At 36.5% G+C, this 116,919-nt stretch overlaps 2 protein-coding genes and 1 non-coding gene across 4 annotated transcripts; all 3 read right to left on the minus strand.

Moving 5' to 3' along the window:
- Nucleotides 1–3,309: 3,309 nt before the first annotated feature.
- Nucleotides 3,310–18,961, minus strand: LOC113044660 (DNA helicase MCM9). Of its 2 annotated transcripts, none has more exons than XM_026204825.1 (13): nt 18,688–18,961; nt 17,505–17,860; nt 13,096–13,412; nt 12,267–12,348; nt 11,164–11,364; nt 9,223–9,306; nt 8,998–9,117; nt 7,395–7,569; nt 7,093–7,295; nt 5,761–5,964; nt 5,602–5,684; nt 5,384–5,529; nt 3,310–4,724 (listed from the first exon to the last, which is right to left on the minus strand). In XM_026204825.1, exons 2-13 carry the CDS (start codon nt 17,821–17,823, stop codon nt 3,410–3,412), a joined length of 3,249 nt encoding a protein of 1,082 aa, XP_026060610.1. In that variant the 5' UTR covers nt 17,824–17,860; nt 18,688–18,961; the 3' UTR covers nt 3,310–3,409. The 2 variants fall into 2 exon arrangements, with proteins under 2 accessions (XP_026060610.1, XP_026060609.1); XM_026204824.1 differs by having other exon boundaries at nt 9,216–9,341; nt 18,688–18,959.
- Nucleotides 18,962–19,679: 718 nt separating this feature from the next.
- Nucleotides 19,680–110,396, minus strand: LOC113044730 (protein FAM184A-like). The gene is made up of 17 exons (XM_026204909.1): nt 110,373–110,396; nt 110,061–110,244; nt 107,888–108,069; nt 104,459–104,644; nt 97,834–97,956; nt 96,312–96,473; nt 95,637–95,758; nt 80,326–80,476; nt 66,730–66,942; nt 50,291–50,444; nt 48,781–48,908; nt 38,323–38,507; nt 34,828–34,974; nt 29,968–30,085; nt 28,715–28,819; nt 26,438–26,646; nt 19,680–20,302 (listed from the first exon to the last, which is right to left on the minus strand). The coding sequence occupies exons 1-17, from the start codon at nt 110,394–110,396 to the stop codon at nt 20,221–20,223; spliced, it is 2,475 nt and encodes an 824-aa protein (XP_026060694.1). The 3' UTR covers nt 19,680–20,220.
- Nucleotides 57,998–58,070, minus strand: trnav-uac (transfer RNA valine (anticodon UAC)). Its single transcript has one exon. It is a non-coding gene; the product is annotated as a tRNA-Val (tRNA).
- Nucleotides 110,397–116,919: the final 6,523 nt, after the last annotated feature.

The raw sequence follows: 116,919 nt of genomic DNA on the forward strand, positions 1-116,919 counted from the left end.
ACCAAAATCACTCAGGCATATGCTTCTGACATGACATGCAAGGCTTTCAAAAATGTCAAAACAACCTGATGGGGAAATTGAAAGCTTCACGCCTTCTGACCTAAAGACCAAAAGGTTTTGACTAGAATTTTTTTTATTACAATTGCATCTCTCCACCAACCATCCTCTATTATGAACATATAAACAGAAACTTTTTTGATAAATTGTAAGTTAGTCAGATATAAACTGTAACTTTGTAATTTTGATGATAAATTGATAAAAACCTTTAGAAAAAAACGAAACTTTTGTAAGTGTATTTAAACGTGTGCTTTTGTGTGTGTTAACTTGTATAATGTTGTGTAGCTTTATTGCCAAGCAAAACATGTTACCTGTTTCTGACGCAGAAAAGCTAGTTCATGCATTCATGACCTCTAGACTGGACAATTGTAATGCACTGCTAGGTGGTTCTCCTGCATGCTCAATAAACAAGCTACAAGTAGTCCAAAATGTGGCTAGAGTCCTTACCAGGACAAGAAAATATGATAATATTACCCCAATTCTACAGTCTCTGTCTGCACTGGCTACCTATTAAGTTCTGTATCGGTTACAAATTATTATTACTTACCTACAAGGCTCTTATAGTTTAGCTCCTGCGTACCTAACTAGCCTTCTACCATGCTACAATCCATCACACTCCCTAAGGTCACAAAATGCTGGACTTTTTGTAGTTGATAGCAAAGTCCACTAAAGGAGGTAGAGCTTTTTCGCATTTGGCTCCCAAACTCTGGAATAACCTTCCTGATAACGTTCATGGTTCAGACACAATCTCTCTGTTTAAATCTAGATTAAAGACACATCTCTTTCGCCAAGCATTCAAATAATGCAGTTATATCTGATCAAATGCACATTATTATTCTTTAGCTTGGGCTCTGAACAGCAGCTATGCTACTTCTGTCTCTATTTGTTTCTCTGTTTTGCCATAACTAGGATTTACACAAGCTGCAGTCTGGATCCAGAACACCAGAGAGGAGATGATGCCAACCCTTATTTTGACTGCAACATATAATAATTGCTGTTAACCGTTCATCATCGGTCTTTAAATGATTTTTCCATACATTTTTGCCATATGTACATTAATTGAAAGTCACTACTGATAAACTACTATTAAATATATTGTAGAAACCTAATTTTCTGTAAAGCTGCTGTCCAACGATTTGTATTGTGAAAAGCGCTATACACATAAACTTGAATTTAATTGTATGTAACTATATACGTATCTATCAGTTATATAGTTAGGCTACATATAAACAGTAACTTATTTCTGACTGATAATAAATAGATAAACCTTAGAAAAACGTAAATGCAACTTGTAAATTTTGTAAGACTTGAAATTCTGTAAAATAAAAAATAAAAATGCATATAGCTATAGGCATCTATTTATTGTTTATATAGTTAAATATAACAACCTGTAAAATTTTAAACCTTTTTAAAATGTTATTTTGTAAAGAATGTTAAAGAATACATTGTAACTACACAAACCGTAGATATCTATCTATTAGACCTCACCATAAAGTCCAGATTAAAATGCTTCATATTTGCCGCAAAAAAGCTTTAAAATGACAAAGTCCCAAATTCAGTCCTCTAAAACACTGCAAGATGGCAAATGAATGATGTAATGGTGAGTCTGGGTATCCTTGGTGGCACATTCAGAGACATTAAATCAATAACGCTTCATTATTGATAAGGCCAGTGATCCATCTGCAGGAAGTTCAGGATCCATTAACGTCTCATCTTACCTTCAGCCTCCCTTTACCGCAGTTCTCCTCTGAGACAAATACAGAAGCTGTACAGACCTTGACCCTCTCCAACAGAAGGTTATACTTCACTAGTAACTCAGCCAGTCAATGGAAATGATCTCATAACTGCTTAAAGAAAAAACAAGCTTGTTATAGTCACATATTAAAGCATGTCCTTATTTCAAGAATGCAGCATATAGGTGTATAAAAATATATATCATGCACTCTCACACACCAATAACATTAGAAAAGAACCTAAAAATAAGATTAATGTCCTTTTAAAACAGCAATAAACAATGTAGGTGGAATTGCTTGCTGTTTAAGAGGTTTGAGTAAAATGTGCTTGCCTTAACCATCTTAATCCATGATTTTGACCTTGGGGACTGCAGCAGATCCTGTCCTGTATGATCCTATCATCACCGAATGCAGTACATTCATTTCTAAACTCCCAATGGAATGAAATTCGTCACCATGACATTAGACAACATCTCTTCACCATGGTGTCATTTATTGCTCCCAAGGGGTAAATTGCTCAAGCCTGAAAACATCTTTTACAGCATCCACTAAGCATTCAAGCATGTGTTTTGATGGTTATTTGGCTTTACATGGGCTGAAAGGCACCTTTAGCCAGGCTTTATTTTTGCTGGGTGAAAGACGAATACACTATTGCTGTACAACAAATCGCTGCACGGCAATTAAACATGCATTATTAAGTTGTTAAATGTAACCAACCCCATTATCTTGCACTGTTTTACTATATGTTTAGAATTGGCTACTAAGTGAGAAAAGGATTGCGATTGTTTATTTATTTATTTTTTTTAACTAAAGACTAATTTAGAGCTCCCTTGCGCACACACACACACACACACACACACCATTTTCGAAAAATAAGCTTTGAAAAGGGTCATTCACAAATCATCATGGTTATGAGGTCAGAACCATGTGGAAATGAACATGACCACCTAGTTGTTTACAACCTATTCTGTATTCAGCAATCATAACATAATTTAACTATAGAAATCTTACAGGTGAAGTAGCAAAAACAGTATGTTTGATTCTAAAGGTCAGAGATTTTGGTACATAACATTGATTATCAGGGTAAGTGGACGTTTGGGGGGGGGGGTGCTGGAGTGCTGGTGTAGAAGGGTGCTTTCTAATGTACGGTTCATTGTAAAACAAGAGCAATGCTGAAAATAGCATTTGGCCTTTTATGTAGGTTTTTTTTTTTTTGGAGAAGCCCATTTCAGCCACTAAATAAAGATAAATTAATGAAAAATCTCAGAATTGTGACTTTTTTTTAAATTAATGTATTAATAAATTTTATTTAATTATTAATTATGAAGGTAGAATTGTAAGATATAAACTTTTAATTCTTTTTTTCCCATGCATAATTGTGAGTTTATATCAGGCAATTCTGAAGGAAAAAACAACAACCTGCAATTCTGAGAAAAAAGTCAGAATTATATGATGTAAATATTATGAGCAAAACAGTCACAACTACCTTTTTTTTTTCAGTGGTGGAAACGAAATCAGAATCTGTTTAGCCATTAAAACATCACACTGCACTTAAATGAACAAAAAAACACAAGAAATACATATACTGCAAATATACATGACAAACGTCTCCTGCTGCATCAGATCCAGTCAGCATCTAGATCTTCATCGTCTATGACAGACGAGCCGAACAGTGAAAAACCTTTGAGGAGTCCTACAGGGCCTCCGGAGCCCAACTCAAAGCATCTCCTCTTCTTTGTAGCATTCTCTCCGGCTTCTTCCTGTCTGTCGGAGGGCTCTGTCCTCATGTTGCCCGTCTGCACAGTGGTGGCCTTCGCATCTGTGGTTTTATTTTTCTTGGTCAGTGTGCTTGTGTTCTCCTGGTCTTCAGAAAGCGGGTTTGCTGGCTCTTTGTTTGTACTGCTGTTTGTAGCTGGGACTGTTTTATCACCAGGCTTTTCCTCAGATGAGCCCGTAAAAGAGAATCTTGAAAGTTTGGCCAGAGTTGAACTGGCCACCTTCACCTTTGGGTGGTCTGTCTTTGGTGGGGATTGTGGGTGTTTATAAGTGTTGCCATTCTCCTCACCTGGAGAGAGGCTGTTGAGTCTGGACAGCAGCTGTCGTTGATGATTAGTGTCCTCAGACGTCCCTTTCTGAGCTGTGCTTACATCATTTAAGACCAGAGAGGAAACGTCTTCTGTTTTATTGTTGGTTCCTAGCCGGGGTTTCTCATAAGCTCTGCTCCCCTCTGCTGGACGACATGAGCTTGACCGATTCTCACTGTGGGCCTGTGTTTCTGGTATCTGAGGTGCAGCAGGTTTCGCTCCCTCATGCACCGCCACTTTGCCACTTGTTTTCGCAAACGACTGACCGGCATGAGTCAATCTCTCTCTGGGCTTGAATGTGAAGGTTGTGAGTTTGCTGTGTAAATCCTCTCCGCTATCGGCTCTGATGTCAGGAGGACTGGTGGTTGTGTTTTTTCTTTTTGAGGGTTTCTTCCTCGTTTTGGGTGTGCTGTGGGAGAAAATATCCTCTAAATCGTCACCTGTCTCTCCTAAAACTCGTTCCTCGCTCAGCAGGAGGGATGCTTTCATGTCTTTCAACCGTTTGGCTCTGAGCTTTTTGAAGCCCTTTTCCACAACAGCCTCAACCAGGGATGGATCGTCATCCTTCTCCCACACAGAACCCTTGCAGCGCATGGAACGGTTGTTGCTAGGCAACACCGTCGTGCCACCCAGTGTAGTGGTGGCATTCTGTGTGGAGGTAATGATGGAGGAGGTGTGAACGATGGAGCCGGTTCCAGTCGCGCTGGATAAAGAGTGGAACCAGTCCAGGCTGGGGTCTGGATCAGTGGTCACCTCACCATTACTGTGATTCTGACCAGTTGGAGGCTGACTGGTGTGGTCACTACAGGATTTGGTCTCTTTAGGGGAGTATGGTCTTCTGCTATCTAGCCTAAAGAGGAGCACAAAAGAGGTTCTTAGAAGGAATCTCAGATCTTTAAAGGGCTCTGATTAATTTTAGGCATGTTTTCTATGTGCAATAAAATATGGAAGTCCATTTCTGCCACTGATTAAAAAAAAAGAAAAAAAAAAGAAAAAAAAAGGTAATTGCTTTTTATCTCATAATTCTGACTTATTTCTTACAACTGCATGATACAAACTCACAATTGACATTTTTCACAAAGCTATGATATATAAACTTGAAATGGCAAGTTATAAAGTCTGAATTTCGAGATATAAATGTGCAATTCTGAGGAAAAAAGTCAGAATTGTGATTTGATATCTTAGAATTCTGACGTAATATCTCGTAATTGCAAGTTTATATCATGGAGTTCTGAGAAAAAAAAAAGTCTGAATTGTGAGACGTAAACTAGGGGTGGGAGAAAAAAAAAATCGATTCTCTTCAACATTCTGGATCGACTTAATCTAAGTAAGTACCTTTACTACATATGAACCTAAATAATAAGTACAATTTATATTATATTAAATACTATTTTGTATTTAAACATACATATTTTATCATGAATAATACATATTAATACAATTCTCTTTTGTATTTGATAATACTTTCTATTTATAGTACAAATTAAATTTTAAATGTATAATTTTTACCTTGAAAGTCTTTTCAGTTCTTTCTGCAGGATATCAGTCAATCCCAGCCTCTCAAGCACAATCTCACACTGTGTTTTATACTGTTCACAGGGGTCATCAGGAAAAGAGGTGTGTAGAGCGCTCACATTTCCAAGAAGAGCGCCTCCCTGAGGCAAACAAAAATATGTTTCATAACAATTTAATATAGCTTCCGGATGATGAAGTAGTAATAAACAAACCTGCATGGAGCACTCCATAACAGACACCACAACAACCGCATCCTCTACGGTCACTGTCTCTCTGAACATCAGCCTGGCATGAGCTGAAACACACAGAGAGATGAGCATCAACTCTGATGAGATGAGCATCAGATATTATGCTGCATGTGAGCATCTGACCCTCAGCGAGACGGCTGAGACTCTCCAGCATGCGGATGGTCGTCCGGGCGGCGTTCCGGCTGTCGCTCTGTCTCTGCAGCTGATAGTAGCGGCTCAGGATGGTGTTTGCTTCCTGTGTCATACAAGGCTTAAGCGTCTTGATCAGACAGAAATAGGCCCTCATCTTCTCCATACTCCATAAACATGAAGACGCACTCGGCGCTCCTGTGGGAAAAACACGAGGGGAGAGAGTTGAGAGATGTTTAGATAAATATTTTATAAATATTCAACAAATGTCAAGTCTGCTGCTTCACCATTAACTTCTAGTCGGTATCAAAGAGTTTCTCAGCCAAATGAGGGGTGAACCAGCCCTCAAGGGGACAGGTTTTCCTATCAAAGTGGCATCTCTTGGGAAAATAACCAAGTCTGAAGTAGCAACAAATCCCATGAGGTAAGCAGGATCAGCAGTCAGGCTGGATGGGAGGGGTTCGGATCCAATAATACATCAGATGAAACCTCACAAACTACATTTTTTGTATGTCATGTACAACAAAAAAATGCACTATGAGCTAGGCATCGAGTTAAAAATGTGAAAAAAAATATTGAAGGAACCTGGACATGATTCAAAGGAAGGGGAAAAGAAGGAAATTTTGTAGGGATCATGGCCTAGAAATGCAAAGGCAGGTATAATCTACAAAGAATATTATTTAAAATAGTTAATAAATATTATATATATTTAATACTTTTAATAAATACAATTATAAAATATTTCATTTAATTACATAAATAAGTATATAAAATGCTATGTAAATCGAAATATATGATTATAAGCCTAAAAATTTAAAATGTGCATCCAAATATATAGTTAGAATATATATTTGGAATGGAATAATTTTTAATGTTTAGAATAATTATACCTTTATATTTAGGATTTTCAAATATATATTCAAATTTCATAATATAATATAATATAAAATAAACCTACTTTGAAAACCCCTGAGATGACCAAAAAAAGACAAACCTATATTTAAATGTACAAATATATGTATACAAGTAGTCACCCTTGAAGTGGATCAAAACTTTTCATTTTTTCAAGTTGTCCTAAAACCATGCAAAAATGCATTCTTGTCTTAGGACAACTTCAATTTTTTTTTGAGCCACTTCAAATGTTGACTAATGTGTGTATGTGTGTGTGTATATATCTATATCTATTGTCCCCTCATTTGTAAGTCGCTTTGGATATAAGTGTCTGCTAAATTACTAAATGTAAATGTATTCAGATTTTACATCAAATGCACCTACTTTGAAAACCCCTGATATTACAAAACAAAAGGATTTTTCTCTGGGACAAACCTTTGTTCTGCAGGATAAATGAGGAGATTATTTTGTCCCATTCTGGGTTTTTAGTATCCAGCAGAACCAGTACGAGGTCAAAGCGGCTCAGGAGGGGGCTGGCGAGGGCCACGTTCACAGAAACGGACACATTAGGGTCATACTGCCCCTTTGGGTTTGTAGCTGCCAGGATGGTGGTCCTTGTGTCCAGTTTGCACACCATTCTACAAAAGAAGAACATGGGATATTTCATGTGATGCTCATACGCTTTTAGTTAATAAAAAAACAAAATGCAAGATGACATTATTTCCCCCAGCACTCACCCGGCTTTTGCCACGCTGATGGTTTGTTGCTCCATGGCCTCGTGGATGCTGGTGCGGTCATGTTCTTTGATGCTGTTGAATTCATCGATGCAGCACAGACCTCCATCAGAGAGAACAAGGGCTCCTGCCTCCAGATGCCACTCTCCAGAGTCCTTAACAGCCGCCACTGTCAGACCTGACCAGCATTTCACAATGATACAAACAATGATGCAACAACAACAATGCTCTTTGAACAGAAGAATGAATAGTGCTTAGTATGTGCCAAAAATAGGAAGTGTATGCAGCAATCTGAAGTGTACAACAACAATAACTCATCTCTTAAATCATGTGGACCCATCAAAATTACCCATCAGACACTGCACACCACATGAGTACTACACAAAGTTTGGTTCTGGCTTTATTTAGCTTTTATTTCTTCACAAATTTTAGGGGTTTTGAGTAGGAAGAATTTTACTATTAATTTTAATTTAAATAAATACTCTACCACTAGGTTTTGAGTAGGTATAATTGTTTTTATATTTTAAAAAGAAATGTGTTATGCCCACCAAGGCAGCTTTTATTTAATCAAAATACACAAAATTTATGAAATATAATTGCAATTGAAAACAGCTATAGTTACTTGAATATAATTTAAAATGCAATTTATTCCTGTGTTGCAAAGCTGAATTTTCAGCAGCTCCAGTCTTCAGTGATTGTCTCCAGTCTTCACATGATTCTTCAGAAATCATTCTAATATGCTGATTTGGTGTTCAACAAAATTTTTATTGTACTTTTTTTTTCTTTTTACATATAGAATGTTTTTGTGAAAACCATGTTAATTTTTTCATGAGTCTTTGATGAACAGAAAGCTTCCGTAATATTATAAATGTATTTACTATCACATTTGTTTGATTTAATTTAATAATTTAAACTTATGTATAAACGTATATTAGCTCTGGTTGTATACTGCACATCTTAAATGTGCATACAGAAATTCTGCGTACTGTTGTTCACAGTATAAATACCACAGATGAAAGATGAAAATTCTGTCATCATTTACTCACCCTCATGATGATTCAAACCCATATGAGTTTCTGTCTTATAATGAACATTAAACTTGTTTTGAGGAATGTTGGTAGCCATTGACTTCCATAATAGTGAAAAAACAACAGAAGAAAAACAAAACAAGTTTGGAACACCATAAGTACATTTTTTGTGACCTATCCCTTTAAGCAAAGTACCATATTAAGTCGCATCAGTCCAAAAATACGTCATGATGAGGAAAAAAACATATATAAGCACTGGACTATAAGTTGCATTTATTTAGAACCAAGAACCAAGAGAAAACATTACCGTCTCCAGCCGCGAGAGGGCACTAAATGCTGCTCAGTGTAGACTACGGGAGCACTGAGCAGCATAGAGCGCCCTCTCACGGCTGGAGACGGTAATATTTTCTCTTGGTTCATTTATCTCGATTCATGTCAAATTAATTTTGATAAATAAGTCGCACCTGACTATAAGTCGCAGGACCAGCCAAACTATGAAAAAAACTAACATTCCTCTAGAGCGCTGATTGTGAACGTTAATGAGAAGGTGATCTGAGGTTCAGAAGAGCGTGTGAAACCTGCATTAGTAGATCCGATTCCTGCAGTGAGCACAGAGCGTGGTGTAATCTTAGCTGCATACTTCAGAAACTGTGACTTCCCAGTGCCTGGATCCCCCACGAGCAACAGATGAGACTCTCCTAAACAGAGCGCAGACACTTTTCAAGCACACCTCTGAACTCTGTTTCACGTTAAGTCTAAATGTCAGACTGTCATTATGTGCAATGTGAACGCATACCTCTCACCTTGGTTCCAGATGCATCTATTCTCTGTACCCCACCTGCCAAAACCATAGCAACAGCCAGCTTGACGACGTACATGCCGAACACCTGAGGGCAGAGACTCATCAAGATCTCATTCCTGCCTTCAGAATGTCAAGAGAAAGAGAGACAGAAAGAATGAATAAGAAAGACATATTTTATGATTCATAAACCCATTACTAGGCCATTGCTTCTCTATTTTTTCCACCACTTTTTCCAACATCAATGAGAAAATCATGCATTTGACTGTTTAGAAAACACTTTTGCTCAAAAAGCCACATGATTGAGGTCAGGGGCGGATCTAGAAAAATATTGATGGGGTGGCGAGAAGGGGGCAGGAATTTTTGAAGGGTGGCAACATATGGCAGACGTATATATACTGAATTTAGTCACAGTTATCACAGATTGATGATAAATATATGTGCACACTACAAAAGGACAAAGGCTATAATTTACAAACTTAATCTCATGCAATAAATGTCTTGCATTTGAAACAGTTCATATAAGGAATAAGTGACCATACCCCATAAGCACCATATTAATTTATTTTATAGTCTCAAGGATTCAGAAATCATGCAAAAGGAAATTAAGCAGTTTTACTATGATAAAACCATGGTTTATTTTTGTAAGGATTGTGATATGCACGTTTTTTGTTGAAGAAATTATAAAGCCTGTGTCATCTATAGCAAAAAGGTGGCCAAAAATGAAAGATTAAGTGAATATTTGAATGAAATGTTTGGTCAGAAGCCTAAACAAGGATTTGATTGTCCTGTAAGTGTAACAGCAGCAATCACATGGCATTTGTAATAACATGTATAAATAGTTTATTTTGTATTTGCCTACATTATGTAGATCTTGTTTTGTATTATGCCTACATTTCAGTCTGTTCGGGAATTCAAAGTGGATTCGCGAATCATTTGTGTCAGTTATGGGGATCGCGAATCATTTGAGTCAGTTTGGGAGTTCGGAGCGGGATCGCGAATCATTTGAGTCAGTTCGGGAGTTCGGAGCGGGATCGCGAATCATTTGAGTCAGTTTGGAAGTTCAAAGTGGGTTCGCGAATCATTTGAGTCAGTTTTGGGATCGCAAACCATTTGAATCAGTTCGGGAGTTCGGAGCGGGTTCGCGAATCATTTGAGTCAGTTCGTGAGTTCAAAGCGGGTTCGCGAATCATTTGAGTCAGTTTGGGGATCGCGAATCATTTGAATCAGTTCGAGAGTTCGGAGCGGCTTCGCGGATCATTTGAATCAATTCGAGAGTTCGGAGCGGGCTCGCGAATCATTTGAGTCAGTTTGGGAATCGCAAATCATTTGAATCAGTTCGGGAGTTCGTAGCGGGTTCGCGAATCATTTGAGTCAGTTCGGGAGTTCAAAGCAGGTTCGCGAATCATTGGAGTCAGTTTGGGAATCGCAAATTATTTGAATCAGTTCAGGAGTTCGGAGCGGGATCGCGCTCATAAATTTTCAAATTGGCCATAACCTTTAATTCTTTGCTGCCAACTGGGGTAGCAGCAGTGCTTTCTTTCAGGGTGACATTTGCCACCCTATGCCACCCCGGTAGATCCGCCCTGATTGAGGTATTATTCATGGTTGCAGGACAAACGATACATGATGAGTTACATGACAAAGTTTGGTAATTGCAGTTAGAAATTCGTTCAAAGCCCTAACTCAATAGCCCTATAAGCAATAGTAGCCTAACACTGATAGAGTGGTCTCAGGAAAACACCACTGGCAACAGATTACAGCACTGTTTCATGACCTAATCAACTGAACTTCCTCTACAGGGATTATAATTGAGTTTATATAGCAATAAGAAAGAGAAAAAATCTTTTAAATGCTGAGAGGACGTGGTATTAAAAATGCCATATCGTTTATTTGTACTACTAGACTGGTTTTCCAGATTCAATATATTAAAAAAGACACCAACCAGCAATGGGGTCATGTTTGTGACTGTCCCAGAAATCTTCAAACTCCTTCTGGATGTCTTCCAGCACTAGTGCAGTGCTAGACTGCTCATTGTTGACCTCGATATAGTTTGCTTTCAGCACAATCTCCACATCACAGCGGCAATCCAGAAACATCGGCTTCCAGCGCTGACACACAACGCCATACACTGTGATGTCATCGCCTGCCAGAAACATAAGTGGGGGAAAAAAAAGAGACATGATTTTGCCCTGAAGAATGTTATTATTATTGTACAAGTAACACATCATATGATGCAAAACTTGTTTATATAATATAAATATATATATCGTTTTTATTTTATAAATCAAAATAAATTGAACGTATGTAAAACAAAAATTCTACAACAAATTGGATTATTTACAATGTTATTGTTATTGCACTGAAGACAATGACTGAATAAAAAACAAAAAACAAAAAAAAAAACAGGAAATTTATGTCGGAATTCATTCATGAGAAAATCGTAATAAAGCCAGTCTTGTACAACACAGTATTAAAATCCCCATGGAATCAAAATGGACTTTATTTACTTTATTAATGCACATTGCTAGTCTTGATGTTTACATTTAATCCATGCAAGTTAATCCGCTGAAAAAATATTTTTGTCTTGGTAATCTTTAATCAACATCTGAACATTTCCTTCCGCTCTGGAATGGCACTCTTTCTCTGATGACATCAGTTTAGGTTGCTATAAGTGAGAGACGGGGATGAGGAGCACAACAATAAAACCACTATTCCTCTAAAACCTCCATTCAATATTCAATATAAACTGAAAATACGTCACTACACTGAAATAAAGTCAGCAACAAGTAAGTAAGTAAGTAAGTAATTTTAATTTATAAAGCACATTTACACACAGCGCAAAACTGACCAAAGTGCTGTACAATGAATAGCTAAAAAGACAATCAAAATAACTACAATCAAAACAAAACAACTTCCGGTTCACACAGACTTGAACTGTGAACAGGACTGGACAGAGTAATTGAGTGATACAGATATCAGTCCTGCACTGTCAAATTATTTAAGCCAGTAAATATATGTATAAAATACAGACTGGACAGCATTTACCTGATTTACAGCTGTCCACAAGATCGTCCTCCAGGACGATGAGCATAGATCGAGGGATACTGCCCACTGACAGTTTCTGTACCTGTTGGTGAAGGTGCACTGGTCAAGAAGATTATACACTTCCAGATACAGAAATAAACACTCTTTTTTCTTAATTGTTTTATAGATACTTTTTATATTACATTTACATATTATTTTACATAAAATGAGTTCAGTTTTATTTTAATTACATTTCATAAGATATAATTAAATTATATTATTATATTACTTATAATTATAATAATATTTTATTTTAAAGGGGTCATCGGATGCCCATTTTCCACAAGTTGATATGATGCTTTAGGGTCTTAATGAAATGTCTATAACATATTTTGGTTACATTTTTCAATGGTAGTGTAAAAAACACCCTTTTTACCCTGTCAAAATCAGATCTGTTTACAGCTAATGAGTAGAGATGCACCGATCCATATTTTAATCAGCCATTTTTCCTCACGATCGGCCCGGATCAGTGTCTGGATGATCAGTCTCACTTTTATCGAGCCGATCCGATGATCCCTTTAAATAATTTTAGTTTATGTACTTATTTTATTTAATATCATTTTCATTATTATGTTCTTTTTGGAAACCCATGGCATAAAGTCTCAGCCATGGAGATCAAACCTACAGACCGATGATTGAATGTCTGGTGCACAAAACACACAAAAACACTATGGAAGATTCAAAGTCATCACCTGCCGAACCCCATCTTGGAAGAAGAAAGCCGAATTGAACAATTTATTTAGCACCAGGTTGCTCCAGGGTGACTGTACATGAATAAACAACATCTCACCTGCTCTTGGATTTTGATCTCCTGGTAGTCCTTGCAGGCGGCCGGAGGGGCGTCACTTCCTGACAGGCAGGTGAATTTGAAAGAATTACATCCTTCCTCATTGGGGCAACTGGTGGGTGGAGTGAAGGTGTAAAACTGCTCAAAAGAGGCCTGCATGGAGAACACGTGCCTGCATTTATTGCACATGTAGTCTCCCTCATACTCCAGCACTTTAGTCACACTGGTGCGGATGACCGTGCCCGTGACGGACAGGAAGTGACCCACGTCTCTAGCTTTAGGAATGTGATCTCTGGTCAGCTCGGGACACATAGGTAAACCTAAAAACATGTAGTAATGAAAGAAAGCCATATATTGAATTGGAACAGCATGAGTGAGCAAATGTTGACGACTTTTGTTGTTGTTGATTATTTCAAATTAACCAGCAGGTGTCAGTGTTATTCCACCACAGCCTTCTAGGGCTCATTTCTGAGAAATTCGGTCTCCTACAGCTAGATGGCGCTACATGTTCATGCAATAAAAGTTCAAAAGCAAAGTTACAGTCTCTTGCATAATGAATCAACTCTATGTGCATTCAGTATTTGAATATGACCTGGCCCGGCATGGTTGCATCATAGAAAAACATAAAAGAAAGAAAGAATCAAAAACGTCAAAGTTACTTAGCCAATAAAACTGCATTCATTTCTTCTTTCCCCTCTAACCACAGACACAGACTGCAGTGGCTACGGAGAAAATGGGTTTCAGTAAAGCGTGTTTATTTGGATGAGTCACGTCTGCAGGGCTACAGATGAAGAGCGTATAATTACAGGTGACGGCAATCATCTCCTGCAGGACGTGAGAGAAAAGCACTTGGCTTCGACACAATGCAATACGATCCATCCCACAGACCTCAGGGATCAAACAGAAGCCTACACGTCACCTAAAACAATCTTCACACTCTTGCTGTCTATGTCAGTCTGCTATTTCTAGATAAATTGATTAGGGCTGGGCGAAACACTAAATATTCATGAGATATTCATGATCAGGATTTTGATTAAAAGTGACCATCGTGTTTCCCAAATATATTGCCTCATTACAAGAACACAGTTTTTTAAAAGCACAAAACAAAATTCCTGAGAGAACTATTTCCATAGCTAGAGTCAGCTAGGCTTATTTTTTTTTTTTAATGGAACAGCAGCTATGATTTAAATTTCTGCAACACAAACAGTATTCAAAAGTTTGTACTTCTATAATCACTGAAAATGAAAAATGTACACAGAAATGTAAATTTTTTATGCATTTCAGATTTTCTCTCTCTCTGTATATATATATATATATATATATATATATATATATATATATATATATATATATATATATATATATATATATATATATATATATATATATATATATAAAATTTTGGAATACTTAATGAAAGATTCAAGCTTTATCTTGCAAGATTAGCAAGTTTAGAAATTAATAAGTTGGGAAAAAATATTAACAAATTCTAAATGACCGAAGTTTTACAAATACATTTAATAATTAAACAAATTATATACTCCATAATAATTATATAATATTTATCAATTACTGCATTTATACACATTTCATATAAAGCTATAATTATATATAAATGTAATAATTATGTTTTCAGTAATTTCATGTTTTACTTAAAGAAAGATATTCAACAAGATTAGTTGAGATTAGACACGACTATTTACTTATATTTAAATATTTTTTAATAGCATTTATTTACATTTTTTCATATTTTCGGTTTTCTTTGTTGCTTGTCATAATTGTAAGTGCTGCTATTTTTTATTATTGCTATTATTTTATATATTAGTATTTAGTTTAAAATTATTTTTATTTTAGCTCTAGTTTTTATGTCCATTTTAGTACTTTTAGCATTTAGTAATGTTAAAAAGTTGTAACATTGCCAATTTATTGGTAAAACATTCGTTTTCACTAACATTTTATATTTACTAATAGTTTTTTATCAGATAATAATTACTAATAATAGGATCACTAATATTTAAGAATAGTTATAATAATTACTTACTAATAGTTATTATTACTACTAATAATATTAGGATTACTAATAATAGTAATAATATTTACTAATAGTGCTTACTTATATTACCATTATTTTAAAATAGCATTTATTTTTTTATTTTGTTTTTATTAGAAACATTTTGTTAGAGTTTTCATTAAATCTTTTGTTATGTGCTGTTGTCATTTTTATCATTACTGTTATTATTTTTATATTTTAGTATTTAATCTTATGTTTTGTTTTAGTTCAGTTTTTATTTATTTCCATTTATTTAATTTTCATGTAACTTATTTCAGTTGGCTGCCAAGGCCACATCTGATTTCCTATTTTATATTTTATTTCAGCTTTATATCAAATGTACAAAAAAAGGTGTTTTATTTTTTAGTTAAAGATAATAACCCTGCCACCAAGCACAAGTCTGATTGTAAATTATTACGGTAGTCGACCACTTTGAAATGTTTCTTCAACAAGTCATTCATTCACACCACATAGTTCCGCACATTTTTTTTCTTAAAAAATTCCCCTTTTACCTTCCACAGAAAATATACCCATTAGTTTGTCAATACTCTATATAATCCTGTTTGTGACGAATGAAAATCTCGAATCTTGAATACAACTGCATACGGTTCAAAGCGTCATGAGTAACTGCTGAAAGAGTTTTTCATGAAATATTCCTTTAAAGCATTACTCAGCTGTTCTTTCCTCTGACAGCCAATGTGTCTGTCTGACCTCTCACATGAGACGTTCTCTCTCTCTCCTCAGAACCCGATCGATACCCTTCCTGCAGAGCCCTTGCTCCTCTTGTTGTTATATCATGCAGTGTTTGCACTCACACCTGACCAGCTACTCAAAGCTCCATCTGATCACCCTCCAGCGAGCCAACATCCCGACGCATAACAAGACTGTTGTAACAGAGAAAACACATCAGCATATCCTGCAGGTTATACGACACTAGATCAGAGGAAGCGACCATGATAACAGATAACGGTTCGCGGCAGGACAAACGAGCTGTCTGCCACGGTGTGCTGGGGTCTAATTGCCTGTAGAAGGAAACAGCCTCTGTGTTGCATTGACAAACTAATAGGGTGCGAGACTTCAAGAGTAAATGAAACAGGCAGTCGGAGGCACAGCACAGATCTACCAGTGACACAAAGAGAACAGTCAGCCATACACAAGCCACTTGTGATCACGCGGAGCTACAAGTCATATTGGAAAAAGAGGAATAGTTTAATGTTGTGCACAAATAGGCCTAATAGTTTCATTTGCTAGATCTGCAATATTTATAGCAAATACTTTAGTCTAGACATCTTGGAGTATAGATACAGCATTACTTTCAGTACCTGGACAGACAGTCGGTAACACTTTATCCTCTTAACTGTCGAACCCACTTTTTGATCATACATTTCCAACTTAAATTGAAGAACATTTTGAATACTTCGGAGCATAGACTTAAGGTTAATCTCATTTTAAAGAAGACAATTGGCAGATTATTGTAGAAGTGAAAACAGTTCTAAAAATTACATGACAAAAAAGTTTAACCTTATTAAATATAAAATGTTAAATTATTTTCACTAATAGGTTGTTTATATATATATTTAAAATGCTTAACTGATCTGAAAGATCTGTTATTGAGAATTAAGTAAAAAATATGTATATACTTGTATATGGACTATAATGATATTTTACAAGGAAATAATCCTGTAATTATGTTTTGATACTTTAAAATGAAAGATTTGATTCAAACTTTATTGTACAAATGATATTAGTTTAGATTAGAAAATTGTTTCGAATGAGTAAAAATTATAAACTTAAATTTTAAATAAAAGGTTTTATAAAACTTGTATTAAATATTATACAATCATCATATACATTTAATATATATATATATATATACACCCACACACACAATGATTAATAAGCATTTTATAAGGCAGCAATTTTATAAAAATTAAAAGATTTAACTATTTAATGAAAAACATAATTCAACAAGATTAGCTGACAGTAGAAATTACTTTATTTACAATTAAAACAAATATAGTACATTTACAAAACTGAATAATAAAATGGTTATTATAGTCATTGTAAAGTGTTACTGATTAATCTTACTATTATTGTTCTACCCTATTTTTTCCATTTTTTAATGTTGATTCGGAATATGTAGTAGTTTTTCCCTTTTATTTTTCCCAAAATAATTTAACGATTAAGTTTGTAATTCAATACCACTAGCTAACAGAAAAAATATTTCCCAAACAGGTTTTTAAAGTTTATGTTATTGGTCTGGAAGTTGCCCAAAAACTTTAAGAAACCTTGTTAAATCTTTGTTGTTGAGTCCTGAAACAGGTGTCGGTGTAAAAGAGTGGACGCTCTTACTCATGCTTACCTGATATACGAACATGCAGATTGTGTTTGAGTTTGAAACTCTCCTGCGTTGAGGAAGAAGACTGAGATATGGTCTGGGCTACTCTCTGCAGAGCATTGTCAAATATAGGCAGCACCTGGCTGGGGAACGCATTGAAACACTCTCCAACCTCCATATTGTCCTCAAATAAGGTCATGGCATTCACTACAACAGGATAGTGAGCATCTTCACTGGCCTCCTGGAAGATCTGTAGGATGTCATTCTTGTGGTGCTCCATCACATAAGTCTCAAACGCCAGTCCTATGAAGGACACCTGATCCGGACTGAGCATCACGTTCATCTGAAGACTGAACCTGACCACTCAGACATGAAGTATTCTGCAAGAGAGCAGTGGATGATGGTCTGTAACGTTACATAAATTGCAGTTCAGCTTTTCAAACCCTTGCTTAATCATACACTTGTATCATAGTAAATGGAGGTTTCCGCACCTTTTAACAAATGTATGACATTTTAAGTCATTTGCGATTACTAGACAAGCCGGTTTTGTAAAAGTAGTTGAATGAATTACTAGAAATTAACTGGAAAGATGTATTGACTATAAAACTTCCTCACACAATTTATCCCAAATATCTCAAGGTTTTTCATAAAGATGAATAATTTTATAATGCTAAACTGATCTTTAGTTCATGTTCATTTAAAAGTATAAATTAAAAGTTAACGTTACATGCTTTCTATCTTAATTTCTATTACATTTACTCTTTACATTTTAACGTTTTGAAAAAACTTAAAAGACACCATTCAAACATTATGCAAGTACAGCGAGACTAGCTTAGAATAAATTACTTCACTTATAATTAAAACAAGTAAATATAATAATAAATCATAGCGATAATGATAACCCTTACACTATTAATACGCCTTTTTAAAAACCTTTTTTTTGCACTTGACAAAGTATTTTATGAAACCACAAATGTTTCATGCATTTTTTAAATTAACTTGAGTTCATAAAATTGCATGAATAATGATTATACAAGATCTACAGCTGTTTAACAGCTCACGTGGTCTTTATATAACACGCATTCCGCAAGCGTTCAAAACAAAACATTTCTCTGCGCTCATTACTCTCTTGAGCAAAATTTTGCAAACAATAACAATAACGTACAACAAAAATATTTTCTTCCCTACAATTCTGTATTTGACATACCTGGATGGGTGAACAGTAATTATATGACCTAACAACATATGGGTGTTTTCTTCCTGTCCGTGTTTTCAGATTTGGCGCTTTATTCCGTAGCTTTCTGCACTGTAGGGGAGGACGTGTAAACAAACTTTGAATTCTAGTTAAATATAACTCATTCTAAGCCATACATAATACTATAAAAGCAGTTTCACTGCATTATGCTTTGTTTAATTTTTGATTTTTGAGTATTTTTTAGTGCTGATAGATTGTAGGGTATGTGATCAATACCAGCTCCCCCGTTTCTGGACTTGGTAGAACCCAGTAAACGGAAAACGCTGCATGCGGAGGTCGATGACGTCGACCGCTAGTATAAAAGTCCCGTTTTTTATATTCAACCTTCTCTTGTTCCTGGCTAAATATTTTACACATAAATGTTAACTTTGTAAGCGTAAACCTCTCTTCTGTATTTTCCTTGAAGTCTTAAAACGTTGTATTTGATTTCGGACTCTTGTAATAAGGAAGCTGTAAAAAATGAATGTATACTTTTATTTTTTTGATTATCTTCAAGAAAAAACACATTTACTTAAATTCTAATTAATGTATGTACAGTACAAATCTTTCACATATTTAAATAAATAAAATGGTACTACAAAAATAATTAGATATTTAAATTATTACAATACATTAAAATGTATGCAATAAAAACTACATTTTAAATATTCGGATTTTAATAACAGCCTTTGTTCTCTCATATGTTAAATTCTGCAGATCATAAACAGTTTATATATTTTTTTATATATTATATATATATATATATATATATATATATATATATATATATATATATATATATATATATATATATATATATATAGTTTATATATACAGTTTATATATATATATAAAACACATAAACTCACCTCTAATCTCCAATAATCGATTTGTCATTATTAGGGTTATTGTTCTTACATAAAGAAAAAGTCAAATGACAATAAAAGTGTTTATTTTTCCTTTTTTCAGAGCAATATGTGTTGATGTATATGAAAATACAGGCATTTTAAATCAAATGTTCTTTTGCTTTCATTTCTTTAAATGGTAAAAGTTGACTCACATAACAGACACACTTCATTAAATGTCACAATAATTATTTATTCTTACGCATACACCAGTAATATAAATATAAAATATGCATTTATTTTAAAATTAGTGAGACATCATTATATCTGTGTTGAGACATCCATACAAACAGTTTAATCCTACCAAAATTGATAATGCAGCTGTAACAAAGTCATTACGGTGGCATTCTAAAATTAGATACAGAGGAGACAATACTGTTGTTTTTTTCTCTTTTAACAAATAGTAATTAGCAGCGTATGCACCAGTCTATAGAAACTGCAGTAAATGAAATGTCAAACATACCTATCATCACTGTAAAAACAACAAACCCATTCACAGTGGGGAGAAAAAAAGACCAAATGAAAGGATGTGTCGTCAAATAATATATCACTTTTTGTTTCTTTTTTTTTTTTTTGGTCAACATGCTCTTTAATTGCAAAGTCAGAAGGAGAAGTACTGCGCGAACCACTCTTGTCTCTGGGGGTCTGGAGAGGTGACGGGTGATTCTTCTCCTTCAGGAGGGCTGAGGAGAAAAACAAACCGAGAGAGACAGAGATAGAAGAAAAACAAAGAAATACAGTCAGAGTTAGGGAGAGAGTTACAACACCACTGCTAACTGTAGTCTGAGCTAAACTACAGCTTCTCTTGATACTGAAAACTTCAAAGCATAGCAACCAGTTGATGGTCTTGTTCATGTGTTTTTCTTTTCTTTTCTATTTTGTGTCACATAAGTGTTTTTTATGAAATTCCAGCAACAGAGTGATCAATAGTCCGTTACACTTGTAAAAATGTAACATATAAATATTTATAAACACTGTTGGGGAAAGTTACTTTTAAAAGTAATGCATTACAATATTGCTTTACTCCCTAAAAAAAGTAACTAATTATGTTACTTAGTTACTTTTTATGGAAAGTAATGCATTACATTACTTTTGCATTACTTTTTCAATATGCTTGATTGTTTTTAATATAATAAGTTCTATTTAGGGTAAATGTAAATGCCCTTTCACACCAAAAAGTGAATAAAGTAATGAATAAACCTCAGGCTGAAGGAAAAGTTAATTCTGTAGAGTAGAACACAGGAGAAGAAGGATCAACACTCTTCACCAATAAGAAAACAATGAAGAACAATTGTTAGTTTATCTAGAGTAATTTTTTGCTTATTAGTATGGTTGAACTGGATCATCAAATGTCAGCAGCAAAGACATAAGTTAATAGAATGGGATTAGATACATTTGTGTTATTTTACATTTCATTTTTGCAGGTTTGCGTCATTTTCTGAGTTTGCATTTCACAGTTTTGATTCATTTTGATCATGAATACTAAATCCGTTTTTGTTTGTGAGTGGGATGAATGAATGCACATTCACCTTTAGTCTAGAACTACAGTAACATCATGTTCACACAGCACACTTCTGTACTTCAGATTCCTCACAATATGGGGACAGGAGACATTTCAGCCAATAAATGAAAAACAAAGTAACTGGCATTACTTTTTTGAAAAAGTAACTCATATATTTTCTTGTAAATTAAAAAATATTTCGTTACTTTACTAGTTACTTGAAAAAAGTAATCTGATTGCATAACTCACGTTACTTGTAATTTTTTACCCCCAAAACTGTTTATAAATATGGTACAAATTATCGTAATATCAACATTCAAAAAACAAAATATTAATTATTTGCTAAAGAAACAAGTTTTTCTCCTCAGACTGTTTAAAAGCTCAGGTCACAGTAACATTGTTTTAATTAATACTTTTGCTCAGCAAGAAATCATTAAATTGATCAAATCATTTATAATGTCACAAGAGATTTCTGTTATGAATAACAGTATGGTATATTATCATAAAATTCTAAATTTAACTTAAATACAGTTTCACTTTGTGCCTATAATTATTCTGCAAAATAAATAAATCTATAGACAGATAGATAGATTTATTTGATATAATCTTTCCAGGAAGCTCATAAACTAGAACTGAGTTTTTCTCCAGGTGAAATGTGCTGGGTGTCTGTGATGTAGTCGACCTCCAGCTCTTTCCAAGGTCTTCTGGAACAGAAGCCGCTTTCAATCCTGATTAATTTAGCCCTCGGGTCAACGTTTACAGAAACACTTTTTATTTGTCCCTCACAACTCTGCTCTTTAAAAGACTGAGACACAAACGTGCCTCTACACTACAGCAGAACATTTCATTTCATCGTTTATTCCGAGGAAGGAATTTCTATAAGCTGCAAGGTTGTTCTTTTCTTTTTCAGGTAGCTCAGCTGTATGGTTGAAATGCTTACTGACTGACTGACTGACATCTGGGCTTCTACCACTGACTCAGAACGTTTGCAGTCTGATGACAGCTGGCTAATGCCTCCTTCCTGCTTCTTAAGAAGAGTGTAACGTCTGGAAGTCTGAGATAGAGGAAAAAGGAAAGAGAGATGGATGGAGCTCTTTTATCTATCTATCTATCTATCTATCTATCTATCTATCTATCTATCTATCTATCTATCAATCTTTTTTATTGTTATTTTAAATTTTTTCAAACAATAACATTCCAACTTCAAAGTCACAGTCAAACGGATTTGTTTGAACTTCAGTTCATTTGAAATCTCCTTTCAGTCAAATTTGAATTGTAAATCTGTATCCTGTTCACACCATTCAAATTCAGGAACTTAACAGGATTCAAAGATATCAAAACCTGTAGCCCCCGATTTAAAGAAAACCACTTAAAGCCAGTTAATCAGTTTTGATCTTTTGAGACATAAATACAGTATGTACAATATACTCTCCGAAAAAAAGGAGAGTGTAAAAACATCAGAAGGTATCTTGTTTCAATTGCAGAAAGACATCAACACACACCTTTTTTCAAGTTCAAGTCCACCGACATTAATCTACTCTCCTGTCTGGTTTGTATGTCAGACAAAATGGCAGATTCAGCATTATGATTGGTTAGATCGGCTGTCAATCAAACTGCTAACGAAAGATCAATTTTGTTCAGTTTAGGAGTACATTAGCATATAAATAGCCCGTAAGCAAACTGTTTTAAAAAAAACACTGACATTTATATTAAAACTGGACTTTGGGTACGTTTAATATGCTAATTTTCATTCTAAAGAGCATCTGACCAGACATAAATGTGTAAAATCAATATTTCTAGAATTCTGTCAACTTTTAGGATTACATTAGCATATAAATGGCCTGAAAGCAAACGCATATTGCATAAAAGCCACAAAACTCAAGTGTCAAATAACATGTAGCACATATAAAAAAATCATTACTTTATGTAAATGTGCTTGATGAAAATCTTTGACCATTTTGATGCCTCTAGCTGTTTAAAACAAACAAACTGAAATTGGCATTGACATACTTCCTATTAAAACAGGACTTAAGGTAGATCAAAAAGTCATTTTATTCATAAAATATTTTAAACAGGCTAATTCTCATTTTAGAGAACATTTGATGACATAAATGTGTAAAAATCTCTGTTTTTCTCCATTTTCCCAGACTGTACATTTTAAATGGGCATATCTTCTAAAAGTTAATTTGGTCAACTTTTAGGAGTACATTAGCATATAAATGGCCTCAAAGCAAACACATATTGACTAAAAGCCAAAAAACTCAAGTGTCAAATTACGAAGAACATTTTTAAAAGACCCCAAAGCTCAAGTGCAAGAATACTGTGTGAAATTATAATTATTTTAAAATGGCAACAGATTTGTGAATGTGAGAAAGGACCCCACTTGAATATTAAAAAGTGACTCTAGTTCAGTTGCTAAGTGGACCAAGTTCACCCTGACATGAACTGAACCGGATAGACTGTGTGAGAGTTACATGAGTGTCTCATGACAAAAGAGCACAACTCCACACAAGTCTATCTTGCTGCATCACTTGCACCTCATTTACATTAAAACCAGCATGCAAGGAAACACACGTAATGGTGCTTCGGACGAGATGATACTTCCTGGGTCAAGAGCAGCCGCAACTGTGACAGCAAAACATGCATGATACAGCCACCGCTCAAAACATGCCGACTGCAAAAGCAGAGCCATAGGCAAAGGTTTATTGTTGAAAAAGAGTGAAAATAGTGTATTTAAAGAGTGTAAAACCTAAAACACTGTAATTTACATGTTCACACAGATGTAAGACAGTACATTATGGAAAAAGATTTTTAAAATAAACTATTCATTCTCTCTGATGCAATGTGGTGTTCAAGAACAATAAAAGACATTATGTGAAAGATGAACCATATAACTTCCATCACAAACAGAAAACACAGAGACAGACACCAACTCCCAGCATGCACTGCAATGGTGGGGACACATGCTCCCATTTGCATTCCAATGCCATTTCCAAAGCTCATGTATGGGACTTCAGAAAGTAACATTAAGCATACATGTACATCAGTGTTAGGAAAAAGCTCAAATATCCCTTTTATTTGCCTGATGTGGATGCACTGGCTGTGTTCAGAATGGAATACTAGCTTTTTGCATATTGTGAAGTAAGTGCACAGTATAATGTATGCCTGCTACTGTTAGAAAACAGTATGAAAAAGGTGTCAATATGCAGTGAGAATGTTTCAGAAGGTACTAAGCTACATTGTTAGCATGACTGCATTGCACTGCATGTTTAATAAACCATTATGCAGAAATCATCTTTTTTTTTTTTTAAATGTAAATACATAATTTGGTACATTGTTGTTCATGACTATAATGAAATAAAAACAATATTGTTTTTAGTTTTATTAAAATAAGGCTTAAATAAAATTAAATATACCATTAGAAATGAGAAATTAAATTATAAGAAATAAAAACTAAATTATAAATGTTACCTAATAAAATAAAATAATTTGAAATAGGAAAAATACTAGGGATGCACCGATATATCGGCCGTTGATATTTATCGGCCGATTTTTTGTATTATTTTAGAGCCATTGGCACATCGCAAACAGCATGAAAAGGGCTGATACCGTTGGTTTATTAATTAACTGCATGGAGACAACAAGTTGCATTTCTGTTGAATAATCCAACGTTTTTCTCTGGGTAAAATAATTAAATACTTGCCCAAACTAAATAAAATCAGTACTAAATACAGTTTGTCAGACGGCAAAGTACGGCCTATGCAAACGTAGCACTGATGCATCCATGCCCACACTCAGCTGTAAATTCATCAGTTGCAATGGTAATGCACTGGCTTTAGAGTTTATCCGAGGATACTATATGTCACAAACTGCCAAGCATTAGGCCTACATTTAAGTGAAAAGGAACGACAGGTTATATGCAGCTTTTTGTTTGAAACCAGTGTAGAACACGGATTCACACAAGTTCACATCATACACCTGCAGCATTTCTATAAAAGAAGAAAACTAAATAAAACTATATTGGCTAAATAAACAGGAATATGTAGGCCTATAGACAAAATATATTTGACTTAAATCATTAACAGATGAAAAAAAGAAAGAAAAAAAATTGTGCTGAGTTTCGGATAATAACGTGCACCAAAGTTCATGTGGAAAAAAACGAGACGGCAGAAAGCAGCTTTCTTTACTTTGCAAAAGCTTACAGTTTTGAATAATGTTTAGCTTCTATCTGTATGACCATCCAGCGCTGGTATGACCACAAATTAGGCTACCCATAACAGCTGGGAAAACAATGCAGTGATCGCGTTGGTGCCTCACGCATACACAACCAATTTTTGCTGATTTGACATCGCAGCATGTTCATTATCAAAATAAAATACAGTCAAAGAAACATAAAAAGTTACAATACTCAATTTAAATAGTCCGTAGACACTAGCTGATATACGTTAGTGTATACACTTTAACATATATAAATATGTTAAAGTTTTTAATGCGACAGTTTTTCGTTTTGTTTAATAAATTTTGTCTTTGGTAAATCTAAAAAAGATGACCAACATCAGTATAGGTATCAGAATCGGCAAACAGTTTATATTTAAAATTGATTATGGCCAAAATAATAATAATAATAATAATCCTATCGGTGCATCCCTAAGAAAAAAAACTATATTAGTATATAAATAAAAAATTAAATTACATTTAGTGTAAAATGAAAGAAAAGGGATTTTCAGTCATCATGGAAAATGAAAGGTTAAATCAAGACCAATGCATTATGGGATACAGTACCCAGTATAGCAAATTGTTGTATACCACAAATTTTGTAATATATAGTATACCAGGTATGCAGAATATATTTTTATTAAGTGTGTAGTATGATAGCATACCATTCCGAACAAGTGTACCCACTATGAAAATAAACAAAAAAAAAAATCAATGTGAATAATTTTTTGTCGACTTTTTGGCTTGGCAACTTAAATTCTCCAACATTTCCCCCCAAAAAGCAGCACATCCTTCAAATAGAACCAACTCACATGTGAACTGTAACACGGCCCAAGTCTGAGACCGGGGCGACGCACTCATTATTTGAGTTAGTTACTTGTTTCTTCTGATTTCCCACTCTCTGTTAGGCAGAGAGGAGTCTGGGAGATGCAAACACAAAGCAAACCATCAGAAGTTTGGGTGTGCATTTCCTCAGCACATAAAAGGGATACAACAGCTGTCTCTAGAAAAGTGGGCGATGGGTTTTCAGTGTGTTGGTGTGTTTATCCACTGGCCCTTGATGCAGAGAGCGAGGCGTCTGCCGTGATGAGGTGCGCCTCACCTCGTCAGTTTCTTGGCTTCGGTGAGAGGGGTTGGTGGGGGCAGGGGTTTGCTTGTTTTAGGCTCCAGCTGGTGAATGGGGGAGTTGGGGATGGGCTCGAGGCGGTTGGGCTGGGGCTGGCCGCTCCCTGTCCCAGAAGCTTCCACATTGGCCCTAAGATTGGCCGAGCTGCTGAGTCGGGTAGCTGATTTGTCGTTCTTTCGCTTTTGCTACATAGGACGACAAGAAAAGCAAACAAAAAGGAAGTTTGGAGAGCTTGACGCTCCATTTTTGAGAGGTTCTCCTAATGATTGTTTCCTAACAAATGCCCACCCTGAAAGTCAAGCTCGCAACACTCAGCAGAGGAAGCATCAGTCGCTCTCAGCCAATCAAATCAAAATGAGTCGAAAGAGAAGTGTCAGAGGAAGAGGCTGTTGAAAAATTCAGACTGAAAGAAGAATGGCTTGGAAAGCAAAGAAGAACTGGATGTCTAAACAGGAAGAGAACGCGGAGTAACGAGAGACAGTCACAGGTGCACACACACACACACACACACACACACACACACACACACACACACATATATGCACATGTAATCACTGACACTTGGAAGTTATAGAACACAGATGAGGGTCAAACAGAATGACATTGTTGAGACTGGGTCAGGAACTGCTGTGACGTATGGAACAAACATCATTTTCTCTCAAGCTCTGGAAAAACAGGAAGTTCAAAGGATGAGTCACTCAAAAATGAAAATCCAGTCATCATTTACACACCATCACGTTGTTTCCAACCTGTATGACTTTGGATCTCATACTGGCTCTTTTGTATGCAATTGCAAGGCTTTCAAGCTTCAAAATGAATGCAAATGGACCATGAAAAGTTCATAAAAGTAATCTTATGAGCTTATACGATTACTTTGAAGATCAGAAAAACAGAAGTTATTTTTCAAAAATGAATCATTCGCATTCATTGAATCACCAAGAACATTCCAAATAAAATTTAAAAACATTAAAATATGTTTTTAATTAAAATAAATCTGAAATTAAATAAACTACAAATATAAAAACCTAAACAAAAATTTTAAAAGTTTAAAATGTTGCCTCATCAAATAAATTAAATAAATACATAAATACAAGTACTAACTTAATTACTAAAACTGCTATAAATGAAACTGAAACAAAAGTTAAATAGAACAATATATATATATATATATATATATATATATATAAAAGACAAAAAAACATTTAATAACAAACAACAAAATTGCAAAAAAACTTGAACTTAAATATAAAAATATAAAATGAAATTAACAAAAAATATTAAAATACTAATAAATACTTTTGTATAATAAATCATTTTAGAATATTACAAAAATAAAATAAACGTAAAATGTAATTCACTGATGAGATTAAGAAAATATATCATACAGCTTCAAGATAACTGGAAATTGTATGCACTACTTTTATGATCCTTTCATGTGGATTTTTGTCCCTTTTATGCTTGAAAGAATCAGTCCCTGTTTACTGCAGTTGCATGGAAGAAACCAACCAGTATAATATGATAAATTTTTCTGTTTCCATGCAGGTTTGGTATGACATGAGGGTGAGTAAATGATGTCAGAATATTCATTTCTGGGAGAACAATCCCTTTAATAGTGTGTGTGTGTGTGTGTGTGTGCATGAGCTCCAGCATGCTCCCAGTAAACAGTGTTTCCAGTGAACTCCAGTCCGGCATGTCAGTTGTATTCCCATTGATTGCACCCCAGCAACACTCCATCCTAACCAGGCACAACACATCTACTAAAGTCATTTTCACAGTAAACAGAGCATATATGATGTTTAATATACAGCTACAGAATAGGATTTTTGTCATGATATTTGTGCAGCTGGTTGGGAACTCCAATTAGCAATGCACACAAGTAATTTATCACTTTTTTGCTTTTTTGTGTCGTGCATGGCTAGAATACAGTGAAAGAAATGACATTCAAGATGAACTATCAAGCATCATTCACCGCTGTCATTTCCAAAACTTAGTAAACTGCCTTGCTGTCTACTGTCTATGTATTAGAAATAATGTAAAGACGAAGTATAAACGTGAACATTCATTTTGTTCAATTTCTTTGTGTTCTGCCAAGCGATTTTTTTTAAAATCAGATTATATCCCATGCAAACAGCCAGCATACTAGAATTGAGACTAATCAGATCACTAAGTTTTGGAACAGCAACTACATCTTAAACTAACCAACTACCAGCTCCGCACACAAGGACACAGCAGAGTACAGAGAAGAACTCTTACCTTGACAAGAGGGTTAATGACACCAACATTAGGATTTGCGTTGAATATTTTGTTGAAGTTGGTCTCTCTGTTGACAAGCTCCAGCTGGTAAAACTTTTTGTCATCCTGGAAGAATAAAAATCATGGACAACATAACTTTACTGAATATGAGCACCATTTGTCTCCAGAACGTGTCACTCAACACAAACATCTGCTTGTTAAGTGTTTTGCAAGATTAAATATATGAATAAAAAATTATTGTATGCTTTTATTAAAAAAACCCTGATTAAATTTTCTATGTGCAATTTACATGTACATGCAGTTACAAATTGCATCATAACTTGAAATAATATTTTGACAAAATCACAAATTACTGGCCATGACAAAATGTGCATTTAAAATATAAATGTATACATATAAATATAAGCGATATAAAAACATAGGCTACATTTCAATTAAAACAGGATATTTTAGAGTTCCCACCACCACAAAATAATAATAATCTGTCATTATAAGTGACAAAATGAAGCTAAACTGACATTATTTTAATCCCATTTGACATTCATAATGAGTTCTTTTTTCTTTCCTTACATTCATTAAATATCACATATTTATGGAAGCCAGTTTTACCATTAAATAAATAAAACATGAGCTAATTTTGACTATTTATGAGTTTAAATCATGCTGTCATGAGTTTATAGATAATTGAGATTGTCATAACTATAAGATAACTACACATAACTACAAAAGTTATATAATCGTCATTATCAAACCATATCTATGTTATTTACATTTCAGTTTTTGTTAATTAATTCAACTTTACTTGTAATGATTTGTATGAGTCACTGATTTGAAGCGGTTACAATGCATCAGCTAAATTAACTGTTTAAATTTAAAATTAAAAACAGCTTAGCTGGTGTAATTTTAGCAGGTGCTAGTGTGGTTTTATTGTTGTCTGAATCAAGATACAAGAAACAGATGCCAAACGTCTAACACAGCTATTTTTATGAGCAAAGAAATTCTTTTCCGTAAACCACCATTGTTTCAAGGAGTGACTTTCATAGAAAAGCGGTTGTCACTGTGTCTTGAGTAGGATTAAGCTGGTCTTTTCAGCAGGGTTGTCTGTCCTGAAATAGATCTATCACTCCAGTCTTGCGAGACTCAGCTAATCTCAGCAGAACCGAGCACCCGTGGGATACCTCACAGCTGAGAAATTTCACAAAAAACCTGCAATATTGTGAATAAGCCTGTCACACTTCTTAGAGTGCTCTTACCACCAGTTTCTTGACCAAAGATTCTCTCTCGGCCACCATATCCTTCAGTTCAGCTATTGTCTGCAGATCTTCAGGCCTGCTCTCTCTGTTCCGGAATTTGTCTTCTGTTCCCTCCAACCTGAAGAGCAAAGACATATGATTTAGGATGAGATTTTACAAACTCTATAACCTTTAAATCAGCTTATCTTAACGTCTATATTATTAACATTTAACACAGTTTTTTATTATTAGCATTGCTTTCCCCAGTCCGAGATGGTGGATGAGGAAATAAATGTAGAATACAAATGAACTTACATATCAATCAGTCTTTTTGTGTGTGTGTGTGTGTATGTGTTTTCGTGGTCATTAAAGCATTGCTGTGTTAGCTTAGCAACATGCTTATGATAACACATTTGAAATCAACTGAAGTAGCATGCAGAGCACTATTTGTGTAGGCCGTGGAGTTGCTAACTATGTAGAACACTTCAAATTGTTCACTTAAGAGTTTCCATGATTATGATGCTATCTAGGCAACAAGATAAGTCACATGGTTTAGAAACTGAGCTATCAAGCCTCTCGCCACTCTGTTTACAATCAGTCTGTCATCTGTTTGGGCTTGTGACTCATTACTGAGAGTGAAATTCGACTATTCTGACACTTCAGCTTAGTTAGAAAGGAAAGCTGACGGCTTCGTGCTTTGAACACAGAATGAATTAAACACCACTGGCAATATCACTGTGATGATATTGGCATCTGACATTGATTTTCTCTACTTCACATTGTATCAGTGTGGAAGTTAAAATCATCAGCACCTTTGAATAGCCGTCGCTCAATCGTTCTTTCATCTACAGGAATTCTTTGATGATCGGTGTCATCGAGGATCAATATCTCCACCGTTTCTGCATCTTTGAAGGATGTTTCAAAATGTGTGATAAATCTTTAATGATCATGCAATGTGATGCTTCACCTAGAGGTATACAATGCTAAGATTGATGGCTGTTTTCATATGAAAACCTCCCCTAAGGTCTTCACAACTGCGGGTAATAATGAAACAGAGGCTGTTTCATGAATAGTTTTAAACTGCTGCTAACAGAGGACAAGTTTAACTTAGTTTAACTACTAAGGGCGTGTTTGTCTATTCACACTAAATTGGTCATTAACCTGGGGCCAGATGGGCACTGCCCTCTCAGATTTACACTCTCCTGCCTCAAGAACACAATTTTAATGAGTCCATATCAGACAACTTTACTTCTAAACAAGGACATCCATTTATCGGTCCATCCATCCGTCTTTCTGTCTTTCTTTCTATCTGTCCATCTATCCATACATCCTTCCATTCTGTTTATTAATTCATCCATTTATCCAACTATCTATACTTCTTTACATCCTTCCATCCTGTTTATCCATCCATCCATCCAACCAACCAACCAACCAACCAACCAACCATCTGTTTATCCATCCATCCATCTGCTATCCATCTATCCATCCATCCATCCGTCCGTCTTTCTATCTGTCCATCTATCCATACATCCTTCCACTCTGTTTATTCATTCATCCATTTATCCAACTATCTATATTTCTTTACATCCTTCCATCCTGTTTATCCATCCATCCAACCAACCAACCAACCAACCATCTGTTTATCCATCCATCCATCTGCTATCCATCTATCTATCCATCCATCCATCCATCTATCCATCCATCCATCCATCCATCTTTCTGTCTTTCTTTCTATCTGTCCATCTATCCATACATCCTTCCACTCTGTTTATTAATTCATCCATTTATCCAACTATCTATACTTCTTTACATCCTTCCATCCTGTTTATCCATCCATCCAACCAACCAACCAACCATCTGTTTATCCATCCATCCATCCATCTGCTATCCATCTATCCATCCATCCATCCATCCATCCATCCATCCATCCATCCATCTATCCATCTATCCATCTATCATCTATCCATCTATCCATCTATCTATCATCCATCCATCCACTTTGTATATCCATCCATCCATTTATCCATTTATTTATACTTCTTTTCATCCATCCATCCTCTCTGTTTATCCATTCATCAAAACAACCAACCAGCCAACCAACCAACCAATCAATCAATGCCTTCTTATGGAAAAAAATAAATCATTATTAGTTAACCTCGTGTAAAAGCTAAAACTTTAAATAAGAAATGACCCTTTTAAACAGATTCATAATAGCGGTTCACTGAATAGGCCTTTCTGAGTAAATAAACACCATTCTCATCAAGCCTATTTTTCCATTTAAAGTGACAGCAGCAAAACAGCGCATGCAGCCTGGAGGGTGCACTTGAGCGGTTACAGTAGAGCAGCCCATGCTCCGCACACGAGGATCACCGCACACATGAAATATTCATGAGACTTAAATAGGTTGAAATTTAAAACTGGTTGGAGGACTCGGTTTAGGGAAGCTTAGCTGTCATAACAATTAATTGCTCATAGGACAGGACTGTCATTTCAATAGCTTTGTGTTACGTTTAATTAGCTGGCTGTGTGTCTCTACTCCTCAGGGACACCTGGAGATGGCACGCTTAAGAAATGATGAGGAATACAAGTTGTGACTGCTTCACACGAGACCCCGTTCTGTTCAGTCACAAACTGACTGCTTCTCACACTAAAAATACTCGTATGAGGCAAATGTTCAAAATAGCTCACCCTGAAACCATTTACACACTCTCATGTCATTCAAAAACCTGTACGAGTGATTCTTTTGTGGAACACAACAAGTTATCTTTCCCACACAATGTAAGTGAATAGAGCTGTGAAGATCCAAAAATGACGAAAAAGACAAAAATACACAAATAGGCCTGAACGACTTGTGCACCACATAACCAGGTTATCTGAAGTCATAAGATAGCTATTTAGTACGACTGTGTTGTACGATTCCTGAACAAATGGCTGGTTCATTTTTAGTCAATTAGGCAAGTAAATAGACTAATAAAAAATGAACTTACTTGTTATTCAAATGATCTAATTTTGGCAGTGAAAATGAATTTTGTTGTTCCTTAAAAAGGACCAAAGGAATCGTAATGGAATTCTTAAGAGACTGAATAATCAATAAGAGGAATCGAAACTGCTAGAAATGAGAATTATAAAGCATTTAAGGGGTTTGATTCTGAAAACAGACCGATATTTACTCATTTGTGCTTCAGTATGAAGAAACTCGCTGCATCAAGATCAGCTGCCAGACACTAGACACAGACACACAGACAACTAATGGCATTTGTCACTGAATAATGCTTTAAATTGGTTTAAATGTCACACCAAGTTATCACATGTTCTCAGAAACTTGTAATACAGAACATGGACTACTTTTATGGTATGTTTTTGGATCTTAAAAAGAGTTGCATGAATATCTACCCTTTTATTTTAGTGAAGAAAGTAAGTCATTCAAATCTGGAACTACAAAGAGAATGAATAAATGATAGAATCTTCATTTTTGGGTGAACAATTCCTTTAAGATCAGTCCTTCACACCCTTTGTCTCATGAACACACAAAAGAATCGTTTCCAAAGATGGATTTGATAAATGATTAATTAAAAACACTAGGATTTAAATGAACCTTAGATATTTTGCACTTTGTTAAACGCAACTTTTTTCTTTCTCTGGTATTTTGTGGGCCATGGGGCTTTTCCACGTCATGACACACACACTTCCAGAATCTAAATTATTCATTATCATTCTCAGTTGTGAATGCTGAGCGGATTCAGGCAATCAGATGAACTATTTTTAAATGACAAGATGTTCAGTAGCTGGATGTGTTGGTGTTCTCGTTCAAGTAAACCTAAATTAGGTCACCTCTGACAGCAATATCTACAGTCAAAGAGCTCTCCTACAACCCTGCCAGCTTTCTATATTTATATATCCACACATGCATATACAACGACAAACACCCCCTGTTCATGTACGGCTGTCTTTCTGACTCAAATTCATCTAAACATGTTTATCATGCAAAGTCTGTAGCAGATATATAAAATTGACAATCTGAAGCAAAAATTAGGGTGAATACAAATCAGCTGGGACATTTTCCCCATTCATCTATATGAAAAAAGTGTCCTGATTTACATGTATTCAACTTAAATAAATTATTCACATCTAATGCAATAGTATTCATAAAAATTTCATAAACCACACATAATTCTCAATTAACTAGACACTTTTTACTTTTTACTTGTAATCTATTTTCAAGTAGATTTTTCAATAGATTACAATTATGTTATCCATTCATACTTGTATGTTCTAAAAGAAAACAATACTATTTCAGTCTTTTTAACTAAAATGTCATTTAAATCAATGTATCACTTGACATTTCTTTGTAATTATTTGTGAATTTACAAGAAATTTCTCAGAGAAAATTTCTCAGAGAAAACTGTTTCTATACCTAAAGTTTTCAGTGTAATAATGTCACATATACTGTATATTGGAATCTAATCATTATCATTTTGTGGTAATCATAGCAGCAATAAATCATTAAATGATGGAGAAGAGCATTATTTACACGCTTTGCTTCTCCATATGAACAATGTCCTTTGTCAGAGCACAAGAAAAGTACACATAAACCCCATGTTTCGTAGCTAAAGGCATCTTCTACTCTTATCTGAGCTGCTTTGACAGGGTCGTGAGTTCTCGCTAGATATATATCTAGATACTGTATCTTCTCTGTCTCCCTCCCAGCATCTCTTCAGAAAGATTATCTTTTGCCTGTCTATAGCACATTCTGGTTTCATTTTGTTCGAATTCAAGATGTTTCATAGCCTAATGGATGTAAACAACCAGCCAAACCTAAAGTTACCGAAGCTTCATCCTCCAAAATAGGCATACTCCACTGTATCTAGCATGGGGACTCACAGGATCTGCAGGGCAGAGATCTTGTCCTTCAGCAGTTCCTGGGCCTTGTTGAAGTCTGACAGCATGTTTTGTGTTTCTCTGTGGTGGAGAGCGTTCAGCTCGGCCATCTCACGCTCGTGCTTCTTACACAGGTCCTGCTCATGAGCTCTGTGAATACAAACACACACACACACACACACACACACACACACACACGTCACTCTCAATGACTCTACAAAGCTCTCTGTAACCCCACATCACTACAGCTGTGGCTTGAAAGACATTTCATCCATGGAAATAATTTAAACATAGGTGATAAACAATTATATTTGCATATATTATGTAGTATATTAAATCTATTGTTATTTAATACTTCTAAACTGGGAAATTCATTATCTCGTTTAGATTCAGATTCATACTGGTTCACTGTTCATGCATGAACAAACAAATACATTTTATTATTATCTGCACTGCCATTCAACATATTTCACCAAGGCTGCATTTATTTGACTGAAAATACAGTAAAACAGTAATATTTTGAAATAAAACAATTTAAAATACTGTTTGCAATTTCAATATAATACACAATGTAATTTATTCCTGTGATGCACAGCTGAATTTTCAGTCAAACATTTCTTATTGGCAATATTACAGTATAAATGTTTAAAAAAACATATTATTGTGGAAAGCATGATCCATTTTTTTTTGTATGCTTTGATGAACAGAAAGTTCCAAACAACTGTCACTTTTGATCAATTGAATGTGTCATCGTTGAATAAAAGTATTATAAAATGTAAAAATGAAAATCTTACATAGACATATACACATATTATTTCTTGTTTTATGAGAAAAAAAATCTCACTCAACTGTGTTACATTTACGCTTAAAACAAAAACAAACAGAAAAAACTATTTGCTACTGGGGTAAGAAAAATATACTTAAGATATTTTCTGTGAAAACAAGGCTTATACAAATGTATTTTTAAACATTGTTTACAACTGCTTGGAGGACTAGTTTGAGAAAATAGATTTTGCAGTATAACCCTCAAAAAATCTTTTTTCATATTTTCAAACATTTTATTTTTTCAAAAGTTGTAATGTCATTAAGCTCAGAGCTGGTTCGTTTGATTCATGGCCTAGGGCTCTTTATTAAAGCATGTTTTGAAGCGTCTATGAATGTGTGCGGTCACTTCCTTTGATTACATTTGTTACATGAAACTTTCATCAAGCTCAGTGTTTGTTGCTTTGCTCTGATACAAATGTAAATAATATTCCTAAAGCATTGTGTTTCAAGAGTTGTGCTGTTTTCAAAAGACAACACACTTCCTGTTTTAGTTAGGAAACGCTGATTTTCCATACTGCAATTTCTATGCTATATGGTTTTTATCTGAAACACATTCTCTACAATTCAGCCACACGCTGCGATGGCTTCACATAAAGAGCAATAAAGCAGGATCTCCTCTCTGTAAATAATACAGCCCTGGGGAACGGCGATGCAATTTATTAGCTGCTTTTATCTCAGGACCTGGATATGTCAGTGTTAGATAATTGAAAGCGAAATGAGATCAGCACCCGTCTTGCATTATGATGTGTGTTACTAAACAATCACATTATCTCAAAACAGCCACTGAGTATAATGAAATTGCTTTTTTACTTATTAATACAAGGCGAAATATTAATATCAAACTCTGAATAAAAAATATAATGAGTTTGGGTTTTCTAATCCGATTGATTTCCCTTTTAAAAAGTCTGTTTTCTTTTCTTTAAAGTACTACAAATAATATACAACAACAACATCCAGCCAGACAGCACCAAGACGACTATTGGCAAAATGACAGACAAATCCTGATAGGACTTTCTAGACAAGAACATGGTGCCCTTTTTTCTGTTATTCTTTTTTTTTTCTTCACTTGAAACCACATTCTGCTTGAAAATAATTTAATTTCCATCTCTTTCATCATCACCAATGACTTCTGTCTCTTAAAACCAGAGGAGAATGTCACATAAGAGGTTGTTTAAGGATTGCCGATGTTCTCTACTGAAAAAGGATCACCTCAAGCAACCCCATGCAAGCAGACGTGAGAAGAAATGTTCTCATTTTGCAATGAGTTTACTCACTGTTTCCTTAATGCAGTGGTGGATGACGTACACAAATCAAGTACAAAATAAAATATTACTCCAGTAAAAGTGTAAGTACCCATTTTTTATTTTACTTGAGTTAAAATACAAAAGTACTTGATCTTGTATAAACTACAACATATTTGTCTATCATGTTTATTATTTTCTAGCCAGCGCTAATTAGGCAAGTCATTAATAAGCACTTATAAAAAAGATTAGTGCAGCCAATTATTTATTGATCTGCAAATAAGCAGTGTTATTTTAGTTTTATTATATTTTATAATTATTTTTTATTAGTAGTATTTATTATGTTTTTTTTTTTTTTCATTTTAATTTTAGTTATAGTTTTAGTCATTTTGTTTTGAGCTTTAGTCATTTTAGTAGATTTTTTTATTCGTTTTTATTTCAGTTTTAGTTAACTAAATTAAAATGAGAAATACTGCACTGGCAGCTAGCTGAAATAAAAAGTTCATTTTAAATTCAGTTAGCATTTATTTTATTTGAAGTATTTTTTATAAAAAAATGGAATGGTTTAAATTTCACGCTCAGATTTAGTTTTAGTTAACTCTATTCATCCTTTTTCAGCATTTGTTGACAAAATTATTACCAGAATATCATTACTAATGCAGTTACAGATAAAGTGTACAAATAAGTGAAATAATATAACATATCAGTATTTTAAAAATGAAAAAAGTGTAAACATTACGTGACGAGTAGTAAAAAAATACAACGTTGATATTACAAAGTAAAAAAAATGTTGACATTTTAAGAGGACTGCTACGAGAAACACTTTTTACGATGAATGCTATCCTATTAAGACAAATACATTTTATCTGAAAAAAGTTCAATATAAAGAGGAACGATTTGTTATTTTTAAAAAGCGATGATATAAAATGTACAATATTTTGCTTTAGATGCACTGAAGTAATAGTTTCCAAAAAGAAAATACTCTGATGAAGTACTTAAGAGCAGTGTCAGAATTTGGCCAACGTTCTGGCAAGGTTCTCTCAGAATTACAAACAAATAACAAACATTCTTCCAGTAACATTAATTAAATGTTTGCTATCTGGTCTTTTCTACAAATATTAGCACAAAAAAATGTATTAAAAAATTATACATATTTGATGCAATGTTTTTCAAACATTTAAACTGAATGTTTGTCAAATGTTACTACTTGTTTAAGAATATTGAAAGAAATATTTAATTTTCCCTTAATGTTTGTGTAAATCATATAAAAGAAGGGTGTTTTGAACACTCAGAAAAATATCGTTTTCATAACGTACGGGTAATGTTAGCAGACTTTAGTAGGACTTTTTTTGAGCTGGGGTAATGAGGAAAAAATATTTTGTTACACTGCCTAAATGCAAGAAAACTTGACAATCCCCAATCCAAGACTCGCCTGATCTGCTGATTGGCCTCGCTACGGATCTTCAAAACCTCTTTGCCTTTGAGTTCCAGCTCCTTGGTCAAAGTGCTGATGTTCTCGTTCAGAGTGTGGATCTCGTGGTCCAGATCGGCAATGTGCTTCTTCCTGCGACTGACCTCCTCCTGCAGATCTGAGATGCGGCTCAGAAGCTCACATTCCTGCAACACACGAGAAGTCAAGGTAAACCGAAGTCACAACAAATGCCAGCCTGACCTTACCTGAGAATTACGTAAGAGCGTGGGTTGTGTGATGTGAAGGCTCTTCCTGAAACATCTGGATTCAGACACATGGAGTTCCCACAGATGCTATTTTCACATTGCACTGCTGGGATCTAACACTGATGGCACATCCATCTGGTTTGTCTTGCTTATAAACTACATCTTCAAATACATGAATAGTTTAGTTATGAATAAACAAATGTTTTGCACTAGTTTCATCTCTTGAGGGATGTCAGGAGCTAATGGGCCTTGAGTCCATGTCTGAAGTTACCGGGGAACAACTTTCAGCAACTTAAGTGTTCAGTTACTTATTGTTTTTAAAAAGACAGAAGAAGATACAATGTTTCTGGCGATGTACGAGAAATAAATTGGTTTTGAAATGAGGCAAGGAAACTTCTCTTGCAGAAAAACATTTCAGAACACTGAGGGAATGTATGCCATTGAATTAAACACTGAATAACAAGAAAACCCCATCAGTATTAAATAAATACTTTTTTTTCAGAATGAGTCTGTGTTCATATAGTTTATTTCCACGTTTTCCACCCCCTCTCTGACCTTTAGAATTAAACAGGCTGTTTTGTTACTGTCAAGGATTTTATAATGCAAATGACATCTGTTATTATCACTGGCTAACCTTCCTGCATGCAAAATGACTAACAATAACCCTGATGTTACTGAAATCTGAATATGTTTTCCATGATATGTCATCTAACTTTTCTTACTTTTAATCTAAACACACAATACCCTAATAGGGTACAAATTAGAGTCTGACCCTTTAAAATTAATAATTTAGAACACAGATTAAAAAAAAAGAAAAAAAAAGAAGTAATATAATGGTTTAAAAATCTATTTTTATCTGATGCATTATAAAATCTTCAATGCATCACCAAATCTGATGCATTAAAGATCTCAGGATATGTTAATATTCTGTTAGATAACAGTTTATAAAACATATCTAATAGTTCTTCTCACTCCAAACATCAGTTTCATGCCTCAAAAAAAAAATAAAAAAAATAATGGGACACCAAAGTTTAGTGTATTCATGAAACTGCCACATAGGCTTTTCTCTACTGTACCGATTATATACACAACTGTATACGTCAGACTCCAGTAAAGCCTGGGTTAGATTCATTAGACAACGCTTGTCTCATGGGCAATTTTCCACTCCACTGACACTTTGACTTTTAAATGCCTCATGCACAGGAAGAAGCAGAAATCCTCCTGGAAAATACAACCGAGTCCATTTCCAGTTTTATGCAGTTAATGGCTCTTGCTTAATCAAATTACAATCTGCTCATCCAACTCTAAATGTCTGTAAATATCATTTCACACAACAATTAGCTCAATAACGGTTTCAGTGTGTGTGGCAAAGAAAACCTGTGGCCCAGAGGGGCTTCCTCCAGGACGAATTACGTGATAAAGGACGCCAGTGTCAGCAGAAAAAGTAATAAATAGCAAACAATTGTATTTGGTAAACAAATCTGTGCATACCCCCAGTGTGAAAGTTATTTCTAATGTATACACGCTCGCATAATTGCAAAAATATCGCAGCCATTGTAGACGACCGTGAATATCCCTGAAAGCACATTTGTTAATAACTCAGAATCACACCAGATGGCTCATCTTCAGAACGAAGAACAGCACGTTCACTTCTAAGAAAAACTGTCCAAATAGTAAAACTTTGAATCGATGCCAGTCTGTTTCTCCTTCTTTGCCCATGTCTCCTACTCTGCATGATGTCATTCTTTAGAGCAGTCCATTAGTCCATAGTATTAAAACAGCATAGTTATAGAATCAAATGCAATAAAGTAGCCACTCCTTTCCATATTTAATTATCATTTCTGTATGGGCTGAAAGACTGTCTGAAAAGTGCACATGATCATGAAATTGGCCCTTTTTTTGTTATATTTTAAAAATACATTTGAACATGTTACATGTGCTAAGATAAGGACAATCTGGCCCCTAAAAGACAGTAGCTGAGCCTTCTGTATAAGAAAACATCTGCTCTTCCTGCTGTTGCATTATCTCAGTAAGCTCATGAATGACGAGTCTCTCTTAACTGTAACACTCATGTGCTCGGACTCAGGTGTGTGTTGAGGAAAAACTAAATGGTCTTTATTCCCTGACCGTTCACTGGATGTATGGGTGATGTTAATGTGCTGGAGCAGAGCTGTCAGGGGTCTGCCTGTGACATTTTCATTTACACAACTCAAGACTGTGCCTCCAGCAGACCACGGCGGCCTGCTTCTCACTTCCACACTCACTATATATCTGTAGTCAGACTATATATTTGTAGTCAGACAGAGATATTTTTTAAGCTGCACTGTAATTTTATTGTCATTTTATTGGTAAAAGACTGTAACAATGCTTTGGTTAAATGGTTAGCCGTAAAGCCCATTACTGTATATAGTGTAAATCTTTAATTGACTTAACTTAACTTTCATGTAATTTTACAGTAAAATACTGTTAATGTACTAATTTGGAAAGTGAAAATGAAAAACTGTAAAAATAAATAAATAAATAACATTCTCAGAATTTCTTGCAAGACATTTACAATCTTTTACATTTAAATAACTATGTATTTTTAGTTGTTGTTTTTTCTTTTAATCAGTTTTGCACAAAGTTTTTTTTTACTAATTTACCTTCATCTATTAGTACTGATCTCCTCAGCTCGTGGAAAAGCTACTTTTGATGAATGTGGATTAATTTTGTGGCTTTCTCATCACCACCTGTGTTTTTGAAGTGGTTGTTGTCAGTGCATTATAAAAACTGATTCAAGCACTTAAATTGGGTGGCATATGCACATTAACATCAGTTAATGGAATAAAGGTTTTAACTGTAAATTTAAGTTGATTCTGTGAACACATTTTTGCAGTGAAGACCTGGCAACCACAACTTTTTTTTTATGGTGTGTTCCATGATAAAACCAGTCTTGAAAAAAGAAAAAGATGACTAACTTGAGAGTAGTCTAAGCAGTCGGCCACAGAAAATTCTTTTTGAACATTGAAAAATGTTTTTTTCACAGATGGCTACCAAAAAATGTTTTTCTGCTTTAGTCATAAAGTCTACCAGTCATAAGTAACACAGGTATATATGTAGCAATCGGCCTAAAATACATTATTCCTTTTTTTTTTTAAAGCAAAAAATCATTAGGTTATTAAGTAAAGACCATGTTCCAAGTAGATATTTTGTAAAATGATTAGCATAAATATAGCAAAACTTAATTTTTGCTTAGTAATATGCATTGCTAAGAACTTCATTTAGACAACTTTAAAGGCCAATATTTTCTCAATATTTAGATTTTTTAGCACCCTCAGGTTCCAGACTTTAAAATTGTTGTATCTCAGTCAAATATTGTCCTATCCTAATAAACTATACATCAATGGAAAGCTTATTTATTCAATTTTATAAATCCCAATTCATAAAAAAATGACTGTTATAAGTGGTTTTGTGGTCCAGGGTCACATATATGCTTTTTCACTATGGGAACAACCAGCTTCTTCTGTAATGCTCAAATTTTGATTTGTATCTTTTATTCATGCACGGCTACTTTTGCCTGGAGTGAGGTCGAAACACCTGGATAATGGCAGGGTATTGTTGCATAATCTGACTGCATATGAAACCAGATTCAGCTGAATAATAGATTGAAGACTTAGAACGCACACACACACTCAACAGCAGCCCAAGCTTTAGGTCAAACAACTCTTGAAGCCCTGGTCATCAAAACCGCTCTCCACAGAGAGACCTTCAGCGAACATCACATCAGCCGTCCATCTGTAACGACAGAGCTAGACCTACAGGAACTGTCATCTGACATCAGCAGGGGGTCCTTTCCTGAAGAGACGCGGATTTAAAAGTCCAGCGCTCGATCTAGCGTGCTGAAATCTTTCAGCTCTTATGCCTGAAGTAGAAAGGGTATAATTTGCGAGGGCTGAAATGAACATTTCCGTCCATTTCCATGAAAGACCAAGACACCTATAAATGTCTCCCTGGAGGAGTACTTCATGCGTAGGATAATATAAGCATCATTAATGTTGGCCCAGGCCAGGAGACATGCAGACAGATGAGAGGAGGCTGATTAGCAGGTGTCTGGGAGCATGTGTGGAGCTCTGCTCTCCAGGGCATTGTACCCAGAAACCCCTGAGAGAGGCTCAGTTTCAGTGAGCTGCTGATCAAAAGCTTGTCGATGGAGGGAGAGCCGCACAGGTCACAGAAGAGAGACGGGAGAACATGAGATCATGGTGGCACTAGAGGGATAAGAGTTATTCAACCACATACATGATTAAAGTCATTTATGTTATCCAACACATTTTTATATGATGTAGAAACCTGTTCCCACCTTAAACTGAAATCAAATTTAAGATTAGCATTAGAAATGAAGTCGCATTTTGAGATATATAATGCAATTATGAAATAATATCCACAATTATGAGAAATAAAGTCACAACTGGCAGATTTTAAATCACATTGTAAGATATTAAATCACTTGGAGTGATAAAAATTCATGGTCACACTTTTTTTAGGGTCCAATTACTACTCACTACACACTAAATATTAACTATAACATGTTCCTCAATAAAATCCTAATTTGCAACTTATTATTTGTAAGGAGCTGTTAAGTTTAGGTATGGGGTACAATTAAGAGATCTAAAAGAACATGCAAAATTAGGCATTATTATGTGCTTTATTATAAATACTAATAAACATCCAACATGCAATATTATGCAAGCTACTTAATATTGAGAATTGGTCCTTAAGATAAAGTGTTACCAAAGTCTTAATTACAAAAAAAGTCAAAAAAAAAAAAGTCAAAAAAATAAAATAAAATTGCAAAATGGTCAAATATTAGGTTGCATTTGTGGAAAATGTCCCATTGTAAAATATTCTATCTTGTTCTGAGAAATAAAGTCAGTGTGAGATATTAAAATCACAAAAAGTTGAATTAACTATGAGTAAAATGAGACATAATAGTATGATATTTAGTCCCTTTGGGAGATAAAATACCATATTAAGAAATAAAGTTATAAATGTGAAACATTAAGTCATATTACAACATATATGCTCTAGAGGGAAGTCTGGGCGTCTCTGATTAGACTGTTGCCCCCGCGACCCGGCCCCGGATAAGCGGAAGATGATGGATGGATGGATGGATGGATTAATGCTCTAGCTGTAAAATATTATTATCAATTCATAATATAAAAAGTCACTATTATCAGAAAAAGACACTTTGGGAGATAAAAAAGACATAATTATGAGAAGTAAAGTTTGATAATTGAGATAAGTAATATTTTGAGAAATGTGGTCATGTTGTGAAATATTAAATCACTTGATGAAGAGAAGAGACAAACAGTGAGCTATTAAAGTGACTTGGAGAGATAAAAATTCCAATGAATATTAAGTCCAATGTATGTAAAAACATTAAGTGTAAGAAAAAGGACATACTGGTAAAATATTATCATCACTTAAAAAGATAAAAGGTCACAATATTAGAACATAACTGTGAAATCTTTTGGTACTTTTTGAGAGGTCATATTGTAAAATATGATCACTTCATTAGATAAAAGCTCATGAGATATTAAAGGGACAATAAGTAACTTTTTAGGTATTATATTATCTAAAATCAATATTTTTATTCATAAATATGCCCTCAATGGTGTACAAATACCTATGCCAATGTTTAAACTAATCCTCGTAAATGAAGAATTTATTATCTTTATATACATGGGACAGGTAGGTCGACGGAGGCTTCCATGTAGTTCCGCCATCTTGCAAAACTATAATAGCAGAGAGGGACAAAAAGTACTAAGCCAACGCGTTTCCACAGCGCGTTTTCGGTCAGAGCCAGAAACGCAGGTGCAGAGCAGTGAGAGGCGCTTGAAACTGCACCGGCAAGTTTAAAAGTCTGGATTGCATTCTTATTATGGACCATACATATGCCGCGCCACAGGAGAAGAAAACATCGTCGCCAAAACAGTCAAAAATAGAACGTAAAAGGAAACGTGACCGTAGATTACAGAAAACAAGAGTTAATGTCGGGGAAGCTTTTTCTAGGTGGAAAGAGCTAATGCTTGATAAAGATTTCAAAAGAGACGCTGAAGTGGCCAGTTTTCTTCTCGACAGGTAAGTCAGTGTTACAATCTATATTATAATATTTTTTTTATATCTAACAATGCACATTATTCAGAAAATATAATGAATAAAGAAGACATAACTACTAATTACAATATTTCATGTTTTCCACAGTCAGTAATTCATACTGTAACATTCGTTTGTTTGTTGTCATGTGAAATAACACACCTGTTCACCTGAAGGAAAACTCGACGAAGTGCTATTAGAAGACATCCCGTCAAAGCTTTTGGTACATATCGCCTACCGTAGATGCAACGCGCATTTGAAAAAGCGAGGCGCTGGAGAGCAAAATTAGTTTGAATGCAAAATACAATTTCACCACTAGATGGGAGTAATTCCTACTTACTGTCCCTTTAACTCACACTGAGAGATAAAGACTTAAACATTTTTGTCAACCAAGTCATATTTATAGATATAGAGTAAAACTGAGATATTAAAACATGCCATATAAACTCAAATTTACACATGACAATTATGATACCGTATTTACTTTTTTAATTAATTTATTTATTACTTTTAAATCATGGATACAGGTTTTATCCAAATATTTTTTAGTGCTTTTTTATTCAGTTCTTGCTCAAGAGCACTTTTTAAAAGTTTTAAAGTTGTAATCAAATTAATTAAATGGAATTCCGATTAATTACACAAACTACAAAGAATCAGATAAATTAACATTTGCGGAAAACATCCACAAAGTGAGAAAATTGTAATCCATTCCATTATTGTGGCAGAGAAAAGCACTAATGTACTCAGGAGCCTTTCCGGGGAGAGTTTGATTTCTCTGTTCGTATTCATACAGTCATCTCACCAGCCGAAGAGAAGCACGGTTATTACTGACTGCAAATCAGAGGTGTCAGAAAAAGTGGTGACCCGTGTAAAATAGCGCTAATGATTCATGATGTAGGAGCACAGCATAGCAGCAACGGGCTTTAATAAATACTGTGCGTCTTGTGAACGCAGGCACTCGTTTGAGGAACCAGACCCGTTGAATCACTTATTGAGCATGTGGATAAAATGATCAGGTTTTTTACCTTTAACGCATATGAAAAAACAATTAATAAAGCTGTCATAAAGACCATATGACCTTGGTGCTAACCTGTAAAATAAAAAAGGGAATCTGCCTGTAATATTCGATTTATTCCATTCAAATATTAATAGCCAGGGGACAAAACTGTTCTCAAGCCAGTTATAATTCATATGAGAGTCTACCAGGAGATGCTGCTGATAACTTTAGAAGTAAAACTCAATTCTTTGCATTACGTGGCTTGGTCAGCAAATCTTACACAGCTCATTGAACTAAAACTGAAATCTCACTGAGAAAAAATAGCAATAAGACAAATATGGAGAGAAAGCGTGAGAGAAGAGAAAGAGAGATTTGTGTTATGCAGTGTGAGGGAAGTGATCCTTGGAAACCCCCTCAGAATACCAGCGAGGGTCTGTTCCTGACTTCAGACATGCTTTTAACACCTGTCAGCACGCAGAATGGAACTGCTATTTCTTATGGAAGAAAAGAAAAACTGAAACATCCCAGACCTAAATTAAATATAGAAAAACACATCTGTAAAGCAGAGGGTGAATGGTTTAGGGCAGTGCTGCTATTGTTGTACGCAACTATTGTTATTTGTAACTATTAAAAATAATTGTAAGTAATTTAAACAAAATATAAATATTAGATGAAAACTCGAAATATATATATATATATATATATATATATATATATATATATATATATATATATATATATATATATAAATATAATGACATTTATCCATCCATACCTTAAGTAGGTATGCAGCCTTAAATTCACTGGGGCAAAAATAAATAAAATAGTCCAATTAAATCATAACAAAAAGATGAAAAGAATTATAATTTTATGCACTAAAATTACTAAAACAGAAAGTGAAATAACTGCAGCCTAAAATTCATTGGTGCATAAATAGAATGCATAAAATAAAATAAAATAAAATAAAAAATAACTAATTTCTACATAATTTAAATTCCAGTGGTTTTTTATTTATTTATTAACTGACCAAGCAATTTTTACACCTTTTGCTACCGTGATTTAAAGTAGAAAACAAAAAGCCATGTTTCTCCTGGCTCTTTCATGACACATCTGTCTGTGCTGTCATAACTAGCGGGATCGGCAAGAGTCTTGGGGGAAGGTGAAACACTTTTTTCCAGCCTTATGATGTAAGGGATGTTACTGAGAGTACGTGAGGGCATTACAGAAAACTGAACACAACAAAGTCAACCGTGTCCTCGAGACAGAAGCGCAGTTTGATTGTAGACGCACATGAAACAATTCTAATCTCACAAGACACAAATATTCACAGTCTGACCCAAAATTCATGCATCTGCGCTTTCCGAGTATGCTCATTTGTTATTCCTGGGTGATGTATGATGCACCGAGGCTAGAAACGCTTAGTAAATGCTTAGCAAAATTAGATTTCTTCCCGACGCCAGCAGTGCAGGATTTGTTGAACACCTTAGAGAGTTCGCAGCCTCTCTTTAGCAAAGATCACACTGAATTTGCCCTTTGACCTATGGGACATTAGGTAAGTTCACACAAGACCGATTTGAGCCCCAGGAGCTTGAGAATTAATTAGTATTGATATGCCGCTACTAAAGTAAAGAAGATCATTGTCACCCGGGGGACGACAGTTTGCCAAAATCTACTTCTTAAAAATCAAGGTTTTCCAATATTAATGGAAACCCTGTATTCCTATTCCATCCTCAAAACATCCACAAAATATAGTATAACATGAGACACATGCTAACCTAATGAACTGAAGACCAAAGTATCACAACTATCCAGATAAAAGGTTGAAAACAGAGTGCAATTACACAGAAAGTGCAATTTTACTTCAATCACAGGCCATTACTGAGACGCAAAAGTGCTTTGCAGTTTGATTCTGTATGAATGTGTGTTACATAGACACATTTTCCCCTAAGGTCTGCATTTAAGATTCAAATTGTACAACCTTTCAGTTGCTTGGCAAACAATCCTTCAGTGTTTCTCTTGTTTAACTGTCGTCTTATACATGAGCCAGATGACAAGAGGATTTATTGAGGTCCTTTTCTTTCATAGCAGCCAACTGTTGGCAGAACGTTATTGATTTGTCCTTTCTTTGAAAAGCATTCACTAAATAAACTTACTGTTAGTCTCTGTCTCCATTAAGAGACAATGGGACTGTATAGGAGGCAGTCCGGAATTGATAGGAAGACACTGAAGCTACAGCAAAAATACTGACTTGCAGATAATACAGTATGTTTAAATAATAATTTGAAAAGACATAAAATATAATGTGTACTATAATGTGAATTAATACTAAAGACTGAATACACATGAATAAACATTTTACATTTTTGTATTGAACACACTACCATTCAAAATCAAGAAAAAAGAAAAAGAAAAAAAGCTTTTATTCAAAAAGAATGCATTGCATTTGATTTAAAACGCTGGTTAAAAAGTGACAGCAAAGGCATTTATAATATTAAAAAACATTAATATTTCAAATAAATGCTGCTCTTTTGAACTTTCTGTTCATTAAAGAATCCTGAAACAAAAATGTTTCACAGTTTCCACAAAAGTATTAAGCAGCACAACGTTTTTCAACATTGATAATAATAATAATAAAAGATCCTTGAGTAGCAAATCATTATATTTAAATTATTTCTGAAGGATCTTGTGACGCTGAAGAATGGAGTAATGATGCTGAAAATTCAGCTTTACATCACAGGAATAAATTATATTTAAAATATATTAAAATAGAAAAATGTTAAATTTTAAATTGTAATAATATTTCAAAATATTACAGTATTTTTACTCTATAAATGCAGCATTTACGAACATAAGGGATTTCTTTAAAATACATTATAAGAAATATTACTGAACCCTAAACTTTTGAATGGTAGTGTGTATGGTTTAGTAAAAAAAAAGGTCAAATTAGAGAGGAGGACGGCATTTTATTGAAACCAATTACTGCTTTTTGTATGAGACATGTATGAGCAAATCTAAAATCAATGACACCACAATAATACACTTCTTGTGAAATATAATAACTCCGCTATGGAAGACGTTTACCTTTACTCTGCTCTTTTCCAGAGCGTTCTCCAGTTCCTGTTTGGCAGCTGCTGTTTCCTGTTGATGGGTTTGACGCATATGTTCAATGGCTGATGCGTGAAGATGGTTCAGCTCTGAACGCAGGGATGCTGAGAGGAGAAGGAGAGACACAGGGAATGAAAAACAGGACTATTCCAGGGAGATGATCTGCTGTCTGGAGCTGAATTAAAAATCATCCATCTCCGTTCCTCCCCAAAGCATTAACGTCACAGCTGGAAATGGAAGTGACACTCGTTCCTCCACCTGCAATTTCCTGTCAGTGCTCCCTCATTATGCTCCTTTCCACTTTCTTCCAATTATACATTATTTCAATGAGATTGAGCTATAATTAGAGCTGTAGAACTCCGCTGGTTTCGCTTCAGGACTCTGAGGTTTTACATTCAACATCTAGTTCCAATGCTGCTTGGTGTATAAGTACATTTATTAACATTTATTAATACCACCAACAAAATTCTAAATTATTAACATGGCACAGGACGAATAATGAAATTATTTTATTTCCAATTGTCTCTTTACTTGCAGTCAATAAGCCATTCAACAAAATAAAATGATGCAAAATGTAAATTATTTATTACTATACTTCTTATTTTAGTTTTATTTTTCCCCAGCTCCATGAAACCAAGTCATTAGATATATCCAGATATATGCCACATTTTTGTGAGTTTTAGCATTCTGCAATCTATGATGGGCATAAATTGGAGCATCACCGTTCAACTTTAATAATATTTTAATAAAACGGAATAAATTGAATTTTAATTTTAACTTTGTTAATCATGCAGTGTTGAGCCACATCATATTTCTAGATTTTCCAGTTGAGACTGACACACACACACACACACACACACACACAGAGAAAGAGAAAATACTGTTAATTTCTTGAAATATTGGACTTATATATAGATGCTTGTTTGGTCATATCAGTAAAAATAAAAAAAAATTTCATTAAAATAATGAAGTAAAAAAAAACATCCAATGTTGTGGTTTATTTTTTGTAGAATAATCTCTTTTGATTAAGTAAAGGAAAATGTTATGTACTTTATGAGAACCAAGTACACTCTTTTAAGAAATAAACAATAATAATAATAATAATATATTAAAAAAAAGAAAGAAAAAAAACTTGAATTCAGTTTTTTATCAAGCTAACACATTGATCTAACCTGATTATATATAGATATCATATTAAAATGACCTTTGGAAATGCATTTAAGTCTAAACAGGTTTCTTTAGGCACTGGCGAAATGTTTGTCCTCTTCATCATGCATTCTCTTTTGCTGCCACATAATCCATTACTATGGAAACAAATATAGATATTACAGATATTGACTATATTGACTAAGCAAATGGATCTGATTTCACCACGCACAAAAGGACGGATGACATTGGAGACATTCAGTCCTAAAGACTTCATTTGAGCTAGAGTAAATAATAACAGGCTCTGAAGGGTCTGTGAATGAATGTGTGTCTGTTTTACCCAGCATGGCCTTGCCCTCATCCTCCAGTTCGAAGCGGAGGGTCTGCAGCTCTTGTTCTGACTGCTGTTTCAGAGTCTCGATGTTCTGCCTGTGAGCCTCTCGCAGAGTCTGAAGCTCCATGTGGTGCTGCTGCCGTAGACGCTCCTCAAGCTCCTACACACAGACACACACACACACACCAGTTCATTAGAGTAGACATATGTATAATCTACATAAACAGTATATTAGATTTATGAAAGTATACTGATGCTTCTTTCATGTCTCTCATATCACTCGCTCCAGTTATAATAGGAGGAAAAAAATAATTAATTGCACTTCCAGGACATCTTGCATGTGTGGGGGGGTGGAGGAAGAAAAATCTAAGAAAAGAAAAGAAAAAATCATTGACATTTTTTCTTACCTATTTTTGCTGCTATACACAACAGAAAAATAAATTATGTAAGAACTTGACTCAAGGAGAAACTTCAGAAATGTTTTACTTTGCCTTTCAGGGCCATTGTACAAAACTGTTTGCTACTGCTTGCAGTAAAAAAAAAGAAAAACTTAAATGTATATGGTAAGCATAAACCTGGATAGAGGACTAGATGCTCAAAAGTCAAAAGACAAAAACATCACTTGGAAAAACAACAAAACCAGTAACAAAAGAAGCTGTGTGAGATCATAAAAAGTGGAAGACGTTACATTTTTGTTAAATATGTTAGCTAACAGAAAAATAAAAAAATAAAAACCATTCAGATTTTTACTAAGATCCTTCTATTATCAATTGAAACCCACAACAATATTTAAAACATAAGTAGGTTTAATATATACAAAATCAACATTTATTGTTTAAATATTTTATATTTTCTTTGTCATTTGAATATAAGAATTAACTGCACAATTACTAGAAATGTGTACTTTTGATATTATACAATTTTCATACAGTGTTGTAGTCGAGACCAGCTCATTCGAGTCCGAGTCCAGATCGAGTCCAGAGAGGGTCGAGTCCGAGTCAAGACCGAGTTCAGAAAGGGTCGAGTCCGAGTCAAGACCGAGTTCAGAAAGGGTCGAGTCCGAGTCAAGACCGAGTTCAGAAAGGATCGAGTCTGAGTCAAGACCGAGACCAGAGAGATTGGGTCTGAGACAAGACCTAAAGAAATCTTCAAGAGTATGTCAAATGTTTCGTGGAAACAATAAAGGTTAAAAGGGCCACATAGTATGTGGTGCAAAGGTAATTTTATTAGTATTATGAAGTGTTACTTGTCAATATTAAGTGCTCATTTTCACATAACATCGTTGTACCACTATAAACATCCATATAACCTTTCTAGTACACATAATATTACTGTACGACTCTATATTGTAATTCTACATAACACTTCTAATGCAAGTAACATTACTGTACCACTATACCTGTAAATGTTCAACTGTAACAGCTTTTACATAACTTTTAACCTTGAAGCTTAACTAATGACTGCTAATATCCTTACAATGTATTGGATTATGTGCACTTTAGATGTTGTGAAGATTAAAAATGGGCATAATTACTTTTCAAAAAAATAAGTGAGGAGACCATCCTGCTACCCAACCGAGCACGATGTGGTCTCATGATCAATCCACCCCAACTAAAAACTCTCTCTACTGGCGCAGAGGAAGCGGGGACCGACAACAGTTACCATTTTATCACTTTCTGTAACAGCAACGGATAATCTAATGCTAATTTCCCTGGATGGTGCGTTTTAATGCAGGGTAAAATATACACTAGTCGAAGTTTTTTTAGTTACGGAGGGCATACACACAAGAGCCGAGTGACTGTCCAGGAAAATTTCATCCAAAAGTGTGTATGTGCCAGGGGAAGAAAGCTGGATGAAATGCAATATAAGTTCAATGCATTCTGTCAGACATTGTTTTTGAGGGGGAGATGTTTAGTGTTGAGACAGTCAGTCTGTGTCTGTATTCATTATATAATTTAATTAAACAATATTTGTTTTTTTTCTGTGACCATTTTGTCCTACTTTGTAAAAATAACACAGTTGAGAGAAATAATGTAGCAATGTGGCTTTCTGGAAAGCGGGATCACTACAGGCGGATGGCAGGAGGGTAACTTAAGGCCGGTGACACACTGGCTGCGTGGCGTCTCTACTGCGTGCCAGAAAAGGGTGGCTGGTTCGCGTTTTCTGTGTCTTTACCCACCAGAAGCGTGCCTGCACACGGCGCTTGGCGCACTGCTGCTGCTGTAGGTGACATAGAGGGAGGCCGTCAAAAAACCAGGCTCTTGTCTTCATGACAACGATATCAAATTAATTTTTTTATTTTTTTACACACCTACTGATAAGACACCGTCAACAGTATTGACGGCAAAATAGAGTATGTTTGACAGGTGCAATATTTGAAAATCGATCATTATTAATTTATTTTTAAAATTACATTTATATCTGAATTTATGTCAACCTATAGACTTTCAAATATCAAAATGTCATGAATTTAATATGCATTTGTGTACAAAATGACATATAAACATATTTTCCTAGTATATTTTGCCTGGAAACGCTTCCAACATGCACGCGTGTCGCGTGAAAAATAGGCGTCGGTTCTATTTCTAGCATGCACGGGTTTTCCACGCGTCTCACGCAGGCAGTCTGCAAGATCTAACCTGTTAACATGGGAGCCGAATTAAAAACAGACACGCCACGCAGCTGGGGCGCTTGCGCCACGCATCCAGTGTGTTGCTGGCCTAACGTCTCACGTCAAAAGAAAATCACCAGTCATTGGATGTGTCAATCATACATCAATTTAAATAAACATTAACATACAGTAATAATCATGAAATATTTTGATTGGGACTCGAGTGGACTCGGGCATAAGTCCGATTCCTAATATGTTCGAGTCCGAGTCAATACCGAGTCAAAATGCACACGAGTCCATGACAAGACCGAGACCATTAAAATACGGTCTCGAGACCGAGTCCAAGACCGAGTCCGAGTCTCGAGTACTCAACACTGTTTTCATACATACAATTGTTTTGGAAAAATACAACCCCCCCCCCCCCAGCATTTACAGCTCTGAATTTGGAGCAGTTCTTTAGAATGGTTCATTTACTTATTTAACACTTTAAACTTGATAAGTTAAACTACAATTCCTTCACCCGTTTGCTCAACAACAGAAAGGGCTTTTAGTAAACAAAACAAAAAAAAAAAACAAAAAAAAAAACAAACAAACCAAACATCTGGTTGCTAAACCACAGAAACAGGCTTGCTCAAACTTAAACCATAAAAACCGACCGGTTTAATCATCAAAAACCTGTTTGCTTAAACAGCGAGACCAAATTGCTCAAGCAATGCCAAATTTCATAAAATTTACAATATTGACCTAACCTGCGCTCGTTTGGTGAAATGGATGGCTAGACCAGAACTAAACTAAATAAATAAAAATAAAAATAAAATAAAGACCAGCATGAAATTCATACTAGTCGAAGCAGGTCTTTTCAACAAGGTGAATAAGAATTCCAACAGGTGCACTTGCCAAAAATATGCAAAACAGGCATCAAAAGAAAGCAGCACTTAGCCAGGAACACAGGTGTAAATGTAGCATGTTTCTCAAACAACTGTCAGTGACAGGAATTATTACTCTATCAGAAGGCACTTAAGCATCTCCGCAAGCTTGTTGAGGATCTTGGATGGTTGCGGTCTAGCGCCCAGCAAAAGGAACGCAAATTACAGCACCCTGAATTAGATTAAGAGAATGGAGCTGTTTGAGCGCTGGAGATACACTGACATAATGAGGGGTAATGCAGGGCACCTGCCTCCACTGAAAGACACTTTGGAGTCAGTGATATCCAGCAGAGTGGGTTGTGGATGTGAGAGGAAGTGGGTTAGGGAATGACAGGGAATAGAAAATTAGACCAACCGCTTCAGTAAACATGGACTGCACCAAACCAGTTGGTAGAACAATCCTGGAAACTGAGCCACTTTAATGCGGAATTTCAGAACAAAACAAGCTCTGTAAGGTTGGATGGGGGCAGACGCACATTTCCAGGTTTCTCCTTAATTATATGTTTGGGTTAATTCCAAGTGGCAACCTTCCGCTCCCTCTCTTGAAACCAACACGGAAGTGAATAAAACTGCAATTCATTAACATGGTTCAAGTGACCCAAATCCGATTTTTTGCTCTCATGTGGCACAGATCGGATATGACCGGTGTACGTGTAAGCAGGAAAAAACCGCATGGATTCCGATGTTCTCAGATCGGATGAATCGGATACATGCATTTGCGTGTGCCATGTAAGCAGACAAATCGGATATTCCCCAGTAAATGCGAGCCGTACGTCATTAAAAAGTGACGTCAACTCAGGTGGACACCGCCAACTGAGATCACATGACTTATTATAGGCATGATGGAGGACGAAGGATACACACAGTGGAGCAATGCCGAGGTTTCATGTCTTTTCAGTCTTTGGGGCTAAGAGATGGGGCAAAAATGTAGGGTTGTTACAGAAATAAAGGGCTCTCCTTTTTTTCTCCGCCATACGAGACCAATGTTTTGCTGATTTTTTTTATTTATTTATTTTTTTGCTGCTCCCCGGCCCTTGACGAATGTAAATCGCGGATTAATTGCAGCCCTACTGTATAATTTTATTTACATCTGCATCCATTGTATTTTGTGCTGTTTTATTTCTTTTTCCTGGTCAGAACGTCTACGTTTGGTAGTTTCAGCAGTGTACAGTGTAAATGCAAAAATTGGATACGGGACACTTTTAAAAGATGATGTAAGCAGGTCGTCAAAAAAATCGGATATAGTCAGAAAATCGGATTTGGGCATCAAGACCTGCAGTGTAAATATAGACTCCCCATATTAAATTGCCCAACTTTACAGCAGGAAAAAAAAAAGTTTACAACCTGGTACAAAAAATGTATTTGGTATATAGCTAATTTTGGCTTTCCTGACAACTGCGAGGGGGTCATTTTTTTTTTTTTTAACTCATCCGTTTAAATTATATTACGCCTTAAATTTCTGCATAATTAAGGGCGTGGCCATTGCCATAGCCAGGCTTTAAAAATTAGTAAGGTCCAGGGGCAGGGGCGGACCTAGAAAAATATTGATGGGGTGGCAAGAAGGTTGCAGGAAATTTTGAGGGGTGGCAACATATGGCAGACATATATATACTGAATTTAGTCACAGTTATCACAGTATGATGTTAAATATACGAGCACACTACAAAAGGACACAGGCTATCATTTACAAACTTAATCTCATGCAATCAATGTCTTGCATTTGGAACAGTTATAACAAACATTACAAACATATAAGGAATAAGTGACCATAACCCATAAGCACCACCACACTCACTAATGTAATGTAATTAAGAGCATTATAAAAGGTTCAGTGTTATCAATATGTCAATTTATTATAAGAAACACAAGATTAAGAAATTTTATTCTGACAGGTTGTCATAAAGACATTGCCGTTTCTGTCAGTCTGTGTATATGATACGAATGAATGATGATAGTTTTATCAAATGAAATGGTGAAATCCTCTCATAGCGCGCTGACGTGCACATGTGTAGCTTACATCATGCATCAATATAGTGAAGAGCTGAAAACACCACGCGTGCTTCAGTGTGTGTGTGTGTGTGTGTGTGTGTGTGTGTGTGTGTGTGTGTAGTAGAGCACACATTCCCAGCGATGTGTTTAACAACACCTTAAGGGTTCCCATAAGCAGGATTTTTTTGTTGTGCCCCCCTTCCGCAAATATGATGATGGAAAAAAAACCTACTATGGGGGTGAAAAAATATCTTCAATCAAATAAAAAACTAAATGAATAAATTGTATTATTTACAAATCACAATTGTAGCTCTTGACATTTATTTTTATTTTATTTTTATTTTTATTTTATTTTATTTTATTTTATTTTATTTTATTTTATTTTATTTTATTTTATTTTATTTTATTTTATTTTATTTTATTTTATTTTATTTTATTTTATTTTATTTTATTTTATTTTATTTTATTTTATTTTATTTTTATTTTATTTTTATTTTATTTTTATTTTATTTTTATTTTATTTTTATTTATTTTTGTAAGGGTTGTGATATGCACATTTTTTGTTGAAGAAATTATAAAGCCTGTGTCATCTATAGCAAAAAGGTGGCCAAAAATTAAAGATTAAGTGAATATTTGAATGAAATATTTGGTCAGTAGCCTAAACAAGGATTTGATTGTCCTCTAAGTGTAACAGCAGCAATCAGCATTTGTAATAACATGTACACAAATTGTTTATTTTGTATTTGCCTACATTATGTTTTTATATAATGCATTTTAAAGGCTATTGATGGCTTAAGTCTGTTTTTATAGCAACAACAACAACAACAACAAAAATATTACAGTATAATAATACTTTGTAAATTCTTTAGAGTTTGGGGATTGCAAATCATTTGAATAAGTTCAGGAGTTCAAAGCGGATTTGCGAATTATTTGAGTCAGTTTGGGGATTGCGAATCATTTGAATCAGTTCGGGAGTTCGTAGCGGGATAGCGAATCATTTGAGTCAGTTATGGGGATCGCAAATCATTTGAGTCAGTTTGGAAGTTCGGAGCGGGATCGCGAATCATTTGAGTCATTTCAGGATTTCAAAGCGGGTTCGCGAATCATTTGAGTCAAGTTTGGGGATCGCAAACCATTTGAATCAGTTTTGGAGTTTGGAACGGGATGGCGAATCATTTGAGTCAGCTATGGGGATCGCGAATCATTTGAATCAGTTCGGGAGTTCGTAACGCGATCGCGAATCATTTGGGTCAGTTGGGGATCGCGAATCATTTGAGTCAGTCTGGGAGTTCAAAGCGGGTTCGCGAATCATTTGAGTCACTTTGGGGATCGCGAATCATTTGAATCAGTTGGGGAGTTCGTAGTGGGATCGCGAATCATTTGAGTCAGTTATGGGGATCGCGAATCATTTGAGTCAGTTTGGGAGTTCGGAGCGGGATCGCGAATCATTTGAGTCAGTTTGGGAGTTCGGAGCTGGTTTGCGAATCATTTGTATCAGTTAGAGAGTTCGGAGTGGCTTTGCGGATCATTTGAATCAATTCGAGAGTTCAAAGCGGGTTCGCGAATCATTTGAGTCAGATCGGGAGTTCAAAGCTGGTTCGCGAATCATTTGAGTCAGTTTGGGGATCGCAAATCATTTGAGTCAGTTTGGGGATCGCAAATCATTTGAATCAGTTCGGGAGTTCGGAGCGGGATCACGAAAGATTCACGCTCGTAAATTTTCAAATTACCATAACCTTTAATTCGTTGCTGCCAACTGGGGTGGCAAGGCTTTCTTTTAGGGTTTTAGGGTAAATCATACCCTATTTATTGCATTGTCAGTACTATATTTGTGAATAGTGAATAGTGAAAGTGACATTCAGCCAAGTATGGTGACCCATACTTAGAATTTGTGCTCTGCATTTAACCCATCCGAAATGCACACACAGAGCAGTGAACACACACACACACTGTGAGCACACACCCGGAGCAGTGGGCAGCCATTTATGCTGCGGCGCCCGGGGAGCAGCTGGGGGTTCGATGCCTTGCTCAAGGGCACCTAAGTCGTGGTATTGAAGGTGGAGAGAGAGCTGTTCATGCACTACCGCCACCCACAATTCCGTCCGGCCCGAGACTAGAACCCACAACCCTTCGATTGGGAGTCCAACCCTCTAACCATTAGGCCACGACTTCCCCAAAGAGATCCAGTGTTCCCGCCCAGTTACGAACTGGGGACCTTTCGCATGTAAGGCGAACGTGATAACCTCTACACTACGGAAACCTGTATGGGGTTTATGGGGTGGATAATTTTAGCAGTTGTTTATTATTCATGCAAACATAAAATTTTCTCCAATTTCAAATCACATCAGAAAAGCATTTATTTTCAATGAAAATTAAGTAAATAATCTAAAAGTTAAGGGTAGGTGGGGAGGGCTTTATTGTCCCAATAATTTGGCATCCATTAAATTAGACTCAATAAGTTATTACTGCATACTGTTTTATAATGTACTACAATACTGAGGTGCAGATTATTGCCACTATTTGCAGTAAGTAGTATAAATACCAGAGATCCTGCTATTTTAACATAGTATAAATAGAATATACTGTATAGATATTTGCACTTAGGGTAAATAGCAGATCACAAAAAAATGCTGCTATTTGCATTTTTTCGATAACTGCCAGACTAATGCCGGCAATTAAATGTTGCCAGATGTTGCTATTAAAATAAACAAAAACCTATAATTAAATAAAATAAACCGAAATTATTTCAAATATTTTGGAAATTAGATAAAGTTATCGCTGATCCTAAACCACAACTTCCTACTTTATTAACTTTCTAAAGTATTAAATATAGTGAAAAAACAAGTCATAAAACGCTTATATCTGGATCTGTCTGCGTCTTGCGCTCTCGCTTTATTTTCGAACATTAAAAATGGTCTGGGCCTCGGTGACCTCATAGCTGGCTACAGCCATGGGCGTGGCCACTTGAATGACAGGTGGATTGTCGCTGCTGTCACTGCCGTCAAACTATGTGGGTGTTTTTTCATCAGCTAGGTCCGCCTTTTTGCCCATTTTTGATTATCCGGGAGTGATGCTTGGTGACACGCTGCCAAGAAGGTGACGGCCGCCTCCACCCACTTTTGCCTTCAAAAAAAATCTTTGGAAACCAATGGGTGACGTAATGGACACTACGTCCATGTTTTATACAGTCTATGGTTCAGTCCCAGGCTGTGGCTGGGCCACTCAAGGACTTTCACAGAGTTTTCTATAAACCACTCTTTGCAGTGTGTTCAGTTTCATTGTCCTGTTGCAATGTGAATCCTCTGCCCAATCTGAATTTTTGAATGCCCTGGTCTGGGTTTTCATTAAAGCTACCTCAATATTTTGGTGCACTGAGCTTTTCTTTTAATCTGATGAGTCCCTCAGTTCCTGACGCTGAAAAACAGCATGAGGCTGCTACAAGCACACTTTTCTTTTGGGATGCTACTCTGCAGGTGAAAACATGAAAATATATAAAAGAAAAGAGAAATGACAAGAAATGATGGTGGTGAATAAGTGAGATTGCAAAGAAGAAATGTTGCGAGTTGGGGCCAGTTGCATAAACTGCTTAGACTAGAGTGAAAACATCCAGTTTCCAGATGTTTTATGAGAGTTTATGTTTCCTCCAGAATAAGCAGACTCCTCCTGCAGCCCGATGGCTCGGTAAAACTGAAAAGGTCAGTTCATTTCTGTCATTCAGATAACTATCAGGGACAACAGTGGCCTGAGCTGCATAACACACACACACATGAGAAAAACATCTACAGAAGGATGTTTTTTTATCTGAATGACTACAGCAGTCACACACACACACACACACACAAAAATGCAGAGTTGTGATGTTTATTCCACACATTTCTTCCCACTCTAATCTCATAGTACCATTTTCACCTCCTCAAGTGCTACGAGGATGATGTCACATTCCTTGTGTGGAAATGAGTCTGGAGTGGGAAAAATTACACTTCGCTTCTTTCCCTGCCAATGAAGCTTGTGCATTAATTAGTGAGTTATTTTAGGATTCAACACACGGTTTTCAGATAAATGAGAGAATCCCCCTCAAACACTGAAGCACAGAAAACAACCCATTATAAATGCAAAGGTTTATATTGATAACAGTTATATTGATGGCATTTTATATTGAAGTTAAAATAAAATAAATATTAGAGGCAAAACTTTGAAAAAAAAAAACATTATAAATGTTGCCTTTAAGTTAAGTTTAAAATTACAAATTGAAATAAAACTAAAACTGAAAAAAAAAAAAACATTAAAACCGTACTATTTAGAAAAAAAGGGGGAAAAATGGCAAAAGCACAATTACAAAAAATAGTTACATAGTTTATTACAATGTAAACAAAAATAAAAGTGAATTCAAAACACTAATAAAAACTATAATAGATCCTAAAAATGATTCTAAAATAACACTGCATTAATGATTTACTGTTAAATGTAGCACAGTACTACTACTATTATGTATCATGCTAAGGGGTTTTTGAACAAACATACTACTACTACTACTACTAATAATAAATGATTATAATTAGGGGACTGTGTGATTAATACCAGTGAAAGGTGGCTATGACTCAATATAAGAGCTCTGCAATGCCTCACCACTGCTCTATGGTCAGGTGAGGCAGGATATAAAACATCTCTCATGTCTTCTCAAACTAGATTTATTTAGCTTTTGTAGGCACTTAATGTAGTTTACCCCCTCATAAAAGATCTGGGAACTAGCTATCTGTTTTCATTCCAGCAGGTTTTATGATGCTTTGAGACAGGACTACTTAACTTTGGAAATGCTCAAGAACCACAAAACAGGTTTCTTTTTAGACTTGCCAAACTATAGCTGTACTCTATGTATGACAAGACTTAAGTCAGTGCAACTGCTTTAAAATAAAAATAAAACAAATTATTCAAAATAGTAATAGATTTTATATGCTACATGTTTGGATGAGTATATTGAAGCCAATTTCCACCATGGGATAAACAATGAAAAGTTAATTGTTGCTATCAATCTCACAATTCAGACTTTTTACTCACAACTGTGAATTACATATCTTATCATTTCAATTTTTTTTTCTCAGAACTGCAAGTTTATATCACATAACTCAAGAGTTCTGAAGAAAAAGGATAGAATCATGATATATACATTTTACATTGTATAAACTCAGAATAGCAAGAAATCTTTCTTGCAATAGTGAGGTTACATCTTGTTATTCTGTTTGTTTGTCTGTTTGGTTCAGCAGTGGAATAGCTAATTAAAAAGGTATTCACAAATGCATATAATTAAATACAATTTAATACTGATGTTTCTCTCTCAACTTTTACATTTTTTATTTTTTTGTCCTAGATGATATTGTCACTTTATTGCTCATACCTCACAAATCTGAGTTTATATCTTGCAATTCTTTGGAAAAAGTTAGAATTGAGAGATTTTTTCTTTACTGCAATGGAATGACAAATAAAGAGGTAATTGCAAATGTATATCTCACAATGCTGACATTTTCCGCAAATTTTGAGTTTATATCTCGCAGTCCTGAGGAAAAAGTTAGAATTGTGAGATACAAACTCAGATTTGCAAGATAAACTCGGAATAGCGAGAAATCTAACAATTCTGTTTTTGTTTTTTTTCGCAACAGAATAACAAATAAAAAGGTAATTGTAAATTGGTACCTCACAATGCTGACATTTTTCTCAATTGTGATTTTCTGGCTTTTTTTCTGCAAGTACATATTGTGACTTTATCGCAATTCAGAGTAGTGAGTTCGTATCTTACAATTCTTACATCCCTCAGAATTGTGAGATAAAAGTCTGAATTGTGAGATATAAATTAATATTGCGAGAAAAAAAGGCCAAATTTGTGAAATAAAAACATCACAATTACATGAATTTTTTTTATTCCATCTCTAAAATTGGCTTCTATGAGCCACATCTGAAAAGAGCAAACAGAGGGCAGTAAAAGGCAGCTCTCAAATTTCGAAGTATCTTCAGATTTCTTCTCCTTTAGCCACAGTGACTCATCAGGTCCATATGCTCTCGGCCGGCATGCAGTCGAGAATGGGCACACACAAGTGTTTTTACCTACTGTGGCAGCTGCAGGATTTTGGCCTGTTCTTTCCGGCCGGGTAAAAAGCGGTGCTTGATATCAGCAAAAAACTACAGGAGGGAGCTGAGCTGGATCTTTTTGCCTGTTGGAGCAGGATATCAGACGGAGGAATTGCACGCTCATTTTCATCTCAGAGGACGGAGCGGCGAGGGGTAAGACTGACGCCATCTTCCTCCTCCGCAGTGTTGCTGAGCCCATTAGCAGCAGAGCAGCGTTCCTCCGCCTGACTTCAAAAGAGCAATGCTCAATTTTGAGATATTAGTAAGCAGAGAGAGAGAGAGAGAGAGAGAGAGAGAGAGAGAGCTGTGGTGATGCGGTTGGTGTGAGATATCATCATACTGAACTTCTGATGATAATTAAACACAAGTCAATAAATCGGCTCCTGGTGTCTACCTCAGATGTGGTGCTCTGGAGCAGAAAGCTATTAAATGGGATTTCAAAAGCCTTCTGCTGGATCTCCATTCATTACATGAATGAAGCAAGGACATGAAGAAGCTTATTTTAATGGCATGGCAACTGGGTAAAACTCATATACCGCAATTATCGCATCTGCCTGTGCTGCAGGGAAACTCATCAACATGCGCAAATTACTATTGTGTCTGATTTTTTTATATGCTTTATGCACCAATTATATGCTAATTATTCATCTGTCTATAACCACAGTCCACACGCCAGATAGATGGAATAGATGGAACAGATATAGATGGAAAAATAGATATAATAGATTAATAACAGATAACCATGCAGATTTATTATTCGCTAATAACTGGGAAATTTAAAGAATTATTATTATGAAACCAAATATGAAAGCATTAACTTTACCTGATAAAACGTGGATCATCCATTTCTATCTTATTAGCTCACAGGTGTAATTAAATACACCAATCTACTAAAATTAAATAAATCAATTGTGAAATACAAAACTGTTTACAAAAAACATTTAACAAAACATATAAATCAGTACATTTATTCTTAGATATCTGTTGTATTTTATTTTAGCACAACATTTAATTTTTTTTATGTTTTGAAATGAAACACAATTTATATATTGTTTTGGTGATTTAATAATAGTTAATTTAACTAAATCAGTTAGTTGTTTTAATAATTAATTAATTAATATAATGTTTTTTATGTTTTATTAACTATTTAATTGTATAGTTAACAGTTTCTTTAAATATGTAATAATTTAAAGATTAATGGGTTAATGTAATAAGTGTGCTGGTAAAAAATTACCAGCTTAAACAAATTAGTACATAGCTAAATATACAAATCTATTACAAACAGAAAAGCCAATATAAATAAATGAAACATCGGGTTAGGCTTTCTGATTAAGGGTTCTGGTTAGCAGTTTGATATTAGATTAGAGTACGAAACAGCAGGTCTCTGTGGCAAACTGGGTTAACAAAAACAGTTAACCTCTGTGTGTATATTTCCAAGTGGCATCACTGGGAGATAAACCAATTCCCATCCATTGACAGCTGGTGGCCGAGGCTCATAGTCTACTGCCAGGTGTGGCCCTGTCTTGGACGGTGGGGCACATCAGTAATAGAGGTCAGCTGGTGTCATCACACATAATGTGTCCAGAAACCAGCTGTGACATGGAGCACTGAAATCCATTACACAGCTGTTTGCTGAAACAAACAGCAAACTGAGCCACTGGAATAATGATTTAGAGCCCATTTTAACCAGCAAAAAAATGGCCAAGAATTCCGACCACAGCCGTTGAATACGGTGAATGTCTTGAGATACCACACTTTGGTCATTTATAGTATAACAATAAATATAATAATTTTATTTTTAAACAAACAAACAGATAAATACACACACACACACACACACACACGTACAGCTCTTACCACCATCGGATGTCATCAGTTCTATTTTAGTATTATTTACATACTATAATTTATTATTAGTATTTAGTACTATTTTGAATTAGCTTTTATTTTTATATTTTCTTTTTTCATATAATTTCCATTTATTATGCTATTGTCATTTTTAAAGCAAATATATATATTTTTTTAGGTTAATTTTATTTATAGTTTTGTTCAGATTTCTTTTCTCTGTCTGTCTGTCTGTCTGTCTATGAATGGGTCCCTGGGTCTGTAAAGGCTGAAAACTCATAATTATGTATAATTTTAGTTACTGTTTCCTAATTGTAAATTTAAATAAAATTAAATTTATGCATTTAGCAGACGCTTTTATCCAAAGCGACTTACAGTGCATTCAGGCTATCAATTTTTACCTATCATGTGTTCCCGGGGAATCGAACCCCCAACCCTGCGCTTGCTTGCTTGCTACCGCAATGCTCTACCAGTTGAGCTACAGGAAAAAAAAATCAGTAACAGGTCATATAAAATTATGTGTCCGTGACGTAAATAATATTCTTGACCTAAGCCTTTTCCATTTAGTGGCATCACAACAAGCCTGTGCAGGCCGTCTGCTTCCACTACTTCTTAAAACAGTGAAGTGAAGCCTGAGATTCTGACTGACGCTCCATTTGGTGAGTCAATCTCAACTTATCAGCAGTTATTCAAGCGGTCTCCTCCCGCCATCCCTGCTCGCAGCCTTCATCTCCAGGCCTGCGGTGTGGAGCCACTTCAGCCCAGCTCAAGGTAATCATTTCCAGTCAGAGTGAGAGTTTCTCTCCGCTGGAGTCGTCAGGGGCCAGGTACTGGATAAAGCAGACATTAAAGCCTTTGACAGCAAGCGCTCAGCCATTACTAACCCACAGAGAGGAGAGCCGAGAGCAGGCAGGTTATTCCAGGACAGGGGGAAGAGAAGGAACTGAGAGACGTGCTGTGGGCAGGGCTGGATCTGTGGCAGATCTGCCTCATCACACCAAATCCATTGAGGGCCTTGCGTGAGGGCAAAGGTGGCTAACGGTCAATTTCACCAGTGGACATACAGGCTGAAAGTATTACGTTCCGCAGTTGCTTGGCTGCCTCTGTACAAGGCAAGAGCTTCAACAGCAAATGGAAGTTGGAGTGAATGTGGTCTCATGTAGTCAGACTGTTGACAATCGCTATGAAGTCTCATCCACAATCCACAAAGACTGGAAATGGATGCTCGCCAAACAGCAGATACAAATAAAAATGGTTTTGGAGAGCAAATAAAACATGTTAAACACCAGTGACCAGTGACTGTACAAAGAAACTACAACAATATAATCTAACCCTTGCTGATGTAAGCAACACAAGTCATTCAAAATGGTCAGAGAAAATATCCAGTGTACCCTTCCTCTGATGGCTACTTCCAGCAGGATAATGCACCATGTCACAAAGCTCAAATCATCTCAGACTGGTTTCTTGAACATGACAATGAGTTCACTTTACTCAAATGGCTTCCAGAGCCACCAGATCTCAATCCAATAGAGCAGCTTTGGGATGTGGTAGAACGGGAGATTCACATCGGATGTGCAGCCAACACATCTGCAGCGTGATACTATCATGTCAATACTGAGCAAAATCTCTGAGGAATGTTTCCAACACCTTGTTTAATCTATGCCACGAAGAATTAAAGGGATAGTTCACCCAAAAAAATGTAATTATGTAATTAATAACTCACCCTCATGTTGTTTCAAACCCGTAATACCTCCGTTCATCTTCGGAACACAGTTTAAGAAATTTTAGATCTAGTCCGAGAGCTTTCTGTCCGTCCATTGAAACTGTGTGCACAGTATACTGTCCATGTCCAGAAAGGTAAAAAAAAAACATCATCAAAGTAGTCCATGTGACATCAGAGGGTCAGTTAGAATTTTTTGAAGCATCGAAAATACATTTTGGTCCAAACTACGAATTTATTCAGCATTGTCTTCTCTTCCGTGTCTCTTGTGAGCGAGTACATTGCAGTTTAGTGATATCCAGTTCGCGAACGAATCACTCGATGTAACCGGATCTTCTTGAACCAGTTCACCAAATCGAACTGAATCGTTTGAAACGATTCGCATTTCCAATAAGCATTAATCCGCAAATGACTTAAACTGTTAACTTTTTTAATGTGGCTGACACTCCATCTGAGTTCAAACAAACCAATATCCCGGAGTAATTCATTTACTCAAACAGTACACTGACTGAACTGCTGTGAAGAGAGAACTGAAGATGAACACCGAGCCAGATAATGAACAAAAGATTGACTCGTTTTCGAGTCAAGAACCGGTTGCATCGGTTTTCAGATCACCAGTAGAGATGGGAAGTTCGGTTCTTTTCCGCGAACCAGCTCTTCCTGGACAGTTCGATTCAATAAAACAGTTGAAGAAAACGGTTCACCGGTTCTTTTGCGCTCTACGTAATGACGGAATTGGTGATGATTTCCCTTCATTCAAGCCTTAGGTTTACCCGCACTCATAACATTAGCACAGAATCAGTTCAGAATCAATCACCAAAAGAATCAGTTCAGTCCAGACGCTCTGTGTGTCGGTCTGCTTCACACTGAATCACGCATGCGCAGTATCATCAGCTCCTCGGTTCTCGAATCAGAAACGTCTGACAGAAACAGTTCTTGACTCGAGTATGAGTCAATTGAATTGATTCTGAATTTTATGAAGCTACGAGAATACTTCTTGTGTGCAAAAGAAAAAAAAAGTCTCCTCCACGTCAACCTAGCACCTTTTTGGAGAGTATCCACTGAACGTAAATGGAATACCCTGTTCTGTGTCAGCTGGATGTGGAACACAGAGGCATAAAAACTCAAATAACAAGAGAGCTAGGAGGTGAAAGGAAAAGATAAGAGCGTGCATACAGGTCAGAGAGGTCTCTCTGCATGAAACAGGTGGGAGATTATGTTTTGTCATGGTTACCTTGAGGTCGTGCTGGCGGGCTTCCTGCATGTCCTGCATAGCGCAGCAGTGCGCTTCCTGCAGCCGCTGCTCCCTGCGCTGATGCTCCAGCTCCATTTCCTGCAGCTGCTGTCCCAGGTGCTCTCGCTCCTGACTGAACTGTGCCTGCAGCTGCTGCAGGGAATGCTGGGACTGGGAAAGCTGCATCTCCAGGCTCTGTTTCAGCAAGGAAATCTGCACAAAGGAAGCAGGAGACACTGGTTGATAAATGAAAAAACTCTGCAGGTAAAAGAAAGCAAATGGAATGACCTCTTCAAAAACAGCAACACTGTACAACACAAACAATGAATCATTTTTTACATTTAAACATTAAACATTTAAACATTATTTTGTGTATTCAGGGTTTAATGCACGTTAAGCTCAACCAAATTTGTCGAATAATATTGGTATTCCACTTGTCCTGCAATAAAGTAAACTAAACTAAAGTAAAGTAGAGTAAAATCAGGTACTAACAATGGCAAGTGAATGGTAAAACTGTAAATGTAAAAATGTGAAAAATAAAACATGACCATTTGCAACTTTGCAAGCAACTGTATTTTCAAAAGAAAACTAAATTATTGAAATAAAGCTTAAATTAAATATTATATATTGACATATAAAATGAGATGAAAACTAAACAAAAATGATAAGTTAGAAGATAGAAGTTTTGCTATCTGTAAATAAATAAACCTAAAACTAAATTTAGGACTAAAGCACAAACAAATTACAAGAAAAAAAAAAAAATGAAAATATAAAAATGAAAGCTAATTCCAAAAGCAAAAACAATTGTAAAAACAACTTACAGTAACTATGATTTAAACAGATTTAAAGCTAAAATAATGTTTTAACAGAAAAATTTATGTAAATAAAGGGCTTTCATAAAATTGTAAACTTTACATTTACACATAATCCTCCGAACACTTCTTCACATTTTTGTGGTAATCAACATTATGCTACATATTCGGTCGATTAAGCTTAGCGTATATTGTACCCTAAATATTCCTTTAAGTATGAGCAATAGTAATCGTGACAATTCCATTATCAAGCACCACTAATTAGCAAAACTGTGTAAAACATGCTCCTTATAGAGGTTACAAGATGAGATACAGGAAAATGGCAATGATGGAAAATCTTCATTCATTTTAACGGTCACAGCATTTCTAATTCCACAAACTGTTAGCAGGCTTGTGTGTGCAAACACACATTGGCTCTAGTCTTCCTCTGTGAATAGAGCTGTGAGTTGAGTAAGTGGTGTGCGAATTTGTGTCTAGCCAGCCATGTCAGCCAAGGACTGAATGAGGACTCAGTCTGGGACAATGTGAGAAGTCAGACGTCGGCGCCAGATACGCTCTCCTCACACCAATCGATATGTTAGAACTGGAGGTTTCAGTGGCTTCGGCCCACTCCTTGGCCTGCTAGCCTCATTAGAGGAGTCGCTCATGACTGGAGGGTGACAGGGAGAGAGTTTTTCTATGTCATACCCGCCAACAACTTGTGAAGGCAATAAAACGATGCTGCAATTGTCGGTGACATGAGCGAATAATTTCATTTTCAAGCTGGCTGGAAGTGGTTCCAATATGGCCAGGATATCACTGCTCATATCCCAGCCGCTGTGCTGCTGACGCTAACAAAAAGATGAACGCAAGTCGTCATGTTAAAACTAGATTTTTACATTTGAGGAAATCGGGAAAAAGAGCCTGCTAGTGTAAAACTTGAAGTCATAACTTTAGTTTTTAAAAAAACCTACACCATGTCGCTATGATATTTTAATGCTGAATAATGTTAAAGGGCCCCCAGGGGCCCCCAACACAGCACATTTCTACTTTGCCTCAAATGAAAAGAGCTTTTAGAAGGTCTGGTGTCAAGATCTGAGCTTTCTGTCCTCTTTGCAATACCTGTTCATTTATTTATTTTTGGCCCAACCAGGCAAACCACATAGGGGACAAAAATAGGTTAATACATGGCATTAAAGCATAACATTTCTAATTCATATTTTAGTTTGAATATTTTATTTCTGCATTTAAATTGATTAAAATTAAATTAAAATGACATACAAATGGTTTAAAATGTAACATTTAATATAATATAGTTGGATATAATGCAGTATTTATTTTTGGCCCACAGCCCTCAAGTACAGTAAATTTTGACTCTTTGTCTTAAACTTTGCACACATCTGGTCTAAAAGGTGAAAACTCAGCATGAAATGAAAATTTACCCTATTTTCTAAATGATTTCATATTGTGTAATGTTTTAATCTCATTGTTTAACATTTCTCTTGACCACATATTTGTCAAAATGTCATAGCACAATCTTCCAATGAAACAAGAGACTTATCCTTGTTGGCACAAACAAAATAAAACAAAACCTAAATAGTTATAATAATATGCAAAAAAAAAAAAAAAAAAAAAAAAATGGCCATAAACTCACAATTAGACCTGTTAATACAATGAAAAATTACACATTGAATTAAATGTGAAATTTTTGAGTACAAAGACTGAAACAGTATTTCCTTGTAAAAAAAATACCCTAATAATCTTCACTCAAAATTAAAAAAAAAAAATTGTGCCCCTTCTTACAATCAACCTCAAGCTTTTATTCAGATATTCCTCCATATAATCAAGAACTGATGAAAAAACAAATCCCAGTTTATATTACTTTATTTTATTGGATTGTAAGTCACAATATTTAAGAATAGATTTGTCTTTACTTCCATTTCATTGTGTCTTTAAGACTTGAGATCAGTGTAATGCCAAGCCAGCAGAGGGAGCCCTCACCCGAGTACTGACTGTGTTCCACTCCCTCTGCTTCCTCTACTTATTCTGCCTGTTTACTGATAACCTGGATCAAAGAGTATAGAAGTAACAAGAGGCGAAACTCAATAGAACGTTCCATAGCAACAAACGCACCCATGCGCAGAGCTGCAGCTCCGCCATCTTGGACTGAACGCAACACAGCTGTCATAGAATTGAATGATACCGGTCCCATTTCAAAAGCGGTTGAGGGAATTAAATAGCAGTTTATTGTTTTTAATATCTCTATAGCAGACATTCCATGTCTCTAAAATTGAAACACAACTTGTTCAGATTTTTTGCTTTCATTTTCTTGCAGTTATAGAGTAAAATATATTTTGTAATATATATATATATATATATATATATATATATATATATAGAGAGAGAGAGAGAGAGAGAGAGAGAGAGAGAGAGAGAGAGAGAGAGAATATAAATAATTATATTTTTTAATTTGTACATTTTAATAAACTCAAACTTATATAACTTTTTTCTGTTTCACTTTCATAATTTATTTCACTTCAACAATAACTAGCAAATGTCTTCTTTAAAACAAGACCAACCATACAGTAAGTCTTTATTCCAAAGCATTCTTGAATTACAACCATTTAAATCGCATATTTTCAGAGATATATGAACACCTGACCTGGCAAATGACTGCTTTATTAATTCATTGTTATCACTAAATTAACCCTTTAACTGTCACCCTTTTTTCGCATAAACATGAAAATCACTATCCAAACTTAAAGACCATTTCGAGTCTTGACCCAATTTTGACCAAATACATAACGTTAGCAAACTGTTACTGCGGTCATGGGATAGCTTACATTAACGTTACAGCACCTATACTGCCCGCAGTTGCAATCAGCTTCCAGAAGAGATCAGATGTGTTAAAACACTATAGTCACATTTAAATCTAGACTCAAAACTCATCTGTTTAGCGGTGCATTTATTGAATGAGCACTGTGCAATGTCCGAATTGATTGCACTATATTTTCACTGTTTATTTTATTTTATTTTTTATGTAAAATCATTTTCTAACTGTTTTTAAATGTTTTAATCATTTTAAAAGTTTTAAAATTGCTTGTTTTATTTTTGTTATTATTTTTCTTCATGATTATTTTACTTTCTTTTATGTAAAGCACTTTGAATTACCATTGTGTACGAAATGTGCTATATAAATAAACTTGCCTTGCCTTAAAGACATAATTGTTAATGCTGCAGTGTATACGGTAGTTCTGCCAACGGTAAAGCCGTTGGTTCAGTCCAAAATGGCGGCAGCGCGATAGCAGCGCCATCTAGCGATTGTTGTCAAAACTGCAATGGAGTTTCGCCTCTTGTTACTTCTATACTCTTTGCCTGGATTCTTCCCCTTGTTCAGTTTGTCTGACTGGACTGATGCATATGTTTGGACCTTTTGCCTGCCTGCTCACCCTAGCCTTTTGGATTTCCCCTGTAAGTGTTGATATATTGGACTGTTATTCTTGTTAAGACTTTCTGCCTACCTTCAAGTTACCATTTCCTGAAGCTGCCCTTAATAAACACATGGATTCAGACTCTGCCTCAGTGTCCCCAAATACTTTGCAAACAATGAATCCAGTTGAAGTGTTTTCAAAGTGAGATATTATAGAATAATATATATAGAATTTATACTTTCAAGCAGTCAATGAACACCTGACTCATTACATCCGATCGCTCCCCACACCAACACTGAAAACAATCATCAAAAGTCAAAGAAGTGTGCATTTCTAATGACTTTACTAACTGGTAGAGCAATTGATTGGGCAGCAGCCATTTGGGACACAGACACATGATTCAAAACCTCTGTAGATTACTTAATTCAACAGCTTCGTGAGGTGTTTGAATATCCCGCAGGAGGCAAAAGTATTTCTACTCACCTACTAAACATATCACAAGGTAATCGCACCATTGCAGAGTATGCTGTTGAGATCAGAACAACTGTCACTTAGAGTGGATTTAATGATATTTCTCTTAAAGCAATCTTTCAACAAAGCCTTAGTCTCGAATTACAATCTGAACTTGTTTGTAAGGGAGAGGATTTATCTTTCTCTGACTTTGTTACGCTAGCCATAAGGGTTGATAACTTAATGAGACAAGCCCCGAAGAGAAGAAGAAGAAAAGGAGTCCAACATGAATCATTAAGTCCTTCTAGGCTTTTATCCCCAACCGAAACTAACCTTAACAATAAACCCCTGCAGCTCGGTACATCAAGATTGTCTGAGGGAAAAAGAACAAGATGTTGACAGCTTCGTTTATGCTTTTACTGTGGTAAGGCATGCCACCGCAGCCTTGGATGTCCACACAATCCCCAAGCAGCTCCAAGGGTGAATATTGAACATTTCTCATTGTTAAGTAATAAGTCATTCAGACTACCCGTCACAACTAAGAATAATAATAATAATAATTCCTTACATTTATATAGCGCTTTTCTAAGCACTCAAAGCGCTTTACATAGTGTAGCAGAAATGAGTCAAATCAGACAAATCAAAGAGTCTATCAGAGCTGTGTGCATTGAAACATGAGCTGAATTCCTCAGGAAGTCATAAATCAGTTCTAGTGCCACAGGAACCAAGCAAGATAACCAACCAACCAACTTGTTCACACAACAGCTTTCAACATTAACACCAATAGAACAATTATTGACAATTTTAATTCGAAGAAGAGATTGTCAAATTTATTGTTCGTGATTGGAATGCAACGCTGGACATCACATGTAAACCCAGGAGATCAAGTTAAATACTTGCATTGACTTCCCCCCCCAGCCAGTGAAACCAGACTGAAATTCCTAAGGGGGAAGGGCTTTAAACCTTTGTCTTCACAGAAAAGTCCTTTGCCAGAGAATGGCAAAGAAACCCTTTTTATACATTATATATGGACCAGAATGAACTCAAAAAAGACTTATGAATGAATCATTCCATTGCTTAACTCCATATTCATTTACGTGTAACCCACACATTTGACTATCATGTATAATCACTTATTGTGTATGTCTTTTGATAACTATAGGATACATAGTCATGTCTAGTATTGAAATAATCGCATTTTCTTGCTTGATATTGTCCTGACAATCATTTATTTGTAAAATATATCATAATCATGTTATAGGAATCATGTCCAAAATTAGACCCTGTGAGGCAAGAACCACATGCTTGGTAAGATAAACAAATGATTTATGATACCCACCCCAAGAACATATCTGATTGGTCAAGGCAACATTTGAGGGGTGGCCAACAGGAAAGTTTAAATACTTTGGATACGATTAAATTTTTGCTTTTAGTTCTAGTCTAGCTGCTGCTATTAGCCATGTCGGCTTTTAGTCTAGCATTGCTTGTGCTATCAGTCATGCGGGCTTTTAGTCTGCTTTTAGTTCCAGCCTTGCTCGTGCTATCAGTCATGCCTGCTCTTAGCTTTTAGCTTGTAGCTTTGCTACCTAGCTTTAGCTTGTAGCATCTAGCCATGCGGTTAGTCGTCATTGTTCTTTGAGCGCGGTTCCATCGTGCCTGCCTGCTGCTACTATGCCACGATGAGAAAGAAAACAACCTAGTCTCGTCAAACTTTATTTCTTTTCTTTTCCGTTTGAGAGTTTCGTGTTCTGAGTTAAGTTTTGTAACGTCCATTCAACTTCAACCAGCGAACACGACTCTGCACTTTCAGCCAACGCCCAGCAACCACGGGCTTCCCAAGACGTCACTTCACTACTGAACTTCAAGCCAATCAGCAACACCGGGATACACCTTTCAACTGGAGTCCCTTTCACAGCAAACGAAGGCAACGTATTCCCAGATATTTGTTGTGCTGGTGTATCTAATATAATTTTAACCCCATTGAGGAACTCAATGCGAGCGCTAATTACGTGATTGATGGTTGTTCATGTCTATGCTATTTAACGTATTGCTGTTAACTTGGGATTCCATATTTCCATTCTCTTAAACTCATCTTTCCCTAACTTTCGACCTTCCTGCAACTTGTGTGAATGTGTGTGTGCGTGCGTTTATGTGTTAGATTAGTTTATATGTCTTAGATTTATCTAATAAAGCCTTATTCATATTGAAAAGAGAAGTATCTTGTGTTTTGTGCTTACAAGTTAATGTCTTAAACTGCCGATCTTGTTACTGTGCTAATTGATAGTGTTTCACTATAGTTTGGATATTAGTATCCAGCGCAGATTTGATGTTAAACGGCTAGTTCACTGAATCGCATGGCGTCTCCGTGACCAGCCGTGAAACAGTGATTCTGTTCAAATTCCCTTTAAAATCTTAAATGATTCCCTTTGAGCTAAATTGACCTGTTTCCCTTACAATAGACAGGGGGTATCTCCTCATCCACCACCAGTGTGCAGCATCCACATGGATGATGTGACGGCAGCCATATTGCGCCAGAACGCCCACCACACACCAGCTTACTGGTGGAGAGGAGACAGAGTGATGAAGCCAATCAGCGGATATGGGGATTGTTAGGAGGCCATGATGGTCAGAGGCCAATGGGCGAATTTAGCCAGGATGCCGAGGTCACACCTCTACACTTTTTGGGATTTTTAATGACCACATAGAGTCAGGACCTCGGTTTAACGTCTCATCTGAAGGACGGTGCTCGTTGACAGTATAGCGTCCCCATCACTACACTGGGGCGCTAGGACCCACACAGACCACAGGGTGAGCACCCCCTGCTGGCCTCACTAGCACCTCTTCCAGCAGCAACCTAGTTTTCTCAGAGGTCTCCCATCCAGTTACTGACCAGGCTCAGCCCTGCTTTGCTTCAGTGGGAAACCGGTCTTGGGCTCCAGGGTGATATGGCTGCCGGCAAATGGAGATGGAGATGTCTCTCTAGAATTCACAGCAATGATTGAACTTAATTAACAGAAGCATTGTTGACCAGTATAATCCTACCATTCAACCTTGTAAGGCAAGGCAAGGCAAGTTTATTTTCGTACACAATGGTAATTCAAAGTGCTTTACATAAAATAAAGTAAAAAAAAAACATGGAGAAAAATAATCACAAAGATAAAACAAGCAATGTAAAAACTTTGAAAATGATTTCAAAATTGACTAAGAATTTAAGACAGTTTAAAAATAGTAAATGATTTTACATAAAATACAGTGCAATCAGTTCGGACATCGCATAGTGCTCATTCAATAAATGCATCTCTTCTGGAAGCTGGTTCCAACTGTCGATGGCATAATAACTAAAAGCAGATTCCCCTTGTTTTGTTGGTATTTCTAACCAGTGTTGGGAGTAACGCGTTACAAAAGTAATGCATTACAGTAATTTATTACTTTTTCCTGTAACGCAGTAGTGTAAGGCATTACTAATTAATTTTCAGTAATATTTTACTCGGTACATTTTCAGCAAAGCTTGCATTAAAAAAAAAAAAAAAAAAAAAAAAAAAACCTTTGCCAGACCGCGAGATTTCATTAATCTCCCTCTTGTTGGTGTTACTTTGTTATTGCGTGACATAGTCCAGTGAAGGCGGGTTTTACAGGAGTGGCGCGAGGCATAATTTCTGCCCTTGCTGTGCTCGCGAGTCGCGCTTGCCAGTGGAAAAGCGGCTAATGAAGATGGCAGAAGATGCCTGTACATTCACGAGGTGGTAAGCAGTTAGGCTATGTTTAGCCTATATGTTCAGTTCTGTGGACTAAAATGACTGAGGCTAAGGGGTTGGTCCTCCTCCAATTGCACTTTATACTTGAGAAAGCACAGCCTAAGCTATGTTCATCATGTGCACTTTGGTTCTTGTTCTTCACTCGTTTCCAATTTAAAGTCACGAATCGACCAGGCAGAAGGAATAGCAAGGCAGATGCATTGTCCAGATGGTATGATCCCTCTACTGAAAGGCTTACACCAGAACCCATTCTTCTTCCTTCAGTTATCATTGCTCCAGTTACCTGGGACATCATGGAGGAATTACAGTGGGAAAAAAACCTGACCCAATACCTACTAACTGCCCCCCCAATAAACAGTATATACTTCACAACCTACGACTGTGAATCATGCAATGGGTCCACACCTCCATTGGTACGAGCCACACAGGGATATCTCGCACTTTTAGACTGATTCACAATTCCTTCTGGTGGTCATCTATGTCAAGAGATGTTGCTGCATATGTGGAATCATGTCAAGTCTGTTCCCATTCCAAAACCCCTAGACAACTACCATCTGGTCTCCTCCAACCACTGCCAATCCCACTACTCCCTTGGTCCCATCTCTCAATCGACTTCGTAACTGATGTGCCTCCTTCTAATGGTTACACTACCATTCTCACTATCATTGACCGTTTCTCCAAGTCTTGTCACCTAGTACCATTGAAAGGATTGCACACCGCTGTGGAGACAGCTCAAGCACTGTTCCACCATGTGTTCCGTGTCTATGGCCTTCCAGAGGATATTGTCAGTGATCTAGGTAACCAATTCACTTCCCAAGTCTGCAAGGCTTTCTGCAACCACCTGGATATAAACATGAGCCTAACTTAAGGTCATCACCCTCAGTCTAACGACCAAGTTGAATGACTAAGCCAGGAGATCTGCCTATACCTATGGACTTACTGCAGTCGAGAGCAAAATCGGTGGTCTGAGTTCCTACCCTGGGCAGAATATGCACAAAAATCCCTAACTCACACATCCACAGGCTTAATCCCCTTCCAGTGAATCCTGGGGTTCCAACCTCCCTTGTTCCCGTGGTCTGGTGAACCTTCCTCAGTCCTGGTGGTGGATGAGTGGATTCGTCGTAGTGAGGGTGTGGGACAGTGCCCCTGTCCGCCTTCAGCGAGCTGCAAGAACAAAGGAATTACAGACCAACAGGCTATATTGCCCAAATCCTCCCTACCAACTAGGTCAGTGGGTCTGGCTCTCAACAAGTGACCTAAAGCTGCGGCATACATGAGGTCACATAACAACTGAAGCTGCCTGCTAATTATCATATTTCTCCCTCCTTTTAGGTTTCCCTCCACAAACCAGTCCACCTGGATGCTGACCCTGGACCCTGGATCCAAGAGCCACCACCATACTTGAACAGGTGGGCAGCTGTGGCCTAATGGTTAGAAACTTGGACTAGTTACCCGAAGGTCGCCGATTTGAGTCTAGGTGCTGGCAGGAGGTGTAGGTGGGAGCGAGTTAATGAAGCTGATTACATTCTTTGCCTGCATTCACGTTACTGTTTACTGAAGCTGCCCTTAATAAACTCCGGCACATGGATTCAGACTCTGCCTCAGCATCCTCATTACACTCAGTAAGCACCACTAAATACATTGTGACAGCTACTGATACAGATAATACAGATACCAGCAATGTGCTGAGATCTCGTGCTCCACTCTGATGCATGTAGTGCACTAGAGAGTGCTGATGGGTGAGGCTGAAGACGTCTCTGCAGTGGCTATAATCGTTTCTCCAATAAGCTCTGCAGACTGCAGTAAGACCTGCTCTGACACATTTAGAGCTATGAGAAAGAAAGAGGTCTCGGGGGCCTGCCAAACACTCAACACATATACAAGTAAATAAAACCACAAAGTTTATAATGATGAAAGCAGACAAATTATGTAATGAAGCTGAACATGACATAAGAGGTAAGTAATATTTTATTTTCACCTGACCCAATACGTCTGTTTTTAAATTTTCAAAATACAGCTGGTAAAATAAACAAAATTTGAGTGAGTTGAATCAGTTTATTAAAATTATTTTTAGTGGATAAAATAACTGAATTTGAGACTCAAAGTAGCTGTTTTTCCAGCCTTGACCCCACAGGCACAGATGCCATAAATCTATCAAATTAAAACCACAAAAAGTTTTTGGAACATTTGGGTGCATAAAACACACACACACACACACACACACACCTGAGGTCTGTGAAACAATATCTCCTCAATCTACAATAAAAAAGTATGAAAACTAATTTGGCACAAATCACTTGTTCACAGCAAAAAATAGCATTTCTAATATAAAAACTGACAGCAAGCCAAGTATCACACTCCCACTCTGGAGAAGAGAGCCAGTTGACATGAAAGAGAGAAAAGTAAGTTAATTTCCATGTAAATAATTGAAATACACAACACTGTAACTCATTACATTTCCCCAAAAGTGATCAGCAATGACAGATTAAAATGTAATTAAAATAAAGATTTTTTAAATAAATAAAAATATAATAAGTAATATTAATATAATTATAAAAACTAAGTTCAAACTCAATAAAAATTGTACAAAAAAAATAAAATAATTGTGAACAGGAATGTTGTGTCTCATAATAAAAGACATGGACTAACATGAATCATTAATTTAAATAGAAATGGTGCTTGTCTATATTAAACTTACTACTATATTGCTTAGATGCTGTTGTGATGTTTCTATGTGGTTGCTAGGGTGTTCTGTTCTTGGCTCTCTGATATTCTCATATTTAGTGATGCAAAAACCACAAGATCGAATGCTTAGCAATGTAATAGCATACCTCTTCTCAATACACCTTGTGATTTGATGCATTAATAACATGCATTTCTGAAATGGTGCTGGAAGAGTTATGCTCTGTCATTTGAGAAAAATGCCTGAGGTCCCTTGAGGTTTTAAGTGGATTTTGAATAGGAACTTGCATACGTCCTCAGACAGAGAATCTGAAATGCTTCTACCACTGTCATTTTTCAGCCCGTTTTCTTTTTTCCATCTGTAATATTCTGTTTCCCTACTCTAGACGAGGACAACTAGACCATGGAAAAAGAATTCGCTATAAAAAAAAGTCCAGACACCAGGAGTCACTGAATGGAGCTAATGAATATACTGAAGCAAGGCTGAACTGCTGGCTTTGGTCATAATCTTTATGATTAAAGCTGAAAATGATCATTATAGGCATCTAGAGAATTTCTGATTGGTGAGTCTATCACATGACCCGCAGTTTAAAAGCAAATCAACTGAATTGTAAGTTACAATGTGTCTTTGATTATTGTATATCCACCACAAACCTGAAATCTTATGAGATAGATGAAATAATGTAATATCAGCAATACGAATTGCGGTGGTACACATTGCACTAGTTGTAGAAATTATAACTGACAAGGATAAATCCCAAACTGCATATTATTCATACAGTATTATATGCAAGATTAGGTTTACTGCATCCCATTCAAAGTCCAATGACAATAGTCAGAAGTACGTGCTTGGTATACTAACTCCAGTGGATTTTCAAAAAAGTGGATGTTCAATTAATGCACTGATCATTTTTTAAATAACTTGCACAATTCACTCACCATGGCCATATCATATACAAAACCAAATCCTCTACCTCCATCCGAAATAACTGAGAGCTTCTTGAATGAAAAAGCAGTTCTGTATAACGACTTTCTTACATAATTTTTGGTTTCAGAGAATAAATCAAATCACGCACTGCTGTAAACAGTTGAAAAGCTGTATATGATTTGTATTGTTTTGGGGATTTATTTGATTACAGAAAACTGTGTGTGGTTGCGCTCTGTAACTAAGTCAGCAGATATGAGGATTCAGCATATGAAAAATGCACAGAGGGGAACCCAAGGATACATCTGCAATATCTGGTAATATTAAAGCGAGGATGAGCGGTGGGTTTTCAACTACTGTTGTATTTGACTGATGCTTTTATCTGTTTAAAAAGTGTCTTTAGGGTTTGCAGTTTATTAAAGCATTTATTCCCCATATTGACTTGTTTGTCTGTCTAACAGTGGGCTTACATGTAGTCTTTTGCTATTGTTAAGGGGAACTGTGCAATTTCTCTACCCCAGGCTTCAACAAACAGAAATGCAGAGGTTTTCTGAACAATCCTCCCATCTGCCATTGGTCACATAAACACGTAGCACAGACAAAGATTTAAATAAATGGTTAAGCCACTGTTGCTGTGTTGGTCAGGACATGATGCTCAACCAATTGGAGGCTTGCTAGTTATCCTTGCTTGAAAGTGCACTGCTGTTCAAAAGTTTGGGCTCGGTAAGATTTTGCATTGTTTTTGATGTCTCTTCCACTCACCAAGGCTGCATTAGATTGAAATAACATTATAAAATTGAAAACAACTTGTATATATTTTAAAATATAATTTTGTCATTTATAACTACTAGCCGAATTTTTAGAAGCTCATTTAGAAACCTAATTTAGAAATCATTCTAATATGCAAGAAACATTTTGTATTTTTATCAGTGTTGAAAAAAATTGTGCTCCTTAATTTTTTTGTGAAGTAGACATATTTTGTAACATTATAAAAGTCTGTACTGTCACGTTTGATAAATATAACATACATTTCATAAAAAATAAAAAATAAATTATACAAATTGTGATTCTGTGGGGCCTGTTGTGCCACTAAATAATAATTTGTAATACTCTTAAACAAGATGAGAGAAATCAACAAGAAAATGCCAAATGTATATAAATATGGAGGTACATATAACATTAATGAACAATGATGTAATTGAATTCTGATTATAAATCAACATATTACAACTTAATTAAATAATAAAAACTAATATTGATATATATTGATAAATTCACATTGAAAGCAAAGGTTTGCCTCTGGATTCAATCAGTTAAAAACCATAGACAATAAAAAAGTAGTAAAACTGAAAATGTGATTATTAAGCACTGATCTAATTGACTTTTTTTTCTTTTTTAGCTGTATTTATTCCCGTTAATAAAATAAGTTGCTCATCTAACTAACCAATTTCTCAGCTGATTTATACATGTCTTGCACAGCACCAATGGACCCTCATAGAATGACTGCAGTGGTCTCAACATGAGAACGGTTTGCAGTGTTGTTGCATGAATGTGTTTCTGACCTGTTCTAGAAGGTCCTCCACCTTCCTCTGCCAGCTCTCTCTGGCGGAGCACATCTCCTGATCTTTATTCTGTGCCAGCTGAGTGAGCGCTGACCTTTTATTCTCCTCATGCTCTTCACGCAGCTCCTCACGCAGTTTCTTACACTCCTGCCTGTGGACACACACACAAACACACACACTAATGATTGTACTGCTATTTATACATAAACTACATTTTTGCGGAGACCTTTTGTCACAAATCCGATAAAAACAGGACACAATTGGTTTCTGGTGTTGCACACATTTAAATATTAAAATACATGAATACTGGCTCTGTGGTCCGTTGATCTTTAATGGCTGCTAAATGAGCCGTAGATCTTTTAATGTACCTGCATTTCTCTGCTCCACAGCAGTGGAGGTCACAGAAAAGGTTAACTGACACATTATGTGGTGTAATTGCAGGACATCATGAGAGTTCTGCGCTGGGCTTGAATTGATGATTATTAAGTCTGTGCTGCAGACTGTTCTAGAAGTGCCCAAATAGCTGTCAGTGCAGAGTACCTCACACACTCTGAGACACTGCGAAACCGTTTAAAGGTGTGAAATCCCTCTTAATTGCTGCTTAAGAGGAAATGGAAGCTGTAATGAGAGTTTGGGCACCTTGAAAGCCGCCTGAGACCACAGCAATAAGCACTGAGGTTGTAATTGGATTTTTTTTCTTAAATACATGTATCTGTTCGTTTATGGTGGCAAAAATCTCTAATTGATAATGCAATGTAGAACAGCATTTATTTACTAATTTATTTACTGTATAAATATTACTATTACATTTACATTTACATTTAATCATTTAGCAGACGCTTTTATCCAAAGCGACTTACAAATGAGAACAATAGAAGCAGTCAGGTCAACAGGAGAACAACAACAGTATACAAGTGCCATGACAAGTCTCAGTTAGTCTAGTATAGAACGCATAGCTAGGATTTTTTTTTTTTTTTTTTTTTTTTTTTTTATTAAATGAACAAAGACAAGAAAATGAAAAGTACTGGTGTTAGTAGGTTAAGTGCAGGTGAAAAAGATGAGTCTTCAGACGTTTCTTGAAAATTAGTAAAGACTCAGCTGTACGAATTGGGATTGGGAGGTCATTCCACCAGCTGGGCACAGTCCAGGAAAAGGTCCGTGAGAGTGATTTTGAATTTCTTTGGGATGGCACCACAAGGCGTTGTTCACTTGCAGAGCGCAAACTTCTGGAGGGCACATAGGATTTAACCAGTGAGTTTAGGTAAGTTGGTGCCGTGCCAGTGGTCGTCTTGTAGGCAAGCATCAGTACCTTGAATTTGATGCGAGCGGCTACTGGTAGCCAGTGTAACCTGATGAGGAGAGGAGTAACATGAGCTTTTTTTGGCTCATTGAAGACAACCCTCGCTGCTGCATTCTGGATCATTTGCAGAGGCTTGACAGTACATGTAGGAAGGCCCGCCAGGAGAGCATTACAATAGTCCAGTCTGGAGAGAACAAGAGCTTGGACAAGAAGTTGGGTTGCTTGCTCTGACAGGAAGGGTCTAATCTTCCTAATGTTGTATAAGGCAAACCTGCAGGACCGGGTCGTTGTAGCAATGTGGTCAGTGAAGCTTAATTGATGATCCATCACAACACCTAGGTTTCTGGCTGTCCTCGAAGGAGTTATGGTTGACGAGCCCAGCTGTATAGAGAAGTTGTGATGAATCAATGGGTTAGCTGGAATCACCATGAGTTCAGTCTTTTTAAGGTTAAGCTGAAGGTGATGGTCATTCATCCAGCTAGAAATGTCACTCAGACAGGCTGAAATGCGAGCAGCTACCGTCGGGTCATCTGGCTGGAATGAGAAGTAGAGTTGGGTGTCATCAGCATAGCAGTGATAAGAAAAGCCATGCTTCTGAATGACAGATCCTAAAGATGTCATGTAGATGGAGAAGAGAAGTGGTCCAAGTACTGAGCCTTGAGGAACCCCAGTAGCAAGGTGGTGTGACTTTGAAACATCACCCCTCCAAGACACACTGAAGGATCTGTCAGAGAGGTAGGACTTAACCCACAGGAGAGCAGTTCCAGAGATGCCCATCTTTCTGAGGGTGGACAAGAGAATCTGGTGATTAACAGTGTCAAAAGCAGCAGACAGGTCCAGCAAGATGAGTACCGAGGATTTTGAAGCTGCTCTTGCTAGTCGCAGGGCTTCAGTAACCGAGAGCAGAGCAGTCTCAGTTGAGTGGCCACTTTTGAAGCCAGATTGGTTGCTGTCCAGGAGGTTGTTCTGTCCAAGGAACATAGAAAGCTGGTTGAACACAGCTCGCTCAAGTGTCTTTGCAATGAATGGAAGAAGGGATACCGGTCTGTAGTTTTCAAGAAGCGCTGGATTTAGAGATGGTTTCTTGAGCAGTGGGCTTACCCGAGCCTGCTTGAATGCTAAGGGAAATGTTCCAGAGTGAAGAGAGGAGTTGATAATGTGAGTAAGTGAAGGTATGACTGAAGAAGAGATCGCTTGAAGGAGGTGAGTGGGGATCGGATCAAGTGGACAAGTAGTAGGATGATTGGACAGGAGAATTTTGGAGACGTCCATCTCTGAGAGTGGGGAGAAGGAGGATAAAGTGTGTGAATCCGTCATTGTGACGTTGTCCTCGGTCTGCGGTGTGGAGAATTGGTCACTGATGGATCTTGTCTTATTTGTGAAGAAAGCTGCAAAGTCGTCCGCTGTAAGAGTCGATGGAGGAGGCGGAGGCGGCGGATTAAGAAGAGAAGAGAAAGTCTTGAATAGTGTCCGAGCATCACTGCAGCTGTTAATTTTGTTGTGGTAGTAGGATGTTTTAGCTGTGAAGACATTTGCAGAGAAGGAAGAGAGGAGAGATTGATACACACTGAGGTCCGTAGAGTTTTTTGATTTCTGCCATTTCCTCTCTGCAGCCCTTAGTTTAGAGCGATGTTCACGGAGAACCTCAGACAGCCAGGGGGCAGATGGGGCAGTGCGTGCTGGTCTAGACAACAGTGGGCAAAAGTTGTCCAAGCAAGATGTTAAAGTGGAGCAAAGAGTGTCCGTAGCACTGTTCGTGTCCAGAGCAGAAAACTGAGAGAATGGTGGAAGAGAGGATGAAACCACAGCAGATAGGCGAGATGGAGAGAGTGAGCGTAGGTTCCGTCGAAAGGTGACCTGCGTTGGAGTGTGTGCCACTTCAGGAGTAAGTGCTAGGTTAGCAGTAATGAGGAAGTGATCAGAGGTGTGCAGTGGAGCAACTGAAGAGGTGTCCACAGAGCAACAGCGCGTGTAGATGAGGTCCAGTTGGTTGCCTGATTTGTGAGTTGCTGTAGTAGACACTAGCTTGAGATCAAATGAGGTGAGCAGAGTTTTGAAGTCAGCAGCCTGGGGTTTATCTAGGTGGATGTTGAAGTCACCAAGCAGTACCAGAGGAGTACCATCTTCAGGAAAGTTTGATAGCAGCACATCCAACTCCTCCAAGAAGTTTCCCAGTTGACCTGGGGGACGATAAATGACCACAAAGTGGATTTTAACAGGGTGGGTTACAGTAATGGCATGTGATTCAAATGAACCAGTACCTGTAGGTGATGGCTGAAGATCAAATTTCCATTCTTTGGATATAAGGAGACCCGTACCTCCACCCCTCCCAGTGGTGCGAGGAGTGTGGGAACAAGTGAAATTAGTGGAGAGGGCTGCAGGGGTGGCAGTATCTTCAGGTTTGATCCAAGTCTCTGTCAGTGCCATGAGGTTGAGACCGGAATGAGTAGCAATAGAAGAAATGAAGTCTGCTTTGTTAACTGCAGACTGGCAGTTCCAGAGACCAACTGGAATAGAGAGCATAGTAGTAGAGGTCAGAGGGACATGGCGTAAGTTTGTCAGACAGGCCTTCCTGCGACATACATAGCGTGCTCTCCGAGTGTTAGTAGTGATAGTAGAGATCTGAAAGCACATAGTGACTACAAGTGTAAGATATATTTGAGAGGCTATACAAAAAAGTAAATAAAGAGAAAAGCAATACTCAAGTGCCCTGTCAGTGTCCTTGCTCGGTGGAGTCGCGCAGGTAGAGTCGATTGTCTTTACACTCGTCGGTCTTCACACGAGGAGGCTTCACACGAGGGTTGCCGCGACCGCTGCCGCGGTGAAACCTAGTGCTTTGTATAAGCCTGATTACCTGTAATTGAAGTCAGCTGGACACGCCTCGCTATTTAGCAGATCGAAACCAGGCAGTCCCGCGATAGGCAAACGCAAAACCAAGCACCACTTTCAGCACGTATTTAACCAGGGTAAGACACACACAATTTAAACCAAAAACTTTTCTAGCAATGATGATCACACACTAGTCTGATGAGAAAACAAGACAAAACACTCACAAGCTGCTGTCCTTCTATGTTGCTCGACTGTTTCTTCTGACAAGTGTTTTACAAACAGCTAATTAAAGTACTTTCACTGGCTTTGGCCACGCCTCGCTATTTAGCAGATCGAAACCAGGCAGTCCCGCGATAGGCAAACGCAAAACCAAGCACCACTTTCAGCACGTATTTAACCAGGGTAAGACACACACAATTTAAACCAAAAACTTTTCTAGCAATGATGATCACACACTAGTCTGATGAGAAAACAAGACAAAACACTCACAAGCTGCTGTCCTTCTATGTTGCTCGACTGTTTCTTCTGACAAGTGTTTTACAAACAGCTAATTAAAGTACTTTCACTGGCTTTGGCCACGCCTCGCTATTTAGCAGATCGAAACCAGGCAGTCCCGCGATAGGCAAACGCAAAACCAAGCACCACTTTCAGCACGTATTTAACCAGGGTAAGACACACACAATTTAAACCAAAAACTTTTCTAGCAATGATGATCACACACTAGTCTGATGAGAAAACAAGACAAAACACTCACAAGCTGCTGTCCTTCTATGTTGCTCGACTGTTTCTTCTGACAAGTGTTTTACAAACAGCTAATTAAAGTACTTTCACTGGCTTTGGCCACGCCTCGCTATTTAGCAGATCGAAACCAGGCAGTCCCGCGATAGGCAAACGCAAAACCAAGCACCACTTTCAGCACGTATTTAACCAGGGTAAGACACACACAATTTAAACCAAAAACTTTTCTAGCAATGATGATCACACACTAGTCTGATGAGAAAACAAGACAAAACACTCACAAGCTGCTGTCCTTCTATGTTGCTCGACTGTTTCTTCTGACAAGTGTTTTACAAACAGCTAATTAAAGTACTTTCACTGGCTTTGGCCACGCCTCGCTATTTAGCAGATCGAAACCAGGCAGTCCCGCGATAGGCAAACGCAAAACCAAGCACCACTTTCAGCACGTATTTAACCAGGGTAAGACACACACAATTTAAACCAAAAACTTTTCTAGCAATGATGATCACACACTAGTCTGATGAGAAAACAAGACAAAACACTCACAAGCTGCTGTCCTTCTATGTTGCTCGACTGTTTCTTCTGACAAGTGTTTTACAAACAGCTAATTAAAGTACTTTCACTGGCTTTGGCCACGCCTCGCTATTTAGCAGATCGAAACCAGGCAGTCCCGCGATAGGCAAACGCAAACCAAGCACCACTTTCAGCACGTATTTAACCAGGGTAAGACACACACAATTTAAACCAAAAACTTTTCTAGCAATGATGATCACACACTAGTCTGATGAGAAAACAAGACAAAACACTCACAAGCTGCTGTCCTTCTATGTTGCTCGACTGTTTCTTCTGACAAGTGTTTTACAAACAGCTAATTAAAGTACTTTCACTGGCTTTGGCCACGCCTCGCTATTTAGCAGATCGAAACCAGGCAGTCCCGCGATAGGCAAACGCAAAACCAAGCACCACTTTCAGCACGTATTTAACCAGGGTAAGACACACACAATTTAAACCAAAAACTTTTCTAGCAATGATGATCACACACTAGTCTGATGAGAAAACAAGACAAAACACTCACAAGCTGCTGTCCTTCTATGTTGCTCGACTGTTTCTTCTGACAAGTGTTTTACAAACAGCTAATTAAAGTACTTTCACTGGCTTTGGCCACGCCTCGCTATTTAGCAGATCGAAACCAGGCAGTCCCGCGATAGGCAAACGCAAAACCAAGCACCACTTTCAGCACGTATTTAACCAGGGTAAGACACACACAATTTAAACCAAAAACTTTTCTAGCAATGATGATCACACACTAGTCTGATGAGAAAACAAGACAAAACACTCACAAGCTGCTGTCCTTCTATGTTGCTCGACTGTTTTCTTCTGACAAGTGTTTTACAAACAGCTAATTAAAGTACTTTCACTGGCTTTGGCCACGCCTCGCTATTTAGCAGATCGAAACCAGGCAGTCCCGCGATAGGCAAACGCAAAACCAAGCACCACTTTCAGCACGTATTTAACCAGGGTAAGACACACACAATTTAAACCAAAAACTTTTCTAGCAATGATGATCACACACTAGTCTGATGAGAAAACAAGACAAAACACTCACAAGCTGCTGTCCTTCTATGTTGCTCGACTGTTTCTTCTGACAAGTGTTTTACAAACAGCTAATTAAAGTACTTTCACTGGCTTTGGCCACGCCTCGCTATTTAGCAGATCGAAACCAGGCAGTCCCGCGATAGGCAAACGCAAAACCAAGCACCACTTTCAGCACGTATTTAACCAGGGTAAGACACACACAATTTAAACCAAAAACTTTTCTAGCAATGATGATCACACACTAGTCTGATGAGAAAACAAGACAAAACACTCACAAGCTGCTGTCCTTCTATGTTGCTCGACTGTTTCTTCTGACAAGTGTTTTACAAACAGCTAATTAAAGTACTTTCACTGGCTTTGGCCACGCCTCGCTATTTAGCAGATCGAAACCAGGCAGTCCCGCGATAGGCAAACGCAAAACCAAGCACCACTTTCAGCACGTATTTAACCAGGGTAAGACACACACAATTTAAACCAAAAACTTTTCTAGCAATGATGATCACACACTAGTCTGATGAGAAAACAAGACAAAACACTCACAAGCTGCTGTCCTTCTATGTTGCTCGACTGTTTCTTCTGACAAGTGTTTTACAAACAGCTAATTAAAGTACTTTCACTGGCTTTGGCCACGCCTCGCTATTTAGCAGATCGAAACCAGGCAGTCCCGCGATAGGCAAACGCAAAACCAAGCACCACTTTCAGCACGTATTTAACCAGGGTAAGACACACACAATTTAAACCAAAAACTTTTCTAGCAATGATGATCACACACTAGTCTGATGAGAAAACAAGACAAAACACTCACAAGCTGCTGTCCTTCTATGTTGCTCGACTGTTTCTTCTGACAAGTGTTTTACAAACAGCTAATTAAAGTACTTTCACTGGCTTTGGCCACGGCCTCGCTATTTAGCAGATCGAAACCAGGCAGTCCCGCGATAGGCAAACGCAAAACCAAGCACCACTTTCAGCACGTATTTAACCAGGGTAAGACACACACAATTTAAACCAAAAACTTTCTAGCAATGATGATCACACACTAGTCTGATGAGAAAACAAGACAAAACACTCACAAGCTGCTGTCCTTCTATGTTGCTCGACTGTTTCTTCTGACAAGTGTTTTACAAACAGCTAATTAAAGTACTTTCACTGGCTTTGGCCACGCCTCGCTATTTAGCAGATCGAAACCAGGCAGTCCCGCGATAGGCAAACGCAAAACCAAGCACCACTTTCAGCACGTATTTAACCAGGGTAAGACACACACAATTTAAACCAAAAACTTTTCTAGCAATGATGATCACACACTAGTCTGATGAGAAAACAAGACAAAACACTCACAAGCTGCTGTCCTTCTATGTTGCTCGACTGTTTCTTCTGACAAGTGTTTTACAAACAGCTAATTAAAGTACTTTCACTGGCTTTGGCCACGCCTCGCTATTTAGCAGATCGAAACCAGGCAGTCCCGCGATAGGCAAACGCAAAACCAAGCACCACTTTCAGCACGTATTTAACCAGGGTAAGACACACACAATTTAAACCAAAAACTTTTCTAGCAATGATGATCACACACTAGTCTGATGAGAAAACAAGACAAAACACTCACAAGCTGCTGTCCTTCTATGTTGCTCGACTGTTTCTTCTGACAAGTGTTTTACAAACAGCTAATTAAAGTACTTTCACTGGCTTTGGCCACGCCTCGCTATTTAGCAGATCGAAACCAGGCAGTCCCGCGATAGGCAAACGCAAAACCAAGCACCACTTTCAGCACGTATTTAACCAGGGTAAGACACACACAATTTAAACCAAAAACTTTTCTAGCAATGATGATCACACACTAGTCTGATGAGAAAACAAGACAAAACACTCACAAGCTGCTGTCCTTCTATGTTGCTCGACTGTTTCTTCTGACAAGTGTTTTACAAACAGCTAATTAAAGTACTTTCACTGGCTTTGGCCACGCCTCGCTATTTAGCAGATCGAAACCAGGCAGTCCCGCGATAGGCAAACGCAAAACCAAGCACCACTTTCAGCACGTATTTAACCAGGGTAAGACACACACAATTTAAACCAAAAACTTTTCTAGCAATGATGATCACACACTAGTCTGATGAGAAAACAAGACAAAACACTCACAAGCTGCTGTCCTTCTATGTTGCTCGACTGTTTCTTCTGACAAGTGTTTTACAAACAGCTAATTAAAGTACTTTCACTGGCTTTGGCCACGCCTCGCTATTTAGCAGATCGAAACCAGGCAGTCCCGCGATAGGCAAACGCAAAACCAAGCACCACTTTCAGCACGTATTTAACCAGGGTAAGACACACACAATTTAAACCAAAAACTTTTCTAGCAATGATGATCACACACTAGTCTGATGAGAAAACAAGACAAAACACTCACAAGCTGCTGTCCTTCTATGTTGCTCGACTGTTTCTTCTGACAAGTGTTTTACAAACAGCTAATTAAAGTACTTTCACTGGCTTTGGCCACGCCTCGCTATTTAGCAGATCGAAACCAGGCAGTCCCGCGATAGGCAAACGCAAAACCAAGCACCACTTTCAGCACGTATTTAACCAGGGTAAGACACACACAATTTAAACCAAAAACTTTTCTAGCAATGATGATCACACACTAGTCTGATGAGAAAACAAGACAAAACACTCACAAGCTGCTGTCCTTCTATGTTGCTCGACTGTTTCTTCTGACAAGTGTTTTACAAACAGCTAATTAAAGTACTTTCACTGGCTTTGGCCACGCCTCGCTATTTAGCAGATCGAAACCAGGCAGTCCCGCGATAGGCAAACGCAAAACCAAGCACCACTTTCAGCACGTATTTAACCAGGGTAAGACACACACAATTTAAACCAAAAACTTTTCTAGCAATGATGATCACACACTAGTCTGATGAGAAAACAAGACAAAACACTCACAAGCTGCTGTCCTTCTATGTTGCTCGACTGTTTCTTCTGACAAGTGTTTTACAAACAGCTAATTAAAGTACTTTCACTGGCTTTGGCCACGCCTCGCTATTTAGCAGATCGAAACCAGGCAGTCCCGCGATAGGCAAACGCAAAACCAAGCACCACTTTCAGCACGTATTTAACCAGGGTAAGACACACACAATTTAAACCAAAAACTTTTCTAGCAATGATGATCACACACTAGTCTGATGAGAAAACAAGACAAAACACTCACAAGCTGCTGTCCTTCTATGTTGCTCGACTGTTTCTTCTGACAAGTGTTTTACAAACAGCTAATTAAAGTACTTTCACTGGCTTTGGCCACGCCTCGCTATTTAGCAGATCGAAACCAGGCAGTCCCGCGATAGGCAAACGCAAAACCAAGCACCACTTTCAGCACGTATTTAACCAGGGTAAGACACACACAATTTAAACCAAAAACTTTTCTAGCAATGATGATCACACACTAGTCTGATGAGAAAACAAGACAAAACACTCACAAGCTGCTGTCCTTCTATGTTGCTCGACTGTTTCTTCTGACAAGTGTTTTACAAACAGCTAATTAAAGTACTTTCACTGGCTTTGGCCACGCCTCGCTATTTAGCAGATCGAAACCAGGCAGTCCCGCGATAGGCAAACGCAAAACCAAGCACCACTTTCAGCACGTATTTAACCAGGGTAAGACACACACAATTTAAACCAAAAACTTTTCTAGCAATGATGATCACACACTAGTCTGATGAGAAAACAAGACAAAACACTCACAAGCTGCTGTCCTTCTATGTTGCTCGACTGTTTCTTCTGACAAGTGTTTTACAAACAGCTAATTAAAGTACTTTCACTGGCTTTGGCCACGCCTCGCTATTTAGCAGATCGAAACCAGGCAGTCCCGCGATAGGCAAACGCAAAACCAAGCACCACTTTCAGCACGTATTTAACCAGGGTAAGACACACACAATTTAAACCAAAACTTTTCTAGCAATGATGATCACACACTAGTCTGATGAGAAAACAAGACAAAACACTCACAAGCTGCTGTCCTTCTATGTTGCTCGACTGTTTTCTTCTGACAAGTGTTTTACAAACAGCTAATTAAAGTACTTTCACTGGCTTTGGCCACGCCTCGCTATTTAGCAGATCGAAACCAGGCAGTCCCGCGATAGGCAAACGCAAAACCAAGCACCACTTTCAGCACGTATTTAACCAGGGTAAGACACACACAATTTAAACCAAAAACTTTTCTAGCAATGATGATCACACACTAGTCTGATGAGAAAACAAGACAAAACACTCACAAGCTGCTGTCCTTCTATGTTGCTCGACTGTTTCTTCTGACAAGTGTTTTACAAACAGCTAATTAAAGTACTTTCACTGGCTTTGGCCACGCCTCGCTATTTAGCAGATCGAAACCAGGCAGTCCCGCGATAGGCAAACGCAAAACCAAGCACCACTTTCAGCACGTATTTAACCAGGGTAAGACACACACAATTTAAACCAAAAACTTTTCTAGCAATGATGATCACACACTAGTCTGATGAGAAAACAAGACAAAACACTCACAAGCTGCTGTCCTTCTATGTTGCTCGACTGTTTCTTCTGACAAGTGTTTTACAAACAGCTAATTAAAGTACTTTCACTGGCTTTGGCCACGCCTCGCTATTTAGCAGATCGAAACCAGGCAGTCCCGCGATAGGCAAACGCAAAACCAAGCACCACTTTCAGCACGTATTTAACCAGGGTAAGACACACACAATTTAAACCAAAAACTTTTCTAGCAATGATGATCACACACTAGTCTGATGAGAAAACAAGACAAAACACTCACAAGCTGCTGTCCTTCTATGTTGCTCGACTGTTTCTTCTGACAAGTGTTTTACAAACAGCTAATTAAAGTACTTTCACTGGCTTTGGCCACGCCTCGCTATTTAGCAGATCGAAACCAGGCAGTCCCGCGATAGGCAAACGCAAAACCAAGCACCACTTTCAGCACGTATTTAACCAGGGTAAGACACACACAATTTAAACCAAAAACTTTTCTAGCAATGATGATCACACACTAGTCTGATGAGAAAACAAGACAAAACACTCACAAGCTGCTGTCCTTCTATGTTGCTCGACTGTTTCTTCTGACAAGTGTTTTACAAACAGCTAATTAAAGTACTTTCACTGGCTTTGGCCACGCCTCGCTATTTAGCAGATCGAAACCAGGCAGTCCCGCGATAGGCAAACGCAAAACCAAGCACCACTTTCAGCACGTATTTAACCAGGGTAAGACACACACAATTTAAACCAAAAACTTTTCTAGCAATGATGATCACACACTAGTCTGATGAGAAAACAAGACAAAACACTCACAAGCTGCTGTCCTTCTATGTTGCTCGACTGTTTCTTCTGACAAGTGTTTTACAAACAGCTAATTAAAGTACTTTCACTGGCTTTGGCCACGCCTCGCTATTTAGCAGATCGAAACCAGGCAGTCCCGCGATAGGCAAACGCAAAACCAAGCACCACTTTCAGCACGTATTTAACCAGGGTAAGACACACACAATTTAAACCAAAAACTTTTCTAGCAATGATGATCACACACTAGTCTGATGAGAAAACAAGACAAAACACTCACAAGCTGCTGTCCTTCTATGTTGCTCGACTGTTTCTTCTGCTATACAAATTATACTACTATCTTATCTCTCTTTCTTTCTCTCTCTCTCTCTCGCTCTCTCTCTCACACACCACATATAGAGAGGATGCATTAACCATTAACAATGCAAATCTAAATTACAAAAAATAAAACTTTAACTATATTAATCACATTTTTACCTTCATTAGTTCATTTTAAATGGTCCTCTAGTGTGAGAAACATGGCATAATATTATAATCTAATCAATCTAATCTAATCTAATCTAATATAATATAATATAATATAATATAATATAATATAATATAATATAATATAATATATATTGTGAATTTGTTTAATTCAGTATAAAATAGTTAAAAATTAAATATAGCAGTCAGGATGACAAATATAAATATAAATCACAAATTAATATGAATTTAAAATGGAAAATGCATATATCTGAAAATGTATTTTAAATCACATTTTTGTCTGCACTACTGAAGTGCAGGACATGCATTTTTTACAATATAAATATTTCAATAACTACACACACACACACACACACACAAACAAATAGAGTTTAAAAAGTCATATTATTCATAATTATGTAAAAATATAACATTATTTTAGAGAATATCTTCCAAATTTATTCCATGTCACTTGCCTACATTTACAGTATAATATATTCACAATATTAATCTTGAAAAATGTAGGGGGCAAAATATGCCTACCCAGGTATGGATTATATGTCAAATGAACAGACAAAAAGCTAAATTACAAGGCAAACAGGTTGGAGTCATGGCCAAGTTGATGGGCCACATGTTCAAATCCAGCCTGGTCTCAAACCCATGATTCCTCTTCCTTCCAAACAAATCAGAGCAACTGAAAAGATATACATATATTTTTTCAAAACATCTCGGGAATTGTTAATGCAGTTTTGTCTCTAAAATGATAGGTGTCGGAAACAATCACAAACACAGCAACTGCCTCATTCACTCATGGTGTGCATTACAAGAGATCTTCTGCTGAGCAGAATGCTGGATGTGGCATTATGACCTTTTTTGATTTGTTGCATTTATCACATGATATCCAGACGGCGCTGCCTCGAAGGGGAGGATCCATCTGGAGTTTTATGAACTTCATTGTGTGGTGCAGCTGTGAGTTTAATGGTACGATGCAAATTCAAGTGTTGATAAAGAAGTCAGTGATGGTTTAAGACTCTGCAAATGCAAGTGTCTATGTCTGACAGATTGGCACAATGATGAACAAACCGTCTTGTAACACTTGCAACAAAGTCTGCAAAACATTTGTCCTCTGATGATCCCTGAACATCTTTTTCTGCATTTATTGGAAGGATCATCTTAAGGAAGCCTTGGCCTTTAGGCTTAGCATTGCATTCTTTGCCACATGGCATTTCTACAGTTAAAATTCCTATTGTAAACCCAATTAATACTGTTTGCATGGACTAGACCCCTTTAAACATTCATTAAATAACTTCTCACCACCATAAATTCTATTACTTGAGAACCTTTGCTTATTGTGGACTTAAAAATGTACCATGGCCACGGAAGCTCCTAGATATTCAAAACAAGGAGTCTCTTGAAATACGAGTCTCTCGACCTAGATCCAAAATCATTACAAGCACTTATTTTGAGCAATAACAAGCTCTACATTGGTCCACATTCGCCCAAATAACAAGTTAAAGCCCAAATATTATGCCCCAGGGCACCGCTGCACCATCCTGAACAAATGTTGTGGAAAATGAGCTACCAAGGATGAAATCCAATAAATGTCTAGTTGATTTCTCATTAAAGCATGTCGAGTGTCTGCTCAGGGTCCATTCAACCTCAACCTTCCGAGTTAGCTCGTTTTTATCATTTTTCAGGGGACGTTTTAGTGGCAAATTGGTAACTTTGCAAAACGATAAAGCAGCCAAAATGTCCTTGAAGTGATAGTTCACCCTAAAAAAAATAATAAAATCAAAACAACTTACTCACCCTCAAGTTGTTCCAAGTGTGTATACATTTCTTTCTTCTGCTCAACATATTTAGAAGATTTGGGGTATCTGATAGCCATTGATTTCCATAAAGAAAAAAATACAGAAACTGTTTTCTTACCCACATTCTTTAAAATAACTCCTTCTGTGTTTAGCACAAGAAAGAAATTGAGGTTTGGAACAACTTAAGGGTGAGTAACAGATGACAGATTTTTCATTTTCTTGTTGAACTATCCCATTAATGGCCTTTGTTTTAGTTACATACATGCCCAAGCTTGTACTAATGATCTATTTGTCTTATTTGAAGACCCGTGATATTAAACACTGGTTGTAAGCATTGCTAATGAATTCGGCAGGCAGGGCTTTGTGAGGCAGTGCCAAAACACTTACAGCTGTTGGGAACTTTATAGGGTTTATAAGTCATCACATAGCTTGGCAAAGAAGGAGAGAGCATGAAGTGCCTTGCTTGTTGACAAACCACTAAAGTGGAAAAAAAAACTGTCATTGTTTAGCCTCCCTCATGTCATGGAAAAGTTTGGCCAGAATATTCTATAAGAATGTTTCTAAATTTCTCTTGTTACTCTGAAATACTTTTCCACAAGTTTTTGTGTACAAGTTTTAACACTGACAACATCACTGACAAATAAACTGAAAAATAAATATTATTCTAGCAATATATTATTCTTGTAACGTTCAAATATTCAAGTAACATTTTTATTTGCTTTCTGTACAACTGTTGTAACTTTCACTAATACTTAACCCATAAAACAAAACGTTAATAAATAATAAACAAACAAATAAATAATAAAAATTGCCTTTTTCTTTAATTATATATTTTGCACAATTGTTGGATCTTGCATTAATGCTTAAACATAATCATTAAAAATTAATTAATTAATTATGAAGATGAAGGGTGAAGCTTTAAATAATACAACAATATAACAATAATAAAACAAAGGCAGCTTTAAATAATAATAATAAAATAATAATAATAATAATAATAATAATATTTTATATATGTATATATAAATATTATTTAATGTTTGATTGGCATTATTATTATTATTATTACTATTATTTTATATTATACAGTTATTTAGAATGCAATTGAGATATTACACCACATTAGGAACTACAGTCTATTCCATGAAATATTATGTCTTGTAGCAATTTTGCGACTTTGGTGCTTAGAGGATTGATATAACGTTGGTGAGTAAAACTCTCTGAAAGCATATTTACAAGAGACTTCCCTTGTGTAACCCAAAAGCATGTGCTCTTACCGGAGTGTCTCGGTCCACTTCAGCTCGAGCTCCAGGGCCATCTTATCCATCTTGAGCTTCTCATCCTCTTTGGTAGCGATGAGTTTGGCATCGTGCTGTTGTTTCTGAGACTCCATCTCTCCCTGAGGACAAGAACAAGAGCGAACATTAACTCTGATGAGCCATTAAACACATGACCTGTAATTGTGAGGTCTAACGCGGCACTCAGGATGAGAGGGAGGGCTCTTCTTCACAGCTATCAATCAAACAGGGGTCAGGAGATGGAAATGCATTTTCATATCTCCACTCACTCACTCATTTCTTCTCTCATGCACACACAGGTCTGATTCACTATGCATGGTCACTCTGAGAAACTGTGCTTCAGGTCAAGGACAAAGGAAGAGGAACGGTGAAGAGCTCTCTCTAATGAAGTGTCTTTGCCACATAGGGGCCAAAACTGCAGGTGGGTGTAATTCAACAGAGCAGCTATTACTCGTTTCATAATGATGAACTCATAGCAGGTGTGTTTAGGAGCTATTCATGGAATCTGAGGGCAAATGCAGTATATTAAAAAAAAATCACCCTCATCAACTTTAATGATAAAAATATCTGGCAGGAGCAGCTGAGTTATGTGACTTTGAAGTATGAAGTCTCATTCTCATTATTTTTTTGGAGTAATTGCTTTTGGTAATACACCTGAAGGGCTGTTAGGAGGTTGCTAGTCTCTCGGAGTCTTGCTCGCGTGGCGTCCAGCTCTTCTAGAAGCTTCTTCTGGGCATCTTTCAGATTGGAGATGTGTCCCTCAGCAGAACTGAGTCCCTGCTCTCCCTGCTTCACCAGCTCCTGGAGTCGACTCACCTGAGGAACAGAAGAAGTTACTCACTTCTGAGCAGATGCTTGTTCTCTGTGTTGAGTTACAGGACACTGGAAGAATAAGGCACTCAACTTTATTACAAAATAAAATAAAATATTTTCAGTATTGTAATTAAAACTACAATTAACAAGTAAACAAGTATAACATTACTTATATAATTAATAAATATGTAAATAATTAATTACTAACAACAATACATTTAATCAAACACTTTAGCACTCTTACAGTGATAAATAAAATGGTTTTCGAGGGGTTTGGGGTACTTTTTAGCTGATCGGCAAACTAAAGGCCCGTTCACACCATGCGCGATAATTATAAAGATAACGATAAAGATAAGGTTCTAAAAATCGTTCTCAATATTAAAGAATAGCAGAGTCCACACTACAACTATAACGATAAAGGCACAGAGAAACAATATCGTTGGAATCATTTTCAGAACGATTGTTTTTTTCTGATGAACGATAAAAACATTGCCAACCAATCAGAATCAATCTGCTGTAATGAGCTTGAGAATTTAAAGCAGCAGACGCGCATCCGCTTAGAATAAACAGACAATATAGTTCACTGGTGTGGACTCTAATATCGTTATCTTTATAGTTATCTTTATAGTTATCGTTCTTGGTGTGAACGGGCCTTAAAACAGCCGAAGATCAGCCTAGGCCAGTTGGGAAATATCCAGCAAATCAGCAGAATATCTTCAAAAGGCAGCATCCTAACCTAAATATAACATCTTATATGACTGAGATTTCATGATTCGGTCTCTCAAACGCTCAAAGTTCATTCCAATAAAGAATGTTCATAAAATCTGCAAATATAGTGATATATGGCTTTTTAATGACACTAAGCTATTGTGGAACAGACTTTAAGTGCATGGCTAAATATGTACCCTAGGTATATAGTTGGTTTCTAGATGGTCCAAGTTAATCGTTATCTTTGACAAGCAACAAACCAGCTACCAACTGGACTGGTTTTTGGAACATGCATGACGATCAATCAGCCAATTACCATTGGATTTTCCAACAATTTCAGAGCGTCATTTCCATTTAGCAAATTGTGACGTGCACTTTAAGCATGACTCAAAAAGTGAATGAAACCTTGCTAAACTGAATGATAGGGTAATAATCAGTGATGCTGCTTCACTTCAGGGGTCTCCTTGGCCCATTTGCAGCCGTGGCTAAGGTACATGGGACTCAGCCAGAGTCGTGTTCCAGAAGCCCATTAAAACACATTGAGACTAATGAGATGATAAACATATGCCACTGAAATTAATCACTCCTCCCTTTGCTTCTGTGTCTTCCTTTCTACCCGCTAAATCATTTTCAGAGAGACAAAAAAGGTTTGTACCTCACTGTTGGCCATGTTGAGTTTGGCTGCGAGCTCCTCTCGCAGACTGTCCAGTTCCTCTCGTAAAAGACTCTTCTGTTCCTCTAGAGAGCTACGTTCCTTCTCAAACTGTTCCTCCATTTCCTATGAGTCCAACAGAAGATATTGATTACAAATGACGACAGCTTCTAACTATGAGAAACAATTTTACAAATGTATGTTTGTGGAAATTATACAACCGTGTGTAGGGTTTGTGTTGTTAATGTTACCGTTCACCAAAAAGTGAAAATCCTATCATTTACTACTTATCCTCAAGCTGAGCCAAATCCATAGAGGAAAGAAACCCATGGCTTTGAAAAAACACGAGGGAGAATAAATAACGACAGAAGTTTCATTACTGGATGAACTATTCCTTTAATCGTGATAGAAATCTTTTTTTAGGCTGTGGCATTTTGAAGGCATCACTGTCTGGGAACTTAATTTCAAACATGTCAGGGTAGTGCCTTGGAAAATCCACTTAAAATCTGTCTCAGGAAGCAGGAAGAAATAAGATTGCAATGCCAAAACAAGGCATGGGAAGAAATTAATAGCTATATATTATTCATCATTTGATTCTTGAGCTTTACTGGGCTCTCCTGGAATATTATAATAAGAAACTAATCATAGCCATCCTGTGACATTTACAGAATGAAATGCAGTTTCCTGTCCTCCACATACGAGGATACAATCTGTCTTATCATAGCACTTCCAAGGTAGTAATAATTTTGTATTACCAATATTCTGGTTATATATCTTGTTATAACGAATAATTAAGATTCTGTAAGAAATACTGTTTAAATTTATAATTTAATCTTAGTTCTTCAGACTAAATTTAGAATATCACACATTAACTCACAATGTTTCAGCTGTTATTAAAGGGGGGGTGAGTTTTTTACACTGTTAAAGAGTTGGATTCCCATGCTAAACATGGACAAAGTTTCAAAAATTAAGTTGTACATTTGAAGGAGTATTTCTGTTCCAAAAATACTCCTTCCGGTTTGTCACAAGTTTCGGAAAGTTTTTTTCGAGTATGGCTCTGTGTGACGTTAAATGGAGTGGAATTTCCTTATATGGGTCCTGAGGCACTTCTGCCGGAAGAGCGCGCGCTCCCGTATAGCAGAGCACTGAGAGCACAACAGACTTCACTGATCAGCGCGAGAGCATCGCGAAATGTCACAAAAGGAGTGTGTTTTTGGTTGCCAGGGCAAGACAACCCTGCACAGATTACAAAAAGAGAAACAGCATTAAGGGACCAGTGGATGGAGTTTATTTTTACAGAGCATCAACGGAGTTGTGCAAGTGTTTTTGTTTGTTCCCTGCATTTCTAAAATGCTTGTTTTACAAACAAGGCCCAGTTTGGCGACGGATTTGCGTATCTTTTATTTCTTAAGGATGATGCAATCCCAAACGAAAAAGGGTCACGATTGTGTTTTGGAACCACAAGCGGTGAGTAAAACTGCTTCAAATATCTCTGCCTCCTTGTTAGTGCGTCCACCTCCCATCGGAGACCCGGGTTCGAGCCCCGCTCGGAGCGAGTCGTTGCTGCTGCTGCTCTCGTTCAGTTTCAGCCTTCACAGCTGTCAGTCACAGCTTCCACATGCTCTCAACGCAAAAGCCTAATCGCGCTCGTGATTCTTTAGCTCCGCCCACACGTCACGCCTCCAGGTGCTCGGGTTTTTCCGGGAAAAATCGGTACAGACTATCTTTCTCTTATGAATATAATAAAACTAAAGACTTTTTGGAGTTATGAAGGATGCATTACTACTCTATAGGTACTCAAGATTAACAGGATATTGAGTGAAAACGAGCATTTCACCCCCCTCTTTAAATGTATTTTTCTTATGTCTTTCTTTCCATAAATCAGAGGCATGAAATAAATATGCATTGCAGTTCAAATATTTATAATCATTCTCAGTGGTGAAAACAGATAGATAGATAGACAAATAGATATCATCTTTGCATGATAAGAAATGTCTTAAAACAACAGCAAGAATGATCCAAATTGGTAACACAAAAGTGAAGAGCGATAGATGATGATTAATTAAAGATGGAAGAGATGAGATCATCTCTTCCTCTTATCCTATAAGAGCAGGGGGTCCCATTAAAGTGAGGTCCACATCGAATCCAATCTACATCACATATTCACACACACTCCACCTAAAGGAACCTAAAGGAGCATGGGCCTTGAGGAGAAAGATGCCTTAAGTAAGCCTGCTTAAAAGATTGATGTTTAGCACAGATGAATAAATGGGCCGTGAGCTCAGTTTAGCCGGTATGTGTGCATAATTCACTCCATCCCTAATTGAAGCCACACAAATATGCAAATTGCACCTCTTGAGTGTCTCATTTGTGCCCCGGTGACACAAGACATGCGTTATGACGGTGAAAATGGATCCATGTCAAATAAAATAAAATTCCTCCCTGAAAATATAAAATATATGCTCGCTTAACACTCTAAAAAATAAAGGTGCTTCAAAAGGTTCTTCAAGTGATGCTATAGAAGAACCATTTTTGGTTCCAAAATGAACCATTCAGTCAAATCTCTCTTTTATAGCATGTTAAATGTTCTTTATGGAACCATTTGGACAAAAAGGTTGTGTGAAGCACCTTTATTTTTAAGAGTGTACCGTGGCTCTACTCTGTGGAGGTTCCCAAAATAAAGATCCCTCTAATGCTCTAGGGTCTGTCATCAGAGGAGTGAGTCACCAAACCCACTTTGGACACACAGTAGAAACCCAATGCGCTCTGGAAAAGAAAGATAAAGAAAGAGAGAGTGGAAGGGCCCAAGGCTTCATCTAAAATAGGACGTCAGCGCAGTCGTCACGCTGCTTCTGTACAAGGCAGTGAGTCAGCGGCACACTCTAACAGAGGCCACTCTCATTGATTATTCATCACACCTCAATTTTTCAAACTGCATTTCCATTTCTGAGAGTGGCAGGCGCTACGGTGGCAGTGCGATAAGCCCAAAACGGCCACGCTGCAATGTGATTACAAAGGTTTGCTGAAGGGTCGCACGGGCTCGACAGCAGGTGATAATGGTGGAGCAGGCCGGTTTTGGGAACGTTTAATCTCTGTAAGCATGGAGAGGAAGTGGAAACTCACTGCTCAGATTGTTAATAATGGAAAACATGACTTTTAAAATCTTAAAAGATTTTAAAACAAGGCATTGTACACTTGCCAAATCTGTAAATAGTTACATGGGGGTGTAGGCAGTGGATGGGTCTGACCCACTCTAATGAAAGGCCCCCCCCCCCCCAGTTTATAATACAAATACAAAATCCGCTCAGTCAGTGTTTTCAGTCGATGTTCAAAGTCGTTTGGTGTGTGACCAAGCAAACGGGTGCAGTTAGTTGCCGGCGTCAGTCACAAACAAGTAAATAAATAAAATTACCTGTTACATTCGTATTATTATTTCCACTAGCTTATGATCGGGCCACAAGAGAACTATTACAGGAGTAAATTAAAACATTAAGCTATACACCTTTATCAGCATATGAAGTAGATTTGTCTCTTATATTAATCTTATATTATACTATTAGTTTTACTGTATTTTTTATAAAATAAATGCAGCCTTGGTAAGCTCATAAGATTTAAAAAAATAAAATCAAATAGATCTGACTGCCCCCAGGCTTTTGAGCATTAGTGTTTAAGTAATTAATTAATGTTTTTTTTTCATTAAATCTTTTCTGTACAAAGGAAATAATACTTGGAAATGATAATTATTTAAATTATAAATGAACCCCCCCAAACTGCTAAGATTCATAAATACTTAATTCCTTAACGGTCACTCACATTTTTGAATATTGACTTTGTAGTGCGCGATCCAAACTTAAATTTTTATAATTCATGAATGAAAATATTTTGTAACATGATATTGATGTACCATTTACATGGTAATGCAATGTCTGATTTTAAAATGGGTTTTCAAGGATGAATTTTGAGATTTTAAGTTTTCAGTCGATATATCATTTCAGATGATTTCTTAAATGTGATAGAGAAAAAGGCAATGAAGAAGTCTTTCTTTTTAAACAAAGGTCAAAACTCCTGTTATAATTTAGATTTTTGAGGGTGCACTCTTGTCATAAATTAATCGATTACTTTTCCTACAAAATATTTAATAAAAAATATTAGTGAAATATATATTTGGGAGTCTTAGATCTTTCCAACGATATATAGTTTGTCATGATTAGATTAGATTTAATTGTAATATAGTGAAGTAAATGTAGGCGTCCCACAGAGGGGACGGGTGACAGTTAACATTAAACACTGAAAAATTATGTGATTTTTCATATGGCAAAACATTAGGAATAGGATGGAAAAAGTACAATCTAAACAGAACTGATGCTTCCTACATAGGTTCCAATTAGAATTTGGACAAAACCGCATTTATATTAGCTAGATTTATTACATTTGTAATTCACTCTTTCTGCATGTCTCTCTCCAGGTATACTCCAGACCTCAGACCAACACCCCGGGAACACCATAACTGCGGGCAGAGAAATAACCCACCGATGCTCTGTTGGTCCAACGTTCAGCTAACGACCTGTGTGTGCATGATTTAGAATTACAAAAAGATGAAGTTGTGAAGCGTTTGGATGTGGATGTGCCGGCCTGCTGGCAGCTGCCTATTTTGGGGGAGGGTGACAGATTGCGCTCCGACTGAGTCAATCCCGTGCAGATTTGTATGCTTTTATTTCATATGCTATCAGCTAGCGGAACCAAAACAGACTGTTTAGTCACGACGTCTGCCATTCACCAGCCTGTCTCCACTGATGAAGGAAATAACAGATATGACTTTTATTTTTAAATCAGTAAAGATCGAGTGTGTCCTGTCTGGGACACCTTTGAGCAGGATGGAGGTGGATTTGCACTGTTGTGCCTAAAAGAAGCGAGGACGGGATGCACACCACATTCTTCCTTTCTAACAAACCTCCTGGAGCTGAGGCACCTGCGCTTCTCATTTTTCACTGTCTGTAGGTTTAGCGTTTTTTTTTCTTTCACACATACACATGGTTATGATTAAAATCCAAAGTGTGTTATTGCCTGATTGCATTGGAGAATCTGTCACATGTGACTTTCATTCTCTAGTTCTTTAGTAAACTAGTGCTTTCAGAGGCATCATGCACCTGTTTTTTTTTTTAGTTTGAACTGGCAGTTCTGGTCCACTTGGTGCAGCAGGCAAGGTAAGACATGACAAAAGGGTGAAAAAAAAAAAAAAAAAACTTTTGATCAACTTAGTAGTTATTTGTTTAAGTGTAAGATATGTGAGGCTAGTGGTGCAGTTGACATTTGAGATGTACAAAGAGGACCTGCATGGATAGGATAGTGAAATATATAAAAGGTAGGGATATGCACTTCCTTTCACTTTGTTGTTGATTTCCAATTAAACTAGCATTTAATATTTTGATATTTCAAATTTTTTGCTAGAAATTAATGTGTTTACGAAATCAAAGAAAAAAACATGGATTAAATAAATAAATCTGAAAGTGTAAAACAGTTTACCCAATTCTATTTTATTTTTGTAATATTTCCATATTTATTAATATTTTGAATAATCCTTTATTGTTGTGGTTTCTTTTTAATCTTAGCTTTAGTAATTTGTTAACTTTAACTTCAACATTTTTATATATATATATATATATATATATATTTGCATCTAATATTTATATTTTATTTAATCTTTATTTCAATTAACAAAAACATTTTGTAATGGTTTTAATTAAACTGAAATTAAATGAATAAATAAATGAATGAATCTAAAAGTTTAATCTACTCTAGCTAGTGCTAGTTTAGTATTCAATCATATCATATTATAGTATTTATTAATATTTTAGAATGAGCTTTATTAGAATTACTAAATTTTCAGCTTTCAAATGTATTTTAGTTTAAGTTTTAGTAATTTTGTCATGTGCTTTTGGCATTTTTTGAATAACTATTTATATTTAGCTTTAATTCATTATTGTTGTTGTTGTTGTTGTTATTATTATTATTATTATTATTAATTTATTATTCATTATTTTACTATGTTTAATTTTTATTGGGAATTTAGTAACTTAAATTTATATTTATTTATTTTAATTTTTTTTACAGTTCACTACCAAGTCAACATTTCTAATTTTCTAAAAAAATAAATAAAAATAAAAATAAAATAATAATAATAATAAGTTTGGGGTTTTCATTTAATATTCATATTTTATTTTATTTCAACTTTATTTCAATTTCTAAAAACAATTTTAAAAGTTTAAGTCAACAATTAACAACACCAGAATGAGTGAATGAAGAAATAGTTTATAAAATATACCCCTTTGCATCATAGCACCTACAGCAACAATATTTAGTTTCTACTTTCATTATGTCAGTACCTAATTATCATCTCAACAGAAAGATTCTTATAATACAAATAAATGTCCTCCAACCCTGAACCTGTAACAATTATTCTCTCTGATTTTTCCCTTGCACTCTCAAGGTGACACCATGACTGACACCAGACAGCGAGAGTAAGGCGCAGTCATGCTGATATCTCAACAGCACAGCTCTGGGAGTCTTCAGAACGTTCTATGTTGTCCCAGGCTGACAGTCAGTGGGTGTTGTGACAGAGTTCACTCACAGACAGGAGTCGGTTCCTCTCTTTCTCAGAGACGCTCTGGGTGTTTTCTAGAGCGGCCCGGTGCTTCCTCGAGATCTCGTCCAGCGCCCGGCTGTGGGCATCCTTAAAGTGAGCAGTTTCCTCCTCATATTTGGCACGCAAGTTCATGAGCTCCTTCTCATAGATCTGCTTTTCCTCTCGAAGTGACTGTTGACAGGGAAAAAAATCAAAGACAAATATATTTAAAAGATGGTTTGATGCTTATATAACTGTTTTAAATATATATTTACTTATATAGTGTATAAAAAAAACTCTAAACATGTAAATTTCATTATTACCCATCTGATGCATTTGTATTCATTTATTATTTCTGAAATCTAGATACAGTTTTTGATTATTATTTCCATATTAAACATGCCATTTACTATACATACATGACTATTTACACAATCGCTCCAAAAATCGGAGTTAGTAAGGTTTTTTAAATATTTTTGAAAAATGTCTCTTATGCTCATCAATGCTATATTTGTTTGAACCACAAAAAAATTAATATCATGAAATATTAATGCAATTTAAACTTACCCATGTTCAGTTTTAATATATTTTAAAAAGTAATTTATTCCTGTGATGCAAAGCTGAATTCAGCATCATTACTCCAGTCTTCAGTGTCACATGATCCTTCAGAAATCATCCTAATATGCTGATTCGCTGTTCAAAAACTTTTATTATCATTAATGTTGATACGTTTTAATGGGGAATTGATATCTCATTTAAAATCCTTTAGATAAATACTTTTCATTGCATGTTATAAAAAAATAATAATAGTGTAGACCAGTATTATGAAGGCCTTTTCAATTTCACATAGATAGCAATGACGCAAAGCGAAAGTATGTCTGAGTATGGTTTGTGAAAAGAGCATAAACAGGCATCAGTAAGGGACACGGTCTCTTGTTCAGAAATGTTATGAATCCAATCTAAAAGTATAACAGTCAGTGAAAGCTGAAAGCACACACTGACACTGTTAAATAAACTTCCCATTATAGGACCCGCGGAGTGAATCTCTCCAAAATGCTGTCCCGCTCTATTTGGTGAGTGTTGTCATAGTAACAGCTAACTCAAGGCTGTGCTGCTAACAAACTGTGATGTGGGCGACAGAACGAAACCGAGAGAAAGCTTGATGAGACCTTTTCAAATGGGAATTATCCTGAAATCCACTCACATGAGAGGACCAATAATTCTATAGCACTTTATATATATTATACTACATTTTTTAAAGTTGGTTTTATGGAATTTAGGCTGGTTTTAGCTGAGCCCCTTCTGACGGGTTTAATCTAAATGGATGAAAATTCTATTTAAATTCAATGCAATACAAATACATAAATCTTAAAATAAGACAAAATATTTTTTGAGTATTGAGAGATGTTTTGAGTTTATTTTTGCCATGCCAAAATTTTAAAGTTAAATAAAATGTAAAAAATAAAAAATTAATTATTATTTTATTGGACACATCATCCGTTCCTATAGTACAGTAGTTAACTCAGAGCACTGTAGTTTTTGATACTCCAGCAAATGGTACTCATGGAAATAGAAACATAGAGAAACAAAATTAGGAATATTTTATACAGTACAGTTATATTTATTTATTTATTTAGAGCAATAGTGTGTGTACATGTGCATGGATTACTCTCTGTTCCCTTTTCTGAAGCTGTAAATAAAAAATTCAGCTTAAATTCTCTTATCAATATCTTGAGCTTTTTCCTTCTTCATTGGTCAAAACAGGAGACTGACAGGAAGCTATTAGGAAGAAAGAAGGGGAATGCCTTCGCAATGTGTCACATGACGGACTGCACCACAGCTTTTAAAATGTTTCCCAAAGGCTACTAGTAAAACTGCTGAGAGGGATATTTCTGGTGCAGAAACAAGCCCACATTCCCACAATCTGTTTATTGGGGCTTTCAACGTATTAATAATGGAAGAAAACCTAAATGCGACAGGACAGCCAAAAAGCCAAACTGCTAGAACAGCGTGAAAAAGCACGAAATGCCATACTGAGTCAAATAAATAGCCATGCTGTCTCCGCACAAGAAAACTTATTACCAGACTGAGTGAAACCACTGAGAAATAAGAATTGCATTTCAATCAAACCGGCCGACCACAAAGAGACACTGAGACAAAGAGACTCTCTGCAGTGAGGATGGAGCGCTCTGAATTAAACATAGAGGTCTGGATTTAGGTGATAAAGCTCCAAGTGTTTAACATGAGAGATGGTGGTATTGTACAGTATATGCTTAAAGCTTAAACTAATGATGTCTCAAAGGAACTCATGAAATAACGGTTTCTGCAGAAGACTGATGTTGAAGTTACATACAGACAGTTTCTGCAATCTTGAACTGCTTTTCCTCACTCCATCTCTTAGACAAACTAACCAGGCTTCAAGATCTTATGGTGCAGTACAAATTGTGCCCTCAAGAAATATTTGGACACTTCAAAATGTAATTGCATTAGATATGAAATATCAAACCAAGTGGCATTTGCTCGAACAGCTGCTAGAGCAACCAAAAAGTTCCCAAAGAATACAAAATAAGTATAATGGTTTCCTGATAATAATAAGATTTAAAAAAAAAAAATTTTTTGATTTCTGAAGGATCATGTGACACTGAAGACTGGAGTAATGATGTTGAAAATTCAGCTTTGAGCACAGGAATAAATGACATTTTTAAATATATTATATAGAAAACAGCCCTTTTCATTTTTTTATATGGTGCAATAATAAATTGTGCCCTCAAAACACATTATTGAATTTGTATAAAATATAAAAAAAATTCAAGTAAGAATAATACATTATATTATACAGTATATCATAAAATGTAGTGATACTTTTAAAATGTTGCTAGAGCTTATTTAACTTCAATTTGTACAGTATAAAACCAACCGACATCATGCTTGTGATGTTTGGCAACCAGAAATTATTCAAATAATTCAAAAACATAAATAATAAAAATAAAATTAGTGTATCAGAATAATTTCTGAAGGATCATGTGAGTATTAATGCTGAAAATTCAGGTTTGCCATAACATTTTTTTTTATAAAAATAAAAATAATATAAATATATAATATAAATATATATTAAAATACACTGGAATAAAAAACTTGTTCTTAATATGGTACAATGCAAATCAGGCTGCTCAAAAATATCTGGACACTAAAAATGGCACTGATTAGATAAAAAATATCAAACCAAGTGCCATCTGAGAAAAAACTGCTAAAGCCTTTCTTAACATTAGTTATCTGAGTCATTTATTCTGTATAAAACCAACTAGCATCATGATTTCTGACAACCAGTGTCCAAAGAATACAAAAAAAAAGTTGGTTGTGATACAAAGTGTCCAAACACTCCCAGTGGACCTAAACTGATCTATATTCAGTAAACTGAATGGGATTGATCCGTACCTTCTCTAAGGAGAGGATCTGCTGCCTCTGCCTCTCGTCCAGCGTCTGACTTTTCTTCTGCAACGCCCCTCGTTCCTCCTCCAGACGCAACACCTTGTCCTTCAGACGAGACTTTTCTGATTCCAGATCCCGAATGACCGCCTCATGAGTCATCTGGGTGGCCTGCAGGCTCCCGATCTGACCTGGACGACACAGAGAAAGCCAGAGACAGTACTGTAGAGGAGGGTCAATGCTTTGAATGTCATCTAACACAGAGAGCAGACAGAGTCAAAGATCCTTTCCAGCTGCCAATACTGTGAACCTGAACACTGCAAATAAACCTCAACGGTTTGCCTACTCTTCACCAGATTTAATGTGTCTTGAAGATCTGTCTATGGCTATGTTAATAATAAAATAAAAGCACGCTTACTGCATACCATACAGTACATGCTGTAGACTGCATTTTATTTATTCAAAATAGTATGTTGAACAGAATAGAAGAGTAAATGCATGCATGCTGCATGTTTAATTCAGGAATTTCAGTTGTCACCTCAAAAATAAAAAAGTTTATTTAACATTTCTAAATCCAATTATATATATGTGTGTGTGTATTCTGCAATTTCTTGTCTTTTATACTAATAAAGAGCAACCTTTTTAAAAATTGAACCATTTTACAAAAAAGTTAATTACATTACAGTTACTGATATCTACACTTTTGTGGCACTACAAACGTTTAAAAAGAAATGCACTTGTCAGTGATACGATCTGGTGGTCAATGTATGGTTTATCTGGAGTTCAAGCCTGGATAAATTACTCAGATAACGGCTTCTGCTTCATGTTATATTCATTAATGCAGTGCAAAAAGCACATAAACACAATCACGGAGAGCTTAAACACCTATTGTTTCTCCCAGATAAAAGTCCAGAGGTGTGTTTGACATTTAGGTGTGACAGACCCAGCTGGGCTCTGCCTCCCTCAGGGAACACTCCAGAATGTGGGTGATGAATACTGCTAGGACACACAGCTGCTGTTGCCAGGATACCAGGAGCTGATCCACCCAAATTTTTCTGTCAACAGCAATGGTGCCTTGCAGCTGGAGCTGTGTCTCTAATCTGATGCACCATTGACTAAACCCAGTTAACCTTTACCCAATAAATATGCCAATAACTGGCATAGTTTATTTGTTTGTTCTTTATTTATTCAAATATCACAATTTTTTGCATTATTGTTGTTATTATTATTGTTTATTTATATATTTTTTTTTTAGCTGAAAATATAAGGTAATATACTTAAACCTCAAAAAGTAGTTTATTATAATAATTAGTCATTATTTTAACCTGTGGATGTCAAAAAATATTTATAATATTAATAATAATTATTCATATTAACATAAATATAACAGCAGCAACAACAACAATTAAAAAAATACATTCTTAATAAAAATGCATGTATTATTAAAAACTATTAACAACAGTTAAAATATTTGAATATCATTTTATTTTCAATAGTTTAGGTTTGAATATGGAAAATATATTTAAGAAAGTAAATAAGGATCTTAAACCTAGATCCTGAAATTCCTGAATATTTAAATAAAGAGAGAAAAAAAAAAAAAAAACAGAATCAGGTCTTGTCTGTAAAGTGACAGATTTTAACCTAAAATAACAGTTGCAGTTATTTTAAACCATTTATTAAAAAAATTAATTTGCAATATTGATGATCATGAGGATGATAATGATGATGACAGATGTTAACCTCCATAAATAGTTTTGTGCATACACTTCAAACATTTATTTTAATAATAATTATAATTATATTATAATATAATAAGACAATAATAATAATAATAATAATAATAATAATAAACATGACTAATAAAGATGTGTGTTATCCTATAAAGTGTACAAACTATTAACCTTCCTGAAATTCATTTAATTTAACTTCAAATTATTTACATTTATATTTTTATACTTTTATTTAAATGACAGTTCTGTATCCTGTTTAAATTCAATTCAAAGAAAGAAGATCAGTTGGAACCTGAAGGCACTCAGCATTTAACTCTGAATCCTGCTGTGCATGCTGGTAATGGATTAGTAGCCTAAAGCAGTGTAGAAGGATGAATCAGTGAAAGTGAGCGGAGTGGGATTGAACAGTTAACTGTGAACAGAGGTGATGGGAAAGCATGTGCGTATCTCACTGGCTTTGAGCAGGATCTCTGTGGCCTGCTGCTGCACTCGGTCTCTGGATGCCTCCAACTCACACTCGGCCTCCCTCTGTCTGATTTCCACGATCTCCGTGTCCTTAGTCACCTCCTCCAACTGTTTATGCAGTTCCTGCAGATACACACACAAATCAATCAACAAAACGACCAAAACACTCAACTTAAAGCTCTCAATCTCTGTTTATTACTGAGAGCTGCCTCTCTATATTTAAATATCATGAGGTTTCTCGCTTTGGCTGGCTCTCTCTTTCACTCATGTCACTTTTTCCATTTTTGCTCTTCTCACACTGTCTCCTCTGTTCTCACATTCATCCTCATTAATTGTGCATGTACACATTAGCTCTTTCTCCCTTTCATCTCTGCTCTCTTTGTCAATTTCCTCCGTCGCCTTCTAAAAGAAGTTCTCTCGGCTTCCATCGTTCATTGTCTAGCTAACTTTTTCCTTCCACCATTGTGGAGCTCATGTTCAATTTTTCAAATCATCGACTTTTCCACTGAATGAATGTATTCAATGTATTTTGTTCTTCTTATAGTAAAGATAGCAGGAAGAGAAAGAAAATCTACTTGTAGGACAATTTCAGCACTGTAATACTACATCTAGAGACTTTTTGGAAGAAGGAACATGCACAACATGAAAAATACATTATTTTAGTTCAGAACTGAAAAAAATCTTTTTTATGCCACTGTTGTCAGAGTTTATTGCTGTTTGCAGGGCTGTGTCTATAAATTATGGGCCCTGTGCACTGAATTTGCTATGGGGTCCCCTTAAAATCCCATAGGGGGTCGAGGATGGTTGCTGGGTCACTATAGCCCCTTTCACACTGCACGTCGGACCCGGCATATTGCCGGAACATTGCCGGGTCTCCTTCTGTGTGAAAGCAAACACGTCCCGGGATTGATTCTGTGATTGATCCCGGGTTGGGGACCTAGTAACATTGCCGGGTTCGACCCGGGACGAGCGCTGTATGAACAAAAGCCAGATCTAATGCCGTGTTGAAGTGATGATGCACATTATTGCACGACTCTTTTACCGGCTGTTTCGAAGGAAGATCAACGTTCGCCGCAACGAAAAAATATGTGCAAACTGTAATGAAGCAGAGATCACTTAGTTCCTCACTTTCCGCGCTGACGCCGAGATCGTTCGCTTGCTTCAGTGAAAGTATAACGTGCCTAACGTTTTTGACTCGTACATTACACGTCACAGCCTGCCGTTACGGGATCTTCACGGGTTGTGTGTGAAAGCACGCACATATCCCGGGTCATCACTGGCAGTGTGAAAGTGCAAAATCTAGCGATCCGGGAACAATTGCCGGAACACTTTACCAGTGTATCTGCCGGAAACGCAGTGTGAAAGGGGCTTTAGAGTTGCGATTGTAAAAAAGCATGTCTCGTTCTCAAGTCAAGAACCGGTTACATCGGTTTTCGGATCACCAGTACACTGAACCGAGAACCGTTTCTGTCAGACGCGTCCGATTCGAGAACCAAGGAGCTGATAATACTGCGCATGCGTGATTCAGTGCGAAACACAGAGCGTCTGAACCAAACTGATTCTTTTGGTGATTGATTCTGAACTGATTCTGTGCTAATGTTATGATCTCTGTCCACTGGAACGCTATCGCTATTTAAAACAATTACTAATCAAACAGATGGAATTAAAAAATAAAGGCCTGCCTCTAATAAAAGCCTGGTACCTTCTGCAGTTCAGTTAAATAAAGGCCCCGGCTTTTATTTGAGGAATTATTCTATGTATATTAGGGCTGCCCTCACCTAAATATTTTTCTCGTCGACTAGTAGCTGTTCATTTTAAGCATTAGTCAACTATTCATTTAAATCATAATAACGAGCCTTTAATTGCCTACATAGCCTAATAAGCACTCAAATGCAAAAAAAAAAAAAAAAAAAGAAGCTTGCTTCAGCACACCGGCAGATTGAATAATTATGAATGTGTCAGGGAAAACAGCAAGGAGACTGCATTTACATTTGAATAATTTATTGATAAACTTTTCTGTTTTCAGCTTCAGAGATGAAGCCGGCGACACTGACTCGTCATCTCTGCAGTAATGGATGCACCTGTATGCATGTTTCAGAAGTATTACATAATCTGAGAATATTTGTTTTCCATTTGAATTGGTTCAATTAACAGTATACAAATTTACTCTCTATAGATATATTTTTCAAGGTAAGCACAAACTGAGTTTCGCACTTGAGTTCACAGAGACCAAGACGGCAGAATGCACATCCTGTTTGCTTTCCTTACTTCACAAAAGCGTAATGTTTTGTTGTTATTGTGAGTGCACACAAATAAACCTAGAGTCTTTACAGAGTCAAAAGATGTATTACTCTTATCTTAATGCAAGAATAGTATGCGTATCTGGCGTGTTGTTCAGGGAGAGGGCTCAGAGCTCAGTATTTGCCCAAACACAGAGCGCTCCCCCTGGGTAGAAATGGGTCGATGGTGATGAGTCGGGGTGGTGGAGGGAGGCTCAAAGACTAGAGAGAATGAAGGTAAGACTGCTTGATTATTTATAGATGTTCTCTCTCATGCTGATTGGATAGATGATGTGATTACTGATAACGAATTGGCTGGTTTGATTATCTCTGTGTGCTCCCGACATTTGTTAATGAAACATCTCTCAGAGAGTGCTACTGTTCAGCTTTCACACTCTGCACAGACACTGGAATAGCGCTCATTTTTGATCTCACCATTAGATTGAACGGCAATGCAAAGTTGCTACTACATACATCTTTCCGATGGAAAGCCATATTTGAGGTTGATGAATGATAGGTGAGCAATTGGATGTCCTGCCCGATGTGCTGTATTACCACACAGACCAGCCTTTAATGATCTGTCCATCACGGACTGCGTGACTTCGCCACTTTCTGTGGATTTTTTTTTCTTCAAACGAAATTGAAGTACAAACTGATATATCATTTCGAACAAAATCAGGCTGAAACTAGGGCTGGGCGACATACCTAATGATATGATAATGTGCATCTAGTCAGTAAATCTGGTTCTGTGATTACCGCTAAATCGCTATCAACTGCTTTAAAATGGAGCAGCATTTAATAGACAGAGCCATAGATCACTGACAAGCTATTGCATTCATATTACGTATTCATCAAAGGCGATAATGAACGCGATATTGGGTAGCATGTCAGTGATCTACGGCTCTGTCTATTAAATCAATAAAGTTCATTTTGAGTTTGTTTTGGGATGTTCATTTTAGCTCCTAAACACCTTTGAGCTTCCATTGGTTCATGGCGGTTATGCAATCAGTGGGTGTGTTCTGAAACTCCACCTTCTTTGAGGTGCAATTTTTCTGGTTCGTTTCTCATAATCTCGTTCTGCGGAGATCCTACAGAAGAGCAACATCTCCTGAATACATTGGAGTGTTGAAATAGCTGAGCTGGCACAAATATATCTGCACCTGTACGATCGCTCGCAGAGAGACTTTAAAAAGAAAGCATTTAATTCCTAGAAAGATATTGCAACGAAGCTTGGTGTCGAAGACACGGAATTATGAAAAAAGCGACGTAGAGAAACATCCAAGACAAGTTTTCCAAAGCCATGAAAAGAATGAAAGGAAAGAGTAAAGATATAAGGTAGCAAGTACCAAATATATGTTTAAAATAAATGTTACAACCATACTGCTATTGCTGTTCTTTCAATAAGCAAATGGTTAAATGGTATACAATTAATGAAAAGCCAAACAAATATACAATAATAAAACTTTTGTGTTTTTATCAAGTAAATCATGACACCACATAAAATATAAAAAGTGTAAAAATGTATCCAGTTTAATAAAATAAATGAACACTGTTAAAATAAAGTAACAAACTGACTCCAATATCTTTTTCCACATCATGCTAAAGTTTTCGAATTCTGAGCCATTCACACTCCCCATAAAGGAACGATTATGGAAACAGAATGGTTCTTTTGTATTACAAACATTATACCTGACTCTAAACTGCTGCTAATCATTATTCTTTTTGTTTATTATATTCTGACCGTTGATGCCCGTCTCACACCTAGATTGCCTACACGTCTTCTTCACTTCATCGTTGTTGAGTTTAGGGCATACGCCCGAGTGTCGCGACACACGTTTACATTAATCTACACCCTGCCTCCAGCATGCAGAGGAGTTGGAATGTTCAGAAACAGTATACCATCCCTCAGCCTTTTAAAACTTCTTTTTTGCCCCCAAACGATCGAAACCATACTTCATTTGAAGTATATCAGGGCCTTAAGTGACCATTTTTGCTGAATACATTTTTATGCCAGTAGGTAGTGACAAATTTATATCTTTTATGTTTTTTGAGTGAGATATTGAATCACTGAATCAATTGGACAGTGCAGATGTGACAGGTTTAAACTAGTTCAATATGCTCAGTATTTTTGATAATTGTATTATATGCTTGAATTTATATTAAGTATTTTCAAAATTCATCCCTTTCTTATTTGAACGCAGTCAGATATTTTGCTATCAGTTTTTCGTTACTTTGGGACTTTGGATTAATATATGTAAACATTAGATAACACATTTTCCACAAAGTAATCCCAAGGAATAAAATGGCCGTTTTGGTATTCAGTTATTATAACTACTTTGTCTATATATTTGTCTTTCTCCTATACAGGCAGGCCCGTACTGATATAGGCTTGCTGCTAAAACACTTTGGCTAGAGTAAGAAAAACCATGGCTATTTTTTATAGAGGAAGAATACAACAGCTAGAGTTTGAGTTTAACTTTCATGCAAGTTCCATTTATATGATTCAACTTAAGATCGTGTTGGAATGATTAACGCTTACTTTATCAACATAGCATAAATCAAAAGCAGAAGTATTTCACGCAGAGATTGATCAATGTCTGCAGGAAATGTATCTCTGCTTTTTCAACTTTCTAACACTGAAAAAAAAAACAAGTTTTTCACACCCACCGTGCAAAGGACTATGGCAAATGATTTTAAGCGAGCCTTAAAAGAATAGTTCACCCAAAAATGATAATTCTGTCATCATTTTCTCACATTCATGTTGTTCGAACTTGTATGAGTTGCTTTCTTATGTTGAACATAAAATAAGATGTTTTGAAGATTGCTGGTAATCAAACAGTTGGTGGTTGCCTTGACTTCATCGTATTTTTTTCCTACTATAGAAGTCAATGGCAACCACCAACTGTTGATTACCAGCAATCTTCAAATATCTTCGTTTAGCAATGTCTGGTGCTATACTAAAAATGCCCCTTGTAAAAATGACCTGTGAAATCTTTTAATAAGTTGACAGGAGACTCATCTGGAAACAAGCAGCATGTTTAATTGGGTGAAAATCAAGCACCCTGGGGAATCTAAATGGTTTTTGATTTAAGTGTGTCTGATTTGCCAAATTGGGACTGCAGGCTATTTGACCTCGAGATAGCTAGGGTCTGACTTCAATGATTTATACTAGATGCTCCAAGTTTGTGACGTGGATCTCTCACCCAAGTAATTCAGCATTTGATCAGCAAAGATTAACAAAAACCAGCACAGACCCCAGGGAGGCAGATCATTATGAGTGCCAGTCTGAAAATGCCACAGTGACTAAAGATCGATTCCATTAAAGATCTGCTCTGTCTGTGTGTGTGTGTGTGTGTGTGTCTGGGAGCTAAAGAGGCTCAGCATATTGCCATTAAATAGCCATTATAATGTGTCATAAAAGCAAGAATTTATGTAAGACAAACATAATATTAAACTGGCCATCATTGTTCATTTGAACGACCGTATTATAAATCAAACCAAGCATAGATCTTTTGATGACACCCATAAATTACATTTCGTCAGTTCCTCTATTCAGAAACAAGTCCAAGAAATGCCTTGGAGGGCCATCCTGGCAGACTGGCTTTTTTCTTCAAAGATATTTGAAAGACAATTCAGAGTTCAGGATGTGTGCCACTGCGTTTGAAGTCTGTTCTGTAAATGTGTCTGAAATATCTGATGTGTTCAGAGAAACCAAAGCACTACAGTAGTCTGACTTTCACTGCGATGAGTTTCTGTGTTCGCCATTTTAATGATTTCAAATACACTGCTGTAGAGGGTTAAAGAAATACTGTATTTGTTCTAACGTGTTTGCAAATGAGTCTTAAATTAAAATCAAACAGCATTTGTAACCAATTTTAGCTGTCATTTTAACTATTTGGATAAGATGATTCTCATTAGATGAATTAGAAAATGTGATTAAAAATGCAACATATGTTTTAAGCATCAACAAATGTACATTTTATTATGAAAGTGAAATTCTGCACAAAGCCAATCAGAGTTTAATAAAAAAAAATATTATAATAATAATTCAGTATGGTAACACTTTACACTGAGGTCACATTAGTTAACTACATGAGTTAACATAAACTAAGAATGGAAAATGCTTCTTAAGAATGTATTACTCTTTGTTAATGTTGATTCCAACATCTACTAATACAGTATTAAAATTAAAAGTTGTATCTATTAATGTTAAGTAATATACCTGCGCTAACATGGACTAACAATAAACAGCTGATTTTAATTAACTAAGTTAATAAATATCAATAAATACTAACAAATGTATTGCACTGTTAGTTAATGCATTAAATATAATTAACAAATATAACTTTATTGTAGTGTTAAATTAAATTAAATTCTAAACAATGTATGGAAAAAAATGGAAGTCAATTAAACTGTTGGTTGTTTAGGTACCAATTCTCACTATTAACTAGTTGCTTATTAGCACGCATTAAGAGGAAGTCATGGGAAGTCATCTAGAGGTCTAGTGGTTAGAGAGTTTGACTCCTAACCCTAGGATTGTGGGTTCGAGTCTCGGGCTGGCAATACC

The sequence above is a fragment of the Carassius auratus genome, chromosome 26, assembly GCF_003368295.1.
Source record: "Carassius auratus strain Wakin chromosome 26, ASM336829v1, whole genome shotgun sequence".
NCBI classification, from domain to species: domain Eukaryota; kingdom Metazoa; phylum Chordata; class Actinopteri; order Cypriniformes; family Cyprinidae; genus Carassius; species Carassius auratus.

Bases quoted from the DNA above. Each gene is read 5' to 3' on its own strand.
- LOC113044660 (XM_026204824.1), bottom strand. From the start codon at position 17,823: ATGAACGTGATGCTCAGTCCGGATCAGGTGTCCTTCATAGGACTGGCG. The intron at 9,342-11,163 runs GTTGGTGTCTTT...GACATTCTGAAG, and splicing joins CAAACATGACCCCATTGCTG to GCAGGAATGAGATCTTGATG. The intron at 5,965-7,092 runs GTTTGTCCCAGA...TTTTTCCCACAG, and splicing joins ATTTATCCTGCAGAACAAAG to GAGCGCCGAGTGCGTCTTCA.
- LOC113044730 (XM_026204909.1), bottom strand. From the start codon at position 110,396: ATGAATGTGAGAACAGAGGAGACA. The intron at 95,759-96,311 runs GTGTATTACCAA...TCTTGTCCTCAG, and splicing joins ACCTCCTAACAGCCCTTCAG to GGAGAGATGGAGTCTCAGAA. The intron at 30,086-34,827 runs GTGAGTCCCCAT...TTTGCTCTTCAG, and splicing joins ATCTCTGCCCTGCAGATCCT to GTTGGAGGGAACAGAAGACA.